We start from the raw sequence: 144,179 nt of genomic DNA, 5'->3' as shown, positions 1-144,179 counted from the left end.
AAATAAGGAAATGAATTAAAAAAAAAAAACCCCCTGCTAAATAGACTCATTCACAAATCCTGGTTTGAACAAAGGAATTATAATTATTTATCTTAATAGCGTAACATCCGAAAAGACAACACACCGGACATGACGTCACTGGTCAATCATGCGTATCACCGATAAAATTTTTATGTCCATGAACAATGCGTAATTTCTTGATGCTATAGGGCTATCTATTACCGATAAGACAGCTCACTGCGAACTGTGCAACAACAAAATGTAATACTAACGTACAATTAGCCTAATTGCGCATTGAAAATCGTCTCGACTAGGATATGGTCATAAATCAAACCCGATCCCAATGTTTCAATTTTCTTACACTCGCCCATGCTGGATCATGCCGGGATAATGACCAGAGATATCACACGGCTAGCTGAAACGAATGAAAAAGCACCTCTGCACATGCGCCGATACGTCATTCAGCCATTCTACCAACACCCCATGTAGAGCGAAGGCTGTTACTTGCTACAGTCAGATATTTTTAATATTAAAATTACATAAAGTTACATGATGTATTCTGTGAATGATAGCAAAATCTGTGAATAACAACAAAATCACATCGAAAAATTCGACGTGTTGCAGTCAAGACGAGTTTTTATGTGCGATAGGGCTTACATTTAACCACAATAACTAGTACTACCATCGTAACCTGTCATTTAGTGTCCTGCAAAGCTATTGTGTCAACAAGACGGCTATCGACAGCCAAATTGATAAATATTATATATACGCAATACCCAAGAGATTCAGGTACGATTCCTGCGGGGTGTCTTACTTTTTTTAAAAAGATTTTTTCTATTGGTTACAATTAGGGAATCCAATCCCGGGATCCCGAGCTATTTTCGATACCTATAAATCCCGGGATTGATAAACATAATCCCGAAAACCCGGGATCAGAATTTTGGCTCGGGATTGAATTCCCTAGTTACAATATATTTTCTCAGAAGTGTTTTCAAAATTATGTATGTGCAATAACTATGATAAACTACGGTCGATGTCCGCCTTGTGTATAAAATAGCTTTGCTGGTCTGACTATAAAATAATATATATGGCCTTGTATTCAGCGGAGGGTGGTGAGTTCAACATTTTTTTTGTGTAGGTATATTTGCAAATAATCGCTGATGATGCTGTAAGATTTAAATGAATTAAATTACGTGAAATTAGATAATAATTTAATCTCATTACGGTCGTTGTTCTTCGGTCAAGCGAGCAGTGAAGTGCCTAACGGGCGGATGTGCAATTTAACGAAGTATAACGGAGGAGTAATTAAAATCAAATACCGTCACAATGCCCGTGACATTGCACTCGCTCGTACCTATCGCTTCTCTACTGGAATCAATAACTTCGCTTGGCAGTGGCGTGCGTGGAAGCAGGCCACAGAACAGATTAATACATAGAACGTGTGAGTGTCCTACAAAAATTAACCATACACTATAGACGTGCAATACTGTGTGTTGCAACCTTCAAATACACCAATAATGAATGGGCGCTAGTGCATAAGGCGAGAGCAGTTGTCAGAATTAATACAAGCGTATTCTTGACACGCTTTTAAGTTTATCCGACATTTTTCCACACTCGAGATCGTTTGCCTCTTACTCCACACCCATTTGGTATTTCAGTTCCCACTATTTCTGAGCTCCCTGAAGTAGACACTGTTCGACAAAAACAAATAATATTTTTATAATAATTATAATTGATTTAAGTTTTCTATTATTCCATTTAAAGGTCAAGACACACAGCAACGCAGATGACGCTGCGTTAATGCATCCAATACATAAATTTATCTCATTGAAACGGCCATGGTCGATTACAAATCGATACATTTGGAATCAAGTACAACATGCGTTGACGCAGCGCCATCTGCACTGCCGTGTGACCTGGCCCGAAGTATTTTTTTGTAACCCCGATCTCACCTTTTAGTATCTTTAGGCTCAATGCGCACCCACCAATGTACCTAACCATTTTTTTTTAAACGCTACATGTTCAAAGACGCGCGTTAACATGATCTTACTCCTTACTTCATTTATCGTTTGTCAATTTATGGCTACGGCAGTATGTTGTAGCTTAACCACTGGGAAATATTTATTAAATTAAATTAAATTAATTAACTTAAATACTTATTTTGGCGTATTTCAAAAAAATACAACCTTATTCTTAGGTCAATAATTATTATAAAGCAATCATTGTTTAATTTTTTTGTAAATGCGTTTAAAAACTAATACAACTAAAAAATCTTAACACCACTGCACATGAACGTACTGAAATATTACTATATTCTAAAATAGTAGATCGAGAGGTTTAAAATAATACTATTTCGTGTAATAAAAATATTTTATATAGTCATCAAATAATGTTTAAAATAAATATAAAGGATAATAAGGCTTCAAAATTATATAAATAGATTATCTACAACGTTTAAGGGATGTCCAGGGTTATGCTCTGAAAATACCATAAAAGCTCTATTTTGACCTACGCTGAGCATGTGGGCCTTTAAGTGGCAGTGTACATTTGCCACTGAACTCTAAATTTTTAAGTATTGCTTTGTATCGTGTCTCCGTCACTGGAATTTAAAGCCATCAAACAATCACTAAAACAGACTATTCAAATGAGAACCAACTCCTCAGAGTTTTCAATTTTTATCAAAGTTTTTAATAAAATTAAACATAATTTAAGTTATGGTATTGTTGTTTACGCCACTGTTTGAAACAAACCTCGTTCAAATATTGTAATAGCGATCGCGTATCGGATCGCATTGATTACTCTGTTCTATTGGCGTTTTTGTGCGTTTTTTCACGAGCCAGGTTCATTATTATTTACGAGTCGACAGCGCTACTAGATTTTTTTTTTTTTCACGTTGGCATTATCTTTTTCGTCTTGCTCCTCTTTCTTCGCCCGTCAAGTTGTCGCCCCGTGATAACAGAGTCATTGTCAATCTTATCGACGAAACTAATCGGTAAATGTATAGCTATAAGCTTATTAAATATAGATGAGCGAAACTTTACACAAAATCGCAATAACTTACCAATAATTGAGTATTTCCTAAATTAAAGTCATTTTAATTCTAATAATATTCTTCAGTCTTCTACACAATTTTATTAATGGCTACTTAGCTAGTTACTATCATTGGTTGAATCTCCATCTTATAAATTATTAATTTGATGTACTTTTGTTAAAACATTTACGCAGATTCGTCTGTCAAAAAATGCACCTTCTCCCTGTATTATCAACTACAGCAGTTTATATTTTTCATTTTCCCTAATCCGTCATAATTCTCAATTCAAATATACATTTCATAACCATCGTCGATTTTCTTTCACGCATATAATGCAATCGATTCGTCAGAATATCTAAATGGCCCTCGATACAGTGCAAATCAGTTATTCAATTACACCAAAACCTTAAAAAGATGCGTATTTCTCACAAATTGAATACTAACAAATCCCTGCAACTAGCATCAAAGTGGTCTATCAACTCAAATATATACCTACACACTTACAAACAAAATAAACCACAAAATATTGTTATGTGCCATCATTAATAATTAATATATATGTACATGTGAATGTATAGGATATATTTTAATATTTTCAAGGGGGGCCTCAAAATCAGTCAGTGCCTCGGGTTTCCAAGTCTTTAAATTCGTCACTATACCTATAAATTAATAAAATTTTGGGTTTCCTAAATCCATTTTTTTGAGTACTAGCTAACTGCATGGTTAAGTACAAATTCTTTCATCCATAATATTCCAAGGATTCTCCGATAAACTCACATAGGTATCGTAAGTTTTTATTTAATTACATATCTACTCATAATTTAAGTTAGAGTAGAGAATAGAGAAGATAGAAATGCATACTTAACGACAGTAGTTTAGCATAACAGTACTGTAGTAGTAACAGTACTGTAGTAGAAAATCACATACCTAGATGTATAGTGTCGGATACCGAAGAAGATCCTCGAAGGAAATCCAGGGGGGGGGAAAGGCCAGTGGGAAAGCCACGCACACGATGGGGTGACAACATTACAAAAGATGCCAACCAGCTGCTAAAAATCATGAACTGGAAAAGACGTGCGGAGGACCGTTCCGGCTGGAGGACGGCGGTGGAGGACGGCTGTGGAGGAGGCCAGGGCTCCACTTGAGCTGTAGCGCCATCGAAAAAGAAAAAGATGTATTATAACCTCGCCGGGAATCGAACACGAAACCATCGGCTGAAAACCCAGTGCTTTACGCCGCGTAATGCGCTATATTTTAAGCCCTAAACCCTGTTATTTCAACCATTCATTGTCAATACGTATATTTTAAAACCTATTTTTACATTCAATAACTTTTTTAAATATTTTTGTATCATGTTATAAACAAGTATTTTTTCAAAATATTTAATAATTATGTATTCATCTATCGCAAATAAAGCTATATTTGGCCTACGACTCTGAAATTTCTAATAAACAACATCATTTTAAAGAATCTCGGTGAATAAAAATCCCAAGTTTATTGGGTTTAAATTTTGTAATGGCTCAATTTATTAATTGGTATAAATTTATAACCATCACAATTAAATTTGTGATTTTTTTTGTGCTAGTAAAATTTTGACTAAGTTTTCTCTTCAAAAGACAATTTAATAAAAATATAAGTAAATAAATGTTATATTATCAACTATTGGGGACAGTCTGGATTATTATCCTTTTGACTACGTATTTAATAATGACATCATATAATATATTTGTCTTGATTTATCAATCTATCTATCTGTAACGCAGTAGAAAAAATTGTGTGCATATGTATGAGAGAGCGAGACAGGCAGAAGTTGTAGTGAGAGAAAACATAGACGGAAATAGAAATTTTAATTTTGAAAAATAAACTGACACGCAAATAAAGGAATCTATTATTTTAATCGCGTCGTGAAAGAAAACAAATAATAGGATACTCTCATAATAGTTTGGCAGATGCTTACAGTGCAGTACTAGCACACAGAGTACCTATATAGAAAGTATTACATGATATTACAATAATTATTAACTTGTGACAGATTGACGGAAAAGTATAAAGAAGTATAATGGTATCGAATACACATACAATAATACGATTTTGAAAATAATATATCTCTGAAAATGACAATTTCTCTAAGAATATGTTCGATTCAAATTGATGATATTTATTGATTAATCTTCGATAATTCTTAATTATTTCTAGTTACGGGATATGATTATAGGAAAGAGATAGGTACATTGATATTATTTTGTACCACGTATGTTGGTTTGAGATTTATGACTATTTTTTTGTAGTGTCTTCAAAATCAGTCAGTGCCTCGGGTATCCACGTCATTAAGCCAGCCAATGGTCTAGGTAATATCGAGGATGAGAACTATTTAATAAAATAATCAAATAATTGAAGACTAGAAAATTTGCATACCACATCATACGGCTTCTTGAAAGATATCCACTTATGCATTCTATCGCCCATGATTTTTGAAATCCTGGCAGAAGAAGAACGTCCTGCCTCAGAAATCTAAAAGACGGGTTTGAGCTCAGCATTTTATCCCTGTTTAGAGCAGCAACAGACATTGAGATTAATAACGTGACCATACGTCCCATTTTTAGGTAGGTAGACTATGCCGTTGTCCCCAAGCACAGCTTCGGGACGCCGAAATGTCCTGTTTTCGGAAAGAGAGCAACCCACAGTAAACAATTTCAAAAGAAGGCGCGAAAAATCAAAAAATCGATAAAAAAAAAACATAGTTGCAAGTCGCAGTTCTTAAGCAATGTTAATTACCAAAGTTAATTTCAAAAAGTCCTGCCAAGAATTTCACTCTTATTTGAAATCAAAACCAAATATACTTTATTCTTCAGAAAAATATAACACCACACAAATTATTAATAAAATTATGTTCACGTGTTCATTCCTGTTCTTTTCATTAATACATACAAATTATAAAGAAATATGCGTTTTCTTGAATACACATAATATTCCCTAAAATTATTGGTGTCCCGTTTTGACGAAAAAAATAAATGGCCACGTTAACCAAACCACACCGGTTTTAATCCGGCGTATCACGGGACGCTACGTTTGGTGTGAAGCATCATTTTTTTTATGACTCGGAATATCTCGGGAGCAGTTACCCAAAACTGAAATCGACATGCACCCAAATGTCCTTTGACTGAATTTACATGACATGAAAAACTATATCCATCATTAGTGACGTCCGATAACGGACATGGCATATAAAGAATTAGAAGTAAAGGTATGCATTATCAAGTATTGGGGGCGGTCCTGCCCTATTGACTAATTATTTGTGTAAGTGTTTAATTCCAATATTGAAAAATCTAACCATTATAATCTTTTAAAGTTCCTACTATTTACTTATTTTAATATTACCTATTAGGTACATACATATTATAAATAAGTTTCATTTTTTATGAAGTTTTTTAAATTTTACATTTACACTTGCTTTTAAAAGTGATGTTACTATACTAGAAAGGGAGCGATAGGCTCTCAAGACTCTATATAGACAGCATAACCATGAAATTGACTTCCAAAAACCTTACGGAATACTAAACAATAATACAACACAAGTAAACTACACTAAATATTTAATTCTGGACATAAATAAAATTAAAGATATAAATGGAGGAACATAATTAACTATACAGTAATGCAATTAACTCTCCCAACCACCTTGTACGAAAAAGAAAAGGCATGGTTATTTAGGTATATATAAAAAAGTAATGTTTCAAATTGCATAAAAATATATTCGTTTTTTTGGCAACGCCATTCAATTCGACATTATGAGAACGTATAATCCATAAATTGCAAGCATGGTCTGCCGAATGGCATAATCTGTTCTAACGCCATTACAATAAAGGTGATATTGCTATAAATTCCCGCTACTTTTTGTCGGGTCTGCCGAATGGTTCGGTTCGAATGCAACGAATTCTGTTTATCAAATAATAAATTAGATGTCATTAGAGTCTGGGCTATTGGCACTCTTAAATCACTTCCAGTTAAATTTCCATGGCACTTTAAGAGTCAAAGACACCAAAGCAAATCCGTATTACTCCACCTAAATGATTCCCGGAATTTATAAAGTATGAGAAGCGCTGATCGTCGTAACTGTGACAACCAGTCTGAAGCGGACGACTGTCGTGAGGTCAGGATGGGATCCGAGGTGAGGAGTGACGTCACACCTCATATCGAATCGATTCCACGGCGAGCTCTTTCGTCAACTTCAATCATTTGTCCATTGTGGTTAAATAAACAGATCCGTCATTTGATTACAAACATATCGCGAACCTTTTTAATGGTTTTCGATTATCATAAAGTATTGGGAATCTTTGATTTTTAATTTTAAATTATTTGAAAACTTATAGTATATATACATAAGTACCATCGTAAATCGTCAAGGTGTTCGAATTTGGAGCAAAGTTCAACGCAGTATAAAAAGTATTGAATGATATGTCAAATAGTAGCATTTGGCGCCCTAACTCAGAGGACAATTTATTTATACTGGTAGATGTATAACAACCCAATACGACTAATTCCTCGAATTACAGTAGCAGGTTTTGAGACGTGAAAGCCCGACGAACTGACCGATTTTAAATCCCCCACGATAAGAAATAAAAAAAAACCATAATACACATTCTTTAACGAAAAATAACTTGTATTGATGATGACAGTGGTCACACATAATAATATTAATAGGCACTAATATCGAGGGCTGTGTGGCTGGTCAATGCACTCCCTAGAGATGTAGACATTTTTAGCGATGCATTATGTATTCTGTTTTCAAATTCTATTTTATTGCTTAATTTGTATTTTCTTTAATTATTATTGTTGTTTTTTATTTTATTTCTTTTCTATAAAATTATTTTTTGCTTAGTTTTTTTTCTCTACCTACCTTGTTTTTTGTCTAGTTGTGAACGTCTTGAATTAATAATTTGGTATGTGCTCAGTGTGTCTTTTTTTAATAAATAAATATTAGTGGTTATGTTATGGGTCTCTTTGATGTTAGCTGCAGGGATTTTATTATGCTTTGGGTAATATACTAAACTCATGTTGCGATTAAAACGCACACTTTAAGATTTTGGTAAATTATTCAATATCTGTATGAATGACTTGTGCTGTTTCAAGGCCTCCTTTTAAATTTTCTAACGAATCGATTGCGTCACCTGCGTCAAAGAAAGTCTCCACTGAGTTTTGAGATACCTCATTGAGTATTGAATTGTTGAAAATGTGTCGACACAATATTTTATTTAGAAAGGTAGCAGCTCTCTGTCACCAGATAAAGCTATGCGATTTGTGCTTTATGCAGTTTTGAATTACAAAAAATATGTCGGCTAAAGTGTCTTAAGCTGTGTGTAAAATGCTATGCTGTTAAGTGTGTTTAGTCGGAGTAAAGCTACTGTAGGTAAAGTCTATTTACTAACAAAATTAAAATTGATGTTCGTTTTCATATCCCAGCAGTTAACGACCCCTGATCTAATCAAAGTGTCTCCAATCATTTGTGACAGAGTGTGAAGAATCGGAATGCCAAAGTGAATTTCGTCTTTGTTAAAGAGTTTCGATACAGCCTTCTTTCGTATGTATTTTCAAATTGATCTTTTGTGTATACAAACTTGCCAAATGACAAACATTTTCTAACTATGTTTGCACAGTTAATGTAAACCAGGTGCGCGAAAACTTTGGTTACTAATACCCAATAGTCAAATAATCTATGCCCACTTTGATTAATTCACATTATAATGTAAATCATCGTAATAATCTATGGTGTATTACGACAAGGGCATGATCTGTTTTCATCTTTACTATAGTTTACATCTACACAGTGACGTCCCGTGGGGGTAGGCAGATTGAGCGTCGCTTGGGGGCGGCAGTTACTCAAAGGGCGGCAAATCGATGAGAATCATTAGGTTTATATGAGAAATAGGTACCTAAACTTAGTAATAACGGAGATATCTTTCCATTAAAGAATTCAGCTCACTGGTTGGAAACAAAATGTATGAATAATTATCATGACAGATTTAACAGAACTGTATTTTTGTCGTGTTCGCGATGTCTAGATTACTTCCGTTGTCCTTGGATGTCACGTCCTTGATGAGCAGCAATGACACGTGCAGATTTGCAAATTATATTTGAATACTATATGAGGGCGCATACTTACCTAATAATTAATAATCTCCAAATATGTTTGCCAATGTATCCATAATGTAACCATACAACACATTTCTTAGATATTGGAGTCATGAAAGGATGATAAAAAATACTGTAAGTATAAAAAAATGGGGCGGCATTTTGTCTAGGGACGTTACTGAATCTACATATTATTTATGTATATAACTTGGTATGGTGTGTGACGTATGGCATTTGGAAATTATTCTTGGGACTTTGGTATTTATAGCTTTTAAAATTGTTGAACTTTTTTTGCGCTATGGTATATACTATATACCCATAGTCAGAATGTGAATAAATGGTGTGTACAAATACTTAGTACCAATTTAGATATTTTTTTAATTAGACAAGCTCTTAAGCAGATAATATGAGTCTCCACAGAAAGGAGGTTATAGTAACAGACTTTTAAAAATATCGAATTTTAAAATCCGTATTTGTTCACGATTTCTTTGTTTTATTAGTGGTTGCTACGAGTACATTCATAAATTAATAAACTAGTCTTCTTATTTAACGAATATTATAGCTAATTTGGAAACAACTTACAGAAATATAAATCCTATTAAAAAAAATTGTCAACAAAAATATAGTGCCGAACTGGACTCGAATCTGCATCCATCGGATGTGCTTTACAAATTTAGCCCCCTCCATCCTATCTAATTATGATGATATTACCTAAATAATTGAAGTGATTATCAAAATCCGTTGATATTATCAAAATATTTAGTGTTACATGGTTTCCGGTGTTGGCGGGGTATGCATGAGTTTCGTCTACAATGGTGGCAGGTTTCAGTTTTCTACATTTGTATCCCTTTCTTTACTGGACTATTACTTATACCTTGCCTAGACGCCATGTATTGATCCAAATATACTTGTAGGAAAAGTATACGATTTTGATAATAATATATCAATCTCAAAGGGTATACAAACTATATCACGTCGTCCCATTATCCTTCGACCAGAACCAACGCCAGCCTATAAAATGTAAACTGATTATTTACCGCTGGCATTATTAGATTTTATTTGTATAGGTTGTGTTAGATTCGTTTCATTGGAAAATATAAACACAATGGCTTGGCAATTTCGGACCGTTTCATTCGCGACACACAAAAAGGCAATATGTTTTTTTACTATCTAGTAATTTTTCTTAGTGGTTAATATAATATGTCTATACACGGTGTTTCGGAATAAACTTTATTATTTGTATACCACTCGGCTCTGGTCCACTCTTTGTCTACAGTCAGTCGTCCCCAATCACTGCAACTTCGGTCTCACAACACTCATTTGACTAGATACGTTTGTATCAATTAATATCAGTAACCAGCTGATTCAGTAAATTTTGGTGTTTTTGATAATTTGGGTTCCCCAAACTCCTCGTATATAATATGGTTGTAACGTACCTATGCACCACACTAATTCATTTTACAACGTTTTTATTAGCTTGTATTCTTGTTTGTCCGGTGGTTATTTGTCCATTACAAATATTGCAATCATTTTAACTAACTTCCTGACTAGCTAGACAATTGAAAATTTTACAATATATCAGAACACGATACCAATGCATTTTTTTAATACTTTTAGCCATCTTTAAGCAGAATTGAATTCATTTTCAGTTAATTCTGTTTTGTATGGAAAGTTATCTCAGAAAAATCCGTAAAAAGATAAAGACTATTATTGGATCCTAAGGGGGTGGCCCTAGCAACTAAATTATTAATATAAACGTGCGTTACTATGGAAATCAAAATGAAATGTCAAAATAACATTTCAGTATTCTATATTTGTTTGTTTTTCATTTACTTCATATCAAGTACAAGTTTGAGCATATTGAGCATAATAATTCAACAGAAAATTAAAAAACGTTGTATATAAAAAGTTCTTTTTATCTTTTAATTATTTATTCTTTGCTCCAAATATCACAATCAGAACCTTTCTTTCAAATATCAGAAAACCGTTTTCAGATTTGTTGCTGATTCCGAAACAACAATTTGGATTTTGGATACTTATTGACTGTTTTTATTTTTGTTTTCTAATTTAAGGTTTCATATATTCTTTATACAAATCAATATTATTTTATGAACAATAATTTTGTATATTAGTCACAAGGCAATAGGTACTGTCTGTATTTTCTGCTTCATGGGGCTCAAAATCTTTAGACTCTGGGGACGATATACGATGTTACGTTTGTTCAGTCGTCCTCTAACTATAGTGTATATATTATTACTATAAACTAGTGCTTCCCAAACTCATAGATCGTGGCCCACTGGGAGGCTGTAAGGCTTCTGCGGGAGGCCGAAAAGTATTTCAGTAGAACTAGAAAATATTTATGAATAAATGCTTTTTACAATTTATTATCACACCCATTTCATTAAATTGTTTTCGTAGACTTCACTTGTAGTGTTTTTTTTATTATGACTAAAATAATTTATCTTTCAACGGAAGGAGGCCGAAGAGTATTATTTTAAGAATTTGGGAGCCGTTGTATGAAAAAGTATGGGACGACGCATAATTTAAATGTGTTTTAGGTGTAATGATAATAAATATTTCTGAAAAAACAAGATTAAAAAGATACGATATTGCAAAGGAAAAACAATAGAGAACTGAATAAAATTGAACTCTTTAGGTTTGTAACTTATACCTAATATATGAGAGAATTCCAGAATAAAAAGGATTGGTCTGAATGCCAATATTATGGCCAAAGCATTTAAGGGTGAATGTTTTCATATGAATTAGGAACACGAACTCATTATTTCAGTAAACGGATCAAATGTGAAGATTGTTTTGATAATTGATAATTGCTAACCTTCGTAGAGGAAACGACACTAAATCTAAAGAAAAGTTAAATACAATTTATATAATAATTATATTATAGTTAAATTTAATATTAATAGAGTGGTTATTTCAGAAATACCGTGTATTAAAAGTATTTCCTTAAAACCAGCGATAGTTCCTTTATTTATCGACATGAAAGAGACTGTATGCAAATCAAATATACCAATATCTAATTTATATGCTTCAATAGAAGCTGTTGTAGTTGTTTTTATATTGTATTAAACTTAATCTACTTCTATAATTTTCCGTCAAATTTAATGGACTAGAATGTTAGAATTTTCGATTGAATAGATTTTTTTATTGATTCTACATGCTCTTCAAATCTTTCGATCGACGTCCATGACACAATGTGTCAATTTTCTTATTATTTTGTCAATTGCATGTAGGAATGTGTTTAAAGAATATGTTCACAATTAAAATAATATATTATTTCATTTATAATAATAGTCACAACAGAGGTTGTTATTTTCCGAAAATTAGTAGTAGGAATATCAATGACATTAATAATGCTCCTCTTCTGGCTACCCAACACTTAGCGGAGAGCCTCATGGTCAGGGCTTGAAATGAACCGGAACGCACCGGAGCGCCGTTCCGGTTCATAAAATCTCCAAAATTATCGCTCCGTCTCGTGGAAATATTAATTTGACCGCCTGAGCTAGATATGTCATATAATAAAAAATCTAACAGACTTATTTTTATAAAATACATATAGGTACAACTAGATAACAACGTTAATATTTTCATAAAATTATCGAGCGCTCCGGTTCGTAAATTTTCCATTTCGAGCGCTGCTCATGGTTAGTGGAAACAAAAACATTATAAGAATTTGATTATTTGTACAAAACTTTATACCACATAAAAGATGTTGAGAAGCAGGCTCATTCTCTTTACCCCCAAAAACAATAGCTATATTATGATTAACTTAAGGCTATACTTCAGCTGGGGCACGGTCTAAAACGATCGTGACTACGCGACGCGAAGATTGTGCAAACGACGCGTGCAGAACAAAACATAATTTGTCATAAAAATTCAACATGCGTCCATTTAATGTTATGTTTATTGTTCTATTAGTAATAATAATAAAATATTCATTGACATGTTTTCTTTTTCAAAAATGGGTAATGTTTTTTAGTCATCTTTACAAGATTTCAGCATTAATTCCCCGGACACCATCACAAAACAAATTGACGTGTTCACAGCTCGACTATCTCTCTCCGATTGGCAGCGAGTCCAAAATTTCGTCGCACCTATAGTTGAAAATTATTTGCCGTTTCACTGAAGTATGCTCTTAATATGTAGGTATTATATATTATTTCTAACAAACGTTGTCGTGATTTTGTTCGGACTAGAGCAGGTAATAATTAATAAATCATAATATATTTCCATGAATTTCTGTCTACGGATAACCTGTGACGAGGAAAACAAAATTAATGGAAACTGGCTTAATCTGCCAGCTTGGTATAACAGGGTAGGTATTTATCGATAAATCTTGAATGTGGAGGAATATGGGATAAACTTAAACACGTGTTATAAAAAAGTATGTTATTTTTAACAGTGACGTCTATATCATAATTATATAGATTCTAATCCATAATTAACGTTTGTCACGTAAACGAAACGTGCATTCAATATTTGAAGAGGATGCGCGATCTGTGTTTCTCGAGTTTTATGACCTAAAAGTCTTATTTCTGCCAAATCCCACTTCAACACTTCTTCTTCAAAATCTTCATGGTTACCTAACTAATTCTGAAAAAAATTAATTGCTTCAAATAAAAATGCACATAGGCAATAGGTACTATTTTAAATGTAACTTTCGTAAGTAAATATCTATGTGTATTATGATGTTGTACAACTCGCAAGAAAATTAGTGTGATCCTTGTGCTATGCTTCGTCTTCAAATGATTTTCAAGATGATCTTTTTGCCCGCTGAAACATTCAAAATGCCCCCCGATAGGGCGTACGCCCTACGTTGGGAATCACTGCTTTAAGTAATAAAACCTTGGTACATGGCGTCTGGGTTTTACATTTTTATGATTTTTGTGATTGTAACTGAGTCCTTTTATATAAGTCAGTGGATGAAATGAATTATATGTTTAAAAGGCATTTTTTTAGTTTTTATTTTTCGCCCAACCCTAATCACTAAAGTTGCCCAGTGTCCACCAGTGGCGTCCGCGCGAGATGACATCTCCCCACAAAATGACAAAAAGATTCCGAATTAATCTCGGGCGGACACGTTCCCGGCGCGACGAATCGTCATCGTCTCGGCGACATCTGTGTTACGTCGCTGCGTCATTTTGTTATCTCAGCGACGAAAAAAACTAAAAAATCGTTTAACTTTTTGTGAACCCCGCAGACAATGGACTCGACATTCGAGCCACTGGCATTCGGACCGCGGCAGCAAACTGTACGGAAAAAGTCCCTCGTTAAATGAAAATCACGACCTGCTGGACGCTGCATTTTGTTTATTTTATTAATTCGTTTAGAAATCTTTCTTTTCATAATTGGATGGACTTTTGGTGACGAGGCCATCAAATGTTTATAAAAAGTCGCTTGAACAAATAACAACAGCCTAACTACTGAGTTAGCATTAACGAAAACGATTGTCGAAGAGGGTTACATGCAACGTTCCCTCTAATTTTTCTATTGTACGCGAATGTGTGCGGATCAACAACGCATCTGAGCGGTGTCACACGTCACCCGGTGCAGTAAATTTACCCCCCCCCCCCCCCCATAAACACACACATACAAGTTTTCATTAAAACTTATATTTTTAAGGTATTTATTAATTTCGTAATTAACGTACAAAATTAGCAATTTTTGCACAGATATATCCGTACTTTCATCAACAATTAATGTATGTAACCGAGACTTCCGTAATTCTTTCAAAAATTCTTTTTTAAGGACTGCATTAATACATATTATAATACGACAAATTCGAACGCATAATTTTTCCTTCGCCAGCTTTCCGGAATCTCTGTATATTTAGATACATGATTATGAATATCTTGTACATAAAGCATAGGAGCATTTATTTTTATAGCCAAAACCTAGTACATTATCAATTAACACTTGACTAAATTGCAACCAGATTTTTGCGCTCAGCGATCTCAATCCTATTCTTTCGTTCTTCGTGTGGTTTCGTCATTATTTTCAAAAGTCCACTTCTTTTCAAACTTTTCAATTTCGTAATAGCATCCCGGTGTACTGTTTGACTTAAATGTCTTTTTTTAAAAAAAACAACCTCCATTCAATCCACTTCTTTCCAGACGTGAATTACTCTCTGTGCATATTTGCTGCGAAGCATATTATGCATTTGACACAATCATCAGCTGTTTCCAAATATACAAATATATCACCAATTCTTATTTATTGCGAATGCATTGAAGATGGCATTTCTGTTTCGACGATTTCAGAGAGCAGCCATTCCAATTTAAATTTATCGCAGGATTTCTTCTTAATGTTCGCATTTTAAATCCACTCCTTTTTGACATTTTTAAGGGATAAGTTTTCTATAATCAACAAATATAATTATTGTACTATATACGTAACTGTGCATATAATAAGCAATCGTATGGTTTACTTGAATTGTTTGTTATGTACACTGAACGCATCTGTAGTTATTACTAACATCTGGCAAAGGAAAATTTCTTTTACAATATTTTTGTGTGAGGACTGTGCAGGGGATGAAAACATGTGTGCGGACACATTGGTTACATGTAAATTGTACGTATTAAATTTCACCGTAACACAGTTCGGTTTGGTCTTCTCCATAGCACCGAGATGAAAAAATTACGCGTTATTCTGTATTTCTATTTTACTTACATACCTATTTTCTACTGTCTTTCCCTTGTATTTCGGTAGTTTTTAAAACCCTTTAAAATGAAAATTGTCAGTCAATTTAAAACTATTAACTTTAATAAACCATTTATTTTATTCAACGAATAATTCACAAGATTTTGAGAATGTAACATTCCATATATTGAACATACATTACTTTGAAAACACCTCAGATAATATATACCCACTGGTATTAACTTTAAAACCAGTGCATCTATGGTATTACTACCTTCCATCGTATGATATCAACCATGTTAAAAAGTATACAATGAACATATTATTGCAATCCTACACTCTATGACGATCGGGCACATATATGTTAAGAGCGTTTTAGTGTCTATGATCATATCTATGCCATTCCGTTTACACATAAGCGAATATATGTCTATGACAGAGGCATGGGCATAGATTCTATGACACCCGTATGTGCCAATCCGTTTACACACGATGCCGTAAAATCTATTGTGTCACATGTTTGCCACTGATAAATACTACCAACATGACGTATAAGCTGTGTCAGTCATATATTTCTCATTGGTTAGAAGGCATGCATTGTGGCCGAATATTCCGAAAGGAAAAAAATGATTTACCTAAGTGAAAATGTACAAAACTTAATTAGAACATCATATTTTACTTTTACATCGACTTCTATCAATTTTCAATATGAATCAACCACGCACATAATATCATCATCATCAGCCGGACTCAATCCACTGCTGGATGAATGCCGCCTGCCTTCTTCCAACTCTCTCGGTCCTGTGTCGTTCGTTGCCACGTATTTCCGCCGAAAGAACCTCCAAGGTAGAATGCAGGAACTCGCGGATGTCAGTCAAACGGTCGGCCTAAAGATAAACGTCTCACAGACAAAAGTGATGAGGAACTGTTTTTCGGACCCTGCGATTATCTATATCAATGGCAACTCGAGCAAGTCAGCAGCTACGTCTATCTCAGACAGCAGGTGCCCATAGACGGAAGCAAGCACGATGAAATTTCTCGAAGAACAAAGCTGGCATGGAATGCTTTCGGACGTCCGAATAGTATCTTCAAGAGTGACCTACCATTATGTCTTAAACGTAGGGTGTTCAACCAATGTGTGCTACCCGTGCTCATGTATGGCTGCGAGACGTGGACCCTCAACACATAATATTATAGTCAGTAGTTATATTCTTGAAAGTCATCCTAATGTAGTGAGTTTAGTACAAATTTACGAAGAATATAAGAAAATCAATGTATCGATTAGTCATGTAGGTCCCCCGCTAACTGAGTTTTTTTCGTGTCAGTTAGTATAACATTAATAAAAACTTCTGACTTTTTTCAAGATGGAAACTAATTTCAAATCAAATTAACGAATTATCTCATTTGGTCGTAAATGAAAATTCAATCGAAACTATGTCCCATAAAACAAACAAGACTCTATTTCAAGTTTGTCTTCTTAACCCACTCAGTACAATAACACCATTAATTTAAAAATAAATATATTTAAACTTTGAATATATACTTACATTGAGGCGTCTAATTCCAAAAAGCGATAGGTCCACATTTGGTTAAAATCGATAAAAAAATACGCGACAAAACCCTACGAAAACAAATATTTTAACTCTCGATTTATTACAAAAAGCGCCACGTCCAAGGCCTGAATAAAAACGATGCATGAGTGCATTCGGCACCCTTACAATCTCTGTAACACGCGCTAGAGTAAGATAAAAGGTCTACATATGTGTTAGCTAGTTTACTAAAGTATCGCCATCAAATCGGGGCGAAACGCTTCACATAGCGTCGATAACTTGCGAGCTCGTGTTGCGAAAATTGATATTTTTTGTGTTAAAACATAGTCGGTGGTAAATATTTTTAGTTAATTAAGTAGAAAAGATGGTTCTGTGTGTTGTCTTAAAATGTGGTAGCCGTACTGATAAGCAAGAAGATGGTATTTCGTTTCATAGGTAAGTTGATACATGTTCGTGATAATTTATTTGTATTTTATTATATATTTTAATATCAGTGACCTAGTATTTCTTTAAAATAACTTAAATTATAGATATCTTTATCTAATTGTTGCATTTTGACCGCTTAAAAATACTATATAACGTAAAAAAATAGAAAATTATATTTTAATTCTGAGCGTCTAGTGCGAGCACTTTGGGCGAGCACTAGCGAAATGGTCTATGGTCTCGAACATTTGTAGACAAATGCGTTCGCTCGCCCACAAACCAAACGCAAGGCACGCGGCTTCATTTAGCAATGCAACGGGTGGCGTCTAGATGTATCTATAGTCTAAGGCCACGTCCGTGTTTCATATTATTTAAAGCTTGGTTGATTTCACGCGTGCTTAAGTTAACCAATAAGGGAACATTCAATATTACGAAAGGCGTCTCCCATGCTGTAGCATCCGGTAAACTCATGACAGTGCCACGGAAATATGTGCCTTCTGCGGACAAAATTAAAAAGTGAGGTACAAGTAGCGCTATGTCCAATTTTATTTTGCCTATATTTATTACATTTAAGAGTTTATCGGCTGAAACAAATTGCCATCTGGTTCTTATTTCGACATAAAATACAACGGAAAAAATAATCTTACTTTAAAACACATAATTGAAGCTTGAAACATAAAAACGTTGTTTCCCGCAAATATCGAATTGTGGACATGTCGATTTTTGTAATTAGACGCCTCATATTATAATATGGTTGGAATAATAAACAGGCAATAAATAACAGGCAAAATATTATAATTCTGTAATCCAGAACTTGAACTGGAATATTATGTACTACAATAAAAAAAATGTTAAATGAATTAGATTCAAATACATCTTATCAGAGAAGTAAGATAGAAAAAAACACAATATAATTGTGAAAGTTGTGGCGCAGAATGGGTAAACAGTATTTCTGGAAACATTCGTTTCTCAAAATTAGTTTATGGCCACGCAATGTAGTTATAATAAATGGAAGCAATAATAAAATGAGATTTTCCATCCGAGTTAGTTATATCAAATATCCTTTCACAACTTTTTCGTAATTTTACTTTGTTAAGAAATCGCGGAGGATTCCTCAAACAGTGTTACAAGGTACCTCTTGAAAAACGGCTTGAAATGATTTGATTTGAACTTTACCTACTATTTTTTAAATTCTGTTATACCTACTTCCTAACCAGTGTTCATGTTATCCGGCTGTATGTAAGGAAGAGTTTGCAAAATTGGACTATGAGCATATGAGTCGCTACATTTCAAAATCAGCCAAGTCCACCTTTAGGTATTTTTGACTTTTTTGTGAATTGCTGAAGAACTACTGCTTTCTAACATTTCTGCATTATCAAAATGTGGAATTATTAATTTTAAATATTCTATTCTCGAAATAATATAAACTTTCACCCTTGTGAGTGTGTATTTGAGAAAACAAAAAGCGGTTTTCTCCTATTCATCTATTATGGACTTGGCTGATTTTGAAATCTAGCGACACATATTTCCCTATTCCGAATCGTGTCCGGAAACTTGTACCTATGCAGTTCGCCGTATCACACTTCACCGTGAAATGTTGTATCGGAAATATTTAGCCGTATATTAAAGACCACAGAACAGATAATAAATAGAATACCGATATGCTATATTCAATACGCCGCATCTTGATGCAGGATTTTGAATGTGTGAGTGTCCTACAAAAATGAACCACGCATTATGCACGTGCAATAGTGTGTGTAATACACCAACATTAAATGAGTGTAAATGCATAAACCAAAAGCAGTTTTCAGTATTCGACGTAAAACGTATTCTTGACACGTGTGTAAGTTTAGCCCGGTTCTTCCTTACTGGAGTCGGTTACCTGCTATCCCCTTACCCGTTATTTATTTCAGTTCCCATTGTTTCTGAGTTCCCTGTTAAAGACCGTCCAACCTCTTTGGGTCATATAGTACCTACTATAAAATTCATGTCTAAATAAAACACAGTTTTGTCGGTTTACACTTTACAGGAAGCCAGCAGCGAATAAATTTTGAAAATAGCCGGTATAATGGATTATTTGTTAGGTTAGGTTAGGTTTTCATTCTTGAATTTTGCCAAAATCAGTTTTGAAAATTAAATTAATGTTCATATTATTGAATCTAATAAAATTGGCCACCGTATAGTATATGGTCATCTCTTTCCGATAAGAAAGCTCACGGCGAACTGTGCCACTGTGAAATGTTTTACTTAGGTACAATTTACATGTAACCATTCCGAATAACTATTTTCATAACTGGCAATACAGAAAGACGTGTGAATACTTCATCGTATTTTCAACGTCATATTGCCTATCGGGGTTAGTTTTGTTATATCAATGTTAAATCAAATTTAGTTTGCACAATATATCAATGTCGCATCAAATTAATATTTTAAATAGAATTAATGGTACAGTTCGGTTATGGGGAATACAGAGGCAAACACATTTTGAAAATAGCCGATATACTGGATTATTTGTTAGGTTAACCTAACCAAACCTAACCTAACCTAAACTAACCCAAACTAACAAATAATCCAGTATATCGGATATTTTCAAAATGTGTTTTCCGCTGTATTCCTCATAACCGAACTGTACCCTTTAGTTAATATACGTTATAAAGAATAATTCTGTTATGCTTTCTACAAACATTGTTTCATTACTTACTACATTGAGTTATGTTGTCAGCTTCATTTTTATGAATCAAGTCCTAGAGACGTACTTACACGTCACTATGGCCGTTTCTGGTACTAAAACAGTTGCATGCGCCATGACGTAGTTGTCAATATATACTTCACTTTACTGAACTTAGGTAAATATGAATAAACATACGATGTATGAAAAATGGGTAAATAAAAGTTCAGTAGTTAAACAATTAAAATCAATGTTTTTTTTATGAAAGTATAAAAACCCTAAGTAGTAAATTATGCCATAGTATTAAAGTTGCGTACATAACCATATTATCAGTATTTACTGATTTGTTATGTTATTATATTAATATATAACATATTATAATATCTAATATTATCATAAAATATAAACAATTATTGACAAAAATAAAAATATCTGTAAGTATGTTGACCATTGGCGAAATTCTTTATTTGATAAAGATTGATATTTTCATAGAGAAGTTTTGTGCAAAGGTAGATTCACAATACCTACCTGTAAAGGTATAACGGGGGCAATATCATGGCATGACAAACCGTCGTCAAGCACAGCCAATTACGTAAGGCACCACCCGTTTTATAATACGTAACTATGCAAATAACATTACGAATCACTGCTTATCAGTCGTGTTATTCACAGGTTTACGTGCTATGAAATGTATTTATCCAGTGGTCATTCTATGATATACTTTATTTCGAGTGTATGCAATTATTTTTAAACCGAGAAAATTAAATAAAAACATGTTTTCAAAACACGTAAGCTTCACTAGATACTTTAAGAAAATTTAAAACTGAAATTTTAATTACCTGGTAGTTTGCGCGTCACTGCTAATTCAAGAGTTTGGGTCGATGTCCCGAATGTCAAAACTACGATTAAACGAAATTCCGAAAAATAAAACTTAATAGTTTCTATGTTAATAAGTAATAATTACAAGATAAAAAGAACTTTTTATATACAACGTTTTTAAATTAATTTTCTGTTGAATCACATAAACTTGACTTGACTAGCTTAAACGATCAAAAAAAATTGTACTATAGATTGTATATAGAAATACTGATACTGAAATGTCATTATGACATTTATATTGATTTCCATAGGAACGTACGTATATATTAATAGTTTGTCGCTAGGACTCACCTAGCAACCAATAATGGTGTCAAAATAACTTTTCACACAAAACAGAATTAACTGAAAATGAATTCAATTCTACTTAAAGATGGCTAAAAGTATTAAAAATGCATTGGCATCGTGTTCTGATATTTTCTAAAAGTTTCAAATGTCTTCTAGCTAGTCTGGAAGTTAGTTAAAAATCGATTGCAAGATTTGTACCGGACAAAGAACCACCGGACAAATAAAAATACGAGCTAAGAAAAACGTTGTAAAATGGATTCAATTACAATTTTAAACTGGGAGCGAACCTTAAATTGGTTAAAAACCTAACTATCTATTAATTATCTAACTATTTCTGAATATTCTTTGCCTCATTAATAAAGATGGTGGTCGATAAAATTACGAGCTTCATCTCTATTTGGAGTGATCATGCTGCGGTGGTGGGTCTAGGAACGTGGAAACTGATTTGGTCTCCGGAACATCGATTTTATCGATGAATGATATTAAGAATTTCGATTTCTCGAGAATATTTTTTGATATCTACCGGGCTAAATTTTCTTATATCCAAAAAATCTGTTAGCTTTTTTAAGATCTTCCAGGAAAATCCAAATAAAATCCTTTCGATAAAAAAGTGAGTAAAATGAGAAAAGTAATTCTTTCTATTGGAGATTAATTACAAGATTCATAAACATGTTGTAACTATATTATTTAGAAATTCATAAAAATGCTTAACGAAGCAATAAATTTAAAATAAACATAGATATAAAGTATACATTTAATAACAATATGTAATGATCTGTTTGAATATTATCTTTCTGTCAAAACCAGCGACATAATTTCATATAGAGAATTTTTACAGCAGTTTTTTTTCAGTACATTAAAAAGCAAGTAATCGTTTTAATAAAATGCCAACACTTAGAGACACTTATGTAGTTAGCTATCAAGCCATTTTTCATTTGTGATGAGAAAATTGGCTACAATTCTTTAGATTAAAATATGTTATAAATACTCTCCTTCGGAAATCTCTAATGGCTCGTTTCCTTCTAAATATCTCACACACGCAAATGTATTGAATGATAAACTCGATAATAACTTAATGTTGCTATACTTAGGAAAATAAATCCTGTTAACGTTTAACATTTTTATAATATCCGGATACAATTATTACCTGAATATCTAAGTTCCATGTAGGTACCACGGCATAGTCAGTGTTGACCTGTGTGTCCCTGATAACTGTCTTAGAAACAGAGAGCATCAGTTGTTTATTCTCCCAAGGTGCAGAACCAACCTGCCACTGGTAATGCCAATTGGGAGGGCGATAACTATGTTCAACCAAATTGCTTCGGTTGTTGATATATTCCATTGCGTGAGGGTGAGTATAGGTGAACGCTATTTTATAAATTCAATAGGGTCTCCTTAGCAAACCCGGTGTAGGTAGGTACTTCTTTGAACTTCTATAGATGTATAATTGTATTTTCACTGCTTTTGTATATTTATATTATGTTCTCTTTTCACATTGTTTTTCTTAGCTCGTATTCTTATTTGTCCGGTGGTTTTTTATCCGGTACAAATTTTGTAATCGGTTTTTAACTAACTTTCCGACTATTTAGACATTTGGAACTTTTAGAATATATCAGAACACGATGCCAGTGCATTTTTTAAAAGCCATGTTTAAGTAGAATTGAATTCATTTTCAGTTGATTCTGTTTTGTATGAAAAGTTATTTCGACACCATTATTGGTTGCTAAGCGGATGGTCCTAGCAACTAAATTATTAATATATGCGTGCGTTACTATGAAAATCAAGATGAATGTCAAAATGACATTTCAGTATTATTTCTATCAAGTACATTTTTTTTGATCGTTTAAGCTAGTCCAGTCAAGTTTATATAATTCAACAGAAAATTTAAAAATGTTGTATATAAAAAGTTCTTTTTATCTTGTAATTATTATATTTTCATTTTTATCGTTTTTATTACTATTTTTCTCTATAATAATGTTTCATGTCATGTTGTGAACGTCTTAAACTTATAATTCGTAATGTCCACAATATGTTTAAAAAATTAATTGAATTGAATAGTTTTGAAGTAATTACTTTATTTCTTGTGTGAGTCTTTCTTAATCAATAAAAAGTCTAAATAAAACAGTGGGTACGCATTGTAAATTGTATCATAGAAGCAAGATTCAACCGTTCTAAATTCTCATAGGAGAAATTGATTTTTTTTTGTTTTCGGGTTAGTTTTACCATGTCATGTTCATTGGATAATTATTCACGCTATTTGGGTGGTAGAGTCTAGCCATACATTATTGACAACGTCATTGCATTCTGGATTTAATCAAATCTTCGCTATAGCAGAGATTGGTTGATAATAATGTGAAAAAAAAACATCGGGCAAATGTTTGCCCTTTTTATCTCGCCTATGCATAATGATTAAAATATTGAGGTCTTTACTCTCTTCATTCAGTGAATGGTTTCCTAAAGTGGACACTAAAATGTCTTTCTGGAGAGCTGGGGGCGATGCTGACCTCAGGGTTGTAAACAGCGTTGAGGAATATGTTCATATAAAGAAAGACATTAAAAATTAGATGGATTGTTGAAACAAATGTGTATCCTATCTACTAACGTATATCACAATATAGACAAACTAGTATCACAACACCAGGATTATCTTTAGCATTAGTTTTTATATAATTATTGAACTAATGTAATTACTAACAATCACAGAACAGATAATAATTCCGATAGGCTATATCCCAATCCACTACATTTTGACGCAGGGTTTTGAATGTGTGAGTGTCCTAATAAAATGAACAACGCATTATAGACGTGCAATAGTGTGTATTTCAACCTTCAAATACACCAATATTGAATTAGCTTCAGTGCATAAAACGAGAGAAGTTGTCAGAATGAAATACAAGCGTATTCTTGACACGTGTTTAAGTTTATCCCATATTCTTCCAAACCCGTTAGGTATTTCAATTCCGTATCCAGAAATTTGTACGTAAACAGTTCACCGCAGTACGTGAAACATGAGTTCGTGTAACATTTAATCAATTGACGAGTTCTTCGTTGAACATTTCACCGTGGTGTATATTTGTACGTATGCTACAACATGTGGAGATGTCTTTACTAGGTTAGGTTAGGTTAGGTTAGGGTTAATCTAATTGGAACAGTACTATTTGCAAACTATCGCCGCATTTTGTAAGATACGTACAAATGTATTCCACGGTGAAATGATCAACGAAGAACTCGTCTTTGATAAAATGTTATACGAACTCATGTTTCACGTACTGCGGCGCACGAATAAGTGTCCCACGATGAACTGCATACGTACAACTTACATGTAACCTTTCAATTCCCATTATTTCTGAGTTTTCTACCAATAATACTGTATAATCAAGTGTTTTATGTGTAAGTTCAATTTCAGTTAGAAATTGTTTTATTTCCAAACTTAAAAATTCCAAAAATACCCACACAGCTGCATAGGTATTTTGGTTAAATTAAAAAATGCAGGTATCTACTTGTAATTTAATCGTTTGTTCAGATATTAATATAATTTTCCCGGGAGGAAGGGTGGTGAAAAACATATTATATCTGTACACGTTGAGGCGGTGAGCCAAAACAATGGAAAACTGAAATTAAGCACATGTAATAATATAACATCATTACAGCAGCCTAATTTTACATTAGTTCACTATTTTAGTAAAAACAATTCTCAATGCCTCTGACCTCTCAAAAATATATTAAATCAAGGTGTCCTAGAAAATGAGAATAAAAGGAACCTACTTGTAAACCAAAACAAAGGAATGTTTTAAAATATATATTTTTAAATAGTGTGACAGCCAGAAATAGCTATTTTGCTCACTCATTTTACTTGCATCTCGTTAATTATTAATTATTTCATTACGTTTCAGTTTCAATAAGAGGTATTACACTATTATTGAATTTGATTGATAATTATAAAAACTATAGTATAATAATATATTCTTTTTAACACTACAACAAACCATAAGATGCAATTATAGTAGTGTAGTAAAATAGTACTGTAGTAGTTGAAGTGAAACAATCATATACATACTGAGGCTTGTAGAAAATTACATCATCTTCTTATTGTGCCATCCCTTAGCGGAGGTTGGCCAACATCAAGGCGATCTTAGCATTATCATCTGCTACCCGAAACAGTTCAGTGGAGCTGCACTCGTACCAATCACGGAGGTTCTTAAGCCACGAAATGCAGCGTCATCCTCTGTTACGCTCACCATTGATCTTTCATTGAATGAAAAGATGGGGAATGCTGTACTTTTTCCTCTCATAATGTGGCCGAGTTACTGTAGTTTCATGGTTTTGATACTACGCAGAACTAATCGGCTTTTTCCCATTCGATTGAGTACTTCAACATGGTAAGTCGAAGGAATTTTTATATAAAAGGATGCGTCTATACAGCCACATCTCAAAAGTTTCAACTCTCTTGGTTAAGCGTCGAAAATTAGATAAAAGTAGAAAATTACATAAATTTATTTTATTGTGACCTCACCGGGGTCGAATCCGAAGCCCTTGGATGAGTAGCCAGTGCCGTGCGCACTGGTCTACGAAACTACGGTCATTAATCATATTACATAGTTGTATTTAATACAAATGCTACAATCTTGTGAAAGGTTGCTTATCTAAGCAAATTTTGTGAAAAATTCAAATAAAACTCTTTCAGAAACAACAATGCTGAGATGATAAGAGTAAATACATAATATAACACTTCCGATTTGTTTTCGTGAAATGAAAATAGGATAAAAATATTTTTAATCAATATTTTTGTAGGCTCAATATTTTATTAACATAAATACAACGAACATAATATCTATAGTATATTATAATCGCTGATCGGAATCTCTGATTATTATTTATAAGAATTATTCTTCCACCCTTTTGCAAAATCAAAAAAATTGATGTTATTAAAATACGTAAACAAATATTTCTTTTCTTTTGACCATGTCCGATCCTAGTAGGATCACATGGGCCTCCACGAAGTTGAGGTTTATATTTATTAAAAGATTTTTGTTTTTTACGAGATACCAATGTTAGCAGTTAGCCACTTGCTCAATCTATTAGACCCATTTTTTTTTTTTTTTTTTCGACCATGTCCGATCCTAATAGGATCATATGGGCCTCCACAGAGTAGAGGTTTTGTATTAACAGATTTTTTTTTACGAGAAATGGATGTCAGCCACTTGCTCAACCTATAAGGTCCATACCCTGACTCACACACATATTGAAAAACAATATGTGTACTTGCCAGACCCAGGATTTGAACCTGGGACCCACGGCATGATAGTCCAACGCTTATGCCGCGCGGCCACCGTGGACCCATACTCCAAACACAAATTGAAAAACCAATATGTGTATTTGCCAGACCCAGGATTCAAACCTGGGACCCACGAAATTCTAAACCGACGCTTAGGTAAGCCACTCGACCATCGTTGGCGTAAATATATCTTATTGTTGTTTTTATTTAATAAAACGCTATTTTTTTTATAGTACTTATTCCACTTTAATTAATATATTAGGACCGGTTTCGTCCGCCTCAGTGGGACATTTTCAAAAACAACAATACAATGCAGTTCCACCATGAATTGACAGTTAACAAAATAAAAGAAATTAAATGAAAGAAAGTAAATATATCTTTTTACATATTCCCGTTTACTTATTAAAAAGATTGAAATCGCATTTTATATATTTACGAATGTTTTAAATACGAGTATATTTAGTTGTTTTTATAAAGTACATTAAACTAAAAAAAACACTCTACCTACTGTAAATTTTGTATTTTATACTCAGGGTAGTTTTCTACAAGGGTACCTACATATTTTTTTCCAAAACAACACAGACAAATATTGTCTCGTGACTTCAGAAAAAAATCCTTCGTGCCCTAAAACATTTGCAGTAGAATTTAATTACTATCATCGCCGTGCGCTAACTTTTCCAGGGCGAAAACCATGGATAAACTTTTCCTGATATAGTTCACTACAGTAAATATTGCCTGCTGTTTCTAAATTCGCAAAATATAACCGACTGTTGGCATACCTATACTAACATTCAGATTGTTATATACATACTTAATTAGTTTTGCCAATTAAAACATTTGTAGGTTAATTTATTAAATGGGTACCTATATACATTGTATAGAAAAATATAATAACATAAAACTACTGGACCTGTAGATGTTCTATTAATGCAAAAAAAAATATTTTTTAAATCGATTAACGACCCTATTCTATATGCTGATACTAGCAATTTATCTAGAGATTATATGCTATGTAAATGTAATAATTTATTATAATTATACTTTCATTCATTTTTTATGACTGTGTACCTACATTCTTTTCGTGCAGTTTATTGGGTACATAATGTACCTACACAATACCTATTAATAACATTGAAATAAGCCCACGGTGGCCGCGCGGCATAAGCGTTGGACTATAAAGCCGTGGGTCCCAGGTTCGAATCCTGGGTCTGGCAAGTACACATATTGTTTTTCAATTTGTGTGTGTCAGGGTATGGACCTAATAGGTTGAGCAAGTGGCTGACATCCATTTCTCGTAAAAAACAAAATCTGTCAATACAAACCTCCACCCTGTGGAGGCCCATATGATCCTATCAGGATCGGACATGGTCGAAAAAAAAAAAGTAGATTGACAGATTTATTAAAAAATATTGCAGGTCAAATTTTTAAATATTAGAATACCTTTTATTGAATATTAGGTCACGACACACAAAAAAATCTACTGAATTTTAAAGTGTAGCAACCTGCTAACCTGGTGGTCAAATCAATTAGTTGATAACGGCTCAGCAATAGTTTAACGAATGTAAAAAAATATCTAAGTGATTCTTTTAATATATACCTTCAGGGTTTCCCAAGCTAAGTTCCGTGGAACGTAAATACGCAATGAAAGTGTAGGCACTCGTAGGTAACAAAACCTTTATTTAATTCAATGTACTTACCTACATGTTTTTTGAACACTAACACAGCTTTAAATGATGTATAAATGCCGCTATATATTTTTATATATTTCAGTATTGTGCTGATTGCATACTTACACAGAATTAATGGAAACTGAAATACCTAACGGCTGTGGAGCAACAGGCAACCGATCTCGAGTATGGAAGAATATGTGATAAACTTAAACACGTGTCAAGAATACTTCATTTTAAGCTTGTCATTCGTTTTGACAACTGCTCTCGGTGTATGCACATACGCTCATTCAATATTGGTGTATTTGAAGGTTGCAACACACACGTATAATATACGTATACGTAGGTATACGTAGACACACATGTGATGTGTGTTTTGTTTTTGTAGGAAACTCACACATTCAAATCTCTACTTCAAAATGTAGTGTATTATTGGAGCATAGGTGATCTGACAATAGTATCGATCTGCAGTTTTGGCGAATTCTGGGTTATTGGTATATTTTGTACAAAAATTGGTGACGGATCGAATAGAAATATTATTATTCTACGAAAAAAATCTTAAAGTGCTCAAATTTGACGTGGAAAATAGTGTCTATCTACATCGACTCTTTTTGAGGTGGAAGAAGTGTCTAGAAACTAAAAATCATCTATCTGCTTGATTTATTTTATTATGACATTACAATTACCCATACCTACATCTTAAAATCACTGTTTTGTACTAATATTAAATCATTTCACTTTAAAAATAATACAAATACCGACAAAAACAGTTTTTTGAACCCCCTGAAAAATTTACTATGTTATGTCAGATAGATATTATTTTCAGATCGACACCTATCTGAATTCCATTTATTAATCTGTTTTGTGGTCTCAACTGTATTTGTGATAGCTTTGTTTAATACGCACATAAATCATTACAAATTCAATGTTAAACCACTTTCATTTTGCAAAGGCTTCGCCATCGCTCGCCCCACGCCCTTTCAAAAGTTCGTGAATCTATGGTATAATCATCACAATGCAAAATATCATTTGATTATTCACATTATGTACAACGAATGAATACTTTTCAGTACGCAATGAAATACACATTACGGCATTTAACTAAGTAGTCGCTTTGATTGAGACTTTTTTTTTTAGATAAGCACAAGAAGTTACACATCCCCGTTTCCTCGCTGAATGCATTATGATTATGTAAACAACAAATAATTATTCAAACTGTCTTTGAGCAATAAAAAAAAAGAGAAAAGATGCAACTCTAACGACTTTTGCATGGCTAATGACCGGGGCACCTTTTTAATATCATGTCCGCGCATAATAATTATTATTAATTACCCACCCGAAGTCATAAACAATGAATAAAGGGAAAAGAAGAGAGAGAAAAAAAAACGAACAAAATCTCAACATTGTTTCTATTTCAGAAGCAGTTAAAATGTTCTACGGTGAACTTAACATACTTTTTGACAAGTCTTTAAGAGCTTTATGTTAGGGTTGCCACAAAAAAATTACCTCAATACATACAGTAAGTATTAATTATTAATTAACTATTTCTTTTATTCAACGAATAATTCACAAGATTGAAGAATGAACCATTCTAATTATTGAACATACATAATTAGAATGGTACATTCTTCAATCTTGTGAATTATTCGTTGAATAAAAGAAATAGTTAATTAAAAATTATTAGTTAGTTACATAAAAATATTGGCGAAAGCCGTGACGTCAGTTAGTAATTAAAGTAGAAGGTACCTACTTTGATTTAATAAACAAAAACCAATTGCCAAAGTAGATTGATTTCGAAGAGCGCTGATGAGCAGGTATTAAAAAGGCCAATAGTTAAAATTTGTCGCAATGAGTACGTTGCCTTGTAGCATAATGGATAAATGCGCGGACCCAAGAGATGCAGAGTTCGATTCCCTGCGGGGTGGCTTACTTTATTCAAAAAAGGATTTTTTCTATTGGTTATAATATATTTTCTCAGAAGTGTTTTTCAAAATTATGTATGTTCAAGTATGAATTACTTGTATAATTATTTCGCAAACATCTGCAATAAATTACGTAGATATATATATACCAAATAGTTTATCTGTATAAAAAAGTTCCCAAAATGACCGAGCGATTATGCATCATGTTTGTAATGTCGTGGGTCCGAATGCCGGGTCTATCAAATTTTTCAATGTATTGAACATACATAACTTGAAAACGCCTCAGATACCCGCCTAAATACCCGATAAAAATCGATACCTGACGAGATTTGAACCCGTATGAACTGGTATCGCGCCAATATCCTTTAACCAATTAAGCTACAGGTCTCCTACATACTTACGATAATTTAAACTAGTAGGTCCTACATGGAATGTTTATCAAATTGCGTTACTAATGACTACCGATTTTTGTGTTTTAAGCCAAGAAATATTAATTGCCTTAATTACTAGCCGACGCCCGACTAATATTTAGTTGTAACGTCTGCTTAAACTTGCTAACAATTGTTAATAAACCATTTATGTATGTTTCTTTACAAATTCTTAAAAAAATACGGTCTGCTTAACTCATTCGGTGTACTTCCTTGAACCTAATTCATATTTTGTTTGTATTTACACTTTTCTACTATTTAATAACTTTAACGGGGAAGGATAAGAGGGAAGTGGCGCCAACTTGTGCTTGCCCTATGCCCCAATGTTGGGACGTGACAGGGTGGAAAAATAGAAGAAGAACGTCTTAAATTAATAATTTTTAATGTTCACTATACGTAAAAATAAATAAAAGAAAATTTTGAATTATTTATACCTTGTTTTCATCTTCATTTCCATAATGATCAGTTTTCTTCGTTTCGTAATTTTCGCTAGTTTTTGGGTAACCCTAATTAAGCAAACAAAGCTCGTGTTTTTATATTTATGAACTCTAGTAGGTACCTAGGTGGGTACATTTTGATGTTAACAGGGAAATGAGATCGTAAATTAAAGTCTGACGTGTCATAAAAGTGCGATCCGACATCGGATGTATTTATTTATAAGGTGAGACCAAACACTTCATAACAATAAAATATTTTTCATGGAATATTTATGTAAACTAGATAATATTATTACCTATTCATCTTCACATTATAATATGTGTTAAGTCAATGCCCAGTAACAAAGTAAAAGACTGTAGAGTGTTTATTATCATTTTCAATCTTACATTAGAAGTAGTTTAAATCTTCGTTTCTTTCGACCATGTCCGATCCTAATATGATCATATGGGCCTCCACAGAGTGGAGGTTTGTATTAACATATTTTATTTTTACGAGAAATGGATGTCAGCCACTTGCTCAATCTATCAGGTCCGTACTCTGACTCGTACACAAATTCGAGAATCTCGAAAATCGAGAAACGCCGGCCTATAGAGTCGAGGGTCCCAGGTTCGAATCCTGGGTCTGGAAAGTAGTTTAAATAATAGTACACTTACTTAGTTTTGATATTTGATAATTAAACTCAGTTTAAAACGATGTTACTAAATGTATCAGTAGCAAAGGGTGATTTTTGGAAGGAGGTACGCTGTGGAGATTTGATAAAAAGAGCACACTTGTCAGGTATACTTACGGAAAATAAATAAGATAATAAGATATAACAAGACTAATGAATAGGTACACATTAATGACAACAACACACTAATTCAATGAAACTTCAAAAACTCACTGACGATATAAAATTGAGCGATGATTTTAAATTATGTATTTTTCAAAACATTTATACACACCGAAAATCATTAGATAAAATTTATTTTTATTTTTAAGAACAATCTATATTTTATTAATATACGATTAATCGCCATAGAAAATATTTTGTTAGTCATGGCAACAATATTATGCGCAAAGGTTTTAGGCTCTGCGATAGGAGCCTACCATATTTCATTCAATTCGATAGACTGACTGAAGTTACGTGATGTAAAGTCCATACAAAAAAATATTACAATTTCTTGAGAAATAATCCTTTATTTACCTTATATATTCACCATATAATAAAATATTATACTTATCGTACATATTTACCTTACATATTATTCCTCTTAGTGTGAGGCCTCAGTGCCAGGGTTCGGCGCAGCGTTGAGCGTTCTGCGCAACTCAAACGTATAACCGTATAGATGTATAACCAAAAAAAGACATTTTCTACGAACTTTTTCACACACGGTTATACATTTGAGTTTCGCAAAACGCTCAACGCTACGCCGAACGCTGCCACTCAGGACGTACACTTATACCTTTATAGTCCTTTAATTATTTTATTTACGTCAAGACAGATGGCGCGCTATGGTATATTTTTTTAAACATTTGCAGATTGTTTTGTATTCTTTATAATACTTTCAACATATTATATGACAGCTGTCGTTGGTAAATTAAATTATTTTATATATTTATTAACATTTAATAGTCATGTGATTATATAAATAGGTAAATATGTAATTAAAAAATATTTTTCTCAAGAAGGTAGGCTTTAAATAATCGCCTAGTATGGAGTTTTCGCCACTGTAATGTATATTGTATATTATATAGAAATGTCAAAAAATTAAAGTTTTGTCAGAAGATTTTAAGGGGCCTCGAAACAGTTCAACGCAGTAATAAATTTATATAAGAACTATATCATAATCTTAAAAATAATTACAAAATTCCTTCAAACAACATCAAAACGACATATAACATACATATGTGTACATTAAAAATAAACCGCTAATATTAGTTTGTGGCATCACTGTCATAATATATTCAATAATAATTGGTTAGGGAAGACATATATTGTAATTTTTACAAAGTTTTGTCGTGGGGGACCTCAGAATCAGTCAGTGCCTCGGGCATCCAAGTTTCTAAACCTGCCACTGTCAATACTTACAAGAATCGATACGTTTTCTTTCAATATGACATCGTTACGTACCTATATGCACATTTATCGTGATTATGTATAATTATTTCCTGAGGCTATTTGCACTGGTTCGAATCCTACATCTAGCAAAGGTCACGTGTTATTTTTGTCAAATGTGTTTCATTCAACTATAAATGAGAAATTACTATTATACGAGGGTGGGTCAATAATTCCTTAGAAAAAAGCATTAAAACAGTTTTTATTTTTGTATTTTTTTTTTATTTCTCAACATAATCTCCTTGGAGCTCAATACACTTGGTTAGATGTTTCTCAATTTTTTTTAAACCGTCAAAAAAATAAGTTTTCGGAAGGTCCTCAAAATAAGCATTTGTCCGATCGATGACTTCTTCATTTGAAAAAAAACGTTGTCCACTTAGCCATTTTTTTAAGTTTGGGAAAAGGAAAAAGTCACTGGGGGCTAAATCTGGCGAATACGGTGGGTGGTCGACCAATTCGAACTTCAATTTTTCAATTTTAGCCATTGATCGTAAACATGTGTGAACACGGGCATTGTCCTGATGAAAGAGGATTTTTTTCCTGTTTAAATGAGGCCGTTTTTCTTCAATTTTGTTTTTTAGCTGGTCCAATAAAGATGCATAATAATCCCCTGTTATTGTTTTTCCTTTTTCCAAATAGTCAACGAAAATAATTCCACGTGCATCCCAAAATACAGTAGCCATAACCTTACCAGCTGATTTTACGGTTTTCGCCTTCTTTGGACATGGTTCGCCTTTCGCAATCCACTGCTTTGACTGTTCTTTCGTCTCGGGAGTATAGTGGTGTATCCATGTTTCATCTACAGTCACAAAGCGACGAAAAAATTCATCCGGATTGCGTTGCATGAGCGACAACAGGGCTTTAGAGGCCACCACCCTATTGCGTTTATTGTCGACTGTGAGCAAACGCGGCACCCATCTTGCAGAAATATTTTTCATGCCCAATTTGTCATGTAAAATAGAAATGACGCTACCTTTTGAGATCCCTGTAACCTCAATTATCTCACTCAACTTTAATCTTCGGTCACTTAACACCATATCGTGGATTTTATTGATCATTTCTCGTGTAGTCACCTCTACAGGACGTCCTGAGCGTGGTTCATCCTTTGTTGATGTACGACCACGTTTAAATTCATTTAACCAGTTATAAATAGTTGCAAGTGAAGGAGCAGATATGCCGTGAACTAAATCCAACTCATTTTTTATTTCCTTTGCTGTTAACCCTTTTATATTAAAATGTTTAATAACAGCTCTAAACTCAATTTTCTCCATTTTCCATTTTTCCATTTTCCACAAGCATTTTTTTTTTAAATGTACGAGAAACACACAACAACCCGACCAATCTGATTGAAACTTCGCAGCATACTGAATCGGTAGTGCCGCTGCATGAAAACAAACCGCTTACAGTACTAGTCGCGCCACCTGTCGGCTTTTCTAAGGACTTATTGACCCACCCTCGTACATCATTATTAAGATGCATTTATCAAAAATAGTAAGTGTCTAACTAGGAAAATTATCTAATTCAACTACCTACTTGTTTACAGTGTTACTCATAGATTTTCAGAAAAGTGATTTGATTTGGTTGTGAATTTTGACCCCTCATTTATGGGTTACATGTAAGTTGCACGTATGCAGTTCATCGTGGGACACTTATTCGTGCGCCGCAGTACGTGAAACACGAGTTCGTATAACATTTTATCAAAGACGAGTTTTTCGTTGAACATTTCACCGTGGAATACATTTCTACATATCTTACAAAATGCGGTGATAGTTTGCAAATAGTACTGTTCCAATTAGATTAATCTTAACCTAATCTAACCTTACCTAGTAAAGACATCTCATAAAATTCGCCACATGTCGTAGCATACGTACAAATAAATATACACAACGGTGAGATGTTCAACGAAGAGTACTTGTCATTTGATTAAATGTTACACGAACTCATGTTTCACGTACTGCGGCGCACGAATAAGTGTCCTGCGGTGAACTGTTTACGGACAAATTTCCGGATACGTCATTTATGATGAAAAGCTTGACCAGAAAAATCGATTTCAAAATAAAAACAAAAGTGCTTCATGACTCATCGTTTCCCTTTTCAAAAATGGCCTGACCTTTTCAATAGCACTCATTTGTTCCGATAAGTTAAAAAAAAAAATAAGCAGTAAAAACAAATGAAAGTCGCTCGTAGAAAAACTACAAAACTGAGAGATAAAACTATTAGCTAGTGAGTAGGTAGATACATAATGCGTGCGTTTTGAATACTGGATGACACATTTCTGGCTTCGGGAATTTCATAGGAATTTAAATTGGTTGACGTGTGTCTTAAGGGGACATTAAAGAATAGAGATTACTTTCATGGATTCGGTAGAATTGGTTTAAATTTTAAATCGTTCGAGAATTAGGTATAGTGTGCTCCAAAGACATTGAATAAAGCTGGTTATGTAGAAATAAAAATTAAATTTATTAAAGTGAAACTGTGAAAAAGTACACAACAACGGCGGTTTATATTTATGCGCAGGAGGTACTTTCTTCGTCAGACGGTACCAAAAATCTGACTTTTTTCAGCATGCCTATAGCTATATTTTTAATTAATTAAAAAAAAATAACGACAATATATATGCAAAATCTACGTACCTACCCACTAGCGTTAACATACTAGCACGAATTAATTGATAGAGGTAATTAACTGAAAAATGGGTTTATATTTTGTTTACTAAAATTGATTAATTTATATACCTATATAGTAGGGGTCTTTGAAATAAGTCGGCGTCTGTGGACTTAACGCATGGCGGGGGTTGACATGGTTCTAGCCTGGGGGCCCGGGCTCAGAAGGAGCCCGACGTGAGAGTCGACTAGATAAGTGAGATAAACACACATCACAAATTTACTTTAATAGTAAAAAAATCTACTGCGGCGCTATTTTACTTCAATGGTGATGCTAGTTTAAAACATGTGATTGTGCAATGCAATTTTAATTGTGTCGACACTCGACAACTCCACAATTCAAACGGATTAATTAAAAAAAACAAAAAAATCGCTAAATTTACACCTTAATTTTACCGTGTACATTTGGAAAACTCTACTGTAGAGCGTCATACTGACTTTACCCTTAGCAATAGATAGGGGGCCCGCCAAGGATCCTAACCTGGGGGCACGATTGAGGATGTGAGAGCCATGACTGAACGTTTGAGGTACCTACGTCGACAAATTATCAAGGCTAGTGATTGAAGTAGTTGCAAGTCATTTTCCATTGCAGGTTTATTTTTAGTAGGCATATTCATACTTTTTAGCTCTAAGATTTATATTCCCAGACTATATTGACAAATGAATATTTCGTGATAAGTGTTACAAGCGTGAAATAAACGCCTACGTACCTACAGAATTTTAACTCATTCTATCGAAATCACCACCAAGTGTTGTAATACTAAATTTTCATTAGAATTCTTTTCCCATTAAAGGAATTTTAACAAAATCATCGTCTGTTATACTCAGTTTATTTAAAAGCAGCTAATAACTTTTTTAATTGCCAGCTACTCATAAATTTTAGTGTTGAAATGAGGGCGGACAACGACTCATATATTATCAAATTATTGAAGAATTTGTAGCAAAAAAAACTGACATTTTTCATTTTTATTTGACACGTCAATACTAACAAGGGTCAAATTAACCTTTTCTTTTTCTAAATACATATTATAGTATACAACATGTGATTATCAACAGTAGGTACTAATTTAAATTAGGTAGGTATGTCCTGAATTTTTTAGCAATTATCATTATTCCATTGATGTAAAATATGTTAAATTTTCACATTCCAATGCCTGCATTCCTGCATAATTTAAAATTTATATTTGGATAATTTGAAATTGGAACCTCCTACAAAACTCATTTAGAACTTGGAAGGGTCAGTATTTTAATTACATTATTAATTATTTTTAAGTTATTAGATTTCTTGGGTTTTCATAATTATTCTGTTTAATTTCCATATCTAGTCCAAATTCAGAGTATACATTCAATGATCTTTATTCCAAGAGATACGGCAATTTCGCCGGTATAGCAAATCCGTCTGATGAGTAAAGAAAAACAAAAAACGTCACGATCGGCCTCAAACCACCAACCTCTAGGTTGAAAGACGAATTCGGTAACGCCATTGAGGCAATGATGAAAATTTTTTAAAATACTTAATAAAAATGAACGATTGAACGGCCAGCCAACCGCGTAAATCACTCATATAAATTTCAGACACTGTTGACTACACCCAATGGTGGGTTAAGGGACATAGAGGCTTGAGTCACGTACTGATTTTGACGTCATGATAAAAATATCAATGTATTTCTAATTCAGATTCACATCACGCAACTATATTGATGATATACAGGAAAAAATTTCACACTAGTGCCTCCACTCTGCCAACGCCACAAACGTCCACGTACTTACCTAAAACTACCACTAGTCGAGAGTAGGTTTCGTAGAAAATCTCTAAGTCTCAGTAGTTGGTATGAAAGTAAATTTGAAGATTTTATGTGTATTTGTCTATTTAAAACAGTTAAAAATATATAATAATAATTACACGATAAAAAGAACTTTTTATATAAGTACAACGATTTTAAATTTTCTGTCGAATCATATAAACTTGACTTGACTAGCTTAAACGAGCAAAAAAATTTGTACTTGATAGAAATACTGAATAATGAAATGTCATTCCATAGTAACGCACGTATATATTATTTAATAATTTAGTTGCTAGGACCCCGTAGCAACCAAAGAATGGTATTGAAATAACATTTCATACAAAACAGAATTAACTAAAAATGAATTCAAAGTATTAAAAAAATGCATTGGCATCGTGTTCTGATATATTCCAAAAGTTTCAAATGTCTAGCTAGTCGGAAAGTTAGTTAAAAATCAATTGCAAGATTTGTACCGGGCAAACAACCACCGGACAAATAAGAATACGACCTAAGAAAAACGTTGTAAAATAGATACTAAGTAGATACTAAAAATGGAAGGGGATGGCAATTATTTAAGTCTATGCTAAGGGACGTCACTGGGTTTGAATTAGAATCTATTATGTACGTTTACGTCTATTCAGACATTTTATTTGTATTTTTTGTGATTGGTCATCATTAATATTCTAAATAATGACGATTAATTGTATAAAATTTAATATACCCTATAATACTAAAACAAATCGTTTTATCTTTGTATAACGCTGGTAAATTAACCACGGGACACAAAAATGTGGTTGTATGCTACAAATTCATACATGTGAAATGACCTAACTTAAGCCGTTAATTTTAGCATTATCCTTATTAATGTTTTTTTCATCTACACCTTCATATATTTAGACTTCGTCTATATATAATGCTTCAGGTGGTACTAAAATTGAAAAAAGTTGAATGATGCCTGCAATGCTTTCTTCATCGGAAAGCTTATTGGATTAGAATAATAAACAAACTCAAGTGACTTTTATGAGGCCGTTTCCAACAAGGAGGCCATTTTGTGTTCAAATAAAAAAAATATTAATGCCCGTTATCAGCTCTCAAATAATGAAAACAAACCTTGAATGACCTTTGATAAAATGATTTTCTGGGTAGGCAGAGTGTAAAAAGTTATCACGAAATTTAATTTATGATGCGCACCATGTCTAGACTCCTTTACGACTGTTGGTTTTAACCTGTGATTTGATTTATAGAAAAAAACATTTAAAAAAAGCTGAAGTATTTAATTTGTTTGGTATATTATTATCTATTATATTATGCAAAGCAGAGTAAGTTAATAAAAAATAAGCAGTATAAAATGTGTACGTAATTTATTATTGTTTGTATGAATATTATCAATAATTATTAGTAATACCTATTTTTAAGAAAAAGCGTTAGGGGTGTGTAATACTTACTTCTAATGGATATATATTTTAATGTTACTTTATATTTTAAAGTATTTTTTAATAATTAACGCGTATCTAAAGATAATAGATTAAAAAGATGTTTAAAAATTTACGTTTGCGCAACAGTTTCATTTTATTATTACGTATTATTATGTTTTATCATTAAAATATAGTTAAATAAGTCCTAGAAGATATTTTCAATATTTCGTAGTTGAATGTATTTTTTTTAAATTGAAAAACAGCATCATTTTTTTTGAAAATCAAGGCTCTAAATCTAAATGAATCGCAACGACGTTCCGGTTCATAAAATCACCAAAATTAACGCTGCGACTTGTGGAAAAAATATTTTGACCATCTGATCTAGATATACAATAAATAACAAAAATCTAATACACTCATTTTTATAAAGTATACATAAATTAGATAACTATTTTCGGAAAAATATTTAGCGCTCCGGTTCTTAAAATTTTCCATTTAGAGGGCTGAAAATGAAAATGTGTAATCATTTTTATTCATATCATATCGACTTTTGGTATTATAGTAACAATACTGAAGCTAATGTTATGTGGACATAATGACTCTAAAGAATTAGACAATAAAACCCTAATATGTCAGCAAGCATAAAATAAGATACAATGAAATTGAATTATTAATTAATTTAAATAAATAATATATCTTCGTGGCCACTCAATTCATATAATCTAATAATGATGAGGACTGGTTTCGTTTGCTTAGAAGGATATCGTTAACAGCTATTTATAAAAATCGAAACAACATTCTTTAATATTAATTCGTTATTTCTCAGTTTTGTAAAACTATACAAAATAAAGGACCAGATATCTTTGAATCTTAATTGAAGTTAGGCTATTCGTTTTTATGCATTAAAATCTTTAAAATTTAATTACTTAATTTTATTAAAATATACAGCTATTTTGATGAATTTTTACACAATTACCAAAGATGCCCACCATATTATCATTGAAACATAACCCAATATAAAAAAACATACATTCCTAGAGAATACTAGAATAATGGGAAGAGCCTTCTGGATGAGACTGAAACAAATTTTGACTCTCGAGTGTGGATAAATATGGGACAAACTTAAACACTAGATTATGCTGTTTTTAATAGTTATGTCTGTACTTATCATAACACCTCTGTATTGAATTTTGTTACATAAACGAAACTCACATTCAATAATATTGTTTGAAGATGTTCAAGAGGATTTGCACTTCTTGGGTTTTCTGGCCTGACCATCAATAACTTCCCATTCTATTTTTTTGTGTGCGCGCTTGTCTATACTGCCTTCTACATACAGATATTTTATCAACAGATCCCCGCATGTAAACGACACCGCACGTCACTAGTAAACACCTCTACTATTTTTTACTAGATACCTACGTCTCATTTCATAAATTTGGATAAAGAAAGAAACTACATTATGAGTTTTATTACTGCAAAATAGTATGCAACTGTGAAGTGATGTCTGCTCTGATAAGCATATAATTTTAATGTGTCATTGTTTAAAATTTAAAATTTTGCACGCGGAAGAGCTTAAACGGCTTAGTAGACTCTTAGAGCTCATTAGCGTAATTTCAAAACGTCTTCACGCGAGTTGCGAATAAATTACATTACCCATACGAAACAGTTCCGGATTCATCTGGGGGCTATAAATATGACTGTTTTTTCAAACGTGGATCCAATAATCCAATCCTGCGATACTGTTAAATCGAATGCCTATTAATATAGATACAAAATTGTATTAGAAGGAACTCTCACATTTTTATTTAGATGTATATATCATACTTACTATGATTATCACTGAAATATCACTGAATGTTTGTACTGTTACCACACATTGTTTTATTGATAGCTATCGCTGTAGAATCTTGTTTGCTACCAGTATCCAAGTAAGTATTGTATAGTAAAAAATGTTTCAATAAACTTAAATAAAAATCTGACATATACGACATACGCACTGAGTAAAATTCGTTAAGTCATGCATATGATGAATGTTTAAAAATATGGTAGAATCATCCATTTCAAATGCTTTTGATGCTGAAGACGCACCTGGCGCGTAATGACCACTGACCAGGCGGCCGATCGATGTAATTAACGTGCATTTTAAATATGGCAATTAAAACATCATTATCTAGTCAGCAGCGAATGAGTTAATGGTCCGATGATCTACCTACAAAATATTATCTTGTTGAGAAAAGGAAAGGGTGGTATATTTCTAAAAACTTTAATTTTCCTATACTTAACTTAGATCAGATATATTTTTAATGAGGGCTCAAAATGATCGGAACGCACCGGAAAATTATCGCTCGTCTCGTGAAAAAATTAATTTGACCATCTGAGCTAGGCCATATAACAAAAAATCTAACACGTTTATAAAATATACCTACATTAAATTATAAAAAAAAATGTAAATATTTTTGGAAAATTATTGAGCGCTCCGGTTCGTCAAATTTTCCATTTCGAGCACTGGTTTTTATTAATATTCAAAATTAACTTCCGATTGTGCCTAAATCAAAAAGTGTAGGTAGGTACAACCCGATTACAGAAGGGAAATACCTAGACTCCTGTGTACTCTCCGCAATCACAAAACATGGACAATCAGTAAAAAGAGCTCATATATTTAAAGTAACACAGGTAGCGTGGTATAGAAAGATGCGTTTTGTGTAACCAAATAATAGGACAACGAAACAACTAAGGATTCCAGGTCTCATAAAGCTTTTTTAATTCCTAATTATAAATGGGCAGCTCGATGAATTTACATTTTTGGACAAATTTAATCAACCAGTCAGTACCCATTGGGTTAAATAATCCGAAAAATATACTAAAAAAAACCTCTGAAACCACAGGAATGAAATCTGCTTGGTGAATCTTTGATCTAGGATGATGATTATGATGATATTGTCATGAATAATAAAACGATTATATATATATATATATACATACATTGAAATATTTATTTTGCTGTGTACCTACGTTTCGAAAAAAATATTAAAACGCACATATTTTGGCGCTGTAAAATCTGACGCTGACCCTGTTCGAAGATTATGATATTATTTTTCCCGCGAAATTGCATTCTTTTCTATCATTCACAACAAACAAATAATAATAGTTGTAGAGTTTATTGTACATGGTTTATTATGACATGGGGTGGGTCGCGATGCGTCAACTGACAGAACCATTAAAAAATCCTTATCTGCCGGTGTTCATGGAACGTTAACTTCTTCCTCTGAGCGACATATAAAATGCTTGTAAATCATAATCAACAATGTAAATTTACTAGGAATTATTAGGAGTTTGAGTATTCGTTTTATTGTGTAAATCTGTAAAAATAATACCACAACACATTAGAATTACAAGGTACAACAAAGGCGTTCATTTTTTTCTCATAACGTCGTTTGAAAAACAGTATTAATAATGATTATGATTTAATCACATTAGTTTTCCATAAAATAGTAGCTATATTGATTGAGTTCTGACTATCAACTTGTGGTTAATCACCCAGTGAAACTGTAGTATCAAATAGGTCCAGATTTACCGATGGGCTAAAGGACCTGTAGCCCACGACTGGGAGCCCGGAGTTTTCCAAACAATTTTCTCAGTATGTAAGTATTTTTTGATAAACTGCAAAGGAAAATAATAATTTTCTATATTGTCATCAATTAATGATCATTTACACAACACTGTTAACCAAAATCGATTAAGTTAGCTTCAAAAGAGTTTAATACGTTCTAATGGATTCAAGCTCTGTACTATTCAATTTAAGTCGTTTTTTTGCGACCTGGGTTTCGCCTTTCGGCATCTTCAGGCGTCGTGTACACTCACCAACCTTTGACTAGATAGGTAGGTAATGGAGTTTTTACCTACTTTATTGTATTGATTTACTATATAAGGTAAAGTTAAGAGTGTTCGTTGTCAGTGTGTGTTTTACCTTTGGTGAGTGTACACGACGCCTGAAGATGCCAAAAGGCGAAACCCGGGTCGCAAAAAATGACTTAAATTGAATAGTACAGGGCTTGAATCTATTAGAATTTTAATTCAAATTCCATCAAGTACCTTCGGTCGATAGTATTAATATTAGTTTAATATGTATATTATTACAAATAATAGATTTTGATAAAAATAATAGTCATTCAAAACATTAAGAAGTTGCTGTTTTGTGTTTCATTCCTAGAATCACATCCTGTAACTAAATTGTTATCATAATGATGACAAATAATTATTCACACACAAATTTGTTCAAATTGTAAAAAAATACGTGCTCACTTTGCTATCCTGACACGGAGCCACACGAAACTAACCCGGCTCTCATATCTAAGCTCGCGTCGTCTGCCGCGCAGCCATAATTCAAACCTTGAAGACAAGACAAAGACCGTGCAGATTTACCTGGCGACAGTCGCACGTAACCTTCGAAGCGTATATATATTTGGATTCGGCGATCGGCGAACCGGTATAGGAATAACCAATTCGTATGTGTTTTTATGAGTCCTGGCGTCTTCGACTCTCATCCCGAGAAGCGTGCAACTTGTCTATTGCAATAGCAGATGTTTTTTCAAACTAAACAGTCCCATTCGACCAATCTTTTTTTTTCGGTGAATAACGATGACGTCACATCGACGAGTTTCGATGTGAGAACCGGCTAATGTAACAACCATGCACCATGGTGCAGAAAGAATTTAGAGGGAAAAAAGTAAAGGGTTGGACTGTCTCAGCCAGTCTCGGTGACATTAAGTGTCCACTGTATCCACATACCGCATAATATGCGGTATTATTATAATATTGAATGCGATGACGATTCTACTGAGGAATCGGGATCAACCCGATTAACCTACTCTCCATATGACACTGCAAATTTATCAAGTATGACTGATTTGAACTCTTTCGAACCATTTTAAAATTTTCTTACGAATCAATTTCGTTATCTGCGTCAATGGGAAACTCCATTTCCTTTGACTTTCTAGTTTCTACAATAAATATCTACTTACATTTCGTTTTGTTAATCTTAAAAATGTACATAAATTAGATAGTTACATGTAAATCGTACGTAAAACATTTCACCGTGAACTTTCTTATAGGAAACAGATGATCGTATACTATAAGGTCTCCAATTTTATTAGATTCAATATGAACATTAATTCAATTTTCATGGCTGATTTTGGCAAAATTCATGAATTCGGGAATGAAAACCTAACCTAACAAATAAACCAGTATATCGGCTATTTTCAAAATTTGACTGCTGCCGGCCTCCTGTAAAAGTGTAAACCGACAAGAACCGTGTTTTATTTAGACATGAATTTGATGTCAATACAATGCGACCCAAAGGGGTTAGACGGTTTTTAATATAAGGCAATATATTTTCCATAAACATTTCACGGTGAAGTGTGATACGGCGAACTGCATACGTTCAAGTTTCCGGACACGGTAACGCATACGTGGTTTTGGGTAGAAAATTATATAATAACAGTAGTGGCTGTTTAAGGGGACGTAAAGGCCAAGGGACTTACTGATTTTGAGACCCCACACGGTAAAAATTGAATAAAAATCATAAACCCCATAATAATTAGTAGGACGGTCCTTACTATAAGGCCATATATTTCCGATAGACATTTCACGGTAAAATGTGATACGGCGAACTGAATACGTACATGTTTCCGGACACGAAACTGGATACAGTACAGTGGCAAGAAAGTATTGTTTTTACGTTAAAAATATAAAAATAAAACCATTATCTACTGTCGACGTATTTAAATATGTCCACAGAGCGCGAACAGTGCGTAAAGATGCGCAATCTACCGGGCAATAAATTAATATGCCCACTATGATGGGAACGATTGCCGCCTTCCTTGAATATTATTAATAGCCGGCCATGTTTTTTGCAATTGTTTTAATATTGTTATAAAACATAAACCGCGTCAGGTGCAATTTAAATATTGTTCTATGCCGACCACAGACAATGTACGCGGGGTGACGCGTTATAAAATGGATGCATCATTGTCATCGTTGTCAGTTTATGGCCACACTTATATTATGCGTTATTATATTTCTATTATTTCTACATTGTTGCTACAAGTACAATTTAGATAAATTATTATACTGCAGGCGACTGTGGTTGTATAACGTATTATAGTGGAATAAACAGTCATATAGTAAGTAGATACCTACTGCAATTCCAAAATATAAGTACATACATAATAAACCGTAAGGGGGGTATTCATATCGGCATATTTAAGTGGCGAAGGGTGGAGGTAGGCTGTTAAGATACGACATAAATAGTGCGCACTAACACACAGTCAAACATATTTATGTTTTCATCAAATACTAGTGTTTGTTAGTTTTTTTTTACAATTCGCACCCACTTATAAATACTACGCTATATCAGTGACGAAAAGTGGAGATAGGCTGTTAAGATTCGACATAAATAGTACCTACACACTAAACTTTGTCAGTCAACCGTATTTGTATTCATTGAACTCATACGTAAATGTATAGATAGCAGTGGCGAAGGATGACTTTTGGAAACAGGTAGGCTGTGGAGAAAGCACACGTGTTAAATGTATTTACGGGAATTAAGAAGATAATCCGACATAACTACTGATGAATAGGTAGGTAGATACATAAAAACCGATGAAATTTCAAAAGCTCACTGATGGTATAAAATTAAGCAATTAATTTGAATTGTGTATTTTCCTAAATATAAACGCAAGATACGCAAAATATCCATTGTTGTGAATCTGTTCCATAAGAATTTATAATTTAACCCGTAAACTAGACATTTTAAAATACTTCTATATTTAAAACACAGAATTAGATACAATATCAGATTTCAACTAACATAATTGGCTGAATAAATTGTCTTAGTCTATGAATAAACTAACTGACAAAAAAAATCACGAGATAAATTATTTATTATTTTTAACAACAATTAATATTTATATATGATTGAATCCCATAGAAATTATATTTTTTAAATTATCTTATAAATTATTTTGAATAAATGTACACTTACGTAAAATGTAAGTGCTCCTTAAATAGCTTACCAATTTATATGGGCCGCCGCAGACGTGTTGAAATTATGAGAAACAAACTTCATATAAAAAAGTTTTCGATTCACGCGAACGTAATCCATACAATATGTGAAGCGAAACGAGATGTCGCTTATTTTTTTAAACCTTCGAGACATGCCATAAATAGTGCTTATTGAAATAGTGGAAAATATCGTTAAATTATTGACAATTATACGATAGATGTCGTTGGGCATATTGAATATATTATTATGTGATTATATTATTTAATATGTCAATATAAAATTTAAAAATATTTTTCATAAGAAGGTAGGCTTTAAATAATCGCCTAGTATGGAGTTTTCGCCACTGATAGATAGTGGTTATTCATGTTAAAATTCAATGAAATCCAGCCTAATCCAATCCATAGTAGATAATAGTGAACAAAATATTCGTTTATCTATAAAATATCAGCATTTATGCCATTAAACTGTACATGATTTTATAGGCAGATTTAGTTAGGCAGCATTCAGTGAATATTAAAAAACTAACCAACAACATCTGTAATATGTATACATAATTCAACGAAAGCTTCGGTAAGTATGATTGAAAAAGTGTGCACTGTATTTGTCGGATCGCCCATAGTATCTATACCTGAACTGTTTTTTTTTTGTTTAGGCAGGGTTTAATTGAATTTTAAAAACTAACCAGCACCATCTGCAACTTGTACCTATTCTTAGTTGAATGACAACAAATAAGTATGACTGGCAAAGTTTAGTGTCCACTATGTATGTCGAATCTTAACAGCCTACCTCAACCCATCGCCACTGGTATATTATATGTACTTATTATAATATTTATTATAAGAATTATCTGTAACGCATGAGAGAAAACATTTTTTTTTATTTATTAAGGAAAAGAAACAGTTACATAATGATTACAGAAATTTAAAATATAATAATAAAAAGTTATTGCAACCAGCAAAGTTTCCATGTATATATTATACGTAATATAGTTAAGCCTAATAAGATAGAAAGTACGAATAACATAAATATAAAGAAATTACATAAGAAGATTATATGAGAAAAATGAGAAAAATGAGAAATGAAAATGTGTTTTCTGCACCCGAACCCCCCTCTCTTATGTGCCTACCTGGGAGAAGGCGTATGGGATGTTGACAGGAGATACTGCCACCTGGTAATATTTTCTATCTAGAAATTCCAATTTTAAAATAAATTATATCGATACGGTTATTAAAACAAACGAATTCTTATAAGCATTACGCCAATCTAGAGGTATATTTTATGAACTTATTTACAAATATGTTAGATACTAATATTTATATCTATAGATATACGCTTATGACGGCCGAGCGGCTTAACCGTCGTCTTATATTGTCGTGGGTCCCAGGTTGGAATACTGGGTCTGGCAAATACACATATTGTTTTTCAATTTGTATTTGAGTCAGAGTATGGACCTAATGTGTTGAGCAAGTGGCTAACATCCATTTTTCTTAAAAACAACAATCTGTTGATATAAACCTCCGCTCTGTGGGCGTTATTTTATATGATCTTATTATGTTATCTTTATTAAAATTATCTATTCCCATTTACAATGTAGGTAGGTACGTACCGAAAAATTATGATTTCATCGTTCTCGGAATTTGACTGACTAATCGCTTCTCTCGCATTTTTACCTTCAGGTTACTGGAAATGAATATGCCTATTTAATTTTTTATAGATATTTTTCCATGTTAAAAATAATCTTAAGGTTCTTCAGCTGAGGCATGGTCTAAAAAGATCGTGACTAGGCGATGCGCGGATTGTGCAAATGACGCAAGCCGAACGAAATATAATTTGTCATAAAAATTCAACATGCGTCCTTTTAATATTATGTTTATTATTATATTCGTAATAATAATAGTATATTCATTGATGTTTTCTTTTTCAAGTAGATGCGGAACGTTTTTTAGTCATCTTTACACGATTTAAGAATATATTCCTACGACGCCATCACAAAACAAATTGATGTGCGAACAGGTCGACTATCGCTCTCCGACTGGCGGCGACTGCAAAATTTCGTTCCACATACTGTTGAAATTTTTTTCCGTTTCACTTATGTACGCTCTTAACCATATAACTTTTGTGTTAAAATTATTGTGTATAACATAATATTGAGATAATAAAGAGCTATTATTTGAAGAAATGCGCGCGCTACGTACGGTCTGGTAAAAAAAAGTTCTGGGTCGCCAATACGACCCACTCCGTCCCGCGACACCACTGCTTAGGTAACAAAATAACTATTTAATTAATATTTATGTTTTTATATTACCCGAGCTGCAAAATGCGTCCCGTCTCGAACCGCAGTAATTCTTTACGGACCTTAATAATAAGCAATAAATTTGATTTGACCGTCTGTAGCAAGTTAGTTGCAATTCTCACAGTGGAGATGTTGCCGTTTCCTATTCAATAATCCAATTAATTATTTATTGCCACAATTGCACCGCGATGCCGGCCATAGGGGCAATTAGTGGCGACCGCGTGCAACATGCACTACCCTAAACCATTATCCTGCCATGCCTTTCGATGCATAATTCGTTGAAGGCTTGTCTGAAGAAATCTGATTATCTTATCCAAATAAACTAATTTAAGCTTATTTATCACGAAAGTTTTGACAAAAGGGCTAGAGCTTTCAATTGACATACGAGTGAATTCGTTCAAATTAGTAATCAAATCAAGTTTTATTTGTTTTACAAATAGTGAACTTTACAAATGATAACTTTAAGACGTTCACAACATGGTATTTTACGACGTTTTTCTTAGCTCGTATTCTTATTTTCCCGGTGGTTCTTTGTCCGGTACAAATCTTGCAATCGATTTTTAACTAATTTCCCGACTAGCTAGACATTTGAAACTTTTAGAATATATCAGAACACGATGCCAATTCATTGTTTTAATACTTTTAGCCATCTTTAAGTATAATTGAATTCTTTTTCAGTTAATTCTGTTTTGTATGAAAAGTTATTTCGACACCATTATTCGTTGCTAGGGGGAGATTACTAAGGGGATCCTAGCAACTAAATTATTAACATATACGTGCGTTACTATGGAAATCAATATGACATGTCAAGTAGAATTTTTTTTGATCGTTTAAGCTAGTCAAGTCAAGTTTATATGGTTCAACAGAATTTAAAAACGTTGCATATAAAAAGTTATTTTTATCTTGTAATTATTTCATGTTATTCCATAATAAAAACAATCGTTACTTGAGTAATTGATTCTTTATTAATATTAATTTACTAACAAATGTAAACATATGTACCTACCTATACCAATAAAATACGAGTTTAATTTAATAAACATTATTTTTATTCAACGAATAATTCACATAATTTAAGAATGTAATATTCTGTAATCGCATTTCAGGGAGTATTGTAAAAACCGTTGGTTAAATTCATTGTAATTAGATGAGACACGTATAGATTAATGGTCAAAAGGCGCAGGTTTGAATCCTGCTAGGTGTCGTGTTTTTTTTTTAAATATTTTTTTCTAATGTTTCTATTAAATTTCTCAGAAGCGTTTTCGAAGTATGTATGTTCAATAACTGTACTTGTCTTGTTTATATTATATTATATTTCTGCAATTACTAGGTAACCCCACCCAAACATTGTACTTCAAATATATGTATATTCTGGAAATTAGTTAGGCATCTGAAATAGTGTACATTATTATGAATATTAAGAAATTATCATTCATTACAAAACGAGACAAGTAAGCATGTACATATTTTAAGTATGTAATAATTTAAGGGTCAATTGCAAAGATGTATCCTTTTAAGATTCCAACTTTAAGAAGATTTTGATTTTTTTAGCTTTCCTTTACAAAAACTTTTTCTTCAGAATTACTGCTTTCCCTCTAACATACTTTTACATGTAAAATCAAGGAGCAGGAGCATTTTTATTTATTATATTTTCTTCAATGCTCGAAATAGATCAGAGCGAACCGGAACGCAGCTCTGCGGTCGTGAATTTTTTAAATTATCTCGTGTAATAATTACATTCTGGTTTTCACTTATTAAAATAACTTTATTTATTTTCCCATTTTTCGGGGTCTGTGAATATACTTATCAGTGGCAAAGGGTGACTTTTAGATAGAGGTAGGCTGTGGAGATCTGATGAAAAGAACAAACTTGTCAGGTATACTTACTAGAAATAAGAAGAGAAGAATACGATATTACTACTAATGAATAGGTACACACTAATGACAACGAACCACTAATTTAATGAAACTTCAAAAACTCACTGACGACATAAAATTAAGCGATCAGCTGTTTAAATTACGTATTTTTTTCAAAACATTTATACACATCAAAAATCATTAGATAAAAGTTCTATATTTATTAATATTCGATTAAACACCATAGAAAATATTTTTTTTAAATTATCTAATTATTAACTTATTTAGTTTTAGACTCTGAAATCGGAGCTTACCTTAGTTCATACAATTCGATAGACTGGGCGGGGCTACGTGACGTAAAGTCCATATGAAAAAAATTGAGAATTATTTGAAACATAATCCTAACTTTATTTATGTCAAAACAGATGGCGTGCTGTGGTTTATTTTTTAAAACCTTTGCAGATTGTTTTGTAATTATCTGTGTAATACATTCCTACACATACGGCATCGCTCGTTGGCAAAATAAATTATTTTATAGAATATATAATCAAGTGATTATATAAATAAGTCAATATGCAATTAAGAAATATTTTTTTTAAGAAGGTAGGCTTCAAATAATCGCGTCTTTGCCACTGATACTTATTACCTCTATGTAATAAATGAAAAAATATTAAATATTACATTATATTATATAAGTACTAATAGTGATGTCTAGTGGGGCTAGGCAGAACATCCACTGCTTGTGGGCGGCAGATAAAAGAAGAAAAGACACTTTTCTTCAATACCATTTTCGATACAATATTTTGTAGAATTGAGATTCTCTTATCTTACGGCATTGATAAACTTTATCTGCTCGATCTTCAGATAATATATACATGTCAGAAGTTTAAAAAGTACCTAATGGGTACACATTAAAAAATACATTAATATTTTAGTCTAATAACTATCGAATGCTGCGGTTCGCGATGTTTCCTATTTCGACCACTGCAGGAAAGTTTCCTTCCGAAAAATGCCTTTTTCTCAGCGCTCGAAATGGAAAAATTTACAAACCGGAGCGCTCAATAATTTAATGAAAATATTAACGTTGTTATCTAATTTTATATGTATTTTATAACAATTATATTTTTTATTATATGACATATCTAGCTCAGGCGGTCAAGTTAATATTTCCACGATACGGAGCGATAATTTTGGAGATTTTATGAACCGGAACGGCGCTCCGGTGCGTTCCGGTCCATTTCGAGCCCTGCAGTTTTTCTGTTCCATTAGCTTTTTCGCCAAAGAAATATCCACACAGAGTCTGACTTGTGTCCTTATTCGGTGTCTTCGGTGCATTCTACAACCTAGTTTGCCAACTGAATATCCACACGTGCCATAGGTTAGCTAACGCTGTCACAGAAGAATGGCTATACGTACGTACATCCACAATATCGTACAATTTTATTTCGTGTGAATTCGTTGAGCTTTCGTTGTTATTTCTGACATGTAATATCGATTGTAATCAAATCCTTAGTAACAAGACTGTATATTTAATTATCCCAAAACATAATAATTAAATCCTTACACACGAACACTGGCTTTTTGGTGTGTAAAAGTACAAAACTACATAATACTAATATGATTACTTTGTAAATGTGTATTGTTGCAAGTTGTCAGTGTGATAGTTATCTTAATTGTACTAATGGAACGTTACAAATAGCAGCACCTCTCCATGCGGCCCTTACAAAATGACATTACCGTAACAACAGCCCGCTCGTAAAGTGGATATCACATGCCAAAATAATCAATATAATTATTAGATACTCTTAAAGCTCTCGGATAGCACACTATTTTACTATCTAAACGCCATTTTGTTGATTCTTTAACACTTTTACTTCGATTTACGCACTAATTTAATTTACGCTTAATTTAATTTGATTAACGCGAAATTTATTTATTATAAATGAAGCTCAGTATCAATAAATGTGGCAATTCAAAATGTATTGAACTCGTTGGCAGACTTTATGAGCTTGGTCTTGTTACCCTTTCTTCATGACTATATGGGGGAAAAATAAAAGATATAGAGTATAGACCACATCCTCTGGGAAGGTCCTAAAATGTGTAGGGAAAGGGAAGAGATCGGACTGTCCTATCTGGTCGCCATAAAGGCCAATTGTGTTGCATTTTGAAAATTTGTAGCTTCATCCTATCAGTATGAATATCTGTTTGGTCAGATTATTCGGGCAGTTTTGCAATAGCTTTTGTTTTTTATCATTTTTAATCTTGCGTCTATGCGCTCTTTTCTCCCATGGGTACGTTTAACTTAAATTCATGTAAATTCAGTAAAAGCACACTTAGATGCACGATGGCCTAAGTCTAGGGTAACTGCTCCTGATACATTCCGAGTTATAAAAATAACGTAGGGTCTTGTGCTACTCCCGATTAAGACTGGATATGGTGCGGGGAGGTATGATTTGGTGGGGCCATTAACTTAAATGTCTATTATAAAGAATCTAATTTAACCAAGCAAACGTACAATCAGAAATATTGACATTTGCTTTTCCCTTCACCACTCGCCACGTCTCCACACCCGTTATTCAGATGTATACCGTGGGGTAATGAACGTTAGCCGCTCTTAAAATTTGTGCCGAACGTGTTCCAGGAGCAACTTCCTATGACCTTGGTTGGCGTGCACTAGAGTGTGAATATTGACACCCCAGAGAAGAGAACTAATAACACATTCATTATCTAAGTATTTTGTTTTTCGTAAAGTAGTATGGAATAGTAAATAATTACAAGATAAAAAGAACTTTTTATATACCACGTTTTTAAATTCTCTGTTGTATCATATAAACTTGACAATTCTATGTATTAATAATTTAGGACAAATAAGGCAATTGTCAACAAATCTTTTTTTTGCTATTTTGCAACAAACAAACAAATATAGAATACTGAAATTTCATTTTTATTTCCATAGTAACGCACGTATATATTAATAATTTAGTTGCTAGGACCACCCCCTTAGCAACCAATAATAGTGGATTAGATTACGGATTTCTTCCGAAATAACTTTTCATACAAAACAGAATTAACTGAAAAAGAATTCAATTCTACTTAAAGATGGCTAAAAGTATTAAAAAAATGTATTGGCATCGTGTTCTGATATATTCTAAAAGTTTCAAATGTCTAGCTACTCGGGAAGTTAGTTAAAAATCGATTGCAAGATTTGTACTGGATAAACAACCACCGGACAAACAAGAATACAAGCTAAGAAAATCGTGGTAAAATACAACAACGCCAAGGAAAACCCTCAAGCAAAGCTCGGTACAAACGCTAGTGTTCTATAAAAGCTTTGTTTGTAATATTCCCTCTTGTTAGCTTCTGCCTGTTTGTTGCGTGACGAGCAGTTGGATTGTTGTATTATTGTTTTATCGCTTTACAACCTTACCTTCCTTCACGAGACCCCTCTCTTCCGCTCCCTCTTATGCTCTTTCCCACCTTGCCTCTTTTCCTCCCCGTTTCATTTTCGATACCTCGTTATTCCATTCACCCTCTTTGATTTTATATCTGCATCCCTTTCCCACTACTACCTTTTAATATGTTTCTCTTTTGTTTACAGTACTTAGGAATATAGTTGCAAATAAAAGCATGACTATTATTTCTCTCATTTGATAGCATCATCAGGTGGGCTCGGTGCATTGCTGGATGCGATCTTCTTTAACGCAGGTGGCACAGTCGATTCATCAGAAGATTTAGAAGGAGGCCTCGAAACAGTTCAAACCAGTCACATGCACTTACGTAGTAAATTATACCAAGATCTTAAAATAATGGGTATTTCTCACTATTACTGTCATCTTTTCGACCATGTCCGATTTTCTCGAGGTTTGTATTAACAGATTTTTATTTTTTACGAGAAATGGATGTCAGCCACTTGCTCAATCTATTACGTCCATACCGTGACTCACACACAAATTGAAAAAACAATATGTTTACTTGCCAGACCCAGGATTCGAACCTGGGACCCACGGCGTGATAGTCCAACGCTTAAGCCGCGCGGCCAACATGGGCGCCACTATCATCTACTTAGGCCCCCACAAGGGGGGAGGGGGGCTGACAGGGCTGTAGCCTAGGGGCCCGGCGTGGCGATTCGTCCAGATAAATGAGATAAACACAAATCTTAAATTTTCTCTAATGGTAAAAAAATTTTTTTTTTTAATTCGTTAAAAAATCACTAAAAATACACTGAATTTTATTTGACCTCGAACACCATCTGAAAAACGCCACTGTAGTGCGACAGACTGCCTTTAACATAAGCGATGGGTAGGGGGGCCTGCCAAATATCCTGGCCTGGGGGCCCGCTTCAGGATGTGTTGGCCACGATAATGATTCTGGAGAAGAGATACATTGATTTTTTTATTAAATACTTTGTACGGTTCCTCTGTCATTTTTTTATATCAGAGGGTACCTATTCATATTCGTTAAAATTCGTTGAAAATGTCCCTCTGAGGAGGACGAAACCGATTAAGATTTATTGGGCAAAAGTTGAATAAGTACTAAAATAATTTTCGTTTTATTAATTTAATCAATAAAACTATTATGTAGTTAATCCTTTCGAACAAGTTACATACTCCCTAATGGTTGTAGTGTCATATTATCATGTTATATTAAACAAATATCGGTAGATAATGATTATTATTCTATTTTATTTTACACCACTAAATTTACTTCAATCACCATAGTATAAATTTTGCAATTAAGTATTTCCCTTTCCAGCACACTTTATAATACAGCGTGCATATTTTAAAACCCTTTGAAGGAATAAATTGGTCTGAAAATCGAGTTAACACTTCACCTGCTTTTATTTCGTCAATTTCATTCAAATTTTCTTTAAAAAATACATCAAAGCATTTCAGCTTTATTGCCCTTATTCAACGCTTCCTCTAATTCGTAAACTAGCAACAATATAATAGCCACTACATATTTTTTGCCACGGAACAAAACGGACAAAGGGGCAAAGATGTTTTATTTTTATTTAAAATATTAATAGACCTACCTACTCACTATACAATATTTCTATGTTTTTTTGGCACTAACTATATGCCCTTATACTGAACACTATTTTCGCAAAGATAGAATTATTGTTTATAACCTGTCAATAAGGATTTTTTTTTCAATTGGTGTAGGTAGGTATCTCGTCCGTATAAACGTCGAAATGATCTATATATCTTACTGTGATAAAACTCTTAGCCGGCTCTAACATCTAAACTCGCCTCATCTGCTGCACAGCCATAAATCAAACCTTCCGAGAACGGCGATTCAGTGTTGCATATGAAGACCGCGCACATCTACCTAGCGACAGTCACATATAACCTTCGAAACGTATAGATATTTGAATGCGGCGATCGGCGAGCCGGTTTAGGAATGACCAATTCGTAGGTGTTTGTATGCGACCTGGCGTCATCGACTCGGAGCCCGAGAAGTATGCAACTTGTCGGTTGCAACAGCAGATGTTTTTTCAAACTAGTCGCATTCGACCAACATGCGAAGCTCCATTTGGCAACGTGTGTTTTGTGAATAACGATGACTTCATATCGGCGTATTCGACACATTGTTAGGCGGACGAGTTTTGATGTGAGATCCGGCTTAATGCTTTATAAATTTAAAAGTGTTTGTTGCTATATCCAAATAATGTCATGCGACATCATTTCCCTCATAAAACCATAACATTTGTTTCCTTTTAAATATATATGTTATACATTCATACATACCTACTCTTTATTCCCTATGAGTAATCTTTCATTCTTTATAATGTTGATCTGTATATCCCTGACAATTAAATTAGGATTATCTGCTGTTTAATCTTGTAATGTCTAGTATTAACCTGCCACTGGTTATGCCAATTGGAAGAGCACCATATGTGCAAAACAGCTTTGGTTATCGATTTATTCTGCGTTTTTCAGAAAGAGCGAGAGTTTTAATGGACGTTGTTTGACAAGCTTTTATGATAGGGTTTATCTATTTCAGTCAATAAGATTCATTATACTGTTTATATTTTCATTTAATTTCTTTTGATATATCTATATTATTTGTATGAGATTTGAGAATCGATTTCTCTACCGAATTGTATGAGTACCTACTCGGTACGACCGCGTTACAAACACTCGAGTTCGTATGTGACGTTTCTGTCCTTGATACGATGGTGATGGGTGTGAATAACAAGAGGGGCGGGCTCACGTGGTTCGGAAATGTGTTCATGATGCCGCAAGACAGTGTGATACTCGGTACCCTTGCAACACAGAGACGACCGTATAGATTTCGTCCCTGTGGCTTTCGTTCCCTTGTGTGTTGGGCCATCCGCTCACGCAGAAACTAAAATCTGACGAACTGGTTGGTGATGGAACTCATAAACTGGCCAGTGACTGATGCTTCGCACACGGCGCTACTAAAACCTAATAATATCATAACCTAAAACTGTCAAACCCATTGTCTTCCCTACTTAATTTTAAGCTTTTTCTGTAATTTCTTTACGGGAATATTCTGGCAGCCTGTAATTATACAGGCAGGAGTATTTCTCGTCATCATTTTAAATTAAAAATCGGTTCGCCCATCTTTAACTTTTGACGTCTTGACTTGTTTTTGCTTGTTTAGTTCAGTTCAGTGCTACCAGTTTTGGTAATAAAATATGATTTTTCATCGAATCTACTGATATTGGTACCACTGTTTTATGAGTGACTGGAAACTGGGAGACTAGCATGTCGCGTCTCTTCGGTTTTGGTCGTGGACGTTTATTAGCTAGACACTGGAGTTTCAGTGTCGTCTTTTTTGAGTATTCACGTGAGCGGATGGCCTTGGTAAAAGGTACAAGACGGGATGCTGGTGCAAAATGTCGTGACTTTGTGATTACTCCGATGCTATGAATAAAGTAAGTACGTACCTAAGTATATTAATTGTTATCTTCTTCTTTTATTCTTATGGTGATATTTACTTTATTTTCTTTGTACCATTAATGGGTGTCTTGAATTATTGTAGTTCGTAATATGTTTGCTGGTGGTAAATAAATAAATTCTAATTTTAACTGGTATGAATTGGTAAGTGCTAAATTTGTGTGGTAACTTGAAATAATATACCACGTATTACATAAAAAATATGTAGGTACTCAATGCACATTTACATAACCACAAATACGTTTGAGTAATCTTCATGCTGAATAATAGAAAATATATTAATATACTATTTAGCACTCCACTGGTCTCAGGTGCAAAGTATTTATTACCTGCCCGTCCACCTGTGATTATCTTTCTTTGTGTTTTATTGCCACTCTTGCGGTTATTTGTATAAATTGGCTAATGTTGTAAACCGACTATGATGAATATTGTTAATTGACCGCCTTACACAGCTAATGATGTTATAAATGCATTATTAGGATGATTAAGTAACTAGTAAACAATTTTGTAATAAACTCTTGAAGATATCAACATTGTTAAATATCGATGTTAATTCGTTTGCACTATGTAATCTTACATAATCAATTTGTATTCAAAGTTATTAGCAATGTGTCATAATAAAGAATGTCTAATCAGTGGGTATCTAGAATCTAGGTGTTCATATTGTACCGGGTTCTGTCCTTCGAAAATTTACAAAACTCGGGAGAAAAGGTTAAAAGCACTAACTATCACTATAGACGTGAAACAATTTTGTAATTATCGGCTAATGCAAGTCAGTGGTTATTTTTCAAAACTGGACATGTCCACTATTCACTCCTCAGAGATAAATGAATTTTTCAAATAAAAACACAGAGCGAAAACACGCACGCGACAAAAACCAAACTGTCAGATTGTATGACAACATACTTCGTCACGTGACTCAATACAGTCCCGCCATTAGCTGAGAGTGACATGTCTCATTTCGAATGTCAACAACGTTGGGCGTGCCCCTATTTGAATGTCAATCTACTTTTTGAAACCTCTTTTCAATATGAAATTGGTGTTTTGTGGCTATTTTTGAAAGTCAACAAAGCGTGTATGAGGTTATAGAATGATATTCCGATAATAACTCATTTTCGGCATATATGGACATGTCCAGTTTTGAAAGTTAGCCACTGAAGTGTGCGACTGTTAAAATCCGCGATTTGTGAATGCTTGGTTTTTATCTATTAAATCGATATCCTAATAAACAACTGAAAATTTCAAGGGTTTATAATAATAATGCCATTCGATATAGAAAGGCTTTTTCTTTATAATTCAGCAAAAAAAAGTAATTTCAATATGTATTCAATAGGTAAGTTATAAAATCGAATACCCCTTTCTGGGATTAATCATTAATTCGAGCATAATATTTGGGAATATCTGGGAAGGTATATATTCTTTTGCTGAATTCCTTTAGGCAAAATAAAAAATATATATTTGGTACCCCAAAAAATTAATTACTTAAAATTGAAAAGAAGATTTGTGCAAAAATTTCAAATACCATTTTCTTAGACCTAGAACGTGCTTTTTTTAGCTACTTCCCTATTGAACTATGGTATCGGATTTATAAAAGCTTCTGAATTCCCCAAAATCAGCAACTGAGTAAACACAAACACAATTTTTATTTCGTAATCACTAATCAGTAAGCATTTATATAGTTATCCCTACAACACTATACCATACAATATCACTGAACACAATAATGAAAAATTTCTCTAGAAAACGTTATAGGCATTATTGACAAAAATCTCTAAGAATCGCCATTATTACAATGTAAATGGAGGTAAGTTTTGAAAATGTACCTACTATTAGGGATTCCAATCCCGGGATCCCGAGCTATTTTCAATACCTATGAATCCCGGGATTGATAAACATAATCCCGAAACTTTAGGGGTTGATTTTTTTATCAATTTTTATGGAAATAAAATAAAAACAGATAAAATACTTTTAATAACAAATAACTTTATTAGAAATAAACTGAATTTTAATGAAGTTTGATTTATACCCATGTGTAAGTTGCCGATTTATTTTATTTTTTTCACATAAATTAATAAAAATGAGAAAAATTGGAAAAAAAACAATGCTTTGCACTATTAACAAAGTAATTCCACCGTGATCTCATACGTATTACGGAAGTTTCATATTTGGCTAATTAGATTTATGAAGCGGAAAGGCCATAAGTACACCATGATTTGCTTTACTATATTAAATCTCGATAACCCATTCATTAAGTCTTTACTATCAGAAACAGCAATCTCATATTAAATTCACATTATTATTTATATTACAATATTATTTACTCCATTAAACTTATGTATTTCCAAGATTGAACGTATATAATATTAACAATAAATGTCTTAAATAGTATAAATTATACTAGATTTATTTTTGACCGATTTTATCAATGTTATTTGTAAATATAAAAATTCTATATTAACAATGGAAAAAAATGCCAGTCCCGGGATTGTCAAATTGTAATCCCGAAATCCCGGGATCAGAATTTTGGCTCGAGATTGGATTCCCTACCTACTACATACAATAGGTATTATGTATTTATGCAATAAACATCTAAAGTTTGGCTACAGATGTGTTGGGTAGATATTATAATGACATATTATACAAATTAATGCAAATTTTAATCTGACCCTCATTACAATGCAATTGTCACTGTTGCCTATATGTATCTGTTTATTTAAGAAACAATACAATTTCTATGAGAGTATTCGCATTAGTTAAAATGTACCTTTATCATTTTTTTCCTCTGTCGAGTAATCGTGTCTTGAGAATTTACAAAAAAAAAATCAATGGTTTCTCCGACCTCCGACAAATACATGTTGAGAATCACTGGTCTACAACATACATAGTTATTATAATTTAGTAACTAGTGCTTAAAAAATTTCCTCCCCTGCACTCAATTCAGCTGGTAATAAAATCCAATTTGTAGCAACTAATTGGGTTCGATTTCCGAATCGGCACACTGCGAACGGTGTGCTGTGAAAAAAATCAACGGAAAACAGCAATATTTCACCCTCATTAACTGTTTATTACTTATGGTGGTGGTGAATGAGTGCCATGTTGTGTTAAAGAAATAATCAAAAATTTTGTAGGAGTATGTTTCTTTTTATTATTAATATAATTTATAGACTTCAAAAACCTCGGACGCATACCGCTATCCAGTAGCGAAGGGTGGATGTAGGCTGTTAAGATCTGCCATAAATAGTGCAGATTAAGCTTTGTTAACCATACGTATTTGTTTTTATTGAACTAAGATTACAGTTTACAGATGGTGTTACTGAGTTTTAAAAAAATAATCAACTAAACCCTGCAAAAAACTATAATAGTTTTGGTATATTTTGGGCGATACGACAAAATTGTGCACTAGAATACATATTACACACTGTGCACTAGAATACAAATTGTGCACTAGAATACATATTACACAAATTATTTTTGTTTAACTTTTTTAAATTCATTAAGCCTTGCCTAAACCAAACTATAATAGATAAACAAAATATATTGCTCTTACTATAAATTATCCAAAGTTATGTATGATTTAATTGTATAATTTTAGATATTTTATATATAGACATTTTTTTGATTATTATCTATTATGGCCCGGTTTTCGCCGGGTTTAATTGAAAAACAAATACGTATGACTGACAAAGTTTAATGTGCACTATTTATGGAGGATCGTAACAGCCTACCTCCACCCTTCGCCACTGCTGCTGCCTGTAAGTAACAGTGAGATAAAGTGAAAAAATCGATTTTAAAATAACTATTCCAATCGATTACTGAAAGCTATTACTTACATGACACAGCAGTGATATAAATATATTTTTAAAATTTATTACCCCATTAACCCTTAAATGCATGGTGGAAACCCGTTAATGAAAGAAGGTACCTACATATTACTTTTCTAATCGATCCTATTTAATGTTTAATATTATTTTTAATTAACAGTGACACTGGGTAAGTAGTTTGACCTCTAAGCTATCGACCTGGCTATGATGTATGTGAATTATTTCTTATTCCTTATACCAGCAGATGCACCTAGTCAAAAATCTACACAGTTAAAAATTGAAAACTTAATAAACTAAATTTTATTAATAAATATGACCATAAAATATAATGTAATAATAACGTAACTGTCGGCATAAATATGTCACAAATTCACATTTTTTTTACAATTGTAAGTTTATCTTTGACTCAAAAAAATCTTTTTAATGTTTTCAGATCTTACATATTTATTAATTAATACAGTTGAAATGGTAAATTTTATTATCCAAAAATGTCCCAAATCAAAAGCTTTGTATTTTTCCGCTAGGTGCCTCTGCTGGTATAAGCATCGCCTTTGTACGCCCAAGATGGATGAACGACTAAAAAATAATAATAATTATAATACATAATACATATTATTTATTTTATCAACGCGTTTTTGGAGTATGGAAGAGGCTATCATAATATGTTTCTCGTAAAAACAAAAATATATTACAATAAAAACCTCCACTCTGTGAAGGCCCAAATGACCCTATTAGGATCGAACATGTTCAAAAAAAGTAGACTAATTATTATAAATTAACAGTGGCACCTGCAAATAATAACTATAACGATTTTTTCAGTACAGTCTGTTCACTGCAGATAATTGCAAGTTTTAAAATAAATTTTAATTCACACAATCAATATAAATTATAATAGGCAGGTACAGTTTGTTTTTCAAAGTTTTTAAAGAAAAATGACACTATTGTATTTATTAAAATTGGCCAGTAACGTCAAAGCAACAGTGAGATAACTTAGATAAACCAATTTTTATAATGATACCTATACAAAACAATCACTGTCATCTATTTTAAACCATATTATGTAAAGTTAACTATTTCATTTGTATAATACAAACATTATCTCGAAACCAGTATTTTTAATACACTCTTCAAATATATTACAACGTTTTTCTTAGGTCGTATTCTTATTTATCCAGTGGTTGTTTGTCCGGTACAAATCTTGCAATCGATTTTTAACTAACTTCCAGACTAGCTAGACATTTCAAACTTTTAGAATATATTAGAACACGATGCCAATGCATTTTTCAATACTTTTAGCCATCTTTAAGTAGAATTGAATTCATTGTCAGTTAATTATGTTTTGTATGAAAAGTTATTTCGATACCATTATTGGTTGCTAGGGGATCCTAGCAACTAAATTATTAAATAATATATACGTGCGTTACTATGGAAATCAATATGAAATGACATTTAATTGTTCAGTATTTCTATCAAGTACAAATTTTTTTGATCGTTTAAGCTAGTCAAGTCAAGTGTATATGGTTCAACAGAAAATTTAAAAACGTTGTATATAAAAAGCTATTTTTTGTTTATATAAATAGTTTCTTGTAATTATTTTAATTATACTCCTACTGGCTGCCTATTATGTCAAACAGTTTTATAAGTAATAATTTTACTATTAAACTATTCTTTTGCCAATTTCGATCTCGTGTTCGCGATTCACTCACCGAAACCGAAGATTACCGAACATTCATCTATTGTCAAAAATTCCCAGCCCCAGCACTAATAATTAATGCAGCTACTCTACCTCCCCTCCCAGGGAATAATTATTCTGTGCTACCCCCAAATTTCACTATCACACATTCTAACAAGGGGTAGGTACCTACCCGTATATCGTAAATTGTTAAAAAGTGTTCCTTTACACGTCATCAGTTTTATAAACAAACCGTTATTTGTTTATATGTGTTGTAAATAAACAAAACTTCATCAGTCCCGCCTACCAATTACTACGTTTTAGATAATGATCCTCTACTCTGCTCACAATACAGTCTACAGCAGGGGTAGTCAACCTTTTTATACATACCGCACACTTTTGTATTTATGTTAGTAGTAAAATTGTCTAACCGCCCACCGGTTCCACAATAATGGTGATTTATAAAGTAGGGAAGTATTTTTACTTTATAAAATTTATAAGCAGAATTACAGCAAGTTAAAACATATAATAATAATTACTTACCAAATACTTTCGCTAAGTTTCGCAGAATAAATCTTTATAAAACAACTCACTGTATATATTAATACATAATACAATTATTATTGGCACTTTTCCTTCAAATAAATATCAATTTTATGATAATAAAAATGTTTTTAAAACCCCTAGCGCCCACCATGAAAGCTGGAACGCCCACTAGTGGCCCGAAAGGATCATGTTGACAACCCCTGGTCTACTATCGACACTCCACGGAAATAAAATTGGGGTAGGCCCAATGTTTATTAGTATAGTAGTACAGAATGGCTTACAATATAAATAAATAAATACGTTTTTTTTAATTCTAGAAAAATATATTGTATATGTACTATGATAGAGTGTATGCTACTAGGGTCGGGTCCGGACTCCCCTCCCACAAACGAATAAAATACGAGCTATAGGTACAGGTAAATGGAATAATACGTTTCTTCATCAGGTGTCAGGACTTCTTGACTGTGGATCGTGACCCGCATGATTTGTCTGTCGAACAGCCCTCCCAAAGAATTCTACGGTACGCAAGGCCCGTATTAGTAGAAGAGAAAACCTGTGGCAACTACATGTCTAAAATACAAGGCAGCGTAGACTATATAAACGGACACTTAATTATGCGCATTTGATAACCACTTGCAATGATTTTGTTATACTTTGGGTCATATTAATACTCAATTTGTGAGAAATACGCATTTATATAAGATTTCGTTATGGTTTAATAGTTGAATGATTGACTTTGTTTAAAAACACCCCCCCCCCCTTTCAATCTTATGATAAATCGATTACGTCATCTGCGTCAAAAAAAAATTGCCGCTTAAAGGCGGACATGCTCAGCGCAAAAAAATGGCGTATTTCAAAAAAACACTACCTTATTCTTAGGTCAATAATTGTTATAAAGCAATCATTATTCGTAAGATGTTAATCACACTTGAATGTTCAAAGACATAGCTTAAAATAAGTATCTTTAGAATTATCTTCAAATGTGTTAACCTTGCCCATTTTTTGAATAATATAATGCCTAATTCTTGTCAAATTTGGGATCACAGAGATTATCAATATAATTTTTATCGTAAATATTTCACTATAATAATGTCGACATAAATTATACTAATGGTTTTATAAATGCGTTTAAAAATTAATAAACGTAAAAAATCTTAACACCACTGCACATGTATGTACTGAAATATGACTATATTCTAAAACATTAGAGTAAGAGGTTTAAAAGAATACTATTTTATATAATAAAAATACTTTATGCAGTCATCAAATGTTTAAAATAAATATAAAGGAAAATAAGGCTTAAAAATTATATAAATAGATTATCTAAGGATTTATCTTATTATCTACGTTTAAGGAATTTCCAGGATCATGCTTTTAAAATGCAATAAAAACTCCATTTTTATTTACGCTGAGGATGTCCCCCCTTAAGAAATCTGTCAAACTTTTATAATATATAATCTACCTACTTATATAAATTACTACCATTTGTTTTACTTTGAACTGCTATTCTGTAAAATTAGAGTTTTTAGATGTACTACCTACTATTTTACGTAGAAGAGTATTGATTTTAAAGAGTGAAAAACATTATTTTTGTAAAATGTGAAATTACTTCAATCTTTTTTGTTACACTCTGTAGATAGGTATAGGTACTCACTAATCCGTTACAACAACTGTCAAATATTAGAGCAAAAGCATAAACGGCTATCATTTATTAGTTCATTATTTATTTTATTAGTTGTGTTCTCACTGCATGGCTCAGTAGTTAAGGCCACGTGCTGCGCTGCAATAGGCGTGGAGTTAATTTATTACGATTGAATGCTTTTTGTGTTTCGCCCCGCGAAAAAAACGCATTTAACAAAAAAAATACCCTGTAAAACTCATTCACTTTTGTTTTTATTGATGTTTCGAAAGAAACAGTGAAAAATGCTAACCTATGATGTAGATCAGCGATTTCCAAACTGGGCGGCGCTAAGTGTTGCAAAGGGAGGCGTGAAAAGTTTAACACAATAATTAATGTAGCCACAAGTTTGCAGTTTGCAAATGCATAGTTTATAAAACGGCCGCTAATTATAAACTACACAAAAAAACAGTCCTATAAAAGGTTGTTTGCAAACCTGTCTGAAAATATGGAGACTAATTTTATCATACCTCACCTCTATACTATTGTGAAGCGCGCTGGCTATCTCGTGAAAAAATTAAATAAAAGAATCAAATCATAATGTTGAAATTTGAGGAAAATTTGCTTAGGAACGATAATTTTGTTGTTAAACTTGTCTATTTCGTTGAAATTAAAAAAAATGAGTGAATAAATCAATGCAAGGACCACTAATGCATTCACTGATTTAAAAAGACAAAGTGAAGGCATTCATAAAAAATTGGAGCTTTGGAAATCAAAATTACAAAAAAAATAAGTTCGCCATGTCTCCACTTTTAAATGATTTCTACGCCAGATATATTGAAGCAAACAAAAATCTACTTCATGAGTTCTTGGTTAGTTTGCTATTGCACTTTTCACATTATTTTATTAATAGTAAAAAAAGTCAAGCAAATTCTTCGCATGAAAAACATATTAATTTAAAAATTAAAGTAAAAAAAAAGTAGTCAATTTTTTTTTATTAGTACATTGTTGGCTATTTAAAAAGGTGTCTGTATTATTTAATGAAATAAAGGGGGGAGGCGCCAAGATTAGATTTTTTAAAAGGGAGGCGTAGTAACATAAAGTTTGGAAACCACTGATGTAGATAGTTAATTATCTTCAATTTATATTATCATTGATTGCTGACAGTAATTTTGAAATTCATTACAATTTTTGTCATATCCACTAAAATAATATGATTCCAATATGGCCGACATTCATTTACTGAATAATTGTTATGGAATAAAATCTTATTATTAATGTGGACACGTTAAAAAAGTGTGTCAAAATCATTTCTCAACTATATACCTACCTACTACGTATATTTTCATCAGTGGCGAGGGGTGGAGGTAGACTGTAAAAACTTTATCAGTCATACTTATTTATTTTCATTGAACTAAGAATACAATTTTCAGATGGTGTAGTTTTTAAATTCAATTAAACCCTGCCTAAACCAAACCATAATAGTTTCTCATTTTTACTTATTTTACATGTTATTACAGACAGAGTTGGTTGGTTTTTCTTTAATTCATTAACGGCCCACATGCCCAACGTAGGTCAAATGGAGATTTTATGGTATTTTCAAAGCATTAGCCTGAACATTCCTTAAACGTTTTAGATAATATATTTATATTATTTTGAGGCCTTATTATCCTTTATATTTATTTTAAAGATTTGATGACTGCATAAAGTATTTTTCTTACATAAAGTAGTATTCTTTTAAACCTCTCGATCTAATGTTTTAGAATATAGTCATATTTCAGTACATCCATGTGCAATGGTGCTAAGATTTTTTAAATGTATTAATTTTTAAACGCATTTACAAAACCATTGGTAAAATTAATGTTAAAATTATATAGTGAAATATTTACGATAAAAAATATATTTTATATAATAATATAAATCGATATAAAATTATATGGGTACCAGGTACGAATCCTGGGTCTGACAAGTACAAATATTGTTTTTCAATTTGTGTTTGAGTCAGAGTGTGGACCTAATAGGTTGAGCAAGTGGCTGATATCAATTTCTCGTAAAAACAAAATCTGTTTATACAAACCTCCACTCTATGGAGGCCCATATATGATCTTATTGGGATCGGACATGGTCGATATTGGAGAATATTTATAATCTCTAGCAGGAAACACAAAATTAATCTATTCTGTGATCTGTACCTATACTATTACAAGCCAATAATTATGAATTGCTCACTTTTTCAACATAAATAACATTTAAAAATACACATTAGATTGTGTTCTTTATTTTCTACTTTTCGGTGATTTTGGTGTGCAGCCATGAGCCATGATTTGTACCTAGTATATGATTTATTTATTTTAAAAAGACACATTGAACACATAACAAATTATTAATTCAAGACGTTCACAATATGACATTTAGAATAAAAAGGTAAATCAACTTAGTTAAGAAAAAAACAAAGCAAAAGAAATAAAATAAAATAAAACAACATTAATTCAATAAAAATACAAATTAAACAATAAAATAGAATTTTAAAAACAAAATACCTACATAATGCATCGCTAAAAATATCAACATCTCTAGGGGGTGCATTGACCAGCCGCACAGCCCTCGCTATTAATTGGCGCCCGGTGAGCCTGACATGAGGAAACAGCTTTCACCCAAAATAGGTATTGGAAACTTTACCACGTGAGAGCAGGGAAAAAGCTTTAAGAACAGAAGTGATCTACTAGCTTCAAGAGAATGAAAAGCTATGAAAAGCGAAAAATGTTTTGTGTTCATATATATCTGAATAATACAGAAAATATAAAGTAAACAAAAAATTGTAAGCGAAATCATGTGCCTACCAGTTAAAATATGTATTTAGTTGTTTCATGATCAATTAATTGTCAGCATGATAAATTTTTGCGAATCCTAATTTTTAGATTCGTTTCCGTCGGAATTCAATCACTGATGTTATGACGTAGATGCACACCGTTATGAATCTATGGTGCACCTATAGGTACTTGATGGTACTTATTCTTACATTTTTGACAATAATTTGCTATTAATGAAAATACAAGATATGTTTGTAATATACTAATTAATTGTGATATAGATATTGTATATCCACAGTGGAAAACTGCACAAATCGCTTCCAACTAAATCCATGCGTCACTTTACCTAAGTGTCCTCGTTGGTTTTATACAGATATGGTCCCAATATTTTAGGCTGTCAATAATTTCCCGTAAAAATCCGTTTAAAAATCTCAGTGTGAGACAGATCAAATTCAGACTGGATCGTAGAAGCATTTTTAGGTCGCTAGGTAATCAGTGACTATGATCTAGGAATCCCGTGGGGGCAGGCAGATTGAGCGTCGCTTGGGTCGGCAGTTACTCGAAAGGCGGCAAATCGATGAGAATCATTACATATAGAAATAGTTACCTAAACTTAGTAATAACGAAATTAATATCTTTCCATTAAAAAAAATCAGCTCACAATGTAATAATTCACATAAAAGGTTTAAGTTGAGTTCGCAATGTTTAGTTTACTTCCGTTGCCCTTCGACGTCCATGGTGACCAGAAACGACACGTGCACGGATGATACAAAATACTATATAAAAAGATAGGGCAACAATTGGCGCTGCCCAGGGGCGGCATTGTGTCTAGGGACGTCACTATAGGTAATACCTAATTATTTCAGTAGACAAGTTTTTGAAGTTATACTTCTTTTGGCGCGTTTGGGAAATCAGATAAGAGTGTATTTTTGGCGTGTGACATGTAGCACATAATTTATTTTTTCACACGAAAAAAACGCACTCGATTGGATTCGAACCACCGATTGTTCGGTTATCAGCCGAACGCACTACCTTTACGCCACAGTATGATACTGCAATCGTGACGATTATACAGTATAATAATATTATAGTTAAGAATTGTTCTGTTGTCTAGGCAGCGAATTTATTATTGTCAGTCATTTGCAATTCCTTACGTAAACAAACGATTAAACGTCAGTGGCAGTTGGTACTTTAAAAATAAAAACAACGCGAAACAATTATATAATTTATTAATACCTATATGTTAAAGTGCATAGAAATAAGCCAACGGCGTTCCAATAAGCGGTCTTTTTTCTTAAGTGTGTAATTTAACAAGATAATAAGAGCTAGTCAAAGAATCTAGTTTATGACAAGTTTTGTTTTTGTTTTGTTACCCCAAAGAAGTATAACTTCTAACGCGCGTACATAAGTACACGCACCGATTATTTTTTTATTTTACTTTATAGATAATTCCATAAAAAAAATTAAGCGTCAAAATTTTCGTTTCTTGATAAATTATCAATAAGATTTTCTAGAATTTGAGAAAAATCTACATCTGAACTTTGATAATAAAGATTTAGACAGCTCGCAAAATCTAAAAAAGTTCTGTAAATTAAACTACATAAAGTAACAAGTTTCAAATTGATTGAAAAATCAAATATAATATGCTACCTAGTTGAGAAAGAAATTTTACAAAATGTTGACCAGAAAAGCTTAAAAGATACAATATTGAATATATGATATGAATACATAATTTAAAAAATCTCGAATCTTGTTCTGATCAAGAATGAAGAATGCGAAAAAAGTTCTCTAACTATTTTTATTAGAAAACATCTGCAAGGTTGATAAATTGGGTTGTTAGCTTATTGGTTACCCTCACCCTTCAAGCAAAATATTTGTGTTCGAATACCATTTTTTTTGTTAGGATATAGGTACTAATTTATAATATATTTTCAATAAAGATTTTATGTACTGGTATGGGTATGGTATACGATCATATCACTGATTATACTTGAGAGTAAAACGATAGAATACACACACGTGTCTTGTTCAATGAACTTTAGTGCTACTAAGCTTTAGCTTCTACTAATAGATTGCTGATTAACTTGAAGTATACTTTGATCAATAATGAGTGAACCCACTTTACACACTTGCATGAATACCAGTTACTGGTAGCGTGACGTCACACGATATTCCACGCCCCTAAGCGGCCATTACCCGTAATCAGAACCATCGCCATGCGCTTTAAACAAATCAACAAACAAATAAATAAATAAATAATAAGTGGAGTCGCATTAATTATCGTCTCAGATGCCATCTGTTGCTCGGCCGCCGAGTGTCCGACTCGACTCAACAAGGAGCAATCATTCTCAAAGTGTTATGTTTGTTTTTTCCATAATCTGAGTAGGTAATCCATTCTAATTTTCGTATAACTTTTCCTACCTACATATTAATATTTATAACACCACGTCTTTATTTTACACATCGTGCTATCGACCTTAACCTGACCTTAACCTGACTCTAGGACCTAGGTATAGATTATCTATATTATAATTATACAGTGGCGAAGGGTGGAGGTAGGCTGTTAATATCCGACATAAATAGTGCACATTGAAATACATCAAGCAAACGTATTTGTTTTCATTGAACTAAGACTACAATGTGTAAATAGTGTTCGTATTTTTTTTTTCAATTCAATTAAGCCCTCCCTGCCTAATCCAAGCCATAGTAGAAAAAAATATTCGTTTATCTATAAAATATCTAAAATTATGCCATTAAATCATACATAACATAAAATATTTTATAGATGGAAGAATATTTTTTATCAATTATGGTTTTGTTATGCAGGGCAAACCTAAAAATTTAAAAACAAAAACTAACCAACACCTTCTGTAACACTTCTTAAGACAATGGAAACAAATAAGTACCTACTTGTGACTGAAATGTCGAATAACCCATATCATACCTGGGTATTACCCACCTACTACCTAACCTACTATGGTTTGGTTTAGGCAGGGTTTAATTGAATTTTAAAAACCAACCGGCACCATCTGTAAATCGAAAAAAGAGTTTTTTATTTAATATAAAGCCTTAAGCATGGTAATTCTCAATCCGCGATAAAGAATGCATTATGTAAAGAGTAAAATGAATTCAAACTACTAAGTAGTAGATAGAAACTGATTAAAATACCTCGTCTACACGTGTCTACGACAGTGCGGCGTCCAATTGTCCGGAGGCCAGTCGTCCCATTCCCATAATACGACGTAGATATAGCAGCATAAATAAATAATCGAAACATTCATAATATTTTGATAGCTGCTATGAAAAGTTTATTGTTCTTTTGTTCTGTCTTCAAAACAAACATCTTTTCATCCACAGGTAAATCTCACCGCTAATGGAATTAGGTTGCAGATTTTGACAGGTTCTGGCCGCGATAACATGTTGTCAATTTAATGTGCTTTACTTATACGGTAATACAGTTTACCTGTGATTTCCATAAACCTACCAATAGGTGGTTAAATGAATAAGTAGTTACCTCTGCCGAACTGGTTTTGCGTTTAATTAATCCATTTATAATGCAAGTAACGAGGAAAAATATTCATTTCGAATTGCTATTTGTCCTTAATGAGTGATTTATATGCAATCATATTTATTAATGGAATGACTAGTGGGTATTAGTATCTACCGACTTTGAGTTGTATTTAACAGAATGGTATGTTGGTAAAACTTACCTACGTTCTAAGTTTAATTAAGAAATGCTGTAAATACTTATATTGTTTTGATTTATATAATGTACATTACGGTACTGGGACAACTGGACGCCGGGACAAGTGGGCGCCGCACTGTCGAATAAAATAAATAGACGTTCGTTAAGATTTGATACAGAAATTAAACGAAGAATTTTAATATTTTTTTTTTGTCTATTACTTAGTAGTTTTAATTCATTTTGCTCTTAAAATAATGTTTTCTAATTCGGATTGAGAATTATTATGCCTGACGCTTTATATAAAAATAAAAGAACTCTATTCTCGTTTGAACTTAAACCTTGCACAATTAAATCATTATTTACTTGTGCATAATATTTCAGGTCTCACTAAGTATAAATCGTCAAATAATAAGTATATATTTTTAAAGTGCCTAAAATTTACGAACGTCTATTTATTTTCGAATTTCATTCGATTGCGTAGCGCCCAGTTGTCTCGGTGCCGAATCGTCCTAGACCCTGCATTACACCACTTTAAAATTATCATAATAGGTACGTTTATAAAATAAAATTACACAACCCTCATTACCCTAGCATTTCTGCAGCAGATATAATATCCAAAGCCTTCAGTTATGCTTTAGTTTAGTGCCGTAGAGACCCGACGCTCTGACTGATTTAGAGGCCCCATACGATAAAAATGGCAATCAATTTAAAATTTTCTAAATACTTTTGTGATTCTTACTCTCAGTTTGTGAGAAATGCGCACCTTTTTTTAAAATTTAATGATGTTGTGACTGATTTTAACTCTTAGGAGATAACCATTTAAATTTTCTGACGTATCAATTGCGCCAATTACGTCATAGAAACGTGCCGTTGAAAATTTTGCCGTATCCCAGTTCACTGTGAACTATTTTATCAGAAATATATGACTGTAGGTATCAGTGGCGAAGGGTTGGGGTAGGCTGTTAAGATCCGCCATAAATAGTGAACACTAAACTTTGTCAGTCATTCCAAATTGTTTTCATTGAAGTAATACTACAATTTTCAGATGGTATTGGTTAGTTTTTAAAATTAAAGTAATCCTTGAAAAAACGAAACCATAATAGATTAGATTCTTTAAAATATCTAAAACTATGCCATTGAATCATAGATAATTTTGGATATTTTATAGATAGAATAATATTTTTTATATATTAGGTATAGTTTGGTTTTGGCAGGGCTTAATGAATTATAAAAAATAAACAACAGCATGTGTAATATGTATTTCTAATTCAACAAAAACAAATAAGTATGTATGAAAAATGTGCACAATTTTGTCGGATCAATTTTATGGTTTTGTTTTGGCAGGGTCTAATTTATTTTTAAAAACTAACCAACACCATCTGTAAACTATAGTCTTAGTTCAACAAAAACAAATATGTATGTCTAACAAAGTTTAATGTCCACCATTTATGTCGGATCTTAACAGCCTACCTCCACCCTTCGCCACTGGTAGGTATTGTTTTTAAATCAAATCAAACATTTTTAAAAATACGTAATAAAAACTACCGGAATACACGTGTAAGATTTCTATCTTACATAGATAGGTATTTTGCATTTTATATTATGAAAACAGTATTGATATCAAAGTATAAAGTTTGATTAAGCCGACAACCACAACCACACTAATCGCTGCTGATGAAAGAGAACTCACAAAGCTGCTATACCGGGTAGAAGACAAGAGTCGCAAATACGGCTTCCTTATTACCTAATAGGAATAAGACCAAGTTAATGGTTGTCGATCGGGCTAACCTTCTACCAACAGCAAGTACACTCCAAAACCTAGAAACAGTCGACAAGTTTGTGTATCTGGGATCGACCATCAGTGCAAAGGGCGGATGTGAAGCGGAAATAAGAAGGCGCACATAGATTGCAAAAATGCGATGACACGTCTTACCACTATATGGAAGGATCGGGGTATTTTGATCGCCACAAAAATGATGCTTGTGCAAACATTAGTGTTCTATATATTCTTATAGGTACGAAGTCGAGTCATAGACCATGAAGGCAGGGGAACGGAAGGCAATTGATGCCTTTGAGATGTGGTGTTGGCGCCGAATGCTTCGTATTTCTTAAATGGAGCACAGGACGAACCAGTCAATTATCCAGAGACTGCAGATAAAGGAACGGCTCTCGACAATATGTCTGAGACGAATTCTGCAGTTTTTTAGATATATTGTCCAGCGTGGACCGGACAACCTAGAAAGACTTGTGATTTTGGGTGGTCTCCACCAGGTAAAGCGAAGCAGAGGAAGAGCGTCTGCGCGCTGGAACGACCAAGTGAAAGAGCTGACTGGGGGGTACCATCCATTCTGCCCTGAGAGAAGCGGAAGATCGATAAGGATGGAAAGTCTTGGTCGCTCAAACGATGACGAAATTCAAATGAGGTCACTATCCTCAGCCATGAGTATACGACCAAGAAGAAGAAGCCGAGAACACCGTTTCTTTAAAACTATTTCCACGGATTGGAAATGTTTCATAGTCGGTAATATGGTTTACAATATTTACATTGTTATCTTGAGTCGGTACACGACAAAGATTTTAAGTAATATTTTTTTTTAATTACAAATATTCTTTGGCACTCGTCATGCCCTAAATATGGGCTTATTTTGCTAATATGTCAATCCAGCATTGATCGGGATATAATATATTATATTATATACGACGTGAAAGAGCGGAGTTTTGTAGTTAAGTTCTTCGCCGATAAGATAATTAATAATTTATTTAGCTACGTATTTTTTTCGACTTATACGAGGTATAAATGAGAACTCTGCCATTCTGGGCAGTGTTGACCTGTGTGTCCCTGATAACTATCTTAGAAATAGAGACCATCAGTTGTTTATTCTCCCAAGGTGCAGAACCAATCTGCCACTGGTAATGCCAATTGGGAGGGCGATAACTATGTTCAACGAAATTGCTTCGGGTGTTGATATATTCCACCTACGTGAGAATGAGTTTAGGTGGACGTTGTTTTATAAATTCTTAAAATAAGGTCTGCTTAACTCATCCGGTGTACCTACTTCCTTGTACTTATCTAATTTATCTACTCATCTATCTCTTTTTTTATGCAATACTGTTATATTTATATGTCTTTGTTTCTAAATGTCATGTTGTGAACGTCTTAAACTTATAATTTGTAATGTCCACAATATGTTAATAAAAAAAAATTGAAATTGAATAAATAAATCGAAAATACAATACCTAATGGCAAGTATAAGATTATTACTTATAACAGAACTTCACTCTATCGATAGGCGTCAAAAAAATCAATTAAATTTTAGTATTTCTAAAAAAGTATCAGCAGTACATGCGTATCTTACTAAACAACATAAATGTCAAAATAAAATTAAACGTACAATTCAAATACAATATATAATTTTCAAATTCGTATTAATCCAGTCACGCGTGTATGCAAATCAAATGATTGTTTATGCTACAGCGGCTCTTAAACTTTTTTAATAGATTTATTTTCAATATTTTCTATAAAATGTAAAATAACACAGAGTAGGTATATGTTGTATGCTGAAAACCGTTTTTAACCGACGCCGCGTTAAGGCTATACCTCAGTTGAGGCACGGTCTAAAAATATCGTGGCTAGGCGATGCGCGGATTGCGGGTCGCGGGTGCAAGTGACGCATGCCGAACAAAATATAATTTGTCATATAAATCCAACATGCGTCCATTTAATGTTCTATTTATTGCCTTATTAGTAATGCATCACCAGTCACGTGCGGCTCTGCTCGGAACAAAAAGAGGTCTTAAATTCTTTGATCTGGCACACGTAAGGGTTATGTTAGCTGGCCGCGTATGACGTGGCTGCATATTCATAACGGGTGCGGAGGTGGGAGTTTTACACACCATGTTCTATTAGTAACAATAATAATATATTCATTGACATGTTTTCTTTTTCAAGTAAATGGGTAACGTTTTTAGTCATCTTTACACGATTTAAGAATTAATACCCCCCTCGCCATCACGAAACAAATTGACGTTTTCCCAGCTCGACGTTCTCTCTCCGAATGCCAGCGAGTCCAAAATTTCGTCGCGCCTATAGTTGAAAATTATTTACCGTTTCACTGATGTATCGTCTTAAGTGAGAATATTGGTCGTGCGTAGTACCCGGAAGGCAGGATTCAGGAGACGGCCAAATACTCGAAAAAACATTTTTTAATATTATTAAAAATACATTCCTACATACATATTATTAAATTAAATTCCATTAACTGATTGTTATATTGAAATATGTAGGTATATGATTTAAACTTCGACGTGACTTGCGTACCGTACCTACCACAGGGCGAAAAATCGAAGAAATCGCAAAATATAAAACTGTAATTTTCCTATCTATGACTGGCTCGATTAACAAATTTAAATCATTTCAAAATACAATATACAAATATTTTTTATTTTGAAATATTTTTTAATTGAATTAAAAATAATTATTTTAACTTTTTTCGTATATCTATACTTAGTTCATTTTCGATTGAAAGTGGAGTTGGAGATTTTATTAATTCTATACATTGTCAGTTGTTAGACATTTTCCCAACACATTGGGTCATTCCACATTTAAAAGAATTAAGAGTTAAGAGAAAAGAGAAAGAAAATAGAAATCATTTAAATATATTTTTATATACCCACCTACTTAGGCCTTGCGTCTTGCAATTTAATTATTTTAATTTGTGTGTTATGTTTTATGAAAATAATATGTGATGTTCCGACGGCGTTTAGGTACTTGGTATATTGAATACCTATGACGTGGTCACTCGCCCTGTTTCTCAATTCTTTTGCATGCCTTTTATTTTTAACTTAAGAGTATACTTCAGTGAAACGGCAAATAATTTTCAACAATAGGTGCGACGAAATTTTGGACTCGCTGGCAATCGGAGAGCGTAAGTCGAGCTATGAACACGTCAATTTGTTTCGTGATGGCGACGGGGGTATTAATTTTTAAATCGTGTAAAGATGACTAAAAAACGTTACCCATTTACTTGAAAATGAAAATATGTCAATGAATATATTATTATTGTTTGAGGTTGCTTACAATAACCGGTATGTGCTTTGAGGTATAAGCCTTAAATAAACAGCTTCTATTACATGCGCCTGAGGTGAAGTGGCGGACAGAATATCTGAATCTAAATAGGTATTTAGTCGCATATTCGAATCCTGCGGCTGGAAAGTCTGCTAAAATTATATCCATTCAGTTTAATTCCTTCGTCTGGCAAAAAATTACATTGTACTCGTATTACAAGTGTTTTTGAACATGAACAAGAGATAGCAGTGAATAATTAAGATACGTAAAAAAATCAATACCAAGGTATTATTTTAACCTTGATTATGTGAATTCTTATTTATGTACATACCTTATTTATCTTATTTTAATAAATTTTAACAGTTCGTTTTTAATGAACATAAATTGAACATATTATAATGGGACGTGAAAATTCCTACTGTAACTTCAGTGGGTTATTTTATATTTGCAATGCTTTTGAAGAAACACAGCTTTATTAGACAGTGGTTCTTGATACAATATTTGAATGTTAAGGCGAGTGTGTGATTTAATGTTTTGGGGAAACCGCAACCTTGCGATGATTTTAATAAAAATAATTGATACAAGTCGTTGCCGTTGTAAATAACAAGCCATTTGCATATAATATTATGAATATAAATATTATTTTAATTAATTAGCAAGACATTAAAGATGTTAAACGAAACATGTTAGGTATTTATAGTAACTACCTTAATATAAGGTATGTACTTGAATTATTTTTTGCTGACGAAGAAATTTCATAAAATAGATAAGTAGTTAGGCCTTATCTAAACATCTAGGTATTAGGTCGGCTGTGCAGATCCGACAAAAATAGTGCACACTCAACTTTCAGTCAGTTACAAGTACCCACTACCCATCTACTTATCTTTGTTTTCATTGAACTAAGAATAAGTACAAATTCCAGATGATGTCGGATAGTTTTTATAATTCAATGAAACCCTTCCAAAACAAAACCAAATATAATAATTAATATATCTAAGATTAAAAAATAATCTATCAATTAAATCATATGTACCTACCTACATAATTTTATATACATTCTTTAAGTATATAGGTATTGCTGTTTAGTTTAGGCAGAGTTTAATTGAATTAAAAAAAAAACAACGTCATCTGCAATTTGTATTCAAAGTTAGTAAGTTAAATGAAAACAAATACCTAAGACAGTATGGCTGACTGAACCTCCACTCATCGCCACAGTTAGATATCTATGTATATATTCAAAAATAAATTAAAGCTTGCATTAATAATTGCAAAATACCTGTCTACTGACATAAATAGGTATCTAAAATACATTTAGGTATCTACATATTATGTTTTAATAAAGCAGGTGCCAGACGAACACAGTTTCATTTCTCAAGCACAACTAATTAATTAATTATATACTTACATTGACACTTTACTATACTAGTTAAATCCTTATTTTCACAACCATTATAAAATTCATAAAGAATTAAATTTTCTTCTATAGAGATGACGCCTAACCATTAGGTTTAAAATTAAGCAAAAAAGAATATTGGGGGCCAATTATTAGATTTATACAAACTTTGAAAATATGTGGAAGAGTGTCCTCCTATATTTTTAACAAACAAAAAAATCATTTGGATAGGTAGGTAGGTACGTCAAAGTATTTACCAAAAATAATAGAAAATATAATAGGTACTTGTAGAAAATGTAGGTAGTTGAGTAACCTTACGCAGACGCCATTTAACATGCTAGTAGCCTAGTATGTAATTACGCACTTTCAAATAGGTATCCTGGAAATCTATTGCCAATTTTTTTCAATACCACGATAAGGAAAATGCATGTCTTTATGTGCACTCCCTAATTTTATTATCACCGGCGGCCACTGCTGGAAATACACCTGTACAGTGACGTCCCATGGGGGTAGACAGATTGAGCGTCGCTTGGGGGTGGCAGTTACTCGAAGGGCGGCAAATCGAGGAGAATCATTTGGCATAGAAATATGTAGCTACCTAAACTTAGTTATAACGAAAATAATATCTTTCCATTAAAAAAATCAGGAAACAAAATGTATTAATTAACATAAAAGGTTCAACAGGACTGTATTTTTTTGTTGAGTTCGCGATGTCTAGTTTACTTCCATTGCCCTTCAACGTCCACGTCAGAAATGACACGTGCACGGATAATACAAAATACTATATAAAAAAAATGGTGTGACATTTGGGCGCTACACAGGGACGGCATTTTGTATAGGGACGTCACTGCGCCTGTATCTACCTCTCTAGTACCTACCCACCTGTGCATGTAAGAAAAAATTAACATATAGGTAGATGCCTACCCACTAATAGAGATGCTACATACCTAGTATGTAACTACATTAGGTGATTTTATCTTATATGATAGATACCTAATACATCTTGGAATGTTTTGTAAAAAAAATTACACCTAAGTATGTAAAAATGTGACATTTTGTAAATCTAAGTATTCTCACTATAAATAGTCCTCATTATATAATAACAATATGACGTGCTTCGTGAGATAAAGATAACAAGTCTTAAACACAATTACTATGCAGAATACAGGGTATTAAATCAAAACTATAGGTATGAAATAATTCTCGTTAATACAAAAATACAAACTTACCTTGATTGCAGAATCCTTGTGTAGGCGGAATCTGCGTACCGCCCACCATACTGGTGATGGATAGGACCGATCTCGCAGCTCTTGGCTTGGAGCAGCCACCAGCTGGACTCCGCGTGCTCAGGTCCATGGACCAGCTCTCTGTTGCAGCTATGATGATGAAGGAGATTGTCTATTCCGTCGAAAAAACAGTCCTAAGGACTTTTTTTTATTTCGGTGCTTACTAATATTGTGCTTGATTTAATAAATTATTAACTCTATCTAGAATCTAGGTACCTATATCCATAATATTATTTTACACCAGTAAGTAACCAAGTATATTATTAAAATTTAGATAGATAGAAGTGTATTTTATTAGGTAACTTTGTCTTAATATTTTCGTGATACTTTTGTATTTAAAATATTTAGGTAAAATTATGTTTCTTTGATTGTTATTCGTAAGTATGAAATAGTCGTTTTGTTAATTATTAAATATCAATAACTAATAAAATAAACGTAAATTGATGGTTAAAATGTTTTTTTATGTGTACTGTCAAAAACCATTAGGTAAGTACCTATTTAGTTATTTTTATTCATACCTTTATTAAATTTATTCTACCTAAGTACCTAACATTAATATACTTAGGCATAGATAGTATTAAACTTTCACTATGTTTTGAGTAAACGAAAAGTGGTGTTTAAAATTTTCACAACCATTTATGTTTTAATACGTTAATTATTAGATACCTACACAATATTCTGTAGGTAGTCACAGAAAAACAAACAAAAATAACAATTTTTTTATCTAATTAGGTATTATAATACCCTTTTACCACACTATCTACTCACAATGATTGCTCATGAGTATGTAGATAAGTACATACTTCTGCTCTAATCATTTTTTTCAATGTAGGTAGGTATTCTTGGTATTAAAATTAAATGAATTATTATTTAATAACTTGGTCAACACTATGTAGTTTATTTTGTTAAATTGTCATTTTACTTTAGAATATATTTTCAAAAACACAATTTTTAATGTCTTAGTTTAATTTTAAGTTTTTCATTGGGTAAGTAAGTACTTAAGTATACTATGAGCTTTTAAATTATCACAATTTTATTTAATTATTTTTTATATGTACCTATATGTGATTATATTCATGTAGAGAAAACAATCACATGTTTTTTCTTTTATTGTCATAAACTTTCAACTAGTGATTATTTACTTACTTATAAATAATCATGGATTAATCTTATTAAACCATGCCTACTTTACATTGAACTGTTTTTTTTCACTCATTCATTAATTGTAACGTGTATTAAAAATTTAGTTATTATCTTTTAACTGTAGTAAGTATTTATTTAGTTATCCATTACATTATGATATTAGCTGATTATTATTATTATATTATTCGTGTATGTATGTTTCAATAACTTGTAGTTATAGGAGAGGCATTCAATTAATTATTAGGCACTGTCAAAACAGCCCGTAAACGTCAGCTGTCAAAAATCGGCCCGCGCACGCGTGCTTTCGTATCTCGCGTCATCGAAAGCTCGCGGAGGAAAAAGCAACAAAAAAGCGTCGAGCGACCGCACTGTTCGGTTCGGCGAGCTTCGGAGGAAACTAAAAACGCGCCAAGGATCGAAGCAGCGGCTCCTCGAGGGTCAGAAGTCGCCAAGCGCGGCCCGCGTATAGTGTCGGCTCGCTCGCGAACGGCCCGGCGGTTAATAACCCTGCACCGTGACGGGATGGGGCCCCCTCTACGCTCGCGATGGGAGGCGCTGGATTCTGATATGGGTGGAGCCTTTCGAGTTGATCGGCCAATCGTGTGGTTTGTAACGGCGTGTGTTGTGTGTTGATCGAGTCGTCAGTATTCGAAAATGATTACGGGTGATGAAAATTCTCAGTTGTCTATCAAAAATGATGTGTAAATTTCGATACTTATATAAATTTTCATATTAAAATTTCCCTGCATCAACTGTTAGGTAAGCGCTAAAAATTGTTGCACAATAATCATTAGTATTTAGGACTTAGGTATACTAGGTAGGTATAATGGGAACACTGGTTGCAAAGTTATCACCAAGTCTAGTCATAGGGGCGATTGGATCGATCGATTGGGAATAATTCATTCGTAGGTCGTATTAGCACCCCATTGAATTTAAAGTATGTATAATATTACCGACACAAATTACGGGATGTAGGTACCTAGGGACGGCGATGAAGTATCGTGTGTACATACCTATTTGACCAAACTCATCTGTTTGATTTTAAATTTCATATTTCAAGCAAAGTTCGAATAACACCCAAGAGTTGCCTCCTGATCAAAAATGTTCAGTTCAAGGAATGTTACCATACCATATTTGTTGTTTGGAGACTTTAAAAATGTTCTATCACTCTCCAAGCCCCCAAGTTTTTGTTTAATTCAACAATTTTTGAAAAAAGTACCTACGTTCGGTGAGGTGAATTATAATGTTATCATTAAGCACTCCAACCCTTGGAAAAAAATCACAACTCAGTGAGTGACATCTCGTGGGGTAAGGCTGGTCTTAAGTTGCTTATCGGCTGCACATTCTAAGAGCGGTAAATGAAGGAAGAAATGAAAATATGACCATGTTTGAGAATCCATTCCGTAAAAATGAAATGTTCTTCATCTGCGGTGTTGAGTCTGTTACACTTATTAACAGATTGTTAGTCCCCTCTAAGGCCTTTGAACCCCTGAATTCTTAAACTATTGCTCTAGCAGCTAGCTAGATCAAACACGCATTATACTTATTTTTTATTCAGTTCTGATTTTTACCTACAGTTGGATTCAAACTATAGATATCTACGTACAGGTATGCGCCAAGAATGAATACCGACCAAGTGCCAGTCTAAAATCCCCCCCCCTCCCAAAATAAAAATTAGCAGAATATGACAGAAGTCAAAGAAAAATTGGTAAACCATTAGGTATTGCATTATCATCAAAAAACACTTTAAAATATTGTACAAAATGACGAAACCATAGACTAAATTTTCGCCGCGACAGCGTGACAGTAGGCGACAAGCACCGTGACGTGCACCTCAATTTGGATCGCGCTTTATAGGCAAGAAAAATAATTATGACTTACCTACTTATTAAATAATACTTATAAGTATTATATATTATAATATTCTCAATTAAAATGTAAATTATTGTATCGATGGAACACGACAGTACAAATTATAAAACAATACTCAATGATAAGGAAGAAAATTACACCGTAGCCAATATGTATAGAATATAAGATATGTTTTGATTATTATCCCACCCGGCTGTTTTGCACTCCTACCACCCCCGCTCGGCGCGCACCTGCCTAAGTATAAATTATTTGTATAAAAAAAATCCAATTACAAATTTAGTGTTTGAAATAAATCTATCTACTACAAAAAATTTAATTAGATACTCTTGGTTATTATCACAGAACAGATAATAAATAGAATTCCGATAGGCTATTCCCAAATACACTACATTTTGACGCAGGGTTTTGAATGTGTGAGTGTCCTACGAAAATGAAACACACGTTATAGACGTGCAATAGTGTGTTGCAACCTTCAAATATGCGTCAATGCATAAAACGAGAGCAGTTATCAGAACGAAGGGCAAGCGTATTCTTTACACGTGTTTAAGTTTATACCATATTCTTCCACCTTCGAGATAGGTTGCCTGGTTCTCAACACTCGTTAGGTATTTGAGTTTCCTGGTCCTTATTGTATACAGGTTTTTTTACAACTATTTGACACTATTTTCAAGAAAATGGCTACGAACCTAATATATTTTCTTCCTATAAGTATTTAGGTTTTCCATCACAATATTTAGATATGACATTTAATAATGACTAGTTTCGCAAACATAATCTTGTTAAATTTGTTGAATGTATTCAGATAACTTGAGTAGGTACCCATGCGTTTTTTGTTTTACCACTGTTTGCTTTCTGTGACAAGTTTGGTTGTTGATTGCAGGGCACAAGCGCGAGTGGAACGAGTAATGAGTACACTTTTACATTTTCATTCGTTTTATTCTGTTGGTACGCACTGAAAAGGGTATAAGTATTGTATGGTACTATAATATAAGTAGGAATACACTTACTTTCACACGCATGGCTATAAAATCATTTTTAAAATATTTAATTATAAAATAATTAATGACGAATGTATTTTTATTTTCCCCAGTAAAACCGAATAATATATCAAATGCACGTATTATCTCGTTTCCACCTACGCACCGTTACTTACATAACTATCCTTATTACAATGTTTTTCTTAGCTCGTATTCTTATTTGTCCGGTGGTTCTTTGTCCGGTACAAATCTTGCAATCGATTTTTAACTAACTTCACGACCAGCTAGACATTTATTTTGAAACTTTTAAAATATATCAGAACACGATGCCAATGAATTTTTTTAATACTTTTAGCCACCTTTAAGTAGAATTAAATTCATTTTCAGTTAATTCTGTGTTGCATGAAAAGTTATTTCGACACCATTATTGGTTGCTAGGGGTCTGGGGTCCTAGCAACTAAATTATTAATATATATGTGCGTTACTATGGAAATCAATGTGAAATGTCAAAATGACATTTCAGTATTATTTCTATCAAGTACAAATTTTTTTGATCGTTTAAGTTAGTCAAGTCAAGTTTATATGATTCAACAGAAAATTTAAAAAGTTCTTTTTATCTTGTAATTATTTTTATATTAATTTCCATCCAAGCATTCATTATTGAAAGATAATTTTCTTGTTGCGTTTTGGTTTTTTATGAACTGCTAAATCACAGAACTAATAAGGTAAATAGAATTTCGATAAGCAATATACCTACCTACCAATTAAGTAAATTTTGACGCAAGGTTTCAATGTTACGTGAGTATCCTACGAAAGTGAATCACGCATTAGACGTGCAATAGTGTGTGTAATACACCAATATTAAATGAGCGTCAATGCATAAACCAAGCAGCTGTCAGTATTCGACGTATGACGTATTCTTGACACGTGTTTAAATTTATCCCGTATTCTTCCTTACTCGAGATCGGTTGCCTGCTTCTCCTTATCCGTTAAGTATTTCAGTTCCCATTATTTCTGAATTCCCTGGTTATTTTATTATACCTAAGTCAGAGTAAATTGTATCTTTCGTCATATTTTACAACGTTTTTCTAAGCTCGTATTCTTATTTGTCCGGTGGTTGTTTGTCCGGTACAAATCTTGCAACCGATTTTTAACTAACTTCCCGACTAGCTAGACATTTAAAACTTTTAGAATATATCAGAACACGATGCCAATGCACTTTTTTAATACTTTTAGCAGTTTTAGCCATCCTTAAGTAGAATTGAATTCATTTTCAGTTATTTCTGTTTTGTATGAAAAGTTATGTCAACACCATTATTGGTTGCTAGTGGGTCCTAGCAACTAAATTATTAATATATACGTGCGTTACTATGGAAATCAATATGACATGTCAAAATGACATTTCAGTATTATTTCTATCAAGTACAATTATTTTTTTATTGTTTAAGCTAGTCAAGTCAAGCTTATATGATTCAACAGAAAATTTAAAAACGTTGTAAGTACTTATATAAAAAGTTCTTTTTAACTTGTAATTATTTAATATTAATTTTCTCTTGACTTTAAAAAAGCATCCATTATTGAAAGATAATTTTCTTATTGCGTTTTGGTTTTTTTTATGAAATGCTAAATACGCGCTTGGGAGAGTACCTTTACAAATTATTTCCGGTTCAACTTAGTAACAAGTACCCAGGTGAGTAAGTGCCTACCTACCTAAATAAATATTTAAATATTGAATTTCAAAATAACACCACATCTGGGCAATGAAACACTTTTTTGTCAGCATCTAATCGATTTACTGTTCCTAATTATAGACATGCCTCTCATTTTAATAAATTGCATTTCAATAGATAGAAACCAATTTGAAAGTTTAATTTTGTTATTAATTACCTACGGATGTACCTAAGTAGGTGAAGTTATATTTAATTCGCTATATATACGACAGCGTGAAGATCTAAAGAAAAGAGTAAATCTATAACCAGTGCCAAATTTATCATTGATATAATATATATATATCGAGCACTCTAAATAAATAAGAAAATATACCTACTTACATTTACATATTATTATATTATCGTAGGGTTCCGTCGCCATGGCCGGCCCTCTCTCACTCTGCAGTGGTGCTACAAGAGCGACCTACGTGTTGCAGGTCTGACATGGCGGGAGGCGCACGAGTTGGCGATGGACCGAGGGAAGTGGCGCCAACTTGTGCTTGCCCTATGTCCCAATGTTGGGACGTGACAGGGTGGAAGAAGAAGAAGAATATTATCGTAATATAATACAAATAATATTTTATAGATAGAAGAATATTTTTTATCTATTACAATGTGGGTAGGTAAGACACACCATCTCTAATATGTATTCTTAATTCAACGAAACTAAATAAAAAAGTGTGTACTATTTTGTCGGATCACCCGAATCATACCTAAACTATCATAGTTTGGTTAGCCAGGGTTTAATTGAATTTTAAAAACTAACTAGCAACATCTGCAAATTGTATTCTTTGTTCAATGAAAACAAATCGTATCTGGAAATTTGTACGTAAACAGTTCAGCGCAGGACACTTATTCGTGCGCCGCAGTAGGTGAAACATGAGTTCGTGTAACATTTAATCAAATGACGAGTTTTTCGTTGAACATTTCACCAACTGCATACGTACAACTTACATGTAACCAAAACAATACCTACGTTTGACAGACAAAGGTTAATGTGCACTATTTATCTCGGATCTTAACAGCCTACCTCCACCCCTCGTCAATACTGAATACTATACTTAACTACAATGTAGTTAGATAAGGTATTTTGTATATATATGTACTTTTACATTAGTTTGGCCTATCGAGTCTGTACCTACATTATTATATTGTAGCTATTTAATTCCGAATATTTTATTATTATAGCTACCTACCTACATATATGTAGGTAAAAAAATATTAAAATATAATTAACACTACCCACTAAATTATTTTTATTCTAAAACCATCCCTTGCCATAGCATGGCTACAATATGGTGAAACATAAATATTGAAATTTAACTAAAATTTATTACGTTTGTTTGTTAAGTTAATTATTTAAACGAAGTTGGACGACGATTCATGGTAAGCTCAGCACTTCTTCAACTTTTTGTATTAATTATTTAGAATATAATAATTCATTTATGATATCAAAAATAGACAGCGAAAGCTGAAAATGTACTGTTATCTTATGATAACACTGTTTTTAGTTAACACTCAGATTAACACTGTGACTAGGCGATGCGCGGATTGTGCAAATGATGCGAGCCAAAAGAAATATAATTTGTCATAAAAATTCAACATGCGTCCTTTTAATGTTATGCTTATTATTATATTAGTAATAATAATAGTAGGTATATTCATTTACATGTTTTCTTTTTCAAGTACATGCGGAACGTTTTTTAGTCATCTTTAATATATTCCTCCGACGCCATCACAAAACAAATTGATGTGCTCACATCTCGACTGTCAGTATCCGATTGGCGACGACTGCGAAATTTAGTTCCACCTACTGTTGGAAATTATTTGCCGTTTCACTTATGTATGCTCTTAATAGAAATCTCAATTTCCTTTCTGCGTTTAATATACACAATACCTACAATTTCCGTAGGTATGTACGATGCGGGCATTCATTTTTTACGTTTGCATAAACATTTGTAGTATATTCATTTAGATTAATTATTAGACTATTTAGAGTAATAGTAAGTAGTCCAGTGGCGTGCGGCGACTTTTGTTTCTAGGGATTATGTTGCTTATTTATACTATTGTATCTACTATTTGCTACATATTATTTTGCTGTGCCTATTGTAACTAATTTAATCTCTGCGGGTGGCCGATAAAATAATATGGTGCGTGGTATTGCGAAGTGCTCTATGGTATTTTGAATTTATTTACAAATATAGGTAGATCATGGCCCCCACAAAGGGATGGGGGGCTGACAAAGACCTAGCCTGGGGCCCGGGCTTAAAGGGGGCCTGGCGTTGTGATTCGACCAGTTAAGTATAATAACCATACACCACAGATTAACTGTACTTTACTTAAAGTATAGTACCATTTAAAATGACTGTGCAATGCAATTAAGTGTGATATTATGAAGATTGATATAATTAAACGACAATTTAAGTGTAAAATTTTATTTTATAGTTATTGTTAGTGTATTTCCTGACTAATGACAATGACTATTTTTCCAATATGATGAAGGTTTGCACGTTAGGTATTTGACTACAACAAAAGGGTGTCGTGATCAGTGCTTCATAATAAATGATGTAGTGTAGTAGTACAAGTGCCGATAACTCAATAATTCTAGATTTATTTAAAAATACAAAGTATCGCTAAAAATAGACGAAATACCCCTAATTTTACCTCGCGGAACCTTGGGGTTCCACAGAATACCAGTTGGGGAACACTACTGTAGAACATCACACTGCCCTTATCCTTAGCGATAGGTAGGGGGGGCGTCAAACATCTTGGCCTGGGGGCCCGCTTCAGGATGTGGGGGCCATGAGGTAGGTACGTTACGTTAGCCACGTTATATTGCATCTAGATCGCTATCGGCAGAATTTGATAACTTCTAGATTTTAGACTCCCTACCTTACCTACTCCCTAAGATGTCTCAATTATTATTAGTTAATAACTAAATAGGGTAAAAATTTACCTAATAATATTTTAAATTCAAACAACTACAAATCAAATAGTATTAGTCCGTTGTTATTTTATTGAAATCATACATGATCTCTACCTACTCGATACCGCATATCTATGTTCTATGTTCTAAGTATGAGATTTGTTTTTGCGTACCTAATCTTTCGTACATTTTGAGAATCTTCGAATAGTCTTCCACACCGGCTCAAAAACAGCCTTCAAAGAACGGCGTCAGTAATAAATTTAATACAAAAATTTTCCCGAGCGAGTTCCTTTAATAACCCGAGCGCCAAATGTCCAAACTTTTAATGAGAACTAATTATAAAATAGTATAATTTTATTACACCCATAAAACTTAGCTTTCATTAAGTTCATAGTAGTGACTAGTTTACAATTTATATGTGCACGAATACATATTTATGTAGTTATGAAAATTATGACCAATTATTATACTTCTCCAATGCTTTATGTATGTTGCGTAGCTTCAGATTTAATATTATTGTGAATTTCATGTCATTTTTTTAATATTTCATAATATTATAGATTCTTATTCTTTAGTTTTTTGAAAATTATTAACTCGTGTTTTTCTGGAAGCGCAGCAGGCGCCCACTTCATTAGACAATTCGAATAACTTAAACAAAATATGTGTAAGTGTAAATAGCCATTGCGACACAATTCTATTACTGTATTTATCACTCCAGCGCATATATTCTATACACATGACTGCTTTCAGCCGCTACGGCAGCAATCTAGGGTAGGTTTGTATCAAAGTATTAGCACTTATTGTAATAATTACAATAAATTAGTTATAATTGTTACACTAAGTGCCATGTTTTAACAGCACCTCTTTTGGCTGTGGTTAATTTTAGAGCAAGATAGACAGTTTTGACGGCTTATTTTAATTGTTACAATAAGTGCTAATACTTTGATAAAAACCTACCCTAGATAGCTGCCGTAGCAGCCGAAAGCAGTTTTGTATATATAATAGATGCGCTGATTGGCTTATTTTAAATAGTTAACTTTGTAACATGTTTCCGTTATTTCAATTGCTCCATAATAACACGGATATCACTCGGAGCAATTCCATATACCTATAAGGTATCTACAATAATTATATCATATCTACAATAATTGTTAGCACAGTTACCACGTCTTACTTGATGGGATGATTTTGGAATCAAGTAAGACGTGTTAACTATGTTACTCAACAGTCAACGACATTTTTTGAACAACTTATACATAGTCCGGGTTGGTACTTAGATGAGTACATCAAACATGATCACATTTGTATACTGGTTATACTACTTAATATACTATTTTTTTTAAACTATGTCCGATTCTAATAAGATCATATAAGCCTCCACGCAGTGAAGGTTTGTATTAACAGGTTTTTTTTACGAAAAGTGGATGTTAGCCTCTTACTTAACCTATTAGATTCATACTATGACTCCTAACACAAATTGAAAAACAATATGTTTATTTGCCAGACCCAGTATTCGAACCTGAGACCCACGACATTATAAGCCGACGCGTAAGTCACTCGCCTATCGTGGGTGAAAATATACATGATATTAAATAAATATTCGAATATACAGTAATATTTATACACTTAATATAATATGTCGATAGTTGAGAGTAAATAAATACTGTAATTATTTAAAAGTCACGCATGGACGATAAATTAATCTGCACTATTTGTTTTTTACAATGTTTTTATTAGGTCGTATTTTTATTTGTCCGGTGGTTGTTTATCCAGTACAAATCTTGCAATCGATTTTTAATTAACTTCCCGACTAGCTAGTAGACATTTGAAACTTTTAGAATAGGTATATCAGAACACGATGCCAATGCATTCTTTTAATACTTTTAGCCATCTTTGAAGCCATCATTCCAGAATTGAATTCATTTTCAGTTAATTCTGTTTTGTATGAAAAGTTATTTCGGAAGAAATCCGTAATCCAATCCACTATTATTGGTTGCTAAGTGGGTGATCCTAGCATCTAAATTATTAATATATACGTGTGTTACCATGGATATCAAAATGATATTTCAGTATTCTATATTTGTTTGTTTTTTATTTACTTCATATCAAGTACAAGTTTGAGCACATTGAGCATAATAATTCAACAGAAAATTTAAAAACATTGTATGTAAAAACTTCTTTTTATATTTAAATATATACATATTTATATAATTATTTTGCAATTATTTTTCAAAACAAACGTTAAATAATCATTTAGTTGTTTAGTATCAAATATTCGCTACTGGAATCTAATCTACATATTAATATATATTATTATATCTATTTTATAAATATTATGATTTGTTCATAACTTTAGGTACAATGCTCTGCGATTATTGCATTATGAAAATCCAGCGGACTACGTACACTGGTGTACCTATACGAATAATAAATAGCTTGTTAACTCTTCAAACTTATTCATTAATTACGATAATAATCTTTAGGTATGTATGATACGTTGGAAGTTTTAAAATTGTTTTCCCTTGGCAGGCCGTCGACGAAAAAAATGTGCGCCCAACGAAAAAACAATTCAATTAACGAATCAAAATGAGTTTCTCTGTAAAAATTATGTCTTAATTAGCATTAAAATTGAATAAATTACGGTTAATTAAGAGTTTTTTGATTGTGTTCGGGGCGTATACGCCATCTTAATTGTTATCAAAGACAATCTCGCCGCGCACAAAATGGAAGGGAAACAACATGCCAGGGGTGCGCTTTATAAGTCGCTTTAAAACATTCACCCGTCTCTTTTCAACTCATGCTTAAATAGAGCACGGCTATAGTTTATTGATACATTTATTAGAATATCTGCGTAAAACAAACAAGTTTCAATTTAATAGTACCTAACGCTTGTTCTTTATTTAAATTTACAATATTTCGATTGTATAGGGTGGTCCTTTTAAATGTGAAGGTATGTAGGTAATTCTGCTCGATTTTATGATCCGAAAAACCCGATATTGAAAATGCTGAGATCCCGAGATTCCGAATAAAATTTCTTGACGGCCCACATGCTCAGCGTAGGTCAAAATGGAGCTTTATGGTATTTTCAGAGCATAACCCTGGACATTCTCTAAACGTTGTAGATAATCTATTTATATAATTTTGAAGCCTTATTATCCTTTATATTTATTTTAAACATTTGATGACTGCGTAAATTATTTTTATTACATAACATAGTATTCTTTTAAACCTCTCGCTCTAATGTTTTAGAATATAGTAATATTTCAGTACATTCATGTGCAGTGGTGTTTTTACATTTATTAATTTTTAAACGCATTTATAAAACCATTCATCACGCGAAAGGACTGTAAGAGAAACGAATGGGTTTGGAACCAGACAGGAGTACGCAATGTAATAGACGTTGCCAAACAGCTGAAATGGAGATGGGCGGGGCACATTGCTTGCCGAAAGGACGGCCGCTGGACAAATGCCGTCATCCAGTGGTACCCAAGGGGCACGAAACGGCCACAGGGTCGCCCAAAAAGCCACTGGATTGACGAACTGGTAAATTTCGGCGGAAATACGTGGCAGCGAACGACACAGGACCGAGAGAGTTGGAAGAAGCTTGGGGAGGCCTTTACCCAGCAGCGGATTGACCCCGGCTGATGATGATGACATACCATTAAAAAAAATAAAAAATATTGTTGCCGGGCAGGACTTAAGGGGGGACATGCTCGTCGAAGTTCAAAATTGAGTTTTTATTGTATTTTCAAACCATGATCCTGGACACTCCTTAAACGTTGTAGATAATCTATTTATATAATTTTGAAGCCTTATTATCCTTTATAGTTATTTTAAACATTTGATGACTGCATGAAGTATTTTTGTTACATAAAATAGTGTTCTTTTAAACCTCTCGCTCTAATGTTTTAGAATATAGTCATATTTCGGTACAGAACTGTGCAGTGGTGTTAAGATTTTTTACATTTATTCATTTTTAAACGCATTTATAAAACCATTAGTATAATTTATTACGAGATAATTTTTGTAAAATATTCACGATAAAAAATTATTTTGATAATCTCTGTGATCCCAAATTTGACAAGAATTAAGCATTTTATTATTCAAAAAATCGGCAAGATTAACACATTTGAAGATGATTCTAAAGATATTTATTATAAGCTATGTCTTTGACCATTCAAGTGTGATAAAAATCTTATGAATAATGATTGCTTTATAATAATTATTGACCTAAGAATAAGGTAGTGTTTTTTTGAAATACGCCATTTCTTTTGTCATTCCCTAGTGGTTAAGCTACAACATACGGCCGTAGCCATAAAATGACAAACTATAATTAAAGTAGGGAGTAAAATTATGTTAACGCGCGTGTTTGAACATGTACCTAACCGAATTTATTTTTATTTTTTTTTAAACGGTACATGTTCAAACACGCGCGTCAATATCATTTTACTCCCTACTTCAATTATAGTTTGTCGATTTATGGCTACGGCCGTATGTTGTAGCATAACCACTGGGGAATGACAAAAGAAATGGCGTATTTCAAAAAAACACTACCTTATTCTTAGGTCAATAATTATTATAAAGCAATCATTATTCATAAGATGTTTATCACACTTGAATGGTCAAAAACATAGCTTATAATAAGTATCTTTAGAATCATCTTCAAATGTGTTAATCTTGCCGATTTTTTGAATAATAAAATGCCTAATTCTTGTCAAATTTGGGATCACAGAGATTATCAATATAATTTTTTATCGTGAATATTTTACAAAAATTATCCCGTAATAAATTATGATAATGGTTTTATAAATGCGTTTAAAAATTAATAAATGTAAAAAATCTTAACACCACTGCACAGTTATGTACCGAAATATGACTATATTCTAAAACATTAGAGCGAGAGGTTTAAAAGAATACTATTTTATGTAACAAAAATACTTCATGCAGTCATCAAATGTTAAAAATAACTATAACGGATAATAAGGCTTCAAAAGTATATAAATAGATCATCTACAACGTTTAAGGAGTGTCCAGTATCATGGTTTGAATATACAATAAAAACTCAATTTTGACCTTCGACGAGCATGTCCCCCCTTAAGCCAGCATCCATATGATTCCGGCTTATGTGCTTTACCATTTGATTCACCTGCACCAAACCTAATCACGAATAAATTAACTTAACAACTTTGCAACTGAAGTGTTGAATACCTACATAACTATTATTCTGAATACCTCAGAAACATATACTTATAATAAAAAAAAATCTCCTTCTATTCAGCGGGCCAAACTGGTGGGCGTGTTTACTAGTTCAAATGGGGACGCAAAAAGTGTAACCTTTATTTACGTATTAAATTTCGTATAAAAATACATTTTTTGACACAAAAATTTTAAACATTTGAAATATGGTGCGTAGAATATATATAAAGCACCCTTCTTATTTTAGAGTTTAAATTATTAAAATCAGTGGTCCTTTTGGCCGTTTTTTATCTCATTTCCATATGTTAAGACTTTATCTCTAATCTCTATCCAAGAAGGTTTTATTCATCATCTTTCGACTGATTCAATTTGCAGTAAACTCTAATTATTCATAGGTATAAGTATCCAAATGAGACACTGCAATGTCTCTAATTCATAGTATCTACCTATTAACCTATTAGTAGTATTAAATGCTATTTGTAGTGGAACAATGTAGGTATCTATCTACTCAATATGTAATTAATGTTTTCTAATTTTCTTCAATTCACAACAACTTGTAGGTAACATATTATAGGTACTGATTGTTATTACCCAAAGTTAAATTCGAAACATTTTACAACGTTTTTATTAGCTCGTATTCTTGTTTGTCCGGTGATTGTTTGTCCAGTACAAATCTTGCAATCGTTTTTTAACTAACTTCCCGACTAGCTAGACATTTAAAATTTGGAATATATCAGAACACGGTACCAATGCATTCTTTTAATACTTTTAGCCATCTTTAAGCAGAATTGAATTCATTTTCAGTTAATTCTGTTTTGTATGGAAAGTTATTTCAGAAAATATCCGAAAAAAGTAAAAGACTATTATTGGTTGCTAAGGAGGTGGTCCTAGCAACTAAATTATTAATATATACGTGCGTTACTATGGAAATCAAAATGACATTTCAGTATTCTATATTTGTTTTTTATTTACTTCATATCAAGTACAAGTTGGAGCATATTGAGCATAATAATTCAACAGAAAATTTAAAAACGTTGTATATGAAAAGTTCTTTTTATCTTGTAATTATTGTAATATCGTTTTCAAAACTCATTTTTTACAAAAATCGACTTACTTAATTGTTTTTGCTGAAAAACACAGATGTTTTTGGATTTAAATACTTATAATATTCTCTCATTTCTAGAATGCGAGTCGTAACATTCAATCACCAAATAAACAGGTCAGAATAAACTTATTTTATATCGCTATTCTCATAAAAATATAAATAAAATTTAATTAGGGCTCGTGATTTGGAGCATTTGCACCACAACAATCTACAATGTCGTGACGTGCGACTATTATGTCACACACTAATGTCTGCACACAAATTGTAAACACGCCAAGTGGATAAATGTCACGCTATTTATTGGCCACATTGGCTTGTAGGAACCTATTTTTATTAACTCACCAAATAAAAATTAGTAAGCTTACGGAAGAGCTTTCATACAACTTAACTTAATAGTAAATTAGACTTGAAAGAGTCGGTGAATCAGTTCGTGAACCCGATATGTACCTACCTACTAGTTGTTTTTTTACTAATTAATTTGAATCATTGATATGATAATTCATACAAATGAATAATTCTTCTTCTTCTTGGTCGTGCACTCATGGCTGAGGATCGTGACCACATTTAACCACTTGTGACCATGAATAATTATTGTATCCTATTATACGCACTCACCAATGGCAAATGAACTGCACTGAAAACAATGAAAACACTGAAAAATACTGAAAACAGTCAATAATTCTCGTATATATAACGAATTAATAGATAGAATAAAATAACGTGATATATAATATATTCTCTAAATCTAAATATTATTTAGCAACCCTTTCACCTAAAATGCAATTTGGAACTCATAAACGGACCCGTGTTAAATGTTGGAAACTTAATAAAATTAGATTGGCCCAAAAAATAAGTGTACCTACAAATCGTTAATAAATTAGAATTTAAATTAAAATTCCATCAAATACTCAGCCGGTAGAACTATTTTTCTGATTATTTATCATTTATTAGAACCCGTAAAAATGATTAAAATACAACAATTTTCTAAACATATATAATCCATACAAGCAATTACCATAAATAACACAAATGAAATTTTAAAAAATAATTGTTAATACTATGAAATTATTGGATGGGTAATTGTAACTATTAATTGTATGAACATACCTAATTAGTAAATTAAATAAATAAAAAGATCAGTTTCTATCTATACATAACTAATAATTAAACTGAATATATTCAGTTTAATCTGAAACTTTTGAGTTCTACCCTAGGGGCGGCAGGTTATAGGAAAGTACGGTGAAGCAGGCTGGTATAGTAAAAAAGTATGGTGAGGTGGGCTGGCAATCAAGTTGCGGCAAAATTTCCACGTTGACATTATATTATATGGGTACGTTATTACCTCTATGGGTCTACCTATGATAGAACAAATTGGCGAGCGCTATTTACGTAGGTACTTGGCCAAACATGTTGAGTATTGCCTATGTATGTTTAGATTTGATTTTTGTTTTTAATTATTATAGGTACCTAATAGTGTACCTTCATCCAACAGGTAGTATTGCCCAATAATACGTAATTGATATTATAAAGTCACTTTTTTTTAGAAAAGAGTTATATTTTCCTCAGAAGAAATTTATAGCTACATCATTATTTATTTTTATTTGTTGATTTTAACATTTTGTCCATTCGAATAAAATGACATAAGTTTTATTGCAATATTTCTATCTTTAAAGCCTACATCAAAATTATTATGCCATTCACCAAAATAATGTCACTATGAATAACCCGTTACGACCCCGGTAATACCTATTCGCTTAACCTATTTAGGTCGCATGACTAAATATTTGCCTATCGAAGGCACAAAATAATAATATGTAGTTAATTATAATGTTAACTGAAATATTTGTTCTGTTGGGCGTTGCACGCAATATTCTCTCCCTCCGCGGAATTGAGCCATTCAAACTGTCTGCCTACAATGGATAGACTTCGCCGCTAAGCATTGGCCTGGAATCCAGTTAGCTTTAAAGTTTGGTGCAGAGCTTTTCAATTAACAGGCTTTAAAAAAATGGGTAATCTGACAAATTAAAATATCGATAAAATCGTATTCCTAAGTAGGACGTACTAGCATCTTATCATCATAATCATCAGCCTGAATATATAGCCTGGATGAAGACCTCTCCAAGCTAATTCCACTTCTCTCAGTCCTGTGCGTTGCGTTGCCACTTACTTCTGCAGAACTTAACCATCCCATCGATCCAGCCGCCTCTATATGTAAGTACCTTGCGAACATTTTGTACCTCTTGGGTACCATTGGATGACTAGATTTGTCCAGCCATTGTCCAGTCTTAGAGCTATGTGTCCAGCTCATTTCCATTTGAAGTTGTTATCGAACTCTATTACATCGCAAATCCTTGTCTGTTTCCTTATCCACTCATTCCGCTTTTTGTACTTTCGCGTTATACCCAGCATGCACCTCTCAATACCACGCTGTGCTACTCTATGTTTCTGGATCTCTCTTTTACTTAAGGTCCATGTTTCACACGCATATATGATTACGCGAAGCACACACTGGTTGAACACTTTGCGCTTTAGGCACAGTGGGAGGTCTTTGAAGACGTGTGAAGACTTTATTACAAAAGCATTCCAGCCCAGGTTTACTCTGCGAACAATATCATCAAATATACATCCATCTATAGACACTTGTTGTCCCAGATAGATGTGGTTTTTTACTTGTTCGAGCTGAGTGCCATTGATGAGTTTTTGGACAAATTTGTATTATATAATGTAGGTAATTCATTAGGTATACAATTCAATTACTCAACGGTATTAATTCGACTCTTCCCTTGAAAGATTTTGACATATTCAACTAAATTGTCTAATTTGCCTGAGTTATTTTCTTTTTGCTTTTTTCATGCAGAAAGTAATGTTCATATTTGCATAAATGTTATTGCATTAAATACCTGTGTATTAATTATAATATGCAACGTATTATTGGTAAAGTCTCTGTACTTTTGTGTGCAGTGAAGAACTTAATTTAGTGAAATACCTACTTATACATGTTTCTGTAAGACTTCTGAGGTTACATATTATGTAACCGAAGATTTAATCAGGGGTAGTCAACCTTTTTATATCTACCGCCCACTTTTGTATCTCTGTTGGTAGCAAAATTTTCTAACCGCCCACCAGTTCCGCAGTAATGGCGATTTATGAAATAGGGAAGTAACTTTACTTTATAAAATTTATAAAGCAGAGTTACAGCAAGTTAAAGCATATTATAATAATAATTACCTACCAAATACTTTATGTCAGACTTTCGCGAAGCTTGGCAGAATCTTTATAAAACAACTTACTGTAGTTAAATCTATCTTTTTATTCATACTTTGCATACATAGCATGTAGTCTGATGAAATTATGTTTAATTAATTTAATTATCAATGAGATCCCAGATGCTGATGCTGCGAAACTAAATACTGGATATCTGGCTCAATTTTTGTAAGGAACAAACAAAGGTCTCCTATTTCGGAAACATTCAAGTGGTTTTAAATTTAAATTGTCACGGGTAATTTTATGAAAACATAATGAAAATGTTTTAAAACCCCTACAGCTCACCATGAAAGCTGGAACGCCCACTAGTGTGCGGTAGGGGTCAGGTTGACTACCCCTGAGTTAAATCATAATAATATATACCTACTCACTAAAAATATCTAGCTAAGGGACTAGTGGATTCTACAATTTTTCTTAATATTAAGAACTCAAGACTGGGGAAAACGTAGTCGACTATAGAAAAGTATTGGAGAAGACAAAAAATAAGACCGATCGTGGTCGGATATAGGACGTTTCGGCGCCTGGACAACTGGGCGCCACGCAATCAAATGAAATTTTAAAATAAATAAACATTCGTGAATTATATAGGCACTTTAAAAATATATATTATTATTTATATTTTAACTTGTTATATTATTATTTAATACTTCGTGAGAATTTAAATATGCACACGTAAATAATGATTTTAATTATGCATAATATTTAAATTCAAACGAGGAGTTCTTTTATTTTTGTATAAAGCCTCAGGCATGATAATTTTCAATAAAAAACATTATGTTAAGAGCAAAATGAACTAAAACTACTTAGTAGAAGATAAAAACTGATTAAAACTACTCGTCTACTTTCTGTATAAAATCGTAACAAACGTCTATTTATTTCAGTCGACATTGCGGCGCCCAATTGTCCTGGCGCCCAGTTGTCTCATTCCCTCCGTGGTCTTCTAAAAATATATCCGTCCTATAGTGCTCCGCAACCTTTCCCACCCACGGCACACTAAAGGTCTTCCCAGAATTCCGCGGCACACCACACGTAAAACAATTTATACACCAAAACATGGACCCCACATCCTGAAGGGGGACCCCAAGTCAAGATCTTTGGCGGCCCCACTTATTATCGCTAAGGTTAAAGATAGCGTGATACTCTAAAATAACGTTTTTCAAATAGTGTTCAAGGTAAAATTAATGGTATTGATTTTATGTTTAGCGATTTTTCGTATAGTTATTATGGTTAGTTGACTTTTTTCACTCGAAAATGGGAGCTGAACTGTGATAGCCTTGTCGGAAATCCGAGCATATTTTTTATTAACCGAAATCCAGAAAATAGCCAATGGAACATCGGCGAAGTTCAGTATAAGCGTCCCGTCGTTAATCAATTCAACAAATTCCCTCGAATTTATAAGAAAAGCGCTTTTATAGAATTTTCGGCATTGGTTGCAAAAGGGTTTCGTATCCAGTCGCATTGATTGTTTGAAAGTACTGATGAAATTTCTTTTGTAGCAAAGTTAAATGTTTTTGAGACGGATCCAAAATTAATTGCTTGTTTTCAATGGTGGTTAGGTAGTTCCTTTGGAACATTTGTAGAGATCCTTGTCTTAACTCCTTCTGCCAAAGTTCGAGTTTATTTTTGAATTCTTCTAATTTATCAGAGTACGTCAATATATTTTCATTCTGACCTTACATTATTTTATTAAGTTCATAAAGGTGCTCAAATATATTACCAGCCATGTACGCAAATTTGGCTATTGCACCGCGGCACACCTAGCATCGTCTCGCGGCACACCGGTTGCGGAGCACTGCTATAGGTATACATTTTGACATTTTAAAGTAACATTACCAACATGTAATGTTTCTTGGTATTTTAATCGATACGATTTTTGTCTCATGACTTTTTCAGCTTAAGGGGGAGACGCATGCCAGCAGAGAACCTAGCGGAAATATACGAAGCTTGCAATTTGAGATTTTTTTGATAATTTACAATTTCAACTGTATTATTTAATAAATATGTATCCGAAAACATTTTATGGTCATAATTATCATTAAAATTTAGTTTATTAAGTTTTAACTTATTAATTAATTTTAACTATTAATAAAACTTAATAAACTAAATTTTAATAATAAATATGGCCATAAAATATAATTTAATAATAAGATTTCACCCTGCAACGAATTCACATTTTATTACATTTTTTTACAATTGCCAGTTTATCTTTAAATTAAAAAAAAATTAAAAATCTTTTTAGTGTTTTCAGATACATATTTATTAATTACTACAGTTGAAATTGTAAATTATCAAAAAAAATCTCAAATTGCAAGCTTCGTATTTTTTTCCGTTAGGTGCCTCTTTTTGCCTCTGATAGTATAAGCATCCCCCTTAACATATAACTAATAACTCTAACTAATATGATATAATTTTATTTCTGAATAAGTTACAATGGTTACAATTTTAGTAAGTCTGATAGAATTTAATGTATAAGTTGATAACGTCTGCTCAGTTAGTGAATTACGAGTATTGTAGCAAACGCCACTATTAAATCAACGTTAACTTTAACAAAGAGGAAATCCTGAACCATTTGTTCGTAAATTTTTATTTCGTTGACTGTTGGAATTAGGTAAACTTAATAAACATCTGTGTTAAGCTGTAATAAACAATGTCAGCTCTTTTTAACATAATAACTTAACTAAAAGTTGCTTTTGAAAATGTTAAGCTTCTTAAAAGATAGATCAAAATTAATCGCTTTTGTTCGTTATGCGTCAATTACATTGAACTACTTTACGAGCTGCTTGTTGGCGAACTTACAATTTGCCTGTAAAGACGCCCAGTGTCATCATTGAACAAGCTAATAAGCAGATTGTAAACAATCTACCGAGAAAAGTTGAAAGCCGGTCAACTCTACACGCTACAAGCCGGCGTGTGGGCCTACTGCGTCTGCGCAGTAGAGCGCAGTAGCAACCTCCCGGTAAAAAAAACGAACCACGTTCTGTCAAAATAGTCGCTGGCTTGTGGCTTCTCAGCGAATGGAATGTTTTGCGTGTCATCATCACAATCGTAGTAGGTACCTGAATCGCCCGCTATTAAATTCGCCATCAAACAGCTCGTAAAGTAGCTCAATGTAATTGACGCATTGTATTATTGATGGCGTGTTTTAAATGTAAAAACTCAATAAATAGATGGATAATATGGGTACATATATATATCCATTTGATCATGTACCCACATCACTATGTACACCAGTATACCCAATATTATAATTATTGTTCTAATTTCCATGTACATAAAATAAGTTAATTTACAAATACCTTATTGCTTATTATTTACAAATACCTTATTGCTTATTATAATTTACAGTAGGTAAACAAAGTTACATAGGTACATATCTTAACCTTACTTATTATAATATACCTACTGTGCAATATATTATAATGGTTGTCTGCGGCATCTCTTCAGGGAATTGCCCCCCCGGGTTCCACCCCCGCGGATGAGAACTGAGAACACAGAATCCGGCCGCAAACTTAATCGATCAATTCGGTGAAAATAGGAGGTGAGAGGGACAAGATTCGAATCCTTGAAAGTCATTCTTTATAATGCACCAGATTCACAATATAATATGTTTGAAACATAGACTATAGATACATATAGACGCCACCCGTTGCATTGCTAAATGAAGCTACGTGCCGTGCGTTTGGTTTGTGGGCGAGCGAACGCATTCGCCTACAAATTTTCGAGACCATAGACCATTTCGCTGGTGCTCGCCCAAAGTGCTCGCACTAGACGCTCAGAATTAAAATATAATTTTCTGTTTTTTTACGCTATATAGTATTTTTAAGCGGTCAAAATGCAACCAATTAGGTAAATATATCCATAATATAAGTTATTTTAAAGAAACACTGGGTCACTGATATTAAAATAAATAATAATATACAAATAAATTGTCACGAACATGTATCAACTTACCTATGAAACGTAATACCATCTTCTTGCTTAACAGTACGGCTACCATATTTTAATACAACATGCAGAACCACCTTTCCTACTTAATTAACTAAAAATATTTACCACTGACTTTATGTTTAACACAAAAAATAGCAAATTTAGCAACACGAACAATACGCTACGTGAAGCGATTCAGCACGATTTACCGGCGATATTTTTGGAAACCAACTTAAAAATATGTAGACCTTTTATCTTACTCTCGCGCGTGTCGCAGAGATTATAAGGGTGCCGAATACTTTCTCACTCGCACTCATGCATCGTTTTTGTTCAGGCCTTGGTTTGAAATCAATAATACTTATATTTACACATTTTATTTTATTTTCAAAAAATGTTATTTTACATACTTAATTTTATTAAAATGGATCATTTTAACCACAGAACAGATTAATAGATATATTTCCGATAGCGATAGGCCCCAATACACTACGTTTTGACGCATTGTTTTGGTGTGAGTTTCCTATGAAAATGAACCACATATAATAGACGTGCAATAGTGTGTGTTGCAACCTTCAAATACACCAATATTGAATCAACGTCAGCGCATAAACTGAGAGCAGTTGTCAGAACGAAGTACAAGCGTATTGTTGACACGTGTTGATGTTTATCCCACATTCTTCCACACTCGATATCGGTTGCCTGTTACTCCACACCCATTCGGTATTTCAGTTCCCATTATTTCCGTCTGCCATGATTTTAACACTACGAGTTTGCCTAGCTAGAGGGTGTACGATGCATTAAGGCGAATTGGGTTATTTATGAGGTTGGATTTTTAGAGTACCGTCTTTGCCACCAAACGTGCATGTATCTTTTGTACCGAACGTGCATTGCCAATACTTATTCCGTGATAAAATTGCAACTATCACGAAACTCACGAAATCATTACCTATATCATCTCTTACATAAAGTTGTAAATCACACTCGACACAAATCATTGAAAATATTATATTTTAATAGTTACCACACTACAAAAAAATTTCTAACATAATAATATTATCATCTATTAGGTATTATCGATAACTTCTCTACTTTGACTTCCATATTTTTTATTTCCAGGTCTCAAGTTGTTAAACTAACAATGAAAAAGTATTTGTCATCGGTGATAAAATGTATTAATTGTGAAAACAATCCAAATGAAATACTATAGGTAATAATATTTTGGAAAATTTTGCATTATCCAATCGTTTCCACTAAGCAAACGTCTTCATTTGACGAGTTCTTGGGTTTCAGGATTGGAATACCTGCTTTAAACGGTGATGTGATTAGCAATCATTGTGGTGAGGAACTTTTAATTACCGATCCACTGAATGAACTTCTTGAAGTCTGAGCCAAATCCGATGTGGGTATTCAATGTGGGCTTTTTTTATACATTGGCGTGGCTTGAAAGAGTCCCCTGATGATAGTCAAAGAACGGAGCACATCGTCGCACGGAGTAATTCAACTGGAATGCTATCCCCGTAGGAGTTACAACCATACACCAAGCCGAACAGCACCCTCACTAATTTATTATGTCAATAGAATTGTGATTTCATTTTCCGATGTGTTTTTATTACTACTGGTATGTCATGGTGTGTCACTTGTTTTCAATTTTAGTTGCCGTCCGAGGTTCTGACTTGTGATATTACTTGCTTTTGTGCCACAGCCTAGCCGATTCACCCTTTCACCCTTCAGCGAAGGTACAATCGCGATCTATATCGTGTTGTATGGCTTTAGATATGGCTAACATCGATCACCCGTAAAAACACTATGTGGAGCTACATAATAATAACCGCTAAGGATCGAACTATAGTGTTTTTAGTTAGGTACTACTAATTAAAACTTTTATTGGGTGGAAAAACATTCGCAAATGAAAAAAACACAGGACTATTTTAATTACTCGTGTAAAAAGAAACAAGTGAAGAAGTGACTCACTCGTTCCAAAACAAAATTAAAATAATAAAAAGTGAAAACATGACTCATTTGTTTTACAAATGAAAATGCAGTAAACTGCATTACCGTTCGAGCTTTCATTTATTATTTTCGTCGATTGATGTCACTACATATCATAGTAATCTATGTACACTGTAAAGCGCGAATCAAATTGAGGTGTATTTCGCCTACTTTACTGTCACGCCGTCGCGGCGACAAATTTACTCTATGGTTTCGTCATTTTACAGAATATTTTGAACGAGCACCATCTCTGTAGATTCACTGAAGAATGACACTGATGAAGAGTGCCAACTATAATGTATTAGTAATTTGAATTATTATTAATTATCCATGCTAATTTCAATTAATTTTAACAGTTTCTACATGTGTGTACGTTAAAATTACTTCCGACATGACATCCATAGATAATATTTTGAACAGGACCCAACCTGCAGACCATAGATATTAGACAACATTCTTATAGAAAATACATAATGCCAACCTCTAAAAACAAAAAACACGCAATTTTGACGTATTTGACGTCGTTCATTGAGTCATGCAGGTGTAGATGCAGTGCGGTCCAACGTGAGGTGACCTCATTGTTGTTTTGGTGATTTCGGCAGATTTTGCAAACTGACAATGTTTGTTTAATAAAGGTTCAAATTGTGCTACGGTATGGGAGCATAAGTCTGATAGCATTTTAAACACCAAGGAAAACGACATTACACAATTTTCCCGTAGCGGTAGCTTACTGTGACGTCACATGATAGTCCGCGACATGGGGCCTCATGTTGTAACTTGCGAGTTGAAGTCTCCCGTTCGACATGACGTCATATGACATCATTGTGACGTACTACCGGAGTGAGTCAATAGCATTCGAGAAATTAACGCTACTCTAATACTGGCGTTATTCATTGTCCTCATACACAAATAGGTGTTTCAGCATAATAATATATATGGTGAGCCGTGTGCGTTGGGTGGCTTGCCTCTAGCGTGTATTGAGCTTACGTCACAATTACGTCATGTCATCGGGTGACTTCAAGTCACAAATTATAACATAGGGCACCTGCACCTCAATTTGGTTCGCGCTGAAGTCCACTATACGTTCAATGCATTGATATACTACTAGATGAGGAGTTCCCATACAAGTATCATTTTAAAAATGTACCACAAAAGAAGATATTACGAATATCGTCTTATAATATTTCCTTGTAGGTGTAATGCGTTAAGACCGTTAACATGGATTCCCGAATTTCACCCGTATTGCCTTGGCTGTAGAACTAAATTTGCGTTCTTGGAATAGTGACCCTAAGGGTGTCTGCAACCCAAAGCTTGCAAACTACCAAAAATTCATGTCTGAGCGGACAGAGCAAGTCGTCATGCGCTGACTATTAGTTAGAGTAAGATGCAAGCTAGATCGGGCTTACTCATAATTATTGCCATGTCATTTTCGAGACACATATTAAGTGAGCTTATATCGAGTTAAGTCCGCTGATATTAAAACAGTAAGTTTTAACACTGGCCGAGTCGCTGAAAATCGGGCGTCATTTCAAGAAGCATATGATTCATCCAGTAGTATATCAATGGTTCAATGATAATAGCAGTCTAAATAGGAAGTTGAAAAAAAATATTGGCCACCTATCTATCTACAGTTAAAGCACAATAATAGTTACCTGCATACATAGTATAAAAGTTAATAGTGTACAGTGAGTTATTGTAATTAATTGTTTCTAATGTTTTCCACTTACCTGACTTACCGTTTCTCATACAACAATATCTGAGATGTAAATAGTTCATTGGCATCACCACGCCATGTTAGATAAATTTGAACACATTATAAATGAGTGGCCACGCGAGGCAGGGCCGTACTGGGTAATAATGACATAATTAAATAATGTAAATTCGGAAACAATAATATCACGCTGGGCAAAAGCCATATTTCATTTGCCGTATCATGGACCGCCGTCATAAAAAAGCTTTTCGAATAGGAACATATATAAATGGAGACTAATGAAATAAACTAACAGAATACTGGGTGACTGTAAAGAAAACCTCTATTTATTTTCTTTAATATTTTCTATATTTTTTTTAACTAACTGGACCTTAAGTCATTTATAGACGCTCTGGTTTGATCATTCAAATGTAGCCTACAGGCGTCTTGCCTTGACTTATATTTGATTTTGTCAGTATTTTGTTGAAACGTGTTGGCTATTAATTGATAATATAAGAAAAATGTTGTGTCTTGGGTGTAAAGTAAAGTGTTTTTAGCTAATTAATATATATATATTATTTTTAACAGATCTACAGTTTGTAGTAGTGTTTTTACTAATAGAAGTGAAACAATCATCAACACCCAGGCTTTAAGAAAATCACATAAATATATTGTGTCCTCAACAGGAATTGAACCCGGAGCTCCCGTATGAAAGTCTAGCACCTTACGCACTGCACTACGAGAGCCACTGTTCGAGTACAGAGTATTCAACCAATGTCTACTACCAGTGTGTATAGACTCTTAATGTAAGAAAAATCGAAAAATTGTGTGTAGCGCAATGTGTCGACGTGGTACATAAAGGTGCATGTTAGCCATAACGCAGAAAAACCATAAAAGAAATCAATGGACAAGGAATCAAAAATAATAGTAGGTACACGATGTGGTAGAGGTCGCCAAACAGATGAAATAGCATTGGGTTAGAATGTCACTCGGCAAGTGGACAACTGGTGAATAAATACCGTTATACAGTGGTACCCAATGGACACTAAACGACCACGGTGAATTCCCATAACCCGGAGGAGAAAAGAACTATGGACTGAAAAGACTAGAGGGAGCTAAAGGTTGTCTTCTTATTCTTCTTCGATGGCGCTACAGCTCAAGTCGAGCCCTAGCCTCCTCCACCGCCGTCCTCCGCACGTATTTTCCAGTTCCTGATTTTTAGCAGCTGGTTGGCATCTTTTGTAATGTTATCACCCAGAGGATTTCTTCATCCACCAGTAAATCAAACCTATTCTTCATCACATACCACTCATAAATCCCAACTTATGTCTGATATCTGACGACCTGATTTAGTCATATCTTCGGATGACGCTGCCACCTGACATTACCATACACTCCATACAGAATAATATGCACGACGACACATACGACCTGACATTGCGTTTGCTCTGACCAAATCAATCCGACTGTCAACCAAATCAGAGCTTCTTTAGAGAGGTTTATCAGGAAATTGTTTAATTAAGTACTTAAAGGAAACATTTTTCCAAATTATTATATACAATTGAATTGAACAATACTTATAATGCTTAGTCGAGCCGAAGAACAACATCCGCAACGGGATACAAATAAACCGTATACTTATATTTTTAAATGTTCGTAAATATATGCATAGAAATGATTGCCAATATTTTTCAACAATATTCATTAATTATTCACGCACATACCTTTGTATTTTCGACTAGGCATATTGAGCCATCATCATCAGTAATAGTAACAGTTGTCGACGTTCGATGAAAGCCTTCCTAAGTTGCTTCATCCTTCTCTATTTGGTGTATAGTTTTGCATACAGAATATACTTTAAAGGCAGTTTTAGTTTACGACTTAATGAAAGTTAGGCTATAAACCGAAAGATCTACAAATCCCCACAAATGTTACTAATATTACTAATATTGAAGTTTGCGTGACAAACTTTAATACATATTATGATAAAGACGAAAATATTGAAAATAAACACGTGTTTAAGTTAGTCCCATATACATCAAACTCGAGAATTGTACCGTATCATAACACCCTTATTTATTTTATTATATGATCTTGCAAATTTCAGTTGTTGGTTTCCGAGTTCCAGTTGGATCAAAAGATGTCCCGTATCAAATCATTTACATGTTTTGGATCTGAGATATCTGTTCTTAAGACTCTAATAATAAAACGAAACGTAATAAAGTTTATGTAGCTACGCATATGAGGTTTTTAGTGGACATAAGTCGGTAGGTAGGTACATAGTTTAAAAACATACATTATTAATTATCCTCAAAGAAAAAGAGAGTGAATTTTGATTGAAGTTATACTTCTTTAGGCGCGTTTGGAAAATCAGATCAAAGTGTATTTTTGGCGTGTGACATGTAACACATAATTTATTTTTTCACACAAAAATAAACGCACTCGATTGGATTCGAACCACCCATTGATCGGTTATCAGCCGAACGCACTGTATAATATAGCAATCGTGACGATTATACAGTATAATATTATAGATTAGAATTGTTGGGTTGCCTACGCAGCGAATTTATTATTGTCGGCCGTTTGCAATTCCTTACGTAAACAAACCATTAAACGTCATAGTGGCAGTTGTTACTTTAAAAATAAAAACAACGATAAATAATTATATAATTTAGTAATATAAGTTAAAGTGTATCGAAATAAACCAACGGCGTTCCAATAAGCGGTCCTTTTTCTTGAGTGTGTAATTTAATAAGATAATTAAGAGCTAGTCGAAGAATCTAGGTTATCACAAGTTTTGTTTTTGTTTTGTTACGCCAAAGAAGTATAATTTCTAACGCGCGTACATAAGTACACACACCGATTTTTTTTATAAACTTTTAATAATATTTAATTTGGTGTCGATTTTGGCAAACTCATTTCCAAACACCCTGTTCTAATTTTTTTATCTTCGAAAACGTGAAAGAATAAATTGAAAGTGTATTATTGTTATTGGATGGCCGGCTGAGGATAATTCGGGCAGCTTATGAGTCGAGGTTCGAGACCCGCGAGAGGACCGATCAAAGAAGACAGCGAAACAAAAATAATATATAAAACAAAAAGTTAGTTTGTAAATTGACAGGCCGCCATAATTGATTGCCGTGGCAGGCGCCAGCGATGGTCTTCTTTGAGACCATTTTGTATACTCTTTTAATATATGCATAATGGCTCCGAGTCCAAAGCCACGTTGGAATGATTACGTAACTATTTGAAATCGGGATTAATACACAATATTATCTCTGCGGAGACCAAAATACAACACATTCGACGGGATTTTCTTATCGGATGCAGACACTAATAGTCAAGATCATAAAATATGTTTTCCGCGGTTTTTTTTTATGTTGGTACTAGGGATTGCAATACCGAATGAAAATACCAATACCGGTATTTTGGTATTTCTTATTAAATACCGGTATTCGCGAAATATATGAAAAAAATATAAGTATCTACCAATAAATATAGACATAAAAATCTCTTTAAAATATTGATATTTCATAGACAAAATAGGTAAAGGTAAGATATGGTAGGTACTTAGTAGTTTAATGATTGGCACTTTCTTCTTCGAATTATCTTTCAATACATTTATATTATGAAGTGATTTTAGATGTGTAGGTACCTATGTGCCCCACTGATAATTCCACCTTATGTTTTATTAGTTTATTGCACTTTTTACACTCACACGACAAATGGCAACGGAAGTAAACTAGACATCGCGTAACCCGACAAAAATATACAGTCCAGTTAAACCTTTTATGGTAGTCAATACAGTTTGTTTCCACTTTCAATACCGAATATATCGGTATTGTCCGATTTTTATAACCGGTATTTCAGTATCGAAAAAGACTGCGATACCGGTTTTGAAATACCGGTGTTGCAATCCCTAGTTGATACACATTTTTTTTTAAATAGGTACCAAAAATTGTACCTGAAACATTTCACTGTGGCACAGTTCGCCGTGAGCTTTCTATGGGAAAGAGATAACAGTATACTATAGTCTCCAATTTTTCTTAGATTCAATATGAATATTAATTCATCATCATAACTGATTTTGGCAAAATTCATGAATTCAAGAATGAAAACTTAACAAATAATCCAGTATATCGGCTATTTTGAAAAATTGTTTGCTGCTGGCTTCCTGTAAAGTGTAAACTGACAAGAACCGTGTTTTATTTAGAAATGAATTTTATGTCACTACATACGACCCAAAGAGGTTGGACGGACTATAATATACGGCCATCCTATTTCCGATACAACATTTCACGGTGAATGATACGGCGAACTGCATACGTAAAAGCTTCCGGACACGATCTATCACATGTCATTCCGACTTATACATTGTGTAAATGGGAACTATGGCATCTTTGATAGTGTTGATTTCTGTTTTTCAGATAACCATCTAACTAAGAAATTGGGCACATCAGTTATCTATTTGATCTCCCACTAGGTATATGTAATAAGTAAAACAAACCCCTTAACGATTGGTGATGTCAATTGGAAGGGTGATGGCTGATATGTTCCACTTACGCGAGAGGAATTTCAATAAAATTACGTTGTGATATAATGTTTTCATTGTTTGAAAAATGTTTAAATTTCGTGTCTGGAAATGTGTACGTATGCAGTTTGCCATATCACACTTCACCGTGAAATGTTGTATGGGAAATATATGGTTGTAAAATATTAAAGACCATCCAACCTCTTTGGGTCGTATAATACTGAGATAAAATGCATGTCTTAATAAAACACGGTTCTTGTCGGATTACAAGAAGCCAGCGGCAAACAAATTTTGAAAGTAGCGAATATACTGGATTATTATTTGTTAGGTTAGATTAGGTTGTCATTCTTGAATTCGTAATGCATCCATAAAACACATATTTCTTAGATATTGGAGACATGAAAGGATGATATTATAAAGTACTGTATAAAAAAATGTGGCGGCATTTTAGCACTACCTAGGGGCGGCATTTTGTCTAGGGACGTCATTACTGTTGACAGTAAGAAAATATATGGGTTAACATGTATTATCCTACAGTTGGCAAGATTGCATGCATGAATCAAAAAATTTTGGAAGCTTCTGAATTTTTAACCGACAGTAGGACTTCTTTGATCTGCGCCTGCACAGCAGAACGATAGTGGCGAACCTGCCAGCAAAAAAACGAACTACGAATAATTTTTGATTACATGACTACATAGCGCCTGTACAAGTGCATTCACTGGCAGGAATAGTGCGTATTTCAAACTATCGTGACAATAACAATGAACAAAAACGATGCATGAATGCGAGTGAGAAAGTATTCGGCACCCTTATAATCTCTGCGACACGCACTAGAGTAAGATAAAAAGTCTACATATGTGTGAGTTAGTTTCCAAAAGTATCGCCGGAAAATCGTGGTGAATCGCTTCACGTAGCGTCGATAACCTGCGAGCTCGTGTTGCTGAAATTGCTATTTTTGTGTTAAACATAAAGTCAGTGGTAAATATTTGTAGTTAATTAAGTAGGAAAGATGGTTCTGGAAAGATTTTGTCAAAATCAGCTACGTAAATTGAATTAATGTTCATATTGAATCTAATACAATTTGAGACCGTATAGTATACGGTCATCTCTTTCCAATAGAAAGCTCATGGCGAACTGTGCTACGGTAAAATGTTTTACGTACAATTTACATGAAACCTTTAAATTTAATATTGTGAACGCATTGATCTTATAATTTGTTACTTTCACGATGTGGTAAAACCAAAGATGTTGAATAATATACACATACGGAGCCTTCTGTGGTCTCCCTATAAAAATCAAGATCGGCGCTTTTTGCATCAATTTGCTATTCTACTTTTAATATTGGACATGCATCCGAGTGCCGTATCAGTAATGTTGAATTCAAGATAAACATATTCACATACCACGTAGCTGGCTGTATATGTAGCAATCATACCACTCAGCATTGCAAAGGTAAAAGTAACGGCATTTTAATATTGTGTATGTTTTGAAAACAATGGAGCAGCATTTCCTCAATCAAAACTGGATCAGTAGGGCCTATTATGATTTATTTAATTGCGACAATGTCTCTTGTAATGTATGAACTGTATTTGTATAAATAGCAAGGACAATACATAAATCGTCACTCCACTCGAGTCCATCACTCGGAGCACTACTATCACATAGAGTCCGGTCACTCGACATAGTCAACCGTCATTCCACTCGAGTCCAGTCTCGCTGTCCTATTAATCTCTCTAAAAACTCTCTCCTCAAAACATCCTTCTCTTCCCACCGATCTCATCTTCCCCAAAGTGGTGACTCCGACGTGCACTCGCCAACATATATAACCAACGCATCTATTCTATATACAAGACTGCTATCGGTAGCTATCGAGGGTAGTTTTGTATTGAATTTCTAGCACATACATATTGTAAAAATTGCAATTAGTTAGTTGTAATTGTTACAATAAGTGCTATGATTTAACAGCTACTCTTTTGGGTGTACTAAATTTTAGAGTGAGATAGTCAGTTTTGACTGTCTAGACGGCTAACTTATTGTAAGGATTATAATACTTCGATACAAAATATGAAAAACTACCCTCGATAGCTGCCGATAGCAGTATTGTGTATATAATTGATGCGCACATCTTCTTAATATAAGTACATATAAAAAAATAGCTTTGAGTGAATAATCTTCAGAAATGTCAAAGTTCCACAATATTATAACGGCTCATTGTCACCCGACTGTCAGCTATATTTTACTATTCTATACCCATACTGCCGTGAGGAAAATTTAAAAGACACATTCTGTTAATTTACAAAATAAATATATTCGTTTATATGCAGCGTTACATTCTTTTAACTTTTGGTATTTTCCGTAACTAATGGTTAATTATTTAACTCGTGTGTTTAGTTTACACTCAATTTATACTAGATGCCTGTTGGGATTTTAAATAGCCAAAGTCTTAAGTACCATAACTCCACATTTAAATATATTAAATTTATATGCAGGGTCACTGGTGTCTGGTACTTCTATATTAAAAATAAAATTTACACATTGTATTTTTGACAAGAAAGCTGGGAAAAATTAAATTTATTTATAATAACAATTAAACATTGAAAACATTTTGAACTGAACCAACTATTAACGCAAAAATGCTGCTTAACAAACTATTTAATTTATTACTTTTATATCGGTACAATTCAGTGATGTCCCGTTGGCGTAGGCAGGTCGTGCGTGGCATAGGGGCGGCAAATGTAGGAATGAATACATTCAGCGCTTGAAATGGAAAATTTTACGAACCGGTGCGCTTGATAAATTTACGAAATTATTAACCTAGTTATCTAATTTTATATGTATTTTATAAAAGTAAGTGTGTTATTTTTTTATGTTGCCCATTTAGCTCAGACGATAAAATTATTTTTTCCACGAGACGCAACGATAGTTTTGGGGATATTATGGACCGGAACGGCGTTCCGGTGCGCTCCGGTTCATTTCAAGCCCTGCAAATAGTGTAACTTTTGAGAACACTGGCGATTATCCATGAAGCAGAAAATGTGGTCGCTTCATTATAAACTATCAACAACTTTGTTCAAAAAGTAGTTTAACCATAAAAAATCCTGACACCATAACTATTATTTTAGATTAATACCTAGTTGTAATACACATTGTAATGGCGGTTTATCGCACAGGATAAAAAATCACAAGGGGAAGGTTATCGCAAAGGATAAGCACTAAACGTGTCAGGGCCACAGACAAGCAGTTACTTCAAACCATAACTATTTGGGAGTAGGTTTTACAGTAGATGGTGTGTATAAATATTTTTTGTCTATTTATCGATTTAATTTTACCAAAAATAAATAATAAACCAAGGTATGTAAGTAGGTACCTAACAAATTTGCAGATAGTTTGAAACTAAAAATGAAAGGGGACGATATTCTAAGTCTAAGTACTTAAGGGTGGCACTTTGCCTAGGGATATCACTGCAGTACATATTCCTATAAAAGCAATGCCCGTCTCTTACAGTGAAACCCGTTAGGGTAGCCGGTTTTTTTTTGAATTATTAATAACCATGTACTTGCTTTTTCGTACAAGGTGGTTGTTAGTAATTTTGAACAATCACAAACACCCAGGCTTTGAGAAAAACACAGGCTTTGAGAAAACACATAAGTAATCTGTGTCCTGACCGGGAATTGAACCAATGAACTCTCAGGTGGAAGGCAAGCGCCTTATGCACTGCACCACGAGAGCCGCCTAGGGTAGGCAGATTGAGCGTAGTTTGGGGGTGGCAGTTACTCGAAGGGCGACAAATCGAAGAGAATCATTTGTTATATAGAAATAGCTACCTAAACTAAGTAATAACGAAAATATATTTCCATTAAAAAAATCGGCTCAGTGGTTGGAAACAAACTGCTTTTTTTTTTCAAACAAATTTATTTTATTTATTGTGTAGGTTACAGTAGGTTATAGCACCATATCCCAATTATAATTACCAATAAATCTCTTGAATTACCTACACACTAAGATCTCGATATGCTATTACCGCACTGTATGCATATGTCAAACTAATATGAGAGTATCATTTGTTTTCTTTCACGGCCCGATTAAAATAAACGATACCATCGATTTTTTAAATTTAGATTTTGGGTTTATACGTGTATTTTTAATACGTCCTCTCCTTTTCTCGTCCTCTCTTACACGTTTTCATGTTTCTCTCACGCTTTACAAATTATGCATAAGCTAATTAGGCAAATCTTACGAAATCGCAGGCACTTAAATTATTATTATATTATTTGTACCTATAAGACGTGTAAGTGAACCATACCAATCGTATTTATCGAATTTTACGATCGATATACGAAATTGGTATCATGAAAAGATTAAACAATATCATATTAATTATATCTATACCAACAGGAAGATCTAAATTCTAACTAAACAAAAAACCGTACAGTCTCGATTTGACCTTTCTTGCACCTTTTTGCCCCGACCGGTTGAAAATTATATTTTAATATTATTTATAGATCACAGGCAATCCGTTCGCTGATATATGGCGTCCATAAATTATCGACAAGAGGTTCGGGCCATTCAATTAGTATTTTACATATTTATATGTTTATATGTTTAAATAATGCAATTTATTTTAATAGTTAAAACAAACATAATTTAAGTTAGTTATGCTTGCCCCGTTAAACATACCCGTTGGACGTTTTTTAATACCTGCTTAACTCGTTCAGTTCACAGACATCGTATCGATTCTTAACTCATAATACCATTTCAGAGCCAGCGAGTCTTAAATACAATTTTACTGAACACGAAATACAGATTTCGTATCTATCAAAATTATCATATTTAAAGCCAATTCACAATAATTAATTTAATCTATTTCTTTATAACGAAACTCCTAATACAATACATTAATAAAACCGTACCTAAGTACATCAATATTAAGGGCATGAAAAATTATACATTCCAGTTTTCACAAAAGTATCCTTTTGGGCATAATATTATATTCTCTCAGGCCAGCGCCATCTTTAGATTAATAAAGCCTGAGCATATCTTTTTGCACAAGCAACGAGTGGTCCACTGTTCAGCTGTCAAAATCAGATCCCAGGTTGCTTGACATATTGATTCGCCCTTTCTCGTTTCAAATTGAATTATAAAAAATTCTCAAATCAAATATATTATTAACTATCAGTGTTATTTATAAATAATATACATTCCTGTTATTTATCAGCTGTCAAAGTTAGACTAGTTCTTCGCACAAACACCGGTGGTAATATCGATTTCCAAAACATATGTAGCATTGATCTATGCATTACATTAATTGTAGAAGGTGTGTTAATGCTAGTGTATTATCTACCATGTAACTCATCTATCCAAATCAAACCATTCCTTGTATGAACACGACAAACGCGTCAGTATGAGCATTCTATAGATTATAGAATAATGACAGGTCATCCATAGACAACAACGGGAGGGGTGTATTGGGGTTCATTTCGAGAAAATATCTATAATAATTTATTACTGATTTTTAAAGGTTTTGGCTTAACAAAATCTGTCAAGTGCCACTTACTTTCACATTTATCCCGTCTTCTATTTTCGTCGTTTCTATTCCGGACACTTTGCCGGGTACATTCTCCATACCCATAAAGTCGTCACCTTGACTCTAGCGATGAACATCTGGGCTCCAACTTTAACTACGGGTTATTGCGATATTTCCCACATAGAAATAGTTATCGATAATATCGATCATAAATATTAGAATCGTTAGTGTCCGTTTGCATCGTCCGCACCGTCTTATTTTTTAGACATATAAATAACTATGTCCTTGCTTTTTCGTATAAGGTGGTTGTTAGTAATTTTGAACAATCATAAACCCCCAGGCTTTGAGAAAAACACATAAATAATGTGTGTCCTGACCGGGAATCGAACCCAGGAACTATAAAGTGGAAAGCAAGCGCCTTACGTACTGCACCACGAGACCGCCTAGGGTAGGCAGATTGAGCGTAGTTTGGGGGCGGCAGTTACTCGAAGGGCGACAAATCGAAGAGAATCATTTGTTATATAGAAATAGCTAGGGATATAAAAGCAAAAATATCCGTCATCCGAACTTGAATCGGACCGTGGAAAAACATCGCTACGCGTTATTTCTTATTTACTATCTACTGACTATTGCAGAAGCCGATCTATTTAATAATAAGTAAATCGTTTAATAGATAATGTTTAATTGAATTTTTAAAACTGAAAAATCGAAAGACCACAAAGGGTCAAAACTTAAGAGAACATAAATTATGCTGCTTTCAACCTGTCGGCCTCTCTCGATTGTTATACCTAGTGTAAATTTAAAAACCCGTAAATATTCTTCTAATTTTATTTAAATATTAAAATGTATCTCATATCGGTGGATAAGGGGGATGCTTACTAATAATTCTCCGGTGTTGCGTAGAGTATTGTAAGTAGGCAGATATTCGTTCATACAATAGGTGAAAGTTGTCTTCAATGCCTAACTACGTAATAATTATTCCAAAGTCATTAAATAATATTAATTATTATTAGATTAAATGATCTGGACTTGGCGATAGAGAATAATCGAGCCTGGAGTCTGGCACTTAGGGATTTTAGGATGCACTCTGAATTGTGAATCAAAAATTACGATTTTTAAATAACTATTTTTTTATTCAACGCATAATTCACAAGATTTAAGAATGTAACATTCTAATTATTAAACATACTTACATAATTTTGAAAACATAATCAGTAAGTAGGTACCGCCTGATTTTTTTTTTCATTAAATCAATAAGATTAGGAATTAAACCTTTTAATATATCAGAGTTATTTGGCAATTATATTATATTTAAAATGAAATGAAAATATAAGTAGGTACCGGAAGAATTCTGAATGACATTATATAAGTACTTAGATATTTTTTTTAACTTCTCTGATCCTAAGAATATCATATTATGGACCTCCACAGAGTAGAGGTTTGTATTAACATGTTTTTTTTTTTATGGGAAATTAATGTCACTTGCTTAACCTATTTTCCATACTCTGACTCCAAACACATATTAAAAAACTATATGCGTATTTTCCAGACACAGAATTTGAACCTGGGACCCATGATATTATAATTCGACGCATTAACCGCGTTATTTCGTTATTAACTATCGTTATTATTACAAATCTTTTGTCTTTTGTTATATATTCCAAGTCAATTGAAACATCACTCACTCTCAAGATAAACTTTGTATTAAAAAAAACACGTGTGTACAAAATTACTATGCAGTCAAATGTTCTACGAATAACGCGTCATTTTGTTCAATAACTTTTGACTCTTCATTATATTTTCACTCGCATATACTCGCATTCACGTGCAAGTAAGCTTCTAGGATTCATCATGCGACAAGCCAAACCATTCACTAATCCAAATGTCATACGTACACTCTATGTCTCATTAGTGGGTTTGGGTCGAAATCCCGTACGCTGGAATTCCGAAGGCCGAAATCCCGAATGCTGAAATCCCAAATGGCCGAAATCCCGAAAGCCTAAATCCCGAAAGCCGAAATCCCGAAAGCCAAAATCCTGAATACCGAAATAACGAACGCTAATGCCCCGAATGGCCGAAATCCCGAATGGTCGGAATCTCGAAGGCCGAAATCCCGAAAAATAAAAAAATACAAACATTAATAATTGCGCAATCTTGAATTGCGCAACTTTTACAAGAGAGACAAAAACCAAATTTTGTGAAAAATAGGTTGTTGTCTCTTGTAAAATTGCATAATTCAAGATTGCGCAATTATTGGTGTTTGTATTTTTTTATTTTTCGGGATTTCGGCCTTCTGGATTCCGTCCGGCACCCCTCGTTAGTGCGTAATATTCTTGAAAATGTATCTATTATCTGGAGTCCTTATGAAGTTTCCTACAAGCTTAGTTTAGAGCGCGTCCAGAATAAATTTCTTCGATGCCTTTATTTTAAGACATATACATATTTTTCTTTTAATAATTTGTCAAACGATTACTTTCCGACTGCCTTTCTACAAGGCATGCTCACTTTTCACTCTCTTGAATCTCGTAGGCTGCTCTTGAAACATGTTTGCCTGTTTTCACGAGGGATGGTCTCCAATCCTGGCGTGCTGTGAACGTCCTGAAATATTAATTTAATGTATTGCTATTTTTTAAATAAATACATAATACACCGTGAGTGAGAAATCATTAATTATAACTGTTTCTTAAAATATGAAAAGTCGATATTTCTCGCCATATATAACATGAAATTAATAATTACCTACATCTAAATTTTAATATATTAATAAATTGGTATTTTCTTCATGTTTATAATAATTAATCCCAAAATTTAGCTGTACCTATTCAATGATTGCAAGCCCTGGTAGTATATACTGAAAAGAACAGGTAAATATGTAATATATTTTTTTGCTTTTCCGCACCAGAAAACTAATTAGTAATTTGCTGAATACCTGAGTTTTATCTTTATTTTAATGTCTTCCGCGATAATGTTAATTGCGTCACTAACGAGTGCTAAATGTTTAATACCTCGTTACGTGGATAAATTGCAACTGTACAGTAAAGTGAAGTGATTATTTGGTTGCCTTACCTATCCTATCTGTTCACTTATCTACATATTAAAAAATGATTACTGTATAGACTTGTAATAATTATTCCGGGAAGCTTAATTAAGTTAGCATAAAGTGATAATAATTGTCGGTATCATAAAATTCTTTAACAAAATAATTTTATATAACGCATTTAATATATTACACAATTCATATTATTATATTACGTAAACTGTAAACTAACTGGTATAATATACATCGTGCTTATTGAGTCGCGGTGATTATATTTTATGAAAGTGTAATATAGCGCCCACGATGGCCGAACGGGTCTATTCTTAACAGTATCACTTTACCACGTTTTTTTTTCATTGGTCCAAATTAACACGGAAGGCATTCCATATACAAAGTAGTTATCGGCGGTTATCTCCAATTCATAATACGGAGAAAATTTAGGTTGGTAGACATGTCTGTCGAATTCGAGTGTGTTCGCGCTACCAGTCACTCGATATTTGACAGCTTGCGGGGAACTATAAATTGAGACGGTAAAGGCCCCCATATTTCAGAACAGTCGGATCTTGCATCTCTATTCTCAATATAAAATTGACGTACTCTATCTCGTTCTCAAAGTTAACACGGCAAGAGAGAGGCTGTTAAAAGATAGCACTTTTTGACAGTTCAAACGGTTAACTTATTTATATAATTAACCACCAGAATACGTAAAGTGATAAAAAATGTAATATATTTATCACAATTAGCTCTATTTGCATGTTAGTAATATGTTAGAATAGGCCCACAGATATGGTTAGAAAATAAGCTATATGGCAAAAAAGAATACTAGATTTTCTTAAAATAAAAAATACGAGAAATTATCATTTCAAAAGACCGAGTCATAATTATTTTCACAAATAATTTTGAAGCATATCTACATGTATGTTCAATTCTTCTTCTTCTTTCACTTTGTCACGCCGCAGTATTGGAGCATAAGGCAAGCACAAGTTCGCGCCACTTCCGTCGGTCCATCGCCAACTCTCGCGCCTCCTGCCATGCCAGACCTGCACCGCTGCAGGGTGAGGGAGGGCCGGCTACGGAACCCTTAAGACTGACCCAGAGAGTGCGATACTTCGTACCCTTGTGGCATCTACAATTAGATTAGATATTATTTAATATCTATACTTACTTATATTTTCATAAACAACCTTTCCTTTGTAAACTTAAAAATTACCTACTTACTTGATTCACTATAATATCTTATATTATGTAATATTTATGAATTCGTATACTATGTAGATGTTTGATTATACCTATAATATCTGCAAAAATACCTTCTAATAATATTATGAATATTTCAATGAGTAAGAAATATCGTAAATATATTCATAATAAAAGTCAATCCAACTGTTCAGAGTATAAAAGCGAGTCAATCTATTACGACATCCGATCGAAGAATTCATCCAATTACTTGGACCAACAAAACATTGAAAACATAATGCAGGATCAATGGAGAACTGTTTCGTTTGATTAGTATGACACAGGGCATAGTAATTTGGTTGAACCGAAAGCCGCGGGAGGCCGCCATTGCGTTAAACAAACCGCTTTTCGTCTTCAATTTACCGAACAATGCGAACAAAGGAGGCCATTTCAATAAATTGTGAACTCACTGAAGAGGCGCAGTGACACACTCCGGTATACAAAGAAAAGGTTATGATGATTGGTACCTAAGTGCATATCTATAACCATTTCAACTACGTGTATCAACAACCCTTTATCTGTCGGCAACAAATATTATTTATCTCAATTAATCAAGATTGGCGCTAATCATATAGAAATGATGAGAATGGTTATCGTTTCTCATCAATGAGAATCTCGAGAATTAGAGATTTTTTACCAGTAATACATACAAAAAGTGAGATAAGGATGTAGTGTTGCCAACTTTATGTTATGCAACAAGAGCTTGGTCATTTTTAATATCATAATTTTTATGTACCCGTCAATTACCTACATATTGCGTGGTCGTAGCGCAGTCATGGCCTATTTTGGATTAAACCTGTTTCCTCATGTCAGGCTCATCAGGCACCAATAGCAAGGGCTGTGCGGCTGGTCAATGCACTCCCTAGAGATGAAGACATTTTTAGCGATGCATTATGTGTTTTATTGTTTAATTTGTATTTTTCTTGAATTTTTGTTGTTTTTTTATTTTATTTCTTTTGAGAAATTATTTTTTACTTAGTTTTTCTTCTTTACTAAGTTGATTTTCCTGTACTTTTTATTCTAAATGTTATGTCGTGAACGTCTTGAATTAATAAATAATTTGTTTTGTGTTCAGTGTGTATTTTTTTATATAAATAAATTACAGGAAAAAGTTAAAAAAAACATAAAAGCATTTGACTTTCACTAATTTCGAGAATTCTCGAAATCTCGAGAATCGAAATATGTCGAGAAATCACAAGCTCTAATCATGAAATTAAATAAATATATTATTAAGAGGGACATGTACATGCTACAGCTACGGTCTCTTGGCGTAGACCACAGCCGTAGCACTGGCGTAGAGCTCTGTGTATGCTCATAAAACATTAAGTATATTATAATATTTATGTACACATTTCTTAAAATATTGTGTAGGATGTTGGTACATTTTATAAAATCACAATTTAAAAACATCGCGTCTTGTTGAATCGAATGAATCTCGGGCAGTGCCGTGCGACGCTGCGCCCACCCGGGGGGCAATTCTCGCTCGCCTACCCTCCAGCCCCCCTTCCTTCTATGGCTATCATGTCATTGGGATCGTCACAGCAATAAGTTGACACGCCCGCGCGTGAAAATCTTTCAATAATACTTTGTCATTATTTTACAACAGGAATTTTTAAATAAAGACGCGTTCACACTAGAATGATACTTCTCGAAGTTTTTGATGTATTAATAGGTATATTGTATGACTTATTCTTACTAAATTCTTACTATGCACTTGTAAATGTTAAATCAAATTATAAGCAAACTTTTATACCCAGGAATGAAACAAGGTTTTTTAACGCCCGGAGTAGTAGATAACTAACAAAAAATGCTCCTCTTAAGCTATATAAAACTTGTAACTATACACACAACGTGTAACATACCTTATATATATCAAGATTTGACATAGGTATATATTTTATTTTTATACTAGATACACAACTAGGGAATCCAATCCCGAGCCAAAATTCTGATCCCGGGATTACAATTTGACAATCCCGGGATCCCGGGTCCATTGTTAATATAAACATTTTATATTTACAAATAATATTGATAAAGTCGGTCAAAAATAAATCTAGTATAATTTATAGTATTTAAGACATTTATTGTTAATATTGTGTACGTTCAATCTTGGAAATACATATGTTTAATGGAGTAAATAATATATTGTAATATAAATATTAATGTGAATTTAATATGAGATTGCTGTTTCTGATAGTAAAGATTTAATGAATGAGTTAGCGAGATTTAAAATAGTAAAGCAAATCATGGTGTACTTATGGCCTTTCCGCTTCATAAATCTAATTAGTCAGCCAAATATGTAACTGCCGTAAAACGAATGAGATCATGGTGAAATTACTTTTTTAATTGTGCGAAGCATTGTTTTTTTCCAATCTTTATCATTTTTATTTTTTATATGAAAAAATAAATTGAATCGGCAACTTACACATGGGTATAATTCAAACTTCATTCAAACTCATTGTATTTCTAATGTAGTTATTTGTTATTAAAAGTATTTTTTCTGTTATATTTTCGTTTTTATTTTATTTTCCATAAAAATTGATAAAAAAATCAATCCCGAAAGTTTCGGGATTATGTTTATCAATCCCGGGATTCATAGGTATCGAAAATAGCTCGGGATCTTGGGATCCCGGGATTGGAATCCCTATACACAGTTATAAACATGAATTTAAAAATGAACATTTCAATGAAAACAAATACGTTCGACTGACAAAATTTACTGTGCACAATTTATATCGAATCTTAATAGCTTACTTCCACCCTTCGCTACTAATGTATTTACTGTGTTATTTAAATGTATTGATTTTGAAAAAAAATATTTGCAATAACTTAAAATAGTTATAGAAGATTTTTGTGTACTGAAATATTTTGCAGCTCTCTGGAAGGACCTTTGTGCTCAAAAAGTTTTTTAATTAGAAAATTTGTATATTTTATGACTTACGACAAACTTAACTTACGACCTAAGTGTAGGAATCTATCGAAAAATACATGTATACGAATTTAGGAACGCAATATAATCCAAAGCATCAAAATAGTATGGGCTGTTTATACCCAATGAACGTACTCAAATCAATCATCCTGGAACGTTTTTGATGCAAAGTCGTCCAGCTGGAGGAATGTCGTAAGATCAAGATTGCAGTAGTTAGATGATGTGACCCAGGATCCATAAGCAATCGTCATCTCAAATTGGATTGTTCCTCTCATTGTCACAACGTTTTTCTTAGGTCGTATTCTTATTTGTCCGGTGGTTGTTTGTCCGGTACAAATCTTGCAATCGATTTTTAACAAACTTCCCGACTAGCTAGACATTTGAAACTTTTAGAATATATCAGAACACGATGCCAATGCATTTTTTAATACTTTTAACCATCTTTAAGTAGAATTGATTTCATTTTCAGTTAATTCTGTTTTCTATGAAAAGTTATTTCGATACCATTATTGGTTGCAAGGGGGTCCTAGCAACTAAATTATTAAATAATATATACGTGCGTTACTATAGAAATCAATATCGAATGACATTTCATTATTCAGTGTTTCTATCAAGTACATTTTTTTTGATCGTTTAAGCTAGTCAAGTCAAGTTTATATGATTCAACAGAAAATTTAAAAACGTTGTTTATAAAAAGTTATTTTTATCTTGTAATTATTTATATTTTAATTGCAGATCATAAACTCGTTTTAGCAGTAAATTTTGTACAAAAACATATGCGCATTTGGTTTGCGTAGGTAAATGAACTTGTCAAATTATTGTATCCATATGCTCTAGTAATAGAGAGGCAATAGAATTCAAAAGAGGAAAAAATCTAGTCATCCAGTCGTATCCACGAGGTACAAAACGACCGCAAGGTAGACCTAGAGGCTGCTGGATCGAAAAAATGGTTAAGTTTTGCATAAGTACGTGGCAACACAACCCACAGGACCGAGAGTAGTGGTATCAGCTTGGAGAGGCCTTCATCCAGCACTGGATAAATTCAGGCTGATGGTGATCACAGGATTAGGATAGGATAGAAAAAACTATTTGTGGAGGTTCTAAACATTTTTGCAGACAAATTTTGCATCGAAATGTGTACCAACGTACCACTACTTATTGAAGAAGAGGTACCTATCAATGTAAGTAAGTTATTTAGTTTAAAAGAAACATTCTGAATACAAAATTAAATTATTTTACTTCATTGAATGTCTTTTATCAAACGTATTTTTTTTATAAATATAACCTATTTGATATTAAAAATGAAAGCTTTAAGCTTTGTACAGTATAAAAGCCGCGTATAAACGGAGCTTTAACCTCTTCGCGCCGACGCAATAAAGCTGTGAATTATCGTCAAGCTCTACAGTCATCGTCTTGGGTTTTCGAATTTTTATTGCGGGCCCAATACCGCTGTCGATTAATATATGAATATATATTTTTTCATAATGACGGAATGTGAATGTCTATCATTTACGCTCGCCTAACGACCTTATGAGGTTAATAAAATGTAATGTGATTAAGCTAGGAAAAAATATTAAACACGTTATAACTGGCCATGAAAAAAATAATTAGAATTCTGTCATTTTTTAAAGATCTCCGTAAATAGTTCCTAATGATAATGGTAACATATTATATATAATGTATGTTTAGAATAAAATGAATGATTAGCAGTGGCGAAGACTCCATACTAGGCGATTATTTGACCTTTATTAGCCGATTATTAGCCTTCTTAAGAAAAATATTTTTTAATTGCATACTGACTTATTTATATAATCACTAGATTATATATTCTATAAAATAATTTATTTTCCCAACGAGAGATGCCGTATGTGTAGGAATATATTACACAGATAAAAATATATAATATGTATATATAATAAAAATATACCACAGCGCACCATTTTTCTTGACGTAAATAAAGGTCGGATTATATTTCAAATAATACTCATTTTGCCCAGTCTGTCGAATTGTATGAACTAAAGTAAGCACCGATCGCAGAGCCTAAAACTAAATAATTAATAATCAGATAATTTAAAAAAATAATTTCTATGGTGTTTAATCCAATATTAATAAATATAGACTGTTTTTAAAAATATCTAATGATTTTTGATGTGTATAAATGTTTTGAAAAAATACTTAATTTAAACTGATCGCTTTATTTTATGTCGTCAGTGAGTTTTTGAAGTTTCATTAAATTGGTGTGTCGTTGTCATTAGTATGTACCTATTCATTAGTAGTAATATCGTATTATTTTCTTATTTATCGAAGGTACCTATACTTGACAAGTGTGTTCTTTTTATCTGATCTCCACAGCTTACCTCTTTCCAAAAGTCACCCTTCGCCACTGATGGGTACAATTTCAATATGAAATACAAGGAAGAAACTTGAAAATTTTAGGGATTTCATTTTGATTGTTGTGTAATGATAAGTTTCTTTGAAGCACGTAAGCTAATTAAGTATATTATTTGTACATATAGCAGTACAATGCCCTAAATATGAGCGACACAAAGTACAGCTACTAATTGCGGAAATCTTTGAGAATGTCGACGAATTGAAAGGGTGAGATGGAAGAGCTTGGCAAAATTGTATAGTTCTTTAACCGAATTGAAGTGAGGACCTGATCGGCGGATCCACCTCTATATGAGAAGAGGCGATATAACAGCGAGTCGCAGTCAAAGCCTCGGTAAAATCATAAAAAAAAATAATTCTTAAACAACTGCGTATTTTTACAATAGGAAATGCTAAAAAAATGCTTGCAGAACAACTATTATATTCTAATAATATATTTAACATATACTAATTACTATCTAAATTCATAAGGGATCCTACGACCTACAACCATACAACAGACAAGCGTACATTAACTAGATAGGTAGGTACGTCAATTTGTTTACGTAAAATAGTAAAATTTAATCAAACTATTTTGGTGAATTACAAAATAAATTAAATATTTTAAACTTATACCCAAATATATACTACTAGAGACTTTTACGGGTAGTTGATATTGTATTTTGGTTTTTGTGTTGTTACTGGATGTTCTTCCTTCAAAACGTCGAAGAAAGATGGAGAAAGAATAAGGCGACAGTCAAAAACAAAATAGAAATAGGTATGAACTTATATTTTATTAAATTTCTATTATTAAGTAAGTAATAAATTGTATAGAGAAACAAGTAAAATAATAAAAGAGTAAAGCAAAATAAATAACAAAAGGTATAAAATGAAACGATATAAGTACCCACATATATATTAACCAACAAAACAATAATAATAAAACCACTAATATACTAGTTTTCCCCAAGTATAATATAAATACCTCAAGTGTACCTAAAACAGCAGTTGCATTACCTCTAATTTTAATTTTGATTAATTTAAGATGGTACTTCAGTGAAACGGCAAATAATTTTCAACTATTATAGGTGCGACGAAATTTTGGACTCGCTGGCAATCGGAGAGCGAACATCGAGCTGTGAACACATCAATTTGTTTCGTGATTGCGATGGGGGTATTAATTCTTAAATCTTGTAAAAATGACTAAAAAACGTTACCCATTTACTTGAAAAAGAAAACATGTCCATGAATATATTATTATTGTTACTAATAGAACAATAAACAGAACATTAAATGGACGTATGTTGGATTTATATGACAAATTATATTTCATTTGCACAATCCGCGCATCGCCTTGCCACGATCTTTTTAGACCATGCCTCAACTGAGGAATAGCCTTAATCAGTTGGCGTCTCTGGTCTCAAACAGCCACTGTATTAGCGAAAAATCTATAATACTCCTAGATTATCAGTATTGTGACCATACCAAAGGTATTTAATTTTTTTAATATGTATAGGTACTTATTTATATTTTAAAAATATATAAAAATATAGAAATAATATTTCTATTTTGAAATATGTTTTAGGTAGATAGATGGTTACATAGATACTACTTATTAATTATTTAAAATTTTAAACATTTTAAAATGTATATTATCGGTTCGATGGATTAAATTGCATTCTTCGTATTTTACAACGTTTTTATTAGGTCGTATTCTTATTTGTCCGGTGGTTGTTTATCCAGTACACATCTTGCAATCGATTTTTAACTAACTTCCTGACTAGCTAGACATTTGAAACTTTTAGAATATATCAGCCATCTTTAAGTAGAATTGAATTATTTTGCAGTTAATTCTATTTTGTATGAAAAGTTATTTTGGAAGAAATCCATAATCCAATCCATTATTTTTGGTTGCTAGGGGACTGGTGTTCTAGCAAATAAATTATTATTATATACGTGCGTTACTATGGAAATCAATATGAAATGTCAAAATGACATTTCAGTATTATTTCTATCAAGTTCAAAAATTTTAATTGTTTAAGCTAGTCAAGTCAAGTTTATATGATTCAATAGAAAATTTAAAAACGTTGTATATAAAAAGTTCTTTTTATCTTGTAATTATTTTGCTAGAGGTCCCTGGTATCAGTACACTCTAAAGTTCAGTGATGACGAAGAGTGCTTAGTGAATTATTAAAAAAAAACAATTCGTTGATATCTTATAATATACAAATAAGAAAAATAAATAATCGTACCAAAGTGATCGATAAATAAACGCTAAGTGTTTTCCATTTTTATCCGAGCGATGTTTTGCCATAAAAATGTCACACGTTTTTAATTTAAAACCAATATAGAATCATGTCGAACGAAGTTATTTTGATTTGCTTCGAATGTCACACAACAGGTGGCTTTGTTTCTCGATTCAGGTGTAAGGAAACGATTGTTTGAGAACTACAATGATTATTAATAGGTCTACTGATTTTTTATTTGACATATTTACGTAGATAGGTGATTTGAAGTCATTAGTGCTATCCATGGCCCCCACATCCGGAAGTGGGCCCCCATGCCAGGATTTTGGATGGCCCCCCTACCTATCGCTAAGGTGAGGGCCGTTGTGATTTTTTTTCATTAGTGTTCCCCAAATGATATTCCGCGGAATCCTAAGTTCTTTGAGGTCAAATTAAAGGTTGTGTATTTTTAGCGATTTTTTTATTTTTAAATTTGATTTACTGAGTTGTCGCCACTCAGCATCATATTGTGAAGCACTAATCGCCACCCTCTTTATGGTGGTCAAGTAACATACAGCCCTTTGACATACCTATTGGATAAATGGCCATTTTTATGGTGAGAAAACACATTAAAAATAATTAAAAAAAAAATTCTACACATGAATTATCATTTAACTATATCAATCTTCATATCACATCACATCGTGTAAATATTTTTTATATATATATTACATATATTAATAGCGCCGCAGGCGACTTTTTTTATGATTACAGCAAATTTGTGGTGTATGTATATCTCACTTAACTAACCAAGCCGGGCCCCCCCTAAGCCCGAGCCCCCAGGCTAGAGCCCTGTCACCCCCCCCCCCCCTTGTGGGAGCCATGGTGCTATCAGTGACCATAGGTCATAAATTAATGGAAGAATATTTACAATCACTCCGCTATTAATGGTGTGAGGGCGGCGTTAAGCTTTGTTTAGGGTGGCAGTATACTTAGTGACGTAACTGGGCGGTTTTACTTTTCAGCGAGCGAGCAACATAGCAAAAATTAAAGAAAGTTAAGAAATACATCTAAAATCATATTATTATTAAGATGAATAATCGATAAATCGATTTGACAGTTTAATAACGGCTATACAAGTTGATGTACGTCTAAGTAGAAAGACAAAGTTATCGACTTTTTCATTTCTCGAGATTCGAAACTTATTGAAATTAAGAATATTTGTTTTCTCAAGAATTCTTTTTTTTTAATTCTCGAGAATTCGAAAAATCAACATTAATCCGCAATCTCCCTGCCGAATTTATTTTTTATTTTTTAGATCTTCCGGCTATTTTATTCCCGCGTCAGATACTCATTACAAATTCCGGCGTTTAAAAAATTAAGAAAGTGTTACAGATTTACAGATTTACTCGCCTACCTATCATGTCTGAAAAAGTATTTACTTTAGAAAGTATTTCTATCCTTGTGAAATTCTAAATTACCTGTCTGAAATTATTTCGGTTAGCAGAATAGTTTGGAATGTTATATTTTAATCTTTACTAAGTACTTTTTTCTGTCTTTCATTAAAGGCTTCATAAGATAATATTAAAAGGTCTGGAGATTCACACAATGAAGAGTCGGTATAGGACCTCTGGCTTCCCTTGTAGCACGCGCGAGCGGAATAATGAAGATACCTAATATTGAAATTATTGTGAACCCGATTATAAGGTAGATGACACGTGACGTCACATATAACGTGGGCCCAAATCACCGGAGGAACAAATGCGGAGCGGAAATAAATTATTGTTTATTCAAATCAAGTTACTCACTGCTACAAATCTTTGTAACTTATTCGCTCGAATATTTAATGGCCGCAATGAAATATTGGCAGTATTAAAAATGTTTACGAAGGCGATGAGATAATCATGTTTTGTCTCATATACCTACAAAATAAAATAAAGCCTTTGAGGAGTGGAGTAGTGACCAGAACGCTTTCCTCTAAAGTCTATATTCGTGGATCGAGAGCTCTAACCCCGTAGCAGTATTAAATTCGCAATCAATATTTGATTAGACCTAAAACATTGATTCAATGGGTTGTGATAATCGTGTCCGGAAACTTGTACGTAATATGCAGTTCGCCGTACCGTGAATAATACTTTGATATCGACACATTGCACTCGACACAAAACTATCCTCGATAGCTGCCGATAGTAGTCTTGTTTATAGAATAGATGCGCTGGAGTTATATAACCTTTTCCAAGATTAATCTATCTCCGCATTAGTTAAACTTGGTAGACTCTGATGAGTGGGTCATGTATCAAGATTGAACAGTGCTCAACCGCCGAGGAGAATCCTAGATAGAAGACCGGATGGTCGGAAATCGACTGGCAGGTTTACTTTCAGGTGGTTAGACGGTGTCAACAAATATGTTAGAACAGCTGGCGCAGACACCTGAAGGCCACTGATCCAGGATAGGGGGAGATGGAGGAAGTTCTTGAAGGAGGCTAGGACCTGCCCTGGATTGTTGGGACACTTATTATAATGATTTGTCAAAAAAAAAACTGTCCGTAAAATGATAGATACTTCGCCTCAAATTGGAAATGATAAGAAACTGGACAGTTGAAATAAATGTGTAAGAGCCCACTCGTTTCAAAATATACACATATTTCCAATTAGTAGGTAGGTACCTACAGCATTAGTATATTTTTTTTAAGTATAAAAATGGAACAAACATTATATCTACATTAAAAGAATAATAAATATGCATTGATTTGAGTTACCATATTTCCACCCGCCATATAGATATATGCAGCCGTGATATGCCCGACGCCATAAACGACGTTTCCACGACGTTATAAACGTGTCTGAATGAAAAAAACAATAGTACCACACTTCCTTGTCCTAAAACGAAGCGGCACGGGACTGATGTAGCAAAAGCTTAAAGGAAAAGTTACGAAAATAAAAAAAAATCTTGACTTTATACTATAATATGCACTAACACTATCTTCAAAATGATGTGAGAAGAACGGTCCTCATTATCGGTGAATTAAAATTAAGTTATCAAATTGGTATCATTCATAACTCGAGATTGTGCCTTGTGATCGATGTTTCTCGTCTCGAGAATTCCCGAGAAATAATGTGAAAAATTGAATGGAAATTTTCTCACGTAAATAGTTTACACTTCCCAAGATCTCGATAAATTATTAATAAACCAATTCGAAAATTTTCGAATGTCAAGAGTTATAATGTTAAAAAACAATGATCATAGCATATTATTATTTAATTTTTCTCTTCATGTTCACTTACCTTATCTTTAACAACTAAGAAATACCACGATTAGAGCAAATGCTTACATCTATATACAAGATGCCTACCTACATAGTATATAGGCTCAAAGATCGTCATATGCATATGACCCATCAACTACCCAACATGGTTATTTATATCAATATACCTATATAAATATTGTGATAAACTGATAACAACATTCAATAGTCAGCAGCATAGTGTATCAGTTAGGGATTCCAATCCCAGGATCCCGAGCTATTTTCGACACCTATGAATCCCGGGATTGATAAACATAATCCCGAAACTTTCAGGATTGATTTTTTTATCAATTTTTGTAGAAAATATAATAAAAACGAAAATATTACTGAAAAAATACTTTTAATAACAAATAACTACATTAGAAATAAGCTGAGTTTGAATGTAGTTTGATTTAATGTGTAAGTTGTCGATTCATTTATTTTTTGACATACCTACATTAATTAAAATTAGAAAGATTGGAAAAAAACAATGCTTTGCACTATTAACAAAGTAATTCCACCATAATCTCATACGTATATTACAGAAGTTTCATATTTGGCTGACTAATCAGATTTATGAAGCGGAAAGGCCATAAGTATACCATGATTTGCTTGACTATTTTAATTCTCGCTAACCCATTCATTAAGATTACTATCAGAAACAGCAATCTCATATTAAATTCACATTATTATTCATATTACAATATTATTTACTCCATTAAACTTATGTATTTCCAAGATTGAACGTATACAATATTAACAATAAATGTCTTAAATAGTATAAATTATACTAGATTTATTTTTGACCGATTTTATCAACGTTATTTGTAAATATAAAAATTTTATATTAACAATGGAAAAAAATGCCAATCCCTGGACCAATCCCGGGATCCCGGGATTGTCAAATTGTAATCCCGAAATCCCGGGATCAGAATTTTGGCTCGGGATTGGATTCCCTAGTATCAGTGGTGTAGGTATTTCCGCTATAAGTAAGGTTATACGAGAATTACTATTGCAACTAAATGCGATAATTAATAGCAAATGACCTGATAATAAATTAATTAAATAATTAATAATTAATAACAATTGACAAATGACAAATAAAAAACCTGATATAATATGACAGATAACCTATGAGCCATACAGGAGTAATGTAGCATCGATTCTATTATAGAAGCACATAATTACCTTTAAATATTTAGTATATTCAAACTTAATTATTCTTGTTTATCTGCTATTTTGTAAGATTGATTAAAGTTATTTCAAATATCTATCCGGTCACATGTTTACATGGCAATATTTTTTCGAATATCCTTAAAATTATAGGCTCTCGACGATAAAATTATAAATTATTACATTTTTAAATGGCGGTAAAAATCCTAATAAAAGAATAGGACGTTAAAGTGATTTTTCTTTTCCCTAACACATAAGTTATTCGAATTCTTTATAACATTTGGTAGTTTTGTTGTTTTAAAAATAATATGAAGACAAACAATATTATTGTTATTATCATTTATGACGACAAAGATCATCAAATTTCGTATTATGCATTTGACAGCATATTTTAATTTTATAATATTATTAATTTAATACCCAATTACGAGTATAATAATATGTTATATTGTAATATAAGTACATCTTGCTTATTTAATGGTCAGTATTACAATCCATGATTGTGTAAATAATTAATGTAGTGTGGAATTTATTATTTATTAGTGAAAAATCAAAATATTGTAATGGAGATTTAAAATTTTGGATTCTATATTACATGAAAGTGAAATATTATTATCATATATCACTAGTAATAATTAATTTGAAAATAGTTTAATATCGTTTACCTTGCCAACTCCACACGTCGTAAGCTGGTTAGATGAGCAATTTTTAGATCCATGCTAAGCAAAAAAAACTGAATGAAAATTTGTACATAAAACAGACAGAATACATTTAAAAAAAACCTGAAGGCATCCAAAGTGAACCGATAATACCATCAGATGCCTGCAAGCAATTTGCCTGCAAGTGGATCCGATCACTTTTATATACATACCTACACTGCTTTAGTGCAGCTGAATTTTTTTGATGCAGCTCTTCTCGATATGTTGCTAGAGCTGCAGAGACTGGAACTCCCCCTCAGAAACAGAAAACATTCAAATTATTTATGTAAATGGAATGTTACTTCGTCTTCTTCTTCGTCGGGACTTCATGATGAGGATCGTGAGTCGAATGATTTAGCTGTCGACCAGCCTAATAACGGCTTGGCCCCACTCCTCTCGGCACATGTGTCCACCTGAGACCAGTGACACTCATAAATTGGTGCAATTATCTAAGAAGGCATCCAATATTTCAATTAATGAGCACTACGGTCCTAATAATTATGACTGTTAAGTGACGCACATTCGATAACCACATGTAAATACTCTTAATAACTCGTAGGTAAACACCCTTAGTTATACCTACAGGCCAGGTGTTTATCGCTATACGTGGAGTGTTTGGATATGGGGAATATTTACAGATAGAGTATCCAGGGGCACCTGTTAGAATTTCTTAAACCCGTCCCCTATCTCTGCCTTAAAAATCAATAAAAAAAAACATTATTGATATTTTTTTCAAAATGGATCCTTTCCCCCAATTTCTGACTGTAGTTATATTCAAAAGTCTTTGTCAAAAAGATTTGTTACCTAAGTAGCCGAATAAACTCTAAACACATCGGTGAGTTGAATGTTATTCGAATCGAATGTAATCAGTAATCACATAGAATGCTCGCCTCGCCCAATAATATTTAACATGTTTAATATGTCATATTCGTCTTAATTAATAATATCTTCTTGGTTAAATAATTAATTGTAACTGTTCACACGCCATTTGGGTGTAACCAATCAATTACACGTCAATAAATATAATTTTTCGGCGATTTAAAAACTAGTTTGACGCTGTTTTCTATTATTGGAATGAAATTACCAATTAAAAAAGCTAGACGGCACGACTTGAAACGACATGCGAATATGGCAGGTGGTATCAAGTGGATATTTGTGGACAATATTTATGGAAGCCTAAGCATAATTTTGAGAACTTATTCACAATAGGTACTATATGTTTTATCAACTATCACTGTCAGGGCTACTTCATCATGAAGGGAAATATAATAGGTAGGTATATCTCTACGCAGCTATTCTTAACAGTTAGCACTTTAGCACGTTTCCGTTATTTTCATTGGTCCATATTAACATGGAAGGCATTCCATACACAAGGCAGTTATCGACGACCATCTGCGGTTATCTAAAATAATTGGTAAATTTGTAATACGGCGAACATTTGGGTTGGTAGACATGTTGGTGAAATGCGGGTAAGTTCGTGCTGGCGGATACGCCCGAACTCAAGAATTTTGTATTGAAACGTCAGCTATATCGAGATAATCTACAATTTGGTGGTTCATAAGCAATGTGAACTAAGTCCATTCTGGTTAGTTTTGAGTAAACTAGGTTCAAACATAATATTTGAGTATTTGTAATCGGTAGTGTTATGTTGAGTACATTTAAGTTATTCTGTAAGGGCAATCATACCCTTACAGAATTATAAATACTCAAATAGTTGTTTAATTAGTTCAATAAGTAATATCATATAATACCCACAGAGATTTAAGATATCGGAAAGCGAGTCCTGGAATACTAAACCCAAAAGTCTATTTTACAACACTCTCGTTAATCTATGTTAACTCTGTAACAAAACAACACAACATCTGATTATGGTTTGTAAAAATAGATGTGTACTACATGTCAAATATCTTATTAAATTGTATTAAAAAATGTAATTTACTAAATGATTATCATAGTAATTCACAAACTGGAGCTGAGCTCTGGTGCGGTCCGGTCCATTTCGAGCGCTGCCTAACTTATATGACTGTAGCCGCTGTATCTGAAAGTGATGAATCATTTGTATATGTCATCGTTTATTATTTTGATTCTGGTTATTACATCATCTTTATGTGCACGCCTAACCGTATGGCATACGTTGAAATAAGGTCGCCAAAGGTTGCATTGATTACAGACAACTCCGCTGTCTGGCTATGTATTGTTTGGCAATACGCGTCCTGCATGCCTGTTCTAACATATCACTCAACATCCAAAAAGAGCTAATTGTGATAAAAATATAACATATATCACTTTACGTATTCTGGCGGTTAATTGTGTAAGAAGGTTAACCGTCTGAACTGTCAAAGGATGATATTTTTTAACAGCTCCTCTATTGGCCGTGCCAACTTTGAGAATGAAACAGAGTGCGTCAATTTTACACATTGGGAACTGAGATGCACGATTCGACCGTTGTACGTGACTAATAAAATTGTAGGTTATGTTGATATGTCTGACGTGTCAATACAAAATTCTTGCTCATGGCTTATTACCGACTAGATGGCGCTTGGACGAATTTGACCGACATGTCTAACAACCTAAATTTTCGCCGTATTATGGATAAGAGATAGCCGCCAATAACTATTAGTCGCCTCGCACATTGGAACTCGTCTCGCCTAAAAACGTGTCGAATACATCGATGTGACGTCATCGTTATTGAAACAACATAACACGTGTTGCCAAATGGAGCTTCGCAGATTGATCGAATGCAACTGTTTCGTCTGAAAAAAAACATCTGGCTGTTGCATTCGACATGTTTCATCCTTCTCGGGCTCCGAGTCGAAGTCACAAAGAAACACCTACGAATTGGTCATTCCTATACCGGCTCGCCGATCACCGCATTGAAATAACCATACGTTTCGAAGACTACGCGCGACTGTCGCTAGATAGATGTGCGAGGTTGTGTCATGAAACACTTGCCGCCCGTTCTCGGAAGTTTTGATTTATGGCGGTCAGGCACACGAGGCGAGTTGTGATATGCGAGCCGGCTTATGTTCATAGAATGCCTTCCGTGCTAATTTGGACCAATGAAAATATCGGAAACGTGCTAAACTGATAACCGTTAAAGGGCTCGCACATCAGAACTCGCCGCATGCGTCTTACGACGAATTCGTCGATGTGACGTCATTGTAAACCAAGAAACAAACGTTATCAAATGGAGCTTCGCAGATTGGCCAATGCAACTGCGACGCTCGACGATCCGTAGATGCAATATGTCGCATTTTAGATCGCCTGCATGTTGGATCTAAAAGAAGTCGACTCCGCGCAAGCGCACAGCTGCACAAACGGTCATTTCTCTCCTGTCTGCTGTCCCTACTGTCGCCGCGTTCGGAGCAGCACGATGCGGCGAATGTCGATATCGCTAGGCAGATGTGCGAGGTTTTATCAAGGAACACCGCCTGCCCGTTCTCGGAAGCTTTGATTTATGGCGGTTAGGCACACGAGGCGAGTTGTGATGTGCGAGCCGGCTTAAGAATAGACCAACGCGTCGAGAGTTCCTCAGATAACTGTATCCACTATCCATGCATTATTGAGTTAGGTACACTAAGATCAATTATTTTATTAATTACCTGTAGATAGAACTTTCAAGAGGTTTCCTTATATTTTATAACAGAAGTTCCTTATTTTACGGCCGTCAACTGATAGTCCCTGTAAAACAAAATCAAGCGGATAATATGTGCCGATATATCGTGCCCCGCGCCCGTTAATTTTTTCCCGCTTTTTATTGTTGAAATATATTTTGAAATAATTAAATGAAGAGAAAAACAAATTTATAAATCCCCAAGTTGAAAGAGCCGCGCGCCGCGGGGGGCTAACCGATTACAAACGAATATTATTTTTTTCTCATTTTATTCCGGCCAAACGATTATTTTTTTAACGTGTTTTATTGTTTCGGGCTCTGTTTGTTTCATTTTTTTCTCTTCAATCTGTAACTAAGTGTGGAGTTTACATGCGGGTCTGTTGAACAAATTAACTACCAGCCATGAGATAATTTCATGGAGACCGTAAGGCTCTTTTGACCCCCAATCCATAATCCCCCGTGACGACACATTCAGTTTTCAGTTAATCACCCATCATAGATAGTATATAATTAGATATAACAACATTACCGAAGCATGTAAATACAAAAGATACCAGGGCTATGAACCAATATTTTTTTAAATTTCGGTTTTCGTTCCGGTTCAAGTAAAAAAAATAATATAAGTATATCGGTTCGGTTCCGGTTTTCGGTTTTCGGTTCAGGTCCTAGTGATTAATTTTTAAATGTTTTTATTTGTATAAAAAAATTATTTTCTACCATGATTTAGAACATTTTATGGTACGTGTATGATAGATAACCTGTCACCACGCTCCGGAACCAATGGTTATGCAGCACCGCATGGCTGTAGCCATATTTTTTAATAATAATATATTATAAATTATGAGAATTATGTCGAGATACGTCACGATACGTGTTTGAATATGTACCAAGCCCAAAAAAAAATTCGGTTCGGTTTCGGTTTTCAATCAGAAAAAATAATGGTTTTTCCGGTTTTCGATTTTTGGTTCTTTTCCGTTTCGAAGCCCTGAAAAATACACACGTTTTCATTGAACATCGACATTCGTAATTTTGTCTTTCCGCCTTATATAGAGCTTGCCAAGGCCCACTATAAATAGTTGACAACGCAATTGGCTAATTTTAAGGCCTTCTTCAATTTTTTAAACAATTTCACGTCCAGAAAATCTACTATAAAATATGTAGGTATATAATATAACGTTCACAATCTTTTGTGTGTTAATGCTAGTGTATCATTTATCATGTAACTATCCAAATCTATCCAAATCTATCCAAATCAAAACATTCCTTGTGTGATAGACGCGTCAGTATGAGCACTCTATAGAACAATGACAGGCAACGACAGGTCATCCATAGACAACAACGGTAAGGGCGGAAAAAGTAGGAGCAGTCGTTGTGAATGTATCGACTTTCTACTTGAATCGGCAATGGAAATACGCATCTTTCTTTAGTATTTGGTATATTTAAAAAAAATATATAGATGGTCAGAATCTGATAAATCGATTGTGTCATTTGCGTCAATGAATAGAGTCACCTCTGACTATAAAGACATGTTTAAAAAGAAAAATGGTTGATCGAGTATGCACACTTGGAAGAAAAATGATCTTTTTTAATATTCATTGTTATAAGAAAGTAACTCATGAGTATTTCATTAAATATAAAATTCAATTAAATTTATTGTGGATGTATTTGCATTCATATACATGTTTAGAGCATAGCAAAAGTTCAACAAATCGATTTGGTCACATGATTGAAAACAAATCTTTGAAATTAAATGACAAGTAGACGTAATAGTGAGTTTATTTCAGTTTACAATAATTGCTAAAATAAAATCTTGATGAAAACGTAAGCAGGTGTAATAATGTGAACATAGCGTGAAATGTATACACAGCGTGATTCGTTTTTGTACGGTTTTTTTTAATCCATACCGAAATTTCCCGCAAAGCATTTCTACGTAGTATGTTTTAAAATTTATATATTATACTATTTTAGTATTTGATTCTATGAATAATAGATATATTATGCTAACATTGACACTTTTACTAAATTTAATAACCTTATAATTATTAACTTCTAATCTTTATAAATGTAGGAACCTATAGGTAAAGGGTTATCAAATTGGTACGATAAAATTTTCAAAACGACCCCACCAAAATTGGGTTCCATGACAAAACAGAACACGACTAAACCGAAAATGACAAAACAGAACATGACAAAACAGAACAGTGACAAAACAGAACAGTGACAAAACAGAACACGACAAAACAGAAAAAGACAAAACAGAACATGGCAAAACAGAATAGTGACAAAGCAGAACAACGATAAATATAAATTTAATATTGAAATTGTTATATCTCTATTATGTTGATAGATTTTTGGTAGCACAGATTTTCGATACGCCATAATAAATCAAATTATATACCTAATTTCTGCATTCCTAATCGCTAGAAAGCCTCAAATAAACGGGACGTAACTCGGTGTTGCCGACAAGCTTAGGATATCTCATCTTAATCAATATAATTTGTTCAAAATGATTGGGTGACTAGGTACAACGAAATAATGACCTAACCTAACCTAACCTAAATAGATTCCACAAAAATTAATGTTTCATTTTTCCCCTGGCTGTTCTGTTTTGTCACTGTTCTGTTTTGTTATGTTCTGTTTTGCCATGTTCTATTTTGTCCAGTTACCCCAAAATTGACATTTGTGTTCATTATCATTCGGCAAATCATCATGGAAAGATACTCAGTTGTACAGCGTATACAAAAATTGTTAAAATGTATTACAACAATAATGAATCTATTCGAGCTACATTTCGGGTATCGTATCCGAATACGTATACGAATGCAGTTCACCGTATCACACTTCACCGTGAAATGTTGTATCTGGAATATATGGTCGTACATTATAGACCGTCTAACCTATTTGGGTCGTATAGTACTGAGATAAAATTCATGTCTAAATAAAATACGTTTCTTGTCGGTTAACACTGTTTACAAGAAGCTAGCGGCAAACAAATTTTGAAAATAGCCGATATACTGGATTATATTTTGTTAGGCTAGGTTAGGTTAGGATCTAATAAAATTGGAACATTATTGTCTGCAATGTTCCACGAACAACGCGTAATTTTTTCATCTAGTATGTTAGGTAGTACTAATATTAATTTTATTTAATGAAAAATAAAACAGCCTGTGTGGAATGTGCTTAATATAATAGCAAAAAGCTCACGGCAATGAGAGCTTTCATTGAAAGCTCCCGCGGAGGCCGACGCTTGGCATTGCCATCTTTATGTCTTCATTACGAGCTCAGCCTTTATATGTTATTTAATTATTTGCAGAGTGACGAGATGAAGAAAAACTGAATGCCCTTGATCATGGTAATTACTGTTCATGAGAAACAGAAATAAATAAAAACCACGAAAGATAATAATATTGACTTTATATTTGTAGCATTTAATTCGCTGTCATCAAGCTTGATTTCCAAACATTATTTCAGTGGCGGACTCAGGGAAGTGAAGGCCCGAGACATTTACTAATTCTGAGTCATCTAAGATAAAAAATAAAATAATAATCATACATTCCAATTATACACATTTATTCAAAATATCTATAATATACCTATTTCCTATAATTATTATACCCCGTTTAAAGGTGCGTGGATCTACTGTTGACAGTAAGAAAATGTATGGGTTAACATGTATTATCCTGCAGTTGGTAAGATTGCGTGCATGAATCAAAAAAGTTTGGAAGCTTCTGAATTTTCAACCGACAGTAGGACTTTTTTGAACTGCGCCTGCACAGTATAACGATAGTGGCGAACCTGCCGGCAAAAAAATGAACTACGAATAATTTTTGACTACATGACTACATAGCGCCTGTACACGTGCAATTATTCACTGGCAGGAATAGTGCGTAATTCAAACTATCGTGACAATAACTGTTACAAGTGCTGGCTGTCTCTCCAATCACATTCTTCAAGAGTGAGCGAGACGCGATGTTGTCATTTTATGGTACCATTTGATAGGTAGTGAAAATCGGTTAACCTTACTGTCGCATGAAAATTCAGAAGCTTCCGAACTTTTTTGATTCATGCATGCAATCTTGTAACTGCATGATAATATGTGTTTACACGAACATTTTCTTGTTATGGCCGCGATAATACATACTGCCAGCACTAAATCCATGCACGTGTAAACAGGGTATCTGTTTGGCTTATTAGCTTAACCAATAAGGAGAAAATGTGACTCATCACAGAAGATAATTTTCTAATTTTCCATGAAAAATTATCATCGGTTACCTGATCTTCCATGACCCAATCGGCGTATCTGCAACGCTGCCCGTGGTCCGTTGGCATTAATTTTTCCATGAATTGGATCTTTACGAGTGTAGGTGAATGTCCTTATGCATAATTTGCCATAAAGAACCGCATGAAAGGCCAAGTTGCTGCGATCTTCTTAGAATCGCATTTCTGGATCTTGTGCCACATCCGCAATGTTTTCAATTATACGGGCTTGACAAAAATGTACTGGTGTCAGGCGATCCAAAATACTACTGGTTTCTTCATTTTTTTAATCAGCTTGCGAATACAGCCTTCATCAGTTAGGCTACAGGATCTCAAACTTATTTCGACCACAGCCCACTTTGAGATTTAAAAAAAATCTAGTGCCCCCCATATTTTGTAACTTACCTTTTTACATTAACATGTGTTGCGTATCTTAAAAACAGGTATTGCAAATATAATTTTTAAACATGCATTATTATATGGATAGTGACACCAACACAAAAACGTTGATCTTCGGTTGGTGTTTGTAGAAGTAAAATCTTAACGACATAACTGCATATTTCAGACTCATAGTCAATCCTGTCGCTGAATGAAGTGACCTTGACCCTAGATAAGAGGGCAGTGCCATAGACAATACATGTCATTAAAATAAAAGCGAGTTTTATTCATAAAGTGCCTATAGTGGAGCACCATCAACGAGTGTTTCCACCACCTACTCCAATTCCTCACTAAGGTGACTTCCTCTCCCGACACCTGAGTTAGTCGAAACGTCGGAGTTCGCCTTCTTTGAACGCCCACATACATCAGACGTTGTCACCTCAAGCAAGTGTGACGTCGGGGCTGGTCATTATCGTGATTCCGATCAGAGATAGGATAGATAGGGTGTGACCCATATCCTATTTCTGAGATAAAAGAATGTTTCAATGAGAGGAAAGAAAACTCATACTTAATCATATTCAGAAGTATTTTGATTAACATTAAAATAAGGCTTTGAATTTAAAACTATTATCTAATGTGAAGGATGAAGCTGATGCATTTGGATGAGTTTGTTAATATCAGGCTGAAATTCACTTAAAAACAGCCGTAAGTCGTCTCGTTCAGTAACTTGCAGCCGATTTCTCTTTTTAGTTAGCAACAAACATTATTACATGCTTAAGCGACTCTAATTTAACCGTCTATACGGGACTCCAAGAATTCGAGTAGTAAACGCATCTCGAGTGGTGGCGTGTCTAGATTCCGTCGGATTTTTATAGATAGAATTTGTCTGCTGTCGCCCCTCTAGATTTCCTTGACGCCCCCTAATTTTTTTGAGCCTTCTACTGCCCGCCTGAAAGTCTCCAGTGCCCACAAGGAGGCGTTATCGCCCACTTTGGGAAAGACTGAGTTAGGCGATGATTTTTACCTTAATTTTCGTAGTACAACCGTCGAAGATTTGCCATTTTCTTTGTATTTTTATACAATTTGTATGCGTTGTACAATAGAGAAACAATCTATTGTGTTAAATGGTCGAATTTCAACTGACGATATGTCAAAAAATACGCGCGAAATATTTTACAGATGACAATGACCATTACTGGTTATGTGGTACTACAATAATTATTATATCAACCGGCTTAATTATAATATTTGGTTACCAATACTTATTAATTTATTTCTTCAAAATATATTTTGAAAAAAAATGTAAGCATATCTTTAATTCAATAAAATACTCTTCCCACAGTTAATATTTATCTGGTAGGTGCTCTGCAGGTCTCGAAATTCAATTAATTCGCTTCGGCTCGTAAAGGCATTTATTAGTCCATATTTTATAAGGATGAATCCAAAATGCTTGTCAATATATGTACATACTCTATAGTTCTCATATTATTATTTCATATTGAATGCGCACGATTATGAGAAATACCTTGGATTTTTGTTGTTAACACTTTACACAGGTACCTTATAAATTTATAAGCTAGAAATTTTCTCGTAAGAGAGATTGGTTTTCCATGCATATGATATTGTTAATAGGTATAATTATAAATATTCTAATTTTACAAATATAAATTTCAATAAATCGTCCTCGTCCTCAACCGGAGTCGATGCACGGCTATATGAAGACATCCCGTAGCTCATTCGACTATTCTCGGCCCCTACATACGTCTAGATTAGTGGTTAGTGCGCCTTGGACCACTGTATGACTGTATTTTTCCAGGGGTTGTCCACACGCCGAGCAACATTGCAATTTCTTCAGTTTGGAGCCCTAATTTACCTGAGCTTAAAACGTACGCAGACTGTAGCCACCACAACGCACACCAACGTCCACAGTTTCCTATGTACTGTTTGCATGACTTTTCAGCGACGTGTGTCTTGGTGCTTAATCTAATATATCCGCCATAAATAGTACACATTAAACTTTGTTAGTCATACGCATGGCCCCCACATCCTGAAGCCTCATAGGCCACAAAGGCTCATAGGCCACAAAATTTGGCGGGCCCCCCTACTTATCACCAAGGTTAAGGTGCAGTGAAATGTTCTACAATAGTGTTTCCCAAATGATATTCCGCGGGACGCCAGAGTTCCGTGTAAAATAAAGAGTATTCCGTATATTTTTTTAGTATTTTTAAATAAACCCGCTTGAATTGTTGGCACTCAGCATCATTATTATGAAGCACTGATTGCGACCCTCCTTTTGTGATAGTAACATGCGACCTTTCGCTATGTTGGATAAATAGTTAATTTTTATTAGTCAGGAAACACACTAAAAGTATTAATAAAATAAAACTATATCTGTCTAATAGCGCCCCAGCCGACTTTTTTTTACTATAAGAGCAAATTTGTGGTGTGTGTTTATCGCTCTTAACTGGCTGGCCTACCACTCCGGGCCCCTCCTAAGCCCGGGCCCCCAGGCTAGAACCCTATCAGCCCCCCCTCTTGTAGGGGTCATGGTCATACGTATTTGTTTTTATTGAACAAGAACTACAATTTACAAATGGTGTTAGTCACTTTTTAAAAATACCCTGCCTAAACATGATGATTTTCAAAACAATACTGTACACAAATGTCAATTTCGGTGGGAATAATCTGTTCTGTGCATGACTCATTTGTTTTTAAAACAATAGAAAATGCAGTAAACTGCATTACCACTCGAGCTTTCATTTATTATTTTTCCCAATTAATGTCACTACCATGGCCCCTATAAGAAGGGGAATGGGACAACTGGACTCCGGACAATTGGACGCCGCACTGTGGTAGACACGTATACAGAACGTAGACGAGGTATTTTAATCAGTTTCTATCTACTACATAGTAGTTTTAATTCATTTTACTCTTAAGGGGGGACATGCTCGTCGAAGGTCAAAATTGAGTTTTTATTGTATTTTCAAACCATGATCCTGGACACTCCTTAAACGTTGTAGATAATCTATTTATATAATTTTGAAGCCTTATTATCCTTTATAATTATTTTAAACATTTGATGACTGCATACAGTAATTTTGTTACATAAAATAGTATTCTTTTAAACCTCTCGCTCTAATGTTTTAGAATATAGTCATATTTCGGTACACAACTGTGCAGTGGTGTTAAGATTTTTTACATTTATTAGTTTTTAGACGCATTTATAAAACCATTAGTATAATTTATTACGAGATAATTTTTGTAAAATATTCACGATAAAAAAATATATTGATAATCTCTGTGATCCCAAATTTGACAAGAATTAGGCATTTTATTATTCAAAAAATCGGCAAGATTAACACATTTGAAGACGATTCTAAAGATATTCATTATAACCTATGTTTTTGACCATTCAAGTGTGATAAAGATCGTATGAATAATGATTGCTTTATAATAATTATTGACCTAAGAATAAGGTAGTGTTTTTTTGAAATACGCCATTTCTTTTGTCATTCCCCAGCGGTTAAGCTACAACATACGGCCGTAACCATAAATTGACAAACTATAATTGAAGTAGAGAGTAAAATGATATTAACGCGCATGTTTGAACATGTACTGTTTAAAAAAAAATAAAAAAAAATTCGCTTAGGTACATGTTCAAACACGCGCGTTAACATAATTTTACTCCCTACTTTAATTATAGTTTGTCAATTTATGGCTACGGCCGTATGTTGTAGCTTAACTACTGGGGAATGATAAAAGTAATGGCGTATTTCAAAAAAA

Source organism: Rhyacophila brunnea, unplaced genomic scaffold, assembly GCF_057557595.1.
Source record: "Rhyacophila brunnea isolate RB1 unplaced genomic scaffold, BYU_Rbru_1.0 scaffold_118, whole genome shotgun sequence".
Lineage (NCBI taxonomy): Eukaryota > Metazoa > Arthropoda > Insecta > Trichoptera > Rhyacophilidae > Rhyacophila > Rhyacophila brunnea.
The sequence above is the reverse complement of the archived record's forward strand: the minus strand, read 5'-3'. Positions refer to the sequence as shown.